General features: G+C 37.7%; 14 protein-coding genes, 1 long non-coding RNA gene and 1 other non-coding gene across 21 annotated transcripts; 6 read left to right on the forward strand and 10 right to left on the reverse strand.

The window, feature by feature from the left end:
• Positions 1-1,044: 1,044 nt before the first annotated feature.
• On the reverse strand, positions 1,045-4,017 carry LOC130727768 (BEL1-like homeodomain protein 11). Its single transcript, XM_057579010.1, has 4 exons — positions 2,709-4,017; positions 2,091-2,470; positions 1,889-1,949; positions 1,045-1,792 (listed from the first exon to the last, which is right to left on the reverse strand). The coding sequence occupies exons 1-4, from the start codon at positions 3,402-3,404 to the stop codon at positions 1,637-1,639; spliced, it is 1,293 nt and encodes a 430-aa protein (XP_057434993.1). The 5' UTR covers positions 3,405-4,017; the 3' UTR covers positions 1,045-1,636.
• Positions 4,018-7,033: 3,016 nt separating this feature from the next.
• Positions 7,034-11,625, reverse strand: LOC130727767 (BEL1-like homeodomain protein 3). The gene is made up of 5 exons (XM_057579009.1): positions 11,488-11,625; positions 9,572-10,354; positions 8,512-8,864; positions 8,120-8,180; positions 7,034-7,829 (listed from the first exon to the last, which is right to left on the reverse strand). Exons 2-5 carry the CDS (start codon positions 10,280-10,282, stop codon positions 7,284-7,286), a joined length of 1,671 nt encoding a protein of 556 aa, XP_057434992.1. The 5' UTR covers positions 10,283-10,354; positions 11,488-11,625; the 3' UTR covers positions 7,034-7,283.
• A 5,844-nt stretch (positions 11,626-17,469) lies between these two features.
• LOC130727770 (uncharacterized) lies at positions 17,470-20,730 on the forward strand. 2 transcript variants are annotated; one of them, XM_057579013.1, is made up of 9 exons: positions 17,470-17,666; positions 17,771-17,865; positions 17,948-18,044; positions 18,463-18,591; positions 18,676-18,784; positions 18,885-19,029; positions 19,479-19,521; positions 19,617-19,790; positions 20,570-20,730. In XM_057579013.1, the coding sequence occupies exons 1-9, from the start codon at positions 17,517-17,519 to the stop codon at positions 20,588-20,590; spliced, it is 963 nt and encodes a 320-aa protein (XP_057434996.1). In that variant the 5' UTR covers positions 17,470-17,516; the 3' UTR covers positions 20,591-20,730. The 2 variants fall into 2 exon arrangements, with proteins under 2 accessions (XP_057434996.1, XP_057434995.1); XM_057579012.1 differs by having other exon boundaries at positions 17,472-17,666; positions 20,457-20,712.
• A 1,108-nt stretch (positions 20,731-21,838) lies between these two features.
• Positions 21,839-27,349, reverse strand: LOC130727769 (cytokinin dehydrogenase 5). Its single transcript, XM_057579011.1, has 5 exons — positions 26,222-27,349; positions 25,415-25,542; positions 24,849-25,124; positions 24,009-24,271; positions 21,839-23,159 (listed from the first exon to the last, which is right to left on the reverse strand). Exons 1-5 carry the CDS (start codon positions 26,826-26,828, stop codon positions 22,784-22,786), a joined length of 1,650 nt encoding a protein of 549 aa, XP_057434994.1. The 5' UTR covers positions 26,829-27,349; the 3' UTR covers positions 21,839-22,783.
• Positions 27,350-43,876: 16,527 nt separating this feature from the next.
• On the forward strand, positions 43,877-45,235 carry LOC130732220 (uncharacterized). The gene is made up of 2 exons (XM_057584322.1): positions 43,877-44,590; positions 44,676-45,235. Exons 1-2 carry the CDS (start codon positions 44,402-44,404, stop codon positions 44,982-44,984), a joined length of 498 nt encoding a protein of 165 aa, XP_057440305.1. The 5' UTR covers positions 43,877-44,401; the 3' UTR covers positions 44,985-45,235.
• Positions 45,236-45,474: 239 nt separating this feature from the next.
• LOC130732221 (uncharacterized) lies at positions 45,475-47,200 on the reverse strand. Its single transcript, XM_057584323.1, has 2 exons — positions 46,205-47,200; positions 45,475-46,133 (listed from the first exon to the last, which is right to left on the reverse strand). Exons 1-2 carry the CDS (start codon positions 47,198-47,200, stop codon positions 45,624-45,626), a joined length of 1,506 nt encoding a protein of 501 aa, XP_057440306.1. The 3' UTR covers positions 45,475-45,623.
• A 6,989-nt stretch (positions 47,201-54,189) lies between these two features.
• On the reverse strand, positions 54,190-54,262 carry TRNAA-AGC (transfer RNA alanine (anticodon AGC)). The gene has a single exon. It is a non-coding gene; the product is annotated as a tRNA-Ala (tRNA).
• Positions 54,263-56,186: 1,924 nt separating this feature from the next.
• On the forward strand, positions 56,187-61,422 carry LOC130727771 (beta-galactosidase 3-like). Its single transcript, XM_057579014.1, has 18 exons — positions 56,187-56,587; positions 56,683-56,778; positions 56,861-56,973; positions 57,055-57,121; positions 57,212-57,304; positions 57,410-57,553; positions 57,729-57,817; positions 57,943-58,048; positions 58,195-58,282; positions 58,616-58,734; positions 58,852-59,016; positions 59,154-59,332; positions 59,637-59,746; positions 59,836-59,945; positions 60,071-60,181; positions 60,271-60,384; positions 60,463-60,665; positions 60,947-61,422. The coding sequence occupies exons 1-18, from the start codon at positions 56,414-56,416 to the stop codon at positions 61,092-61,094; spliced, it is 2,229 nt and encodes a 742-aa protein (XP_057434997.1). The 5' UTR covers positions 56,187-56,413; the 3' UTR covers positions 61,095-61,422.
• A 993-nt stretch (positions 61,423-62,415) lies between these two features.
• On the forward strand, positions 62,416-63,658 carry LOC130727773 (uncharacterized). Its single transcript, XM_057579016.1, has one exon. It carries the CDS (start codon positions 62,570-62,572, stop codon positions 63,461-63,463), a length of 894 nt encoding a protein of 297 aa, XP_057434999.1. The 5' UTR covers positions 62,416-62,569; the 3' UTR covers positions 63,464-63,658.
• A 2,101-nt stretch (positions 63,659-65,759) lies between these two features.
• Positions 65,760-68,740, reverse strand: LOC130727772 (cysteine proteinase COT44). The gene is made up of 5 exons (XM_057579015.1): positions 68,215-68,740; positions 67,105-67,340; positions 66,835-66,975; positions 66,328-66,762; positions 65,760-66,166 (listed from the first exon to the last, which is right to left on the reverse strand). The coding sequence occupies exons 1-5, from the start codon at positions 68,651-68,653 to the stop codon at positions 66,086-66,088; spliced, it is 1,332 nt and encodes a 443-aa protein (XP_057434998.1). The 5' UTR covers positions 68,654-68,740; the 3' UTR covers positions 65,760-66,085.
• A 1,929-nt stretch (positions 68,741-70,669) lies between these two features.
• On the forward strand, positions 70,670-72,774 carry LOC130732222 (dehydration-responsive element-binding protein 2A-like). Its single transcript, XM_057584324.1, has one exon. It carries the CDS (start codon positions 71,439-71,441, stop codon positions 72,270-72,272), a length of 834 nt encoding a protein of 277 aa, XP_057440307.1. The 5' UTR covers positions 70,670-71,438; the 3' UTR covers positions 72,273-72,774.
• Positions 72,775-73,967: 1,193 nt separating this feature from the next.
• On the reverse strand, positions 73,968-75,583 carry LOC130727774 (uncharacterized). Its single transcript, XM_057579017.1, has 2 exons — positions 75,279-75,583; positions 73,968-75,184 (listed from the first exon to the last, which is right to left on the reverse strand). The coding sequence occupies exon 2, from the start codon at positions 75,170-75,172 to the stop codon at positions 74,198-74,200; it is 975 nt and encodes a 324-aa protein (XP_057435000.1). The 5' UTR covers positions 75,173-75,184; positions 75,279-75,583; the 3' UTR covers positions 73,968-74,197.
• Positions 75,584-75,665: 82 nt separating this feature from the next.
• LOC130727775 (purple acid phosphatase 2-like) lies at positions 75,666-83,178 on the reverse strand. Its single transcript, XM_057579018.1, has 9 exons — positions 80,697-83,178; positions 78,765-80,492; positions 78,441-78,644; positions 78,235-78,346; positions 77,642-77,871; positions 77,309-77,447; positions 76,871-77,091; positions 76,569-76,690; positions 75,666-76,461 (listed from the first exon to the last, which is right to left on the reverse strand). Exons 2-9 carry the CDS (start codon positions 78,945-78,947, stop codon positions 76,260-76,262), a joined length of 1,413 nt encoding a protein of 470 aa, XP_057435001.1. The 5' UTR covers positions 78,948-80,492; positions 80,697-83,178; the 3' UTR covers positions 75,666-76,259.
• A 5,184-nt stretch (positions 83,179-88,362) lies between these two features.
• On the reverse strand, positions 88,363-95,889 carry LOC130727776 (uncharacterized). 4 transcript variants are annotated; one of them, XM_057579020.1, is made up of 8 exons: positions 95,712-95,889; positions 95,366-95,418; positions 94,874-94,940; positions 94,723-94,792; positions 92,091-94,392; positions 91,697-92,008; positions 91,517-91,616; positions 88,363-91,443 (listed from the first exon to the last, which is right to left on the reverse strand). In XM_057579020.1, the coding sequence occupies exons 5-8, from the start codon at positions 92,822-92,824 to the stop codon at positions 91,186-91,188; spliced, it is 1,404 nt and encodes a 467-aa protein (XP_057435003.1). In that variant the 5' UTR covers positions 92,825-94,392; positions 94,723-94,792; positions 94,874-94,940; positions 95,366-95,418; positions 95,712-95,889; the 3' UTR covers positions 88,363-91,185. The 4 variants fall into 4 exon arrangements, with proteins under 4 accessions (XP_057435003.1, XP_057435004.1, XP_057435002.1 ...); XM_057579021.1 differs by having other exon boundaries at positions 92,091-94,792; positions 95,369-95,418; XM_057579019.1 differs by having other exon boundaries at positions 92,091-94,792.
• Positions 92,862-94,389, reverse strand: LOC130711967 (uncharacterized). The gene is made up of 2 exons (XM_057561776.1): positions 93,728-94,389; positions 92,862-93,639 (listed from the first exon to the last, which is right to left on the reverse strand). Exons 1-2 carry the CDS (start codon positions 94,387-94,389, stop codon positions 92,862-92,864), a joined length of 1,440 nt encoding a protein of 479 aa, XP_057417759.1.
• An 846-nt stretch (positions 95,890-96,735) lies between the features above and the next one.
• LOC130732224 (uncharacterized) lies at positions 96,736-98,733 on the forward strand. Of its 2 annotated transcripts, XR_009016970.1 has the most exons (5): positions 96,736-96,886; positions 96,978-97,209; positions 97,743-97,798; positions 98,076-98,211; positions 98,332-98,733. It is a non-coding gene; the product is annotated as an uncharacterized LOC130732224 (long non-coding RNA). The 2 variants fall into 2 exon arrangements; XR_009016969.1 differs by having other exon boundaries at positions 96,740-97,209.
• Positions 98,734-111,399: the final 12,666 nt, after the last annotated feature.

Genomic DNA, 111,399 nt, shown 5'->3' on the forward strand with positions numbered 1-111,399 from the left:
GTGAACTTCTTTATATTGACATCTAATGAAAGTGATATCCAGTGAGGGTTGTCTAAATTACTCATATGTGTAACTTAATCTCATCCTAGGTGGACTAATGGTAAAGGTGGGGCGAGCCGACGAAGAAAAAAGACCTAGGTCTTAGGTTGACCAGGCATAAAAATTTAGTGGGAAAACCACAATTTTAAATATGTTGTTCTATAGGAACGTGAGCTCATATACTCTAATTTGTAATTGTGGATACTTTTTGAACTCTTAATTGTTCACAAATGAACAGAGCCACTCAATTGAAAGGATATGTTTTTTTTTGGAGTAACTATAAATATTGCACCCAAATCAATCAAGATCTAAGTAGTTGTTAAATAAACTATTTTCTTTGACTTTCCATTTCTCCAAAGTTTTGAACTCTCGCATCCAACCCCTTATTTCTTAATGTCGATTCCTTTGGAAAAATAAAATAAGATTCAAATTGTCGATTCCTGCCGAATATCAAGGTGGTGAGCTTTGTGATGAAAAACATTCCTGCATAATTTTGAGAGCTCCAAATTAGAACGAGACTAAGATGTCAGATCATGTCACAGGTGCCTCTACATGAACTTCGGGTGACCAAATACGATCCAGTACAATAGGCATTTTGATGGAGAAAGAAGCAATCCATTGAAAGATTTGGTGTCGCTCACTAAATTGTGGTTAATCATATTTGTAACTCGGCGGTCTCTATTTGGAAAAGATTCAACAAAAGTGTTAATAGCAAAAACATATACAAGCAATCTACTCGCAAATTACTAAAAGGGAAGTTGGTTCAAATCCAATTTGTGAGCCGATCAATTGATTTTAAACCTGTACATAAGGATTAAACCCACTTCTAATCAACATCAATTTTACAAAATCATATTTACCTAAATCACATTTGCAAACTCTGGTGCAAATAACTAAGTTACTATGCATAATGGTTTGACATTTTATCTCTCGAGTAAATGATTGATAGCTTGATTTTAAATTCTAATAAATGGGAAATAACCTCCTTAAGTCAACTTCAATGCTTAGTGCGTTAATTGCAAGATGAATGATTAATCTCACATTTTTTTTCATTTAGTTTGATTTCATAAGAACAAATCTTATGAAATCTCTGTCTCCATTATCACAAGAAGATTAAACATTGGCATACGCGAATGTTACTGAATACAGCAGTTTGTGTTAAATCGATCTTGTCATCCATTGCCTTTTCCTACAAACAGGTATCAATTGCAAACCTGACATGACTACAAGCAAAATCCTCAAAAATGTGTTAAAACGCTGAAAGCTGGTGAGTGGTGACTTATCTAAAGAGACCATCATTAGCCATGATTTTCAAAAACTAGAACTCACCTAAAGACAACAAACAATGTTGGCCTACCTTGTCATATTACATAATCATTCTCTCCTGAATTTGGAGAAAAAGGCAACCGTGAATTTCAGGGCCCATTTTTGTCTACCAATCATCCCCTTCCTGGGCCATTAGCCTATTAGGAACATGCGGAAATTCTTCTACGATTCTAAAGTCAAAATCAATTTTTTCGGGAGAAGTTAGAATAGATTTTGAAAGCCAAAATTGATTCCTAGTAAAAAAAAAAAGTTGATACAACCAAGCTCAAACTCAATCCTCCACACAGTCTGTGGCTTCTACCATAGCCAAGCAGTTATTAACTGGCGGGTTGGAGTCTTCAGAAGAATCTCCAAACTCTTCTTTATACATTTCTTCTATCATTGGTTTCCATAGCCGTACCCGAGCATTTATGAACCAATTTGAGACCTGAACCAACAATAAATACACAAACATGAGCATTGTAACTAGGAAAGTGAAAAATAAAAAGAAGGGAAAGGGTGAAGTTTTGGATAAGGAATTTACTTGGTTTTTAGATAAACCAGTCTGGGATGCCAGCATTAACTTTTCAGAATCATTAGGATAACTGCAGGAACCAGAATCAGATATCAAATCAGAAATGACTGAAAATTAAGGAAACAACAACCTATTCATTAGTCAAGTTTCTGAATTTCATAATTGATTTTGAGAAAAAAGAAAAGATATAAACATGGGATTAGTAACATACGGGTGGAGAAAGTGCTCAAAGAGCCAAGAACGGAGGATTGCTACTGAGGTTTCAGGCAAGCCTCTGATGGGTCTCCACACATGTCTTTGGCTTTGGATCACACCAAGATGTTGGAGAGACATTCTACTATGTCTATTATCTCTATCAAATAAGCTTAGTTGAGATATTCCACCATTGATTTTAGGCAAATCTTGAAAGAGTTTTCTTTTCTCCACATTTATTTGTGAAACTATGGCATCTCTTAAGCTGCAGAAGTGCCTAGACATGGCCTGAAGTGCCAGTGCTGTGTAACACTTGGCAGCTCCCACACCTGCTATCATTTCAAAAGATGACACCACTTCTTCCATTTGATGGCAGTATTTCTCATACCTGCTTTCAACCTGAAAATTAAGCAGAACAAATAAAGAGATTATCAACTTCAAGTTCAAAGGGTATCCAAATTATAGCATGTTATTAACTTTTTCTTTCTTTCTCAGAAGTCAGAATTTAATAACACACTACAATTGATTTTGGCAATAGAATCAATCAAAGAAGGATATTCAAAGAAAAATATTATTAATTTCAAGTCCAAACTCCAAAGGGTATCTAAATCAGTGAAAACTGGCAGAGAAAACCAACCTCATCCAATAAAGAAATTAACTTTGCAAACTTGACTTGATGTTCATGTTTGTCAGCCAATAAATGCCCATTGTTTCTCAACTCTGCTTTTAACTCCAAGGAAAGTGTTCTTGCACCTGCTCCACTCCCATGAAACAGCTTTTCATTGATTCTATCAACAACACTTCCACCAACATCAACAAGGTCTTTAAGAAGGGACTTAGCCGGTTTGAGGTACCTCGAGCTCCCAATGACAGCAGCAAAAGACTCTGCTCCATAAGAAGTGGAAGGAGAACGGTTCAGTGAGGCTGAAGAAGGAGCAAAAGCACCACCACCACCATTACCGCCACTGAAAAAATAGTCAGTGGTTGTCTCTTGAGGCATGAAGTAGTTGGGGTTCATGAGACCAGGGTTCAACGGTCGGTGTCTGTATTCATCAGAAGGAGGAGGAGAAACAAGCATGTGAGAGCCTAAAGAAAGTGAGAGACCTTGAGTTTGGTGATGGTGATTGCTCTGGTTTGCAGCACCAAGAAGATCCATCAAATGCCTTGTGTGGCTCATCTCAGACCCTTCAATAGATTGAATGCTTGAAAATGCTCCCATGGTGTCAGCAAATGCTGCATTGCTGTTGTTGTTGTTGTTGTTCCTCAAAGAAGAACCATAAGCAACAAGCTCTTGGCTTCCAAATTGGTTCTCATGGTTGATAGAGTTAGACATGATGGTTTTTTTAGCCTCTATGTGTTGGGTAATGGGTATGATCTTAACTTAACAATGAACTAAGAGAAGTGGAAATTTGAGGCAGGTGAGTTATACTCTCCACTACAGTGAAAGATGGGAAATATAAACCCCATATGATTATGATTTCTAAAAAAGATGAAATGAGGAAATGGGACTTAGAAGGGAAATGGACAGTGATTTTTACGTACTGAAGAAACTATTTGAGTAAAAAGCTGGGTCTGAAGAAAGGACTTAATGATACACAGAAGTGGAGAATCCGTACTGAGTGGCATCGATGTTGAGCAGTGGATTCATTGGTGAGGAGAATCAGTGGTCACAATCAACTCCCAAGTTTCATGTTTGAAGGCTGTGCACTTTAAAAAACCAAAGCCATTGATCCTGGGGGTGAATATTGCAGCAGCAGAATGTGATAAATGATGAGAACTCAAACCAAACTTTGAAGCAGACATGCCAATATCAGAGTCACAGAGGAGATTTATTAGGAGAGGGGTTAAAAGAATTGACTTGTGAAGGTAAAGTACATGTTATTAACAAGTTGCAAATAGGACAAGGGTTGCAGAAGCAGAACTGTTTTTACCTATTAACTCTGTTACTGCTTAAGAGGCAAACAAATTAAGTTCTTTGTGGTTAAGAAATTTACAACTTGGTTGTTGGACATAAATGTCTAATAAAATGGCTCTGTGACTGAAAAAGTAAACATTTTCAAAAACGATATTTGAATATTTCTTTTTCATAAGTTAAAGATAAAGAGGAGAATCTAGGAGACCTAGCTACATGAAGCTAATATTTTTAGTAACTATACAAACACACACCTAATTAATGGTAAGTAAAGTAGTATTTTTATGAATCTAGGAGACCTAGCTAGATTAAAGTATTGTTTGACTTAGCCCTAAGATACAATAATGGTCATATCTTTCCATCTAACATGACCTAGCTAGTATCCATCTTTAATCATGTTCTTGAATGTGTACTCAATCACTTTTGTTTTTGTCTCGCATATAATCATCCCTTAATCAAGTATTTTTTGATTTCAGGATTGTTTTTAAAGCTTGGTTGGTCTAAAGTTACAAAGAATTTGACCTTTTTTTTTAATTTTTCACATCGTGGTTTAATGATACATTCATATGGTCAGCATTACTCCACACTAGACAGGCCAGTCTCCATCCAAGAACAATTTTTATCAATGATAAAAATGAATGCCAAGCTATACACATACATATGCATTAATAATTAATAATTTAATATAAATGGAGAGTTTCCTAAATGATTCTATTAATTTCCATAGGATTGATTTGATTTTATAAAAATACTTGTTATCCTATTGAAGAATGAGGATGGTCTCATATTGAAGATCTAGTGATGATTCTAGAATGAGATCGTCTCATTGTTATCCTATATATACCAAAACATCTAGTGATACATGTATATGTTACGTGCTTTTTCATAAGTTAAATTGTGAAGAAACAAAGGCAATTAAGCCTGCTATTTAGATGGAAATTCTTAAGATTACAATTAACATTTAAAAAAAAAACTCCATTATAAAATAATTTTGAATTATAGAAGAAATTAGCATTAATAGTTTTAGTCCAAGATTACGAATTCAAGGCCCTGTGCTAGTAGACCTGAGGCCACCCAAAGCCCTCACAGTTTCAAGTTTCAACAATGATGCAAATATGTCTTTGATAATTAATAATTCAATGAGTAACACAGTAAATTTTCCCTCTCCTTCCCTCCCAGCAGATCTATATCTATCATCTACCCTCCCTCAGACCTATGAGTCTATGACACAGTTCTGCCCCTTTCTTAAAGAAGCCAAGTTAATTGGCTATGTTAGAAAATCATAGAAAATGACAGAAAAATAAAAATGGTCCCCAACTTTCCTGACTATAAAACAACAAGCAAAAGCATCAATCTTCTTCCAGCTTTAGTCCCTGCTGTTATTTTTTTTGGGGAGACTCAAAAAGCAGCTCCAAACAGTGTAAGTAAAAATCTCTTTCCCCCCTCTCATCACAGGGGAGCCCTCCCTCCATAGGTTAAATTAAACTGTTATGTTCATTGTAGTGTTGTTGTGATCTGCAACAAAAAAAGGAGAAAAAAAGTGGGCTATCTTTTGCACACTTCCAGTTCTAGGATTGTCAGTTTGTGAGAGGCTGTGTGAATAATGTGGATCGAATATCAACTTTTTTCCCGTTAGGTGTTGTGAGAGCATGCACAGGATGTTGAAAGGACACTGATTATCACAATTTCTGAAAGGAGTGTATAAAAACTGAAAAATATTAATGTGGAATATTGTTGCCCCCCATGAGAGAGGGTGAGGAGGTGTTGTGTTTAGTCTAATGTGCTGAATGAGACCCATTTTGGGGAGTGTAATTGGTCCGTTTGGGTTTGGATGCTTTAGTAATGATTGTGATCTTTGTTCCTTTCAACTCCTCCAGTTGTCACTTTCTCTAGTACCCTAACCTTGCTCTGTTCAAAGGCCACAAACCTAGATCAAAGCCCCTCCCTCCTCTTCTTATTCCTAAAGTAAAATATTCTTAATGGAATAACATTTGTGTTTCATTTCCTTATAATCCAAGGTATATTATTTCATGTATTAAATACACATTGGAAAAAACACGGTAAATTAAAATTACAATTGATAGAAACAATTTTGTGTTGACTTTTGTGGTTCTCCACTGTGATTTTACATTTATCGTGATTTTCCATCGTGTATTCAAACATACACTTAAAAGTTAAGACTGTGTTGTGATCACATTGCAGACAAACAATGACATGTACTTCAAAATAAAACATTTGAATGGAACCTTCACTATTATGGGATATCCGGTTGGGCCTTCATCGCAAGTTCGCAACTTCAAAGACTCAGGTGACAAATCTATTGCAAAGCTTTTAGACTCGTTGATTATTCCATAGCAAAGCTTTTGTCGCATGACTTCGCAACTCCAAGTCTTGAGGGGTTGAAGACCATTGAGGAAATTCATGTTCGATCGATCTATTCACAAGTTGGCCTGGAGTCCGGCGGACTCAAACTCCTCTCGGTACGAGCCTGAGGAGTTCTTAATTAGCCACCGTTAGGCATAATTGATATCCATCAATCTTATACCACTCATAAATGTAAATACATGATCCCCGCTCTCACCGTATGTAATCTTATAATTCCCTCAATTTGACTTTCATTACAAATAGGGCGACCTTTAACTACATAAGAGGTTATCCCCTACCTTGTAACACATGTTTATTTTAGGTTTGAAGACAGAACAACATACTCATTTGTTACTTTATTCTTGTCTTATAGCCTTTTTGTGCACATAACCCTTTTGTTGAAGTGAGATAAAAATTTGTTTATGTTGCACTCAAGCTCAACTGATCTCTAAACTCATACTAAGAAAAAGGGCATGATTAAATATTGACTAATTAAGGAGGTGACACAAGTTCATTTACCTCCATGCAAGTTATGAAGCATCATCATTATTCACCAATTAATGTCACAGACTAAGGTGTGCACATGGACCATATATACGAGATTCCGAGAATTAACTAAACATGAGACAATGCATTCACATCGTACTCGTTACGTTTTTCCTTACAAGATTCCTTAATCAACATGATGCACGAGAAGTGTTCTTTATCCTTACAAAAATTTGCCTGCAGATACAACCAATCATCTGTCACATTACAAGCTGAATGATATCTACACATACCAACCTACCTGCTGTATATATTTTGTACTGTTTGTGATTTTACACCACTTTTATGAACAAAAGGGCAACAAGAATAATTGAACAAGAAACTTTCCCTTTCCGCACAACTTTCCAGAGAATCCCTTAAAATCTGTCAAATAATTTTTTTTGCAAGATTTCATACAACAAACTCATGCATCAGATGAGGATTGCTGAACCTGCTGTGTTGTTGCTTTCCTGAATCTGTGAAATGGTAATCTAGTAAATCAGTCTCTAGAGATGAAGCCAATGTTTGATTACGTCTTTTGTGCATGGCGTCATCAACAATGCCAAATCCATCGCTTTCACAGTTCCTCAACTCCAATGCAAGTGATATATCATCATCATATGTGGTGGCAGGAGTAGAATCCATTTGGGACATTGAATAAAGGCTAAACCTTTGGTTACCCTGCAATTTCCTAGTCTCAGAATCCATCACATTTTCTTCTGTATTGGAGGAGGCATGCTCCAATTGGATACTATTATTATCAACAGCTATTGAATTGTCCTGTGACTCTTCCCATTTATTGTTAGACTCTTGAACACCATCTCTTTTACCTTTGAGTGTGTTTTCTGATGAAAGATTGCACTTCATTATCTCGGAATCACCAATCTCTTCTTTGTATATTTCCTCAACCATTGGCTTCCAAAGACGCACCCTTGCATTGATGAACCAATTTGCCACCTGATAATCATGAACACCTCAATAAAGATTAGGAACCATGGTACCCGAGTGAAACTTAGTGCATGGTTGGATACACACTCGAGAATCACGGTGAGACCAAAGTCGTGGTAGACAGTCGCAACAGCTAAAGGAAGTTGCCTCTGTCCACCACACTATTGGCTTCACAGTGGTTTTTAGTGTATATCCAAACATGTACTTAGTTGTTGCCAGTTACTTAACTTTAAATGCCAGTGAAAATAAAATTTCAATAAAAACAATGTTGTTCAATCCATAAAATTTAATTATTCTACCTGGTTACGGGTCAAGCCAGTTTGCCTTGCTAGCATTATTTTCTCTGAATCCTTGGGGTAACTGGTATCAATCATCGAATGAAAGTTGAAACAGAGTTTTATTAGACAAGTTCATCAGTATGAAAACATTGTTACAAAGATAATTAAAAAAGGAATCTGTAAAATTTGTTTTTGAAAGCAATTGACTACTTCTACACCTATAATGTGCTACCACCAATCCAAAAATGTTACTACTCATGTACATTCAAACAGTCACATTCATTGGTCATATTTTACAAAAAATCAATCTTTTCTAAGAGATGTATTCTCCTTTATTAAAATAAACAAACCAGGATTTAGTATAATATCATTGATTGAAAAAAGAAATTAGTACATGGTGTAGTAACACTTACGGATGAAGAAAATGCTCAAAGAGCCAAGCACGGAGTATTGAAACAGAGCTTTCAGGGAGTCCCCTCTGAGGCCTCCAAGCTTGTCTCATAACACCAAGCTGCTGAAGGGCTTTTTGTTGTCTAAGCTGCTGATCCACATAGCGGAGACGGGGTATCCCCTCTTGTTCCCCAAGGTTCCTTTGAGCCACTTGAATTTGGCTACTAATAGCATCGCGTAAACAGCGAAAATGGCGAGAAATTGTTCGCAGAGCGAGTGTAGTGTATGGTTCTGCTGCACCACACCCAGCAACCATATCCAAAGATGACACTACAATTTGCATCTGATGGCAGTACAGTCTGTATCTTTTATCCACCTACAACCAGCACAATGAAAGATTTATGGAGTCAGTAATTAGTCAATACTGTCATGATCATAATTAACTGTGTTTTCCATATTTAAGCACACTGTTAAACACTTATAATATATGTATAACTGCAGAGTAATATTAATCCTCTTTCAAATTATTTGGAATGAAAAATCTAATAGGAAACAGTATAAACTTTTTATGAATATCTATGGTATGTACTTTCTCAATCTGATGTGACAGCAAACCTTTTGGAATAAATTCACTACTGTTACTGATTTTGGCAATAGGAATCTCTGCTAAATGACATTACCATAGGTACACCAGAGCTCTTTCAGAAAGAGTAAAACTGTAAAAGCACAGAGGTTTTAAGAGAAAACAAAGACACATACATGCACCTCATAGAGAAGAGTTACAGTTAGGAAAACAAGTTTGAGTATCCAAAATTTACCATTAATATTTTATAAATAATCTATCATCTACTAAGGTACAAAAGCATCTTCAACAAGGTGGACAGACTAGAACAATGCATGTTTGAAAATCTTTTTACAATTGATTCTAAAGTTAGAATCAATTATGAGGAGATACTTATGTGAGTAGCTTCGAGATGTCAGAATTGACTCTATTTCATAGAAACTGATCCAAACATGCTATATTGCTATTCAAAGGAAGAAAAAGAAACTAAGCAAACCAATAGTATGAGTCTAAAAGTGTACCTCATCCAACATTGACAAAAGCTTTGTCTTCTTATCCAATAAGTTCTGTCGTTCTGCTGATGATAGTTCACAAGAAGGATTGGCCGAAGAACCATTAGGTCCTGAAGATATTTGCACAGATTGACTGGTAGATTTACCATCAGAACCTTTGGATCCATCTAATCCAACATCACGGAAATTTTCTTGTTTCTCCATTCCAGATTGCTTCAAAGCCTTCCGGACACTAACTACTTCATCAAGCAACTCCTGTGCCGCCTTGAGGTACCGCGAGTTTTGGACAATGTTTGAAAAACCTTGTGATCCTTGAAGGCATGGATTAGAACAGATTGAAGGGTGCTGGTTATAAAAACCTTCCCTTTTGATCATGTCATGAAAGCCTTCAGAAGACACAGATGCCATGCTTTCAGCACTTCTCAACTCCTTATGTAGGTTGGTCTCATCATCTTTAATTGACATGGTTCCTTTCATGTTAGGAACAAAAGAATTCAGTAGTGGTAAGAAACCGGTGTCGGGATACTGGTATTGAAATTGAGGGACAGATCCAGCAGAAGGCATTACAGTGCCGAGACTAAGAGATAGGCCCTGGCACTGCATGTTTTGCTCCTCATTTTGTGATCCTCCTACAGATTCAGCATAGTTATGAGGTAACAAAGAACCTCCTGATAACATTTCCGCATAGGACCCTGATGAAAAGGCTTGGTCTGAATACATCACAAGATTATCAGCAATTGGAACTAAGAGCCTGATTTCTGGTTTCTTCACAATGGCTGCAAATCTCTTTCACTGCTCAGGTTTGGGAAACACAAGTACAAAATGAGATCAAGATATAACATCTCCTCTGCCATTCTATTTAATTTGGTGATTGAGGTTACAACCGTTACATTGATGTTCAATCAAAAGCTCATTAAATTAAAAAGTCTAAGTAATGGAGAGTTGCAGATTTTCTTAAACCAAACAGCAAACGTAAAGCAGAAGATCTATGAACTCAAAGGAAAATAATACAAGTAATAAAGCAAACACACCACAATATATGCAACTCTGAAACTCAAAAATGTGGATAGCATAGCATATAATACAGGCAGTGCAATTTCAACCATCAACTACAAAGCATTGTTCTAAACATGATGAAGATTGAAGAAGAGTGGTTTGGCAAACATTCAAAACCATTGTTACATTATTTCCATATGGGGGGTTTTGTTTTAAGATATAAATCCTCAAAGATATATAAGAACAAAATTTATATCTTGCCCCAATGTTGAAACACCCCCAACATTTCAAGTAAAAACATCTTCCAAACAAGTGCAAGGTAATCAATCTATTATGGCCTTAACTTAATTCTCACATGATCAATCGCCTTCTAAAACTTTCTATAGGCAGCAAAGCCATTCATTCTCATGGGATGGAAGAAGCAGAAAAAGAAAAATCAGAAAAAAGAATAAGAAAGAGAAGCAGATATCAAGTTCAAGAGGGATTTAGGTACTGCTTGTGGTGGTGGTGCATAGTTGCAAAGATTCAAAAGGTAAAAAGAAAAGCTCAAACAGAGAAGCACCAGTCAATTAGGAAGAGACCACAATCATGAAGGAGTCCTAGCCGTGTAGAAGCAAGTACCTCACTCATTAGTTCTCAAATTAGAAACACCTTTTTTCCACAGTAACCTTCACATTCTACTTTTCTGCTTTTCAATCATCAAATTCAAACCCCCACCATCACTCCTATCTCAATAATATTCTCATTCTATCTATGACCATCAGAAGCATCACCTTCTACCACAAATAGCACTACCCTCATCATCATCATCACAAGTTTCTTTAAGAAAATGCAATATTTTCAATCATAATGAACACCAAGCACAAAGTGAAAAACTAAACAAAAATAGTTAAAAAAAAAAGAGAGAATATGAAAGGGAAGAGAAATACCTGAAATGAAGTCAGAAGGAGAAGCAGGGTTTAGAGCAAACAAGAAGACAGTAATCCATGAAAAGAGTTTGAGGAACACCAGACAAATGGCAATCCCAAGAGATATATTGTATATTTATATATTATTTTTATTTTATTTTTTCAAACAAAGACCGACTTCCTTATCATTGGAACAACGGTACCAACCAATTGAAAAATAATATTAATATTATCATTATTAAATTAAAAAATATTAAATGAGACAACTTGTTTTACTTGCCAACACCAACTATATTTTTTATATTTAGTATTATTTATTTGAGAAAAAAATGGATATTGGTGAAAAGGAATAAATAATTAGTAAATTTCAGCGTCAATCATTGTCGAGTTTGTCACGTGTGTATGAAAAAATGGGCGTGTGGAGAGGTGGTTTGGTTGTTTGCTTGGAAGGGTTCCGTTCAATTCAAATGAAATTGAAAACCCTAACCACCAGTTGGTGGACCTGTAACTTGTAACCCTCTCATCTCAATCCCCCACTTAACGCTTAATAATTCATAATAACCATTTTCTCATAGTACTTATTGTCGATAGTAATGATTAATCTCATGAGTCGCGAGTAATCACAAATCGTTGACTATAAAATATATCTCGTTCCTATAAGTGATAGTGAAGATCAAACTCCAACCTACATCATAATTAAGGAACAATGTGAACAACCAACACAACAAGATACACTATATTATAGTTACTTTCTGGCTGTGTGAATGAAATACAAAACAAAAGAACACAACGTCATCTGCAATATTTGAGAAGAAAGCAATAAAAGAATAAATAAAAAATGGAAAGAATATCAGGGTTGGCTGGATTCGCTATTGGGAGTAGGTGAAAGTGACAAATTCACGCGTCGACGCCTATGCTAGCTTCTCCAATCTCCATGTCTTCTCTTGCACCTGCAATGCAACCCACGAATCATTACGTTTCCTTTATACCAACTGTTTTATTTCCTCAATATACTCTATATTTTCGTTATTATTAACACCCACCATGGTCCATGCATGATAACATAGTTTATCATCTTAATATTGGGTACAAGGATTTTATGTGTATCCATCCGTGTATTCATATTCATATAAAAACATATATCAACCGCTATATCAACGTGAGTTAATTTCAAAAATAAAAGTGAGTTCTTTTTAAATATGTTTTTAGTCCCTATTATTTAAAGAGGAATTTAATTCGGTCCCTATAAAAAATTCTTAGCAATTGGTCCCTGACAAATTTTCTTATCTGCAATAAGTTTAATTCATCAATATTGACCGATCAACTGTCTAGCGAACCTAATCAACTGAGGGTTGACACACATGTACTTTTCATATTAATTTTAGTCCCTTGATTTTTTTAAATCTCATGTCACATTCTTCTTTTTCCTCGCTTTTTCTCACTCTTTCTCTTCCTTCACAACTCAAATGCTCTGAAATTCAATTTTGTATGTTATCAAATAGTAGTAGAGCAAAAGACTTTTGAACTAAAAAAAAGTTCTATTGGCTGAAAAGTCAAGCATCATGATCAGTGTTATCAGACTCGGACCGGTAATCGACTCGGTCGAGGCACTGGGTCAATGAGTCAATGGTTCAACCACTGGGTCACTGGTTGAACCGTTTGACTCGGTTTACACTAAAAAAATTAAAAATAATATTAATACTAGACTAGTAACTATCATTATTTCATTACTTTATAATCCAAATTTAAAAACACTACCATGACATACATTTTTTAAAAAAATCCTACCATGACATACATAGTTTGGTTACACATCTTTGCATTGTTTTAAGGTCAAGTAAGAAATTGAAATTTATGAAAAAGAAAAGAAAGAAAACATGGAAACTTTACAATGCTAGTCAATGTTAAGCCCATTTTCAAAACATTAAAAATGGATAGTTTTACTTTTGGGCCCTGTATAGTAAAGTCCAAATTACTAAACCCTAATTTACTTTTCCACACTTCACTTTAGAACTAGCCAGTAGCCGCACCTTTCTTTTCTTTTCTCTTTCTCCATGTCCAACTCTCTTTCTCTTCTAAACCTTCTCATCTTTCTTTGCTGCAACCAGATCAATTGTGATTCAATTCCCAGGTTTAAGTCTCATCTCTCCCTTCTTCCTCTCTTCTTCCTCTGTCACGTTCCTATCTCCCTAACCTTCTTATGTCTCTCGTGTCTTCTTCTTCATCCTCTCAACTGCCACAAACCCCATCCAAAGCCCCCAACCGGCCACAAATTCCCTCCAAAGCCACGATCTGCCCCCAACGCACCGTTTGCTCTGTTTTACGTTTTGAGTTTTCTGTTTTTTTTTTTTTTAATAGCGAACCGGTCCAACCGTATGGACCGAGTCATCGGTTTTTTGACTGAACCGGCCGGTTTTTTCCGGTTCGCTACGGGTTGATTGCTTAGCCGATCCGATGCTCGGCTCGAACCGGCCTAGGGTCCGGTTCCCGACTCAACCGGTCGAACCGGCCGGTTCGAGCCGAGTTTTACAACACTGATCATGATTCATGAGTGAATACTAATTTGTTCTTAAGACTTAATAATATTTAGATTAATTAATTTGTGAAAAAATCATTCTCTATATATATTGTGCCGTCCCCATGGTCATATTAATAAACTGAAACACATTGCACATTTTTGTATTTTTGAAATTGGAATTCATGCAAAAACTTGTATGGTCCACTTGGGGAGCAATTAAAAAGCCAGGTTCTCCTTTTCTTCCCAAGATAGTGGAGGTATGGAGGTACTCTTTCCACTAGTTTTTTAGAATCTGATACCTTTTTGGCATAACTACACACAACATATATATAAAATAGATGAATGTGCAAATTAAAATGAAATTTTAAAATCTTTAAATAATATAATTTGTATTGATAAATTCATTTTATCAGTAATAAAAAAGTTAATAAAGATAACAATTTTTATTTTGAAAATATCAAATTTTCATTGATAAAATATTATTTTAGCAGTGATTAATACTTCTTTCATTTAGTGTCAATTAAAATATAAGAAGTATACCAACGATTGAAAAAAGTAAGGATTGAAAAAAACTCAATGAAAAACTAACTAAAGAAGACTGAAATTATCTTCATCTAGGGGTAAATCCACAAACGTTGAGCATATTTTGGAGCGTATTGATTGTCGTTTGTCCTCTTGGAAGATGAAGATGTTCAATACGACTGAAAATTTGTGTCTTGTGAAATCCGTTTTGAATTCTTTACTAGTTCATAATATGTAGGTTGCTTGACTGCCCTCTAGTGCGTGTAACCACATCGATCAGATTAGCAAACGCTTTCTTTGGAGTTCTGACCCATAAAAGAAAGGTTGGCACCTTGTGAGTTGGGAGAAAGTCACAAATGTCAGGGGTTGTGGTGGTTTGGGAGTAAGGGAGATGAGAAAAGGTAATATAGTCTTGCTGGGTAAGTTGGTTTGGAGGATGGTGCAAAACCTTCGTTGCTTTTGGGTTCAAATTTTGGAGAGCACCTATTTGAAGAATTCCCTGATTTTTTATTATAAAATCAAAGAAAACGTCTCTTATACTTGGTGTAGTATTGTTAGAGCTAGAGATCGCCTTTGGGATGATTTTTCCTTTATGCTATAACAAGGAAACTCATCCCTCTAGTACCATAACTGGCTGGAGGGTTCAGAACACTCTGCAATTTTGTTCCTTTTGTCCATATTAATTAGTGATTCTAATATGTAGGTGAAGGATGATTGGGCTCATGGGTGGTGTTGGCACAATGTTTGGACGCTAATTCCTCAGGAAGTCCAGTCTTTAATTGCCACTGTTATATATAGGGCTGAATGGGCAGGTGTTTGATGATGATTGGCGTTGGAATTTGACAGCCAACGAGTGTTATTCGACTGCATCTGCTTACTTTCGGTTGAATCATCGTTCTAGTAATTCTGATGATGGCCCTTTGTGGGAGCTTCAAGTTCTAAAGAAATTCCAGCTTGCACCCGTTGTTCTCATCCTTCGGAGGATATTCTTCATTGCTTGAGGGACTGCCCCACTCTAAGGAGGTTTGACTCATATCTGAGTGCACCATTTCCCTGTGTTATTTTCTATGAATTATAGGGATTGGCTATCTGGTATTATTGAGAACTCTTACGTTGTGAGATTCCTTCACCATATATCTTTGATGGATTTGGCGTTGGGTGAATAATATGTTGATGAACTAGGAGATTTGGCCCCTGAGTCATGTGTAATGCAATATTCGATATGATCTTTTTGCTAATGCAATTATTGTTGAGGTTGTTTATTAGGTCCATCATAATATTGGTTGTACAACTCCGATGGTGGGTTGACTTAAATTGAACACAGATGGCAGTTTTGCAAGGTGTGACTATGGTATGGTTGTGGGGGTTGTTGTGAAACCACACATGTGCTTGAGTCCTTGGTTTCAGTAGCTTTGAGGGCATTGGCGACGTCTTTCTAACTAAGTTGCCCGACTGTTATTCATAGTCTCCTCTTGTTGTGGGATGTTGTGGGCGTAGAAGGTTGTGTGTGAGCTTGATTGTTTGGACGTGTTCAATGTTCTCAAGTGCAATGTCTCTCTTAATCTTCACTATTTTTTTTTATAAGCCATAAGAATTATATTGATATGAAGTACAAGGGGTACTTCAAACCCAATACAAGAGGATAGTTTTCTATGTACTTAGTTGCTTCTTGCTTTTTATTTTTTCTTAATCTTCACTCTCAAGCGGCTTATTTGGCAGAGGCTAGAAGTTTGATTCACCAGAATTGAGAAATTGTCTTCAAGCACGTTCCCAAATCTCTTAACTAGTCGGCTGATGCATTAGTCAAAATGGGGTTAAGGGAGAGGGAGGAGTCGAAAACTTAGTCTTCTTCTCCTATTGAGATTCTCCCTTTGTTGGAGAATGGGTAGTCTTTGTTGAGTCGTTTTATGTTTGTTGTCTTTTTCATTTCCATTATATCGAAAAAAAATATCTTCCTCTTGTAACTAAAAAAATGACTGTAAAAATCATAGGTGCGAGTATTTATCAAATAAAAAGTTGTTATTACTTATTAGTATTTTTATTGAAGTGACACCCTAATTTGTAAAACACTTGATGCAAGATTTATATCTAGTCAATTGGATACTCTTATACTCATATATGTATATTAATTTTTCTTTAATTCATTTAAGCATTATTCATTGGAAGGAAAAAGAAAAGTTAGGCATTCTTCCATTTAATAATTAATATAAAGATTTAATATCACTTTCCGATATGTAGCTTTTGTTTCCCGCCACTGTTTGTTATCTTTATTGGCACTTGACCTTCCTTTATTATTTATTGTACCGACAGTGACACCGGAGTGATAAACAAACTTATAACTCACAAATCACAATGCACATACATATATTCATTCATTTATTTATTTAGGTCTAAGTTTAAAACTCACTCCCACCCCATTTTCCCTCAAGTCTCATCGTCATCATCTGATAAAGCCTGGATTGAACAGCATGACTGCACTGTTTGTTTGAATTTGTTAAACAATCAATTCAATGGATGGTGATGTTGTCTATAGTTGGGGCAAATTAAATCAAATGTTTTAGAATGAGTTTGTGTACACGTTTCCGGTTCACGTTTTCTCTCATGGGATAATTTTAATTCTCTGTTTGGTTCACAGTAGGGAGGAAGGAAGGATTGTTGGTGATATATTAAACTTCTTTTCATTTTTCATTAGAAGAACCAGAGGCGGCAGAAATCGAACTCTGGACTACTTAGCTACAGAGGCTTTAATACCATATTAAGCAATTAATTATCTCAAAAATTTAAGCTCGTAAGAGTAATATGAATGATTTTATATTGTACGGAATAATAAATAAGTTTCGATATTCCTTTTTTTTTTGGTCAAATATTACGAACACACGTTTATCCGTCTGGGCTTTCTGTTTTTTTGGTCCGTGGGCTTTTTTCGTTTAAAAAGCCCAAGAAAAAAATCTTATCTCACTGAAAAAATGAGAAACGAGAACTAACTACTCGTTGATTCGGAAGAGGGAAAATGTTGATTCGGCGGTTGCCTTGGACGGCGGCGCCACCAGTTCGGTTACACTTCGGTGGAGTCTGCGTTCCCATTCGAACCTCTTCCTTCTCATCCTCTTGCTCCACCTCCAGCTCAAGCGTTCATCTTCCTCAACACTCTGAAAAACCTGTAATTCTATCTCACTTTCATTCCATGCCTAGGCTAGGTTTAACTCAATTCGATTTCTCGCATTACTCACTGAGTTTGATTGTTTTCTTCACTTCAACTTGCAGGAGAATGAAACAGATAATCGTCGCCTGCATACTTTGAAGCCCGGTCTTTATCTTGTAGGAACACCGATTGGGAATCTCGAAGATATCACCCTCAGGTACTGAATATCTGAGTTTTTCTCCTATTTTCCTCATGATTGGTTTTACTTTAGCGTAATTTTGTTCCTGGTTATTGCACAGGGCTATCCGGGTACTGAGTTCAGCAGATGTGATACTCTCAGAAGACACGAGGCACTCTGGGAAGCTGCTTCATCACTACAATATCAAAACACCCCTTGTAAGCTTCTTCCTTTTCTCCCCATCTTCTTCAATGTTCTGTTGGATTCGTTATACCAGTTAGTTAAGTTAGGGATTGTTTGATACCATTCTGGCATTCTCAGTTTCTGAATTTAAAAGCTATCTTAGAAAAAAAAATTGATCAAGATGTTTTATAAATTTGAATGAAATGTGACTTGAAAAATAGTAAAAACAGAAAACTTATCAGGAGTTTGCTTTTAGAAACTGAAAAATAAGAAAAAACAGTTCATATCAAAAGAGTTTTTCTCTTTTTTCTGATTTTAAAAACTAAAAACTGCTTTACAAAACAGTAATTGTTAATCATACGTGCCCTTAGACTCTCTGTAGCACCTATTTTCGACGTGTGATTGCCTTCCGTTCCGCTGTACCTTTTCTGATACTCTTCTCTAGATCTTCAGATGAGTTACCACAAGTTCAATGAATCACAAAGGGAACAGGTTGTGCTGAAGAGGTTGAAGCAGGGTGAGATTGTGGCACTTATAAGTGATGCTGGAACACCTGGCATTAGTGATCCTGGTACAGAATTGGTAAGTTTGCTGCTGCTGTGCTTATTTATCCTTGTCAGTGTTTCTATCTGTTTCTTAACTGTGTGCGTGGTGATATTTATGCAGGCCAAATTATGTGTTAGTGAAAATGTCCCTGTTATTCCAATCCCAGGACCTTGTGCTTTGGTTTCAGCTCTTTCTGCCTCTGGTTTACCCACTGATGAATTTACATTTGGTAATTAACTGGCTTTGTTTGGTTATCATCAGATATTTTGTCATTTATGGTATTTTTGGGACCTAATAAAACATGATTGCCATGGCATATATTTTTCTAGTTGGTTTTCTTCCAAAACACGCGGGAACAAGAAGAAAAAAGCTCACGGTTTCGGCTGATCAAACCACAACACAAATATTTTATGTTCCGCCTCACAAGCTTTCTCAGTTTCTTGAGGAGGGTTCTTCTGTTTTTGGTGATACAAGGTACTGAAACTTTGCCTATTGTGAAGCCATGACTTGCATTGCTTAGTTTGACAAACAAAAGTACAAGGTTCTTGTCAACCTATTCCTCTAATCAATATCCTTCAGTTGGATCCATTGGTTTATTTTGTGATATATTCTATATTTATCTTAGGTATTCTGCACTGTAACCTGTTTATTCATTTCATCATTCAATCTCACCATGAGTTATGATTTATCTTATGTATTAATGCTACAAAACAGAATAAACTAGCATCAGTGATACTTATTTTAGCTAGTTCACTAGTTTTTGTCCCCCCAGTTTTGCTGGGGTACCCGTACAACCATTTACTTTTTCTTCCAAACTTCCCTTTGGGCAATAAATAATAACAAAGAAGGACTATAGAGTCATGGCTTTGTGATGAAATGTCAAGTCATTGATTGGTTAACTCTTCAATTCAATGATGTTGCAGGCGATGTGTTATTGCTCGAGAAATTACTAAGTTACATGAAGAGGTAATTTTACCATTTATCCCTAAGAAGTCAGTATTCAGCCGTCTAAAACTTGGCACAATTGCTTTCAACTGACACAATAGATATTGCTCCTGTAGTTTTGGCGTGGCACTCTTTGTGAAGCCAAGGAAGTATTTTCTATTCGTCAGCCAAAGGGAGAACTAACCATATTGATTGAAGGCCAAGCAAATTCTAAAGTTGAACCTCCATCAGATATTCAACTTGAAAGTGAACTAAGAGAATTAATTGCAAGTGGCGAGAGTCTTTCCACGGTAATGACTACCTTTTATTTGAACGCATTCAAATTTAGTTTATCTTGAAGCTTGATATAAATGAAAATTTGAATTTTGGATAAGCTTTTTCATTATTCTATTGCAATTTTTGATTATTATTGCAATTTTTGGATTATTATATGATAATTTTTCAATTTTTTCTTTCTATTTCTATATAATGACACCAAAGATAGAGGAATATGTTTGTGGATTTGAACATTTACAGTTCAAACTTCAAAGCAGCTTTGCAAAAATGATCATATTACTTACTAGTTATTAAGTTAATATCAATATGATGGAGAAATAGTCATTTTGAATTGAAGATGGTCCTTAATTTTTCTTTTCCCATATACGTGGTGCTGCCTCCTCATGTTTGGAAAAAGAAAAATCTTCCTCTGTTATCTTGACTATTCCATTTTCATTCGTAATGCATTCCACATTTCACATGATCTAGATCTCTTGTTTCATTTTTCTTCCCTTAGAATTGAATTTTGATTTTCTTGAAAATTATCTTAAAAGTATCATATTTATCTCGCAGTTGATTGACTAATTTTTATTCATAGGTAGCAAATAGCATTTCATTGTCCCCAATGTTAACATTTAATTTAATTACAGTGTAATTTCAGTGCTTTTGTTTGTTAATTTCAACTGCTGGTGTGCATTTAGGCTGTCAAATTGGTTACTGGTAGAACATCAGTGAGTAGAAAAGCTGTATATTCACTTGCACTGAGTAAATTTGGGAAGCAACTTGAAGTGGAAGATGATTCAAATTAATGCAGATTTCCTGTTGGCAAGTTTGATATGACTGCTGGTGTTTCATCCATGCCAACTGTTGTTCGAGTTATCATTCTCTTAAAGCATAAAGCAGTCTATAATTATCAGCGATCGGCACCGTTTAGCTGTCTCTGTTGCTCAATGGCGATGAGCGTCCACCTAGAGGAATTACCTACCACTGCTGATAATTTTAGCAATGGTTGGGTTGGTGCACGAGAGTCCACATTGGTGCCCCTGCTCCTCAGGGTTCAGGTCTATTGGACACTCAAACAATTGGACAGCGAAACTAATCATAGATTGTTTACTCTGAGCAAGATAACAAGGAATGCACTTTTGGGTCGTACTGGTGAGGAAATCACAAGGCTGTTTTACTTATTTGCCTTTTTATCTATTCTGCTTCTACAAGTGATCTGTTTAGTGGTGAACCTCTGTTTTATAACTTCAATTTGGCTGCATAACCTGTCTTGATTGAGTTCAAACTGCATAGTGCATTATGCTGATGTCTAATGTGATAATGAATCTAGTAATTGATTTGGATACCCTTTGGTACCAATGCAAACATACGCTAACACTTCGACTTAAAAAGGGATGGTGACTCTATATATTAAGAAAAAAAAGCACTTTTACTCTAAGCTCACCTTGTATTCAAACACAGATTTAGTGAATATCTTTGGTCTGACAATCCACAGCCAAATAGAACTATGCTACATCTCTTAATATCCCTTCATCCCAAGTCAATCTCTTGTCTGCCCCTGAAAGTTTCTAAGCTTGTTATATACTTAGATCAACTCAAGTGGGGCTGTTAGCTGAAGATAATGTAAAATATTTCAATCATCCCCAGTTGCTTTCCCCTATGTGATAGGAATTGGGTTCAGTTCTTGATTTTCCCAATGCATGGGTATGTTTGAATTGGGTAGTTTGAATGGAAAAGAAAGGGAGGGTAAAATTTTGAATTCCAATATATATTTTCTGATATGATAATGCTTTAAAAGAAATATAATGATAGAGTATATGTATAATGTTTCAATCTTTTATTTATTTTAGTAAATATTAAATAACTGTTTTAATTTTTGTTAGAAATTGTTCTTCATTAGGATTGTGGCCAAAATAGTATAATCAAGATTATGGTTCTGTATTAACACACATGAAAAGAAAATACACACCATTACTTATGATTTGTGCTATGTTATACATAACAGTTATAAAGCAGTAACAGCAGCAAAAAAAATTCAACTTTGAACAACTGTAATGCGAAGCTACAAATCAAAATCACATGGAGAAATAAAATAGTCGATATTATATGAAATTTACACGGTGTGGTACAGCCTGGTTTCCATTCAGAGCTGTTATTCCTGCTGGTTCCTTGTAGCTAGAAGAGTGATAGACAGACAGCTCTGATGTGTCTAGAAGAATTTATATGTACAATGATTTTGGATGAATAATAAAAGTTAAAAGCCCAAAAGTTCATTATTTTTCAAAATTTGGAACCACAGAAGATGGCAAGCATCTATAGAAGTGAAACCTGAAACCAGAGTAGTGAAACCAGAAACAGCTGCTTGGTTGTGAACAAGACAATAACCAAATCAGACAGACGGTCGGGATCACGGGCGCTGCACTGGAACATCTCATGTGCATTAGCTCCATCCACGCCCCAATAAAGACCCCACGTCCCCACCACTCTGTAACATCAACTCCAAACTAATTGGGTAAAATTACTAGTGAGTGTCTGAATTTTCATTTCATTACATTCATCTAAAATTACTTTCATTTCAATCCTAGTGAAATTTGAATTTTCATTGAAAGTGTTTTTGAAAACACATTTTGCTTACCTTGCTTCCTATATGACAATAACCCCAACTCCATCCCACTAATCTCAGCTAGCAACTCCTCAACCACTCTTGCACCTGGACTATACCCTCCTTTTTTTTTGATCAAGACTATACCCTCCTTGTAATGCTGTGATCCTCCTCATTGTTTTCTAATCATGATGGTACAATACAAATACAGTTTATTGTTTAGGCCCATCTAGTGTATGTTTGAATACACTTGCACGAGTGTTGACAGGTGTCAACACTCACTTCACCGTAAAAAGTGAACATAGTTCTTCTTATGAATGATGATGTATGCGTTTATATTAACGGCAAGCTGATTTTAGAAATTATACTTGTATCTTCCTCACATGTATGATTATGAGGCTCCAAGAGGGGAATAGAACTGAATTATTTTATGTGTTTCCATTGTTGTCCTTCCAAATCTGAATTTGCTGTTTTGCTACATATCATATCATCTGTATATGGCTCATCAAATTGAAATATTTGCTGGCCTGTGGCTAAGATTCTGCGGGGGTCGAATTGCATCTTCAAGGCCTGGAAATGGGTCCACTTATCCCCAAAGTGGTCCATCCACTCCTGCTGTGTTGTGTAATGGGGCATGTACTGTTTCACCTTGATCTCTGAATCTTGGCAGAATCTTAGAATCTGACGGTTCTGCTTAGTCAGGTACTCCAGTGCCTCTGTATCCAAGGCTGATCTCAGAAACGCTACCAGGTAAAACATCTCCTCTTCTGGCGTCACTGCCGAGCTCCGATGGTCCCACCTAACACACCAAAATCACACCACCACGACCATCACGCAATATCATGTTTTGGATTTTTCTTTTCATGCATGATGCATGCAATGATCAATGCATGGATACTAGTTGCCTAGTTGATAGCACTTAAAATGAAAAGTTAGCAATTATATATGATTTATTTATGCACTTTGGTCCCTGATTAAGATTATCTCATTTCATTAGTCATTTTCCATGTCTTGCCAATCAAATTGTGTCATGTGAACTATAAAAAAAGGCTTAAACATGTAATTTATAAACTTCCGACATGTTTGAGCTTTTTTTTTATTATTCACATGACACAATTTGATTGACGGAAATAGACACTAATTGGAGAGGTTGGTGGTTGGGTGCACATAAGGCGGTTTCTATGGAACTAGGTTAGCAAGATGACATCCCTACTGTTTGAGGAGTGGGGGTCCCTATGGAAGATCTTCTGACAGCAGAATCTTCCCAGTTGGATGATCATGGTCATGGCCATCAGTTTTTGTTTGTTTCCTGTCTACACAAAAAGCGTGGCATTCCTAGCTGGTTCTGATGCAGATTTTCATCTGCTGTGTGTTCTTGCTGGCTACAACCCTCGTGCACTACATGCAAGCAAATTGCTTTGCATGGTTATTGCTCTTTCCATTTCCACTTGGGGTAACCATTCTTTAGTTAAATTAAGCTATAGCCTATAGGCTAATTTTTAATTGAATTAGTTTTTTTTTCTCATATTTTCCTGACTGTCTTTTAATATGTGAGGTCATGGAGTGTTTGTATTATCAATATTCTATATATGAGTAGGACATGCATACGATAAGTGAAGCAAATGGCATGAATCATGCATGCACTTACTTGTGTTTGTTCATAGGGTATATGAGGATAGGCCCACTTGTGCTATTTCCCAGAATGCCCTTGAACACACCCTTGTCAAAGTCTTTAATCCTTGATTTTGGAACAAAAAGGTTGAGCCATGGATGTGGGACGTCCCACAAACCCTTGGATCTGAGCTTTAGCTCTGCTTTATGGACACGATCCAGAAAATCGACATAAGGCACGTCCGTAGTGAACACTGATGTTTGTATAAAATCTAACTTTTTCAATAGAGCCTCTATTTCCTGCATCATTCTAAAAAACCTCAAAACATGTCTTTATCAACGTTGTAAATGCAAATAATAAAGTAGTATACTAAAGTGGAGAATATACGCAATGTACAGTCACATGTAAATAAAATAGCCATAAATGAAAAAAAAAAGGCTGTTAGGTAACTAACTACTAAGGTAGCCGCTGCTTTTGTCGGGATGAACCCCATTATTTTAACTAGTTCTCTTTGGCAAGAATAAGAGAAAGTTCTAATTAATTAAGAGAATAATCTGATGTGTTTCCGGCGCACTTTAAACTAAAACCCCAAATAAATTATTGTAAGATTGATGCATAGATTACACAAGATCTTCCACATGATTTCTTTGGTATGTTTTAAGATAAATATGTTATACAATTACTAAATCACTTGGCATCATGCAATGTCCTTTAGCTAAAACATAACAATACTAAATTAGATTAGCAAAAAGACAAGAAATATTATCATTAAATTAATGCATCAAGACAATCATTTGTCGTAGTGCACCAACTTGTTGTAACAATTGAAAGCCAATTCAAGTCACTTGCTACAATTGGGTATCAATTATCACGTACCTCATCAATAGAATCTGCGTTTCCTTGGTGGTAATCTTTGGTAATCTCCAAGCAGTACAAAACATCTCCATGAGCATTAAGGGAAGTGATTTTAACAGGGTTACTAGGTGAAAAGAAGGAGGATCTCCAATTATTGATGAGTCCTTCATCCACTATTACAAAACCCTCAACGTAATCGAATCTCTGGCTTGCATGTTTCCCTTGCAGAGAGATGAGAAACTCCTGGTCCTTACAGAAGGTTGAAAAATTGGAGTACAGCACCCGTATCCAACGAACCTGTTCAACAGTGGTGACGTCTAATTAAATACATCAGATTTACAGTGACCAAACCATACACTTGATGACTTGAAAATGACCCTTTTTAGGTTTTGTCGCTGATGGTGAAGAAAGATTTCCAACAAAAGCAGTATCATGTGCCCCACCAATCAACTAATGGAAGCCATATTCTTGAACCGACTTTTACTAATATCATAAAAAAAAATTATGTATACATTTTCTTAAAACAAATTGTAAAATATAAATATATATTAGTTAGAGGAGAGTGATACTAGTACAGTAGTACATACTCTGTGAGGAGCTGGTTGGAGAGCAATTCTAGCCCTGGTGATGATTCCAAATTGTCCTAGACCACCAAGAACGCCATGGAACAGCTCTGAGTTACCATCTTCAGAACACGTCAACACCTCACCCTTTCCTGTTACACCACAAGTACGAAATAACAATATTAACAACGCTATGTAAAGACAAATATCGGTGAGTTTGATTTGTACTGGCTGATCAATGCCATCATCGCATGCAAAACGAGTGGGGCATTATCATTTTTAATTAGCAATCTTTCGGTGAACTAATTAGTTAGCATATATCAATGCTATTTTTATTTTTATAAAATTAACAAATAGCTAGGCAGCGAACAATCACAACATTAAAAACATTTGATGTAATTTAAAATGATGAAAACTACAAAAAGTAAATAAAGATCCGCCATAAAAAAGATAAAAAATAAAAAAACTGTTTCTGATTATCATAATTTTATCTGTGTGGTTTGTCATCCTTGTTTCCAAATATGCATTTGCGCATAATTAAGAGATATTAATCCATGTTGAGAAATAAAGAAGCTAAGAAATCAAAAACTAAGCAAATTGAGATAAATGGCCATTTGGTTGCAAAATTATGGTGTCACACAATTCAAATCACAGTGACTCATGAAACTATATTTTGTAGCTAGCTAGGTAGCTTTATCTCAAAAGTGATTATGAGTTTCCTCAGTTCAGAGTCAATTAAACACCTTGTAAATCTCGTGCAAATTATCCAAAGTGAATGAATGGAAGAATGTTCAGTAAATTTAATAAATGAATTTGGAAGGATTGGCTTACCTGTAACAACATCGAGTTCAAGAACATTGGAGATTTGAGGGCCGTAATTGAAGGTTTGTCCACTAATACCCGCGTTAGACAGAGTTCCACCCACAGACAAATACAAGTAATCAGTCCAAGACATTGGTGCCAATCCATGCTCAAGTGTTGCCCTCAGCACCTCTATCCACAACTCCCCTCCCCACACATCCACATACTTTCCCTTCTCTGACACTAGCGGCGGAGGAGGACCACCACCATCACCACCGTGACCCTTCACCATTTCAATCACCACCCCTCTCCTCCCCCTACTTCTCTCTTTCATCAGCGCTTGCCCGTTAATGGAATGCCCGTGCCCTCTCGCCGACACTGTGAACCCACCGTCATACGCCGCCTTAACCACCTGAGCCACGTCCTCCGCTGACACCGGGTGCACCACCGCTAACGGGGGCTCCCCTTTGCTCAGCATCCCGAAGTCCACCGAAGCCGCTTCCACCTCCGACGTGTCAACGCTCAGCTGACCGGCCAGTTCCACGTGGAGGAGCTCTGTCGGGACCACCGTCAACCCAACCGTCACAATCAAACGGCACATAGCGAGTGCCAACAGAAGAAACGTGTCTACAGCCATTGAATCTTTGATTCAAGAATAGAATATTAACAGAAAAAGTAACCCTACGTGTGTGTGTTGCATGTGATGGTGGTGTGGAAGCTATAGAAGAGAAGAGAAGAAAATCTTGGAGTAGAGTTGTGTGGTTTAACGTAAGCAGGATTTCACTTTAAAGATTTTCTACGCAACAACGTGCAGCAGAAAGATCAAGATTCTTGCTGTGTCCTCTCACTGATCACTTTCTTTAGAAAGAAAAAGAAAAATCTCTACATGCAAAGGAATCTATCTATAATCTATATAGCAAGCCAAGGGTAATCTTATCTGTGTGACCTAGCTAGTAGTATATCCAGGAAGGACGGGTATCTCCAAAAGAAAAAAAAAAGAAAGAAGGGTGTGACATGAAAGTTAGAAGCTGCGTGTGAGTTGTGAATCTTGTGTGATCAATGCGACTCTGGCTCACTACTGCGTGCCTAGGATTTAAGACACATTCTCACTATTTATAGCAATGAAAATACTATACGAATAGGGATCATAAAAAATGGATAAGAGGAGGTAAGCTTAACACATTAAATAAAATTGATATCAATCAATAGTGAAAAAAATAGGGTTAACTATCAGATTGGTCCCTGTCTTTGTGTCGCCGTCTGAGGTAAGTCCCTCCCCGAAAAATTTATTGTATTTGGTCCTCGTGTTTGAAAAACTTTTGGAGCAGGTCCTCGCCGGAGGGCGGAGCTCCGGCGAGTGCTTAAATGGCATGCTGACTGGGTTAATGAAGCTGATGTGGAATTAAAAATAATAATAAAAAATAAAAATAAAATACACATCATAAATTTTAATTTAATTAACAAAATAAAAACTAATTAACAAATCTAACCCAAAAATTAATTAACAAAATCAATTTTCCCCCAATTAACCTCAAATCATCTTCATCAAAACCAAATCTAGCTCATCTTCATCAAAACCAAACTCATGTTCATCTGCAGACCCAAATCAGAAATTTTCCCCAAATCACACCCATGTTCATCAAAACCAGAAATTTTCATCAAATCCCTACCATACCCAAATCCCCACCAGACCCATTTTTCCCAAATTCGTACCAAACCTAGAAATTGCACCTGCAGGCAAGCAGTGAAGCAACCCACCTTCTCACAAGTCACCCAAAACTCAACGTAGCCATAGCGATCCACACAACCACCGCACCGCCATGTCCCTCGACCTCCGCACAACCCAGCCTCACCCAACCTCAACCCTCACCCACCTGCAACCTCACCCTCAAACCCTCACCCACAAACTGCAAACCCCAAACCCCAACCCGCAACCTCACCGCCAAACCCCAACCTACATCATCACCTTCACCAGCAATCGGAACCAAGACCAAAACCCCAACCCCCACCCCAACCGAAATACCCACCACAATCTGTTTGGATATGAGTTATGAGAGAAGGAGAAGAAGTAAAACATGGAGGCCAGACCCAGAAGTACCCAGAACATGGATCGGCAACCAAGGATCAAACAACCACCTTCAAACCACCAAGGAGAAGAAGAAAAGCAAGGAAGCAAGATCCAGAAGAACCCAAACCAAACAACCACTTGGTGTTGCTGTGAATCGAAGGCCGAGAAAGAGGTTGAGGCCTCTGTCACGGTGCTAAGAGGAAGAGGAGAGGTTGAGGGTTCATCACTTCTCTTCAACTTGCTCAATCTTCTCTTTCGATTGGCTTTCAATTTGGCTCAATCTCCTTTATTATTTTTGAATCTATACGCAGATGTAGGTTCTTCTTTCAACTAATTTTTTCTCTTTATTGTCATATGGTGTGTTGCTTTTGGCCATGTTTCTGTTCAGATTTCTGAGGATTTGATTTGATTATAATAAACCCTTTGAATGGGAAAAGATGTGTAAAGATGTGGGTTGTAGAACATGGATCTGTGTAACAATGAAGAAGAAGAATCAAAGATGATGTTTTGACAGAATTGAAATCAGGATTAGGAGAATTGGGGTTTTTAATTTTCTACTTAATAAGTTTAATTTTAATTAATTAATTTGGGTAATTTGGATTTTTAATTTTATTAATTTAATTTAATTTTATGATGTGTAATTTATTTTATTATTATTTTTAATTCCACATCAGCTTCATTAACCCAGTCAGCATGCCATTTAAACACTCGCCGGAGCTCCGCCCTCCGGCGAGGACCTGCTCCAAAAGTTTTTCAAACACGAGGACCAAATACAATAAATTTTCCGGGGAGGGACTTACCTCAGACGGCGACACAAAGACAGGGATCAATCTGATAGTTAACCCAAAAAAATAATATTAAATTTTCAAGGGAGGGAAAGGAAAGTTTTTCTTATGGGGAGTGACTGCCCCCCTTAATCCCTAACTTGTCCAGCTAAGTGCATGTTCGTATATATATTTTTTTTAAATGTATTCAAATATATTGAATCTAAGCGGGCACAGAGGCCAAAATGTCGGAACGAACAAAAGCATCTAGACCCGGCGGCCCCTCCCCTATCCAAACCAAAAAAGAGGAAGCACCTCGGGCTAAGAAGTCCGCGACACTATTGCCGGAACGACGAACAAAAGAAACATCCATGTTTGTAAAAGAAAACAAAAGTGAACGACAATCAGAAATAATAAGATCCAAGTAGGATTGCCCTCGGCTACGACGACGCCACCACTGGAACAGCTGCAGGGAGTCTGTTTCAAAACAAACGGTACGAAATCCAAGGTTAATAGCTAACTGCATCGCCCACCGGAGGCCAAGAGCCTCGGATAAACCTGCAGATTGCATCATGACTGGAGCTAAAGTCGCTGCCGTAAGAACCTCACCCTCCTCATCTCTGTCCACCATGCCAAAACCTGCAACGGACCTGCGCACGGAGGCATCAAAATTGATTTTAATCCATCCTAGAGCTGGCCTCCTCCATGTCGAGCTACCAACCACCGCTGAGCGCTGTACAGCTGCAGATCGAGGCAATGATTGGAGCGCTGCCACCCTCTCCATCACCCGCGGAATCTAGAACTCTTGGTCCTCAAACACCCGAGCGTTCCTTGCTTCCCACACAGCATACACAGCCGTAAAAACTCGCTCCACCACCGCTGAATCCATGCCCTGAATGAAACCCGAAAGTAGCTCATGAAAATCCCCCCACCGTCCACATGAAAACCCAAAGCAATTATTAGTTGAATGGTTAATTGGTAATCTTAATTTTTGTATTTTATTGAGTTGAAGTACCATTTATACTTCTATTTAATATTAAGATTCTTTGACCTTCTAAAAAATACAGTTTAATAAACTAATAATTATTTATAAAAATAAGAATTAATAAAATTTGAAATTCACTTATCTTAGTCATGCTAAAATTACTTACATGGATAATTTAGAAACCTAATTAATTAATTTTTTCAATACAATTTTAAGCAGAAACATTAATACATTTGTTGAAGCTAGCTTAAAACATTATTTAAAGAGAATCAAACCTCACACAACACACTTGAGTAACTTTTATTTCAATAATGATATATTCACAGTTCATTTTTAATACAATTTACTTTCACATATTTTTATTTGTATCTTTTTCCTCTTATCATCTATCATATTTTATACTTTATTTCACTTATTTTTTCTTTTCTTTCTATCTTTCTTATTTTTCCACCTCTTTCCACCTCAAAGAGAGGTGTCAAGAGAACATTATTCCTTTTATTTACTTTTGTGTAACATTTATTTGCACATGTATCCAAACGACCAGACATATTTTGATGAGAAGGTTTGGTGGGGTCCAGGTATGGATACGGAGGATCTGTGTCACAATGGAAGGATGGGTCACGTGGGTGCTGAGACCGGGAATTGGACGATTGTGCCAAATGCCAAACCAAACCAAAATCCAAAGCCTTGTTCTATGGCTATTAGCTAATTAAGCTAGACTCTCCCCCCTTAATTTTATTAATTAGTAATTGCAGAGTATTTGTATTTATGTGTACAATGGATAGATATGACAGAAAAGCGTTGGATGCAACGGCGACTTTTTTACCTTGCTGGTATAAATTTAAAATTTATTTACCAATCTGGTGTAACTTTTAAAATATTTACACAACTGGTGTAAATCGCCACTAGCATCGGCGATATATATATATATATATATATTTTTTTCATGTTTTAAAGAAATCGCCAACAGTCGTGGCGATATATATATTTTTCTAGTATCGCCATAGTCATTGGCGTTAACCAAATATTATATATTTAAAACTTTTGAGTATCGCCACTAACATTGACGATTTTGATTTTTTTGAGTATCGTCATTCCTAATGGCGATGTCCTTTTTTCTTTTTTTAACACTTGTACTGCTTATTGAATTGAGTCCAACATTATATCCATAAACAGACCAGTTGCTCAAGAAGTACGTGACAATCTTATTTACAATTACAGTCCCACTTATTGCGGGAAGGCTGGGAAAGGATATGATGAAGTTTATATATTTGCACCAGTCTAAATGCTGGAGAAATCAGCCAATAATAATAACATACATGCATGTATGTATGATGCTTATTATGATGTAACGTTGTGTGAGTAATTATCATTGTTGTTATTGCTATGCACAAAAATGAAAATAAGATACCATTGTTCCAAAAAAAACAAGTGTTAAAAAAAGAAAAAAGGACATCGCCATTAGGAATGGCGATACTCAAAAAGTTAAAAATCGTCAATGATAGTGGCGATACTCAAAAGTTTTAAATATATAATATTTGGTTAACGCCAATGACGATGACGATACTAGAAAAATATATATATCGCCACGACTGTTGGCGATTTCTTTAAAACATGAAAAAAATATATATATATCGCCGATGCTAGTGGCGATTTACACTAGTTGTGTAAATATTTTAAAAGTTGCACCAGATTGGTAAATAAATTTTAAATTTATACCAGCAAGGTAAAAAAGTCTGCAACGGCGGAACTTAGTGTGGACATAGGGGAACCTTGGCTCCCCCGATTTGTTTGGAAAAAATTTATATACTCCTCATAAATATTTTCTTAAGTAATAGTATATATATAGTAATTTGGCAATTTATTCTAATACTTTGCTTCGGTCCAGTGGTAAGTCCGTCTGCATTTTGCTTTGGGATGCCAGGTTCAAATCCCAGCTTCACCAATGTTTGGACTATTATTTCTTTTTCACTCCCTTTAAGCCATTTTAGGTTCTTTTTATTATTTCTTTTTCATTTCAGGTTTTTTTATTATTGCTAGCTTTTTCACTTCGTCTTAGCCATCTTGGTCTTTTTTTTATAAGATTAACTGGGTTGTTTAAATATTCATCTAAGTATTTATATTCATGTTTTTATTTATCTTTAATCTTGATAGTTGTTTTTACGCTATGAATTATTAGTAGATCTATTACACGAGGTTAAAATGAATTACTATGACATTTTTTTTCATCTGAAAAGTGAGAATTTCAAATATAATAATTTAACTAGAACATAAAAATATATATCATAAAAAAAACAATATACAATTGAGACTAATTTCTTTCAAAAAACTAGTCATCAAAAGTAAAAGAATTTTTTTTCCCGACTCATAAGATTAATGAAAAAATGTTATGCGAAGGTAAAAAAATATATCAAGAATTTAAAAATTGAAAAAATGAGAAATAAATTTTCAACATAGTTAACATAACTTCTAATAAATTTTAATATTCAGGTATATAAATTAGTTTAACCTTTATTTTTTTTGGTATGAATATCGCTGACAAAAACATTTTAATTTATGTAGTGAAATTTTATTTTGGCCCCCTTGAAAATTTTCTCCAAGTTCCGCCACTGGTTGGATGTGATGCAATGTTATTTTCTCCAATAAAAATGATCCTACATAAATTTCATAGCTCGATTGATAATTATATATATTGGTTACTTTAATTTGTAGCAGTCATCAATCAACAGAACTCAACAGAAGCAGATCGATGAATATATTTTTTTAATAATGAAAGCAGATGAATATTTGTTGTCTGCTATATATATACTAGTTTTTAGCCCGTTTACTCGTGCGATGCACGGGGAATTTTCGTTTGAATTAACTACTAATTATTATGATTGAGTTTAGATGAGTATTGATATATATGGAATACTGAAATGACATAGTTATTGATTGTAATTATTTTCTATAGATGTTTATACATCTCACTTTCGGTGTGGAGATTATTTGGATAGTTTTCAAGTTTGTAATAGCTACACCCTCTATATGATTGCTGTTATGCACAATATTGGATGTACATGTCAAGTAAAGTCACAAAAAAATATAACATATGAAATAAAAGTTATTGGGCCAATTAGGGATGGCTGGTAGGAGATGGGTTTTGGATATATATGGAGCTACTACATTGTCAAACACATCATAAGCGCAACTACAAAAATTCGCTCGTTTAGCGTCTGTCAATTTGTTTAACCTCTATATGTTTCAGAATCAATTGTTATTTATAATCATTGAGTATTTGATATATATGGAGCAATACAATGATATATTTACTAAAACATACAATTTTAAGTGTTATTATTATCTTCCCTTTCATCTTACTTATAAATATTAATTAGATAAACACAATCATTTCCCATGTCAACAACTTTATTATCTTTCAAAGAGCTTAGATCTCCAAGGTCATAGTTATCAACTCCATACTTTGCAATCACAATGAAATAGCAGAATGAGATCAATTGCCATGAATTAAGCAATTTACATACCAATAGTCAATTCAGGAGTTCCAAACTAAACTCGTTTTAATTGTTTTCTTTACCACTATATAAGTGCAGATAATACATTACACATATATAGAATTTTTACAATATTATTATAATTATAAATTATAAATATTTTACAATAACGTTATCAATATGCTGCAAGACACAAACTACACCAATGATAAAAAAAATTACGTTAATATTTATTTTAATGCACAAAAATATAAATAATACTATTGATAATTATTAAATAAGTATTGAAGATGTCAATGACAGTGGCAGTGTCATTTGCATGGGCAGCACCATTGCGGTTAAGCTGAGCCCCAACATCCTGCTTTATATTTCCTTTGTGGAGACCATGCTCCTTAGCTTTGCCATCCTCCCACCTATTGCCCAAGTAAAGCAGGCCTGGTGCATGTGCATCAATGGAAATTGGAAATGTATCCTTTTGAATGCATTGAACTCACAGGCACATTCATGGTCCTAAGGAAATTCCATTTATAAATAGCCTTTGGAATTTGCAACAGGATTCAATTTCACCTAGCTGCTAATTCCACCATCGACTCCTTTAAAAACTTGATCAACCTGAACACCAGGTACTTTATACCTGGTACAAGGTTACTAATCTTTTCTTTGCCCAATAATCCATGCTGTGAGGCCTTAATTTCCCTCAAGAGTCTAACCTTCCTCACCATGCAGCACTCCTGATGGCCATCCTCATAGAAGAAGAAAGCCATGACTATTTCAAAACCAAAACCCAAAAACCAAAGCGTGAAAATGAGAATCATAGATAAAAAAACCCAGAACTGCCACTAAAAAGAAAAAAGTCTAAAAAATGTACATTCTCATGTTGTGGTTCCTAAGAAGCAAGAAAAGTCCATTTGCAAATCGAAGCACTAACTGTCAATATAAGTCAAATGAAGAGGGATTAAGCATAATGCATACATCAAGCCAGAAGAAAGTCAGTATATATGCATTAACTACCGAGTTTTGCACATGTTCCTTTCCCAACTAATGATCAATGCACTAAATCTCTGGCTCCTCAAACAACTCTACTCTTAGTACTGAGTTCTGCAGATTGTAGATCCTTACCAAAAGGTTTCTCCACAATAACACATGTCCATCCACCAAGATCAGCTAATAAAAGGAAGCAAATACAACCATTAAAAAAAATCAGATTCATGATAATAGCCAAGAACAGAAAGTTTAAAAGAGATTAAAAAATCTAGGAAAACTAATGACACAAACGATTGCAAGCATATGAGCATGTCACACAATTATTAAGTAGCAAATGTAGCATGAAAAAAGATTATTTGAAGCATGTCTTTGACTTTAGTTTGGAAAAGCAACAAATTCTGTTAACTTTTGTTTTCACAAAAATTCTGGATAACATTAACCTTTGCTTAAATTGGCTGTACTTCTAAAATGTGTTGGCTAAAAAGCTCAAATGTAAAAGTACACTTTTTACCAATACATTAATAATTCCCCAATAATAATAGCTTAAAGATGTGAAAGTAACGAAGAATATAAATAAGTACATGTCACTCTCAGTCCCATTATATATCTGGAAAGAAGATTCCCACAAAGAGACAATGAGCAAATATATAAGATATCGATGCCATAAAAATAATCTTCAAGATCCAAGGTAAGAGCAACGTCTGCAAATGGGTGATGTCAACACCCTCTATCAATTTTGGAAAATGATATTTATATTAAAATAACATTATAAAAAAAAAACTCAACCAATATACATGTCACAAAAGAATTAAAATATCAGTCATCATTTACTTTTGTATGAAATATTTCTGTGATGATATTCCATTTTCCTTTAAAAGGGGTCAATAGTATATTCAACAATGAACAATCCAATTATCTACTCTTAATAAAGTATAAAAGAGTATCAGTTAGTTCTATTATCTGTCAATTTAAAACAAACTTCATAAGTTCATGTAATTTCTATATTCATTGCAATCGTTCTAATGGGACTTTACAAAAATAAAAAAGGAAGCCATCTAAGAATTAAAAATTATAAGATTTTATCAAGTGTTAGTGCTCTAGGTGCTATCAAGTGTAGGTTATCAAGTGTTAGTGCAGTAGAGAATAAGTCTCTACCATACATGTGGTTGTTTTAGAGAATGAATCAAATCTAAGGTAATGAAAATTCTGCAGAATAAGGATGAGAATATGCAGGAAAATGAAAAGTGTTGTAGAAGGATAAGAAGAGAGGAGCAAGAAGCAGGTGAAGGAGGATGAAGAAAAGAGGGGAGTGTAACAAAAGGTTGGAAAAAACACCAGAATTCACTCTGCTTTAACTGAAGCAAGTGAGAAAAATGATAAAGGAAACATTTTCTGGTTCAAACTCTTGTTAACTCATGAACCGGTTTATGTGAGATAAAGGGAGAGAGGAACACAGAAAAACAGGATAAAAAGAAAGAAACCCCGGTTGGTTTTTTTTCTAACCACATCCTGTTTTCTCTTCTATATCTTACATCCATCTAACAATATTGTTGGCATCCTACTACACCTTTCTTTGAACCTTGACTGCAAAAGCAAAAAGCACAAAACGGCCAAACACCTCTTACTAATAAAAAAGAAAATCATATTTGAAACAATTAAAAAGGTTGGAAAAAAAAAACCTAAATGTTGAAAAAGAAAGACAATTGTAATTAACTTCTTAGAAATAAACATTTTTATGAGGCATAGTTGTTATCTGCTCCAATGTGACTTTGTGTGCATAAGTTCAAGTTGTGTAATCAACCTCGTATAAAAATGCAAGGTAAAGACAACCTACATTACATTCACAAAATGGATTTGATTCCCCGAACATTGTTTGTAGTGGTAGCTTTATATCACCGGACTTGCACTTTTATGCTTGTTAAACTTACTTGAGCTTAGTAGTATCATAAAGCATGGAACATAGAGCAAGTGCAAACAGAGTTATAGCATGTTTGGATCAGTTCATAATCAATTTTATTCTAGAAGCTCTTCACATAAGCTTCTCTCAAGAATTGATTCTGACTTTAAAATTAATTCTAGACAAAATTTTGAACATACTATTAGTCTCATCATTTGCTTTAGAATAAACTGTAGAAGTGTTTCCAAATATCTTAATAGTCTCATTATTTTCACAAAACAGACTATATAATGTGAGGTATGTGTAATAAAGCCAAAAAAATTCTTGTGGAGAGAGAGAGAGAGGGTGAGACAATCAGATAAAAATATGGGGTAAAGTATGATAGAAACTCACACGGGCCACTTGAATCCGAATATGAGGGGAAATAATGAGTGCCCTGGGATGTGCAAGACAAGAAAACAGTGAGACTGCTAAGAATATGTGATTTCTGCAAAATAATCACCTCCCACTTGAACACAAAAGAGAGGCCAGTTTGATAACTCCCCACATGGGTGCATCATTCTGCAGGAAATAATTTGCAAGTTAGAATAAGCTAGCTTGCCATCCATTTTTCTGGTATTTTTACTTCAATTCAACATTATTTATTAGAAATACAAAGTCTGTAATATACTATCAACAAAGAAAATCAAACACCATTGTAAGAGTAAACATTAGTCATCTAAAATCAAATAACATACTAAGATGTATCTATCTATCCGCCCAATCCACTTACCAGTAAAACAACATCAAAAGCTTCTCGATAGCAGCTAAGTGAGTTCTCAATGTTGTGATTCCTGCAAAAATAATTTTATGAGGTTGAGCAGCCGCATTATCAGTTTCCGATACCAGCTAATTCATGCAGAAGTAAAAGAATTAGAGCTCAAATCATTAACTCATGAACCTTATTATTTAAATTGTTCTTCATAATACTTCTTCTTCTTAATCTACCCTTAGTAATAGAGTTACCTGATAAAGAGGATAATGTTATAATTATCAGTAACTACTCTAACTTATGTCAATAAAACTCACCACACTTCTCCAAATGAAAAGACAAAAAATCATACAATCAGATAAAACAGCAGAATAATGAGCAAATGAGTTTGCTCAGAAAATAACAATAAAATCACCAAATTACATCGACAACCATCTACAGGTAAAGAAAACAGATTTCTAGACAAATAAATGAGTTCACTTGGGGAAAATATAACATTATATTGAAATTTGTAAACTAAAGAGATATAGGACTTGGCAGATTCAAACTTACATTTGCAGACATGTGCTTCCTTCATTACTTTTTTAAGCTCACTTGTGAACAACTCATCATTAAATCCACAAAGACCTCTCAAACAGGATTATTTAAGCATGAAATTGTTCTTTTAGCTACTGGATATATAGATAGATAGTCAAAGAATTAAAAACATGTTGTTCTCATGCTAACACTACACCTTTCATAATAACATAGCATAGAATCAGGTTACACAATTCTTTTGATATGCAGCCAAATTCAAAATATTTTCCACAGCTTTCTGTTGTACCAAAACAGCCATATCAAGAGAGCTATTTTTATCTCCAAGATACTTAGCCATAGTTAGTGTTAAAGGATTGCAAAGACAAAAAAAAAAAACAAATAATGCAGAACTTTAGGTTTTTATTTTCATTGCCAAGATCCTCCTCATTGGGAGGGGAAAAAATGAGGGCTTTAAGGTGTTTTAGTTTTGGGTTTGAGTGAATGATTTAAAGGTTAGCTAAAGAAAATAATTTTATAATCAATTTTGGCATTAAGTGAAAGTTATAACATTCAATCCGTAACCTTACACAATTTTCTTCTCTCTTTATTCCACAAACACCTAATAGGTCAAGAGGGTAGAGCTGGATAATGGGTAGAAGTTGTTATTAGAAGTTACATAGTAATCTGTCACCAAAAGTGCAACACAGCAAAACAAACATTCATTAGAGAAAAAATAGAACAATTGTACCCATGAAATTGAAGTATGGAAACTCAATTTCAATTTAAGCATATAATTAACCACGTTGAGTGCATCATCCAAAGAATTTTTTTGATCGGATTAAAACAAAGAGCAAGAAAGGAAAATGGTTGCAAATAGTACAATTGAAAATACATCAAACTTTAGAATGAGACTGAGATATAAGCATAAAAGCATTTGATAAACAAAGTAAGCATCGATAATGCCTAAAACCAGATCAGCCTTCACTACTCTACTGTTTTGATGGCCAGATCTCCAAAAAAGGTTTTAACAGTATCTTGTAAATTTATGGGATAAAAGGGTTCTCAATGAAAACCCTACATCTAAGCCTCTATCTTGGGACTAATGTTCTACCCTTTTAATTCTCTAATCTCTAGCAAGCTGTAACTTCCAGCACTGTGAACTACATATCCTATAGTGAGTACAATAAAAAGAAAATACAGAACTCAGGGTAAAAGGGTAGCAAGCCTTGAGGGAAAGTAAGAATGTCACTTGCCATTATTACTTCATCCAATCCTATTATGAACATCCCACTGAATAGACTTCACCAAGCTCTGAAGCTCGTTGGTGATCTCAACAATGTCCTGGATAATAACTTTTCCCTCAGGCCTATGAGCATCCTATCAACCTCCTCCACTACAGCTTCAAACTTGCACCTGTGTGACCAATAAATATATCAAAATGAGACAAAAAATAGTGATTGTTTCTAATCTGAAAGCCAAGATTTACTTGCTGGTGATGAATGAGAAATGAAATAGGAGTAAGTATATTTTCTCAAGCTTTAAGCCAAGATTGATACTCACATGTATAATTACTTACCACATAATCTTTTTTTTTCTTTTTCTGTTTTGACTTTAAGCCTCACAATTTTTCTAATCTTTATAACCTGCAAAAAGAAAAGGTTCACATATTGTCAAAGGCATACTTTGTAAATCAAAGCTTTAAAACAAAATACCATTTTGTATATGTTTACAAAATCACAAAACACTCCAAAGATATTTCTGCAAGCTTGAAATATCTTTGATTATGGATCTTTAGTATTACCATATACATCTTGGTAAAGCTGATCAGAAAATTATTGAGTAAGAAAGAAAAAAATAGAAGGGCCAAGAACCTCACATCAGTACTGAAGTATCAATGGAGGAAACACTCCTTCAGCAACCCACCTGACTTTTGTCCAGCTCAAGAACACGTGGGCTCTTATGCACCCACATCCAAAATTACATCTTGAAGATGGCAAGGTAGTGACAATTCCTTGGTTGCTCCAACACCTCATTGTTCTACACCATCAACAGTTCTGATTTCCAAACTTTAGTACATTTTCTCTTCCACTTCTCTTACGACACATTCCTTTGAGATGTCTCTAGAAAGAGTGAAAACAAATATAGATAAATAAGATGGAATATGAATTGAGGGTCTTCTATGTTGCTATGAGAGCATCTAATTCTTTCTGGCATATAAAGATTAACAAAACATTGAATTGTTCTTCTGGAAATTGAGAACCATCGCTGCCTTATTCTTTCCTTTTTATAATGGCATCAATGAAAATGATTAAGATAATTACCATAAACTTCGTTGTGAGAAAGGAGCAACTGATCAAACTAATAGCAAGTGTTGTTGATGTTTGGCTCTAATTGCAAATGCACCCCTAAGGTCTGAGTCGGTGAACAGCATTCAACGTGACAGGGAAGGGGTGCAGAGCTCGTTGCTATGGCTCTTCCACCTCTGAGGCAAGAATGAACACTATCTAAAGCAATGTAGGATGGGAATGTGAATGTGAATGTGAATGGGAATAACCAACACCAGTATTTATAGACAATCAAAACTTAAGAAAGACATTGAAGCCCATACCTTTGCAATTTGAATTTCAAATTCAGCTCCAAACTTGACATCATCGAAGACTTGACAACACATACTCGTACGAACAAAGCATATGGAGAGCGGAGATGGTGAAAGATTGCGGAAATTCCGGAAAAGCAAGCTTTGAGGTCGAAGTACTTGACCAATCCGCAAAATTGGAGGAGAAGGAAAAGAAAAATCATGCTCTGTGTCCTCACAACATCAATCTCTTTCCCACCTTTTCCGGAAACGAACAGCTGCGATGACAGAAGGTGATGAAGGTACAACGGAGTGGGTAGAAAGGGAGAGCAAACACACAATAGCCAGCTAGGGTTGCTTGCAGAGAAAGAGTGATGGAGAGAACGATGTCGTTTCCGACGTTCCAGAAAAGAAAAGAAAAAGAGAAAGAAAAGAAGGACAGATGTCGCAACGTCATTGGAGGTTTCTTATGAATAGTAACTGGAGAATAAGATGTAGTAGATATGAATCACATGTCATAGTCACTGAATTACGTTCCTGTTTCAAATGAAGCTTAATTAGCTATCTTTAAATCTCAATAAAACCAAGAAATCTAAGGCTTAGATTGCATGGGAGTAATATTTATGGACTATATGAAATTTATTCTAATCAATTCTCTTCCCACGACAATACATATGTGAGGAGATTAATTTATTAATGTGGCTTAGGCGAATAATTAAATGGCTTCTCCTTCACCTATTTGTGAATTGATGAGGGTTTGCTGCAAAACTCTAATTCTAATACTTGATCTCTTATCAATTGATTAAAATTTATGCGTGTCTAATATTTATATATTGGACTCCATTTAAATTTTCATCAATTTATGAAAGGGTGTTGTTAGATTTTTCTTTTGTGAATTATTTAAGTTAATATTTATCTATTGTTGGATCATGACAAATAATGGAAGTTTGAGATTAATAGTGTTCCGGGAACCCTGGCCAAGGACGGATAGGACACCCGGGACGGTCCTGGACCCCACAGAACGTCCCTGTCAAGGGACGGTTTAGAGAGCCTGGGAGCACCCTGCTTATGGGCCCTACCACCAAGGGTAAGGACAAGACCTAGGGCCCACCGAATAGGGGTTGACCTAGGTCAACCACCCTAGGGGGTAGGTTGGCTGGCACAGATCCGTAGGGGCCCCCAAACCGTTGGATCACTGTTCCTCTGCAGGTACCGCAGGTAATCCAACGGCGGGCTGTGCCCTGCGTACGAGCCATGCATGACGTTGCATGGCTCCAACCCTAATTTCACCTCCCCTATATAAGGGGAACACCTCTTCTATTGAAAGGTAACGTATTCTCTCCATTCTCACCATTCTCACTACTTCCCTTACTGACTTTAGCATCGGAGTGTCTTGCAGGAGCCCCTCCCGGGACTTAGCCAGCTCAGGAGTCCTTCAACACGTCCAGATCCTCCCTCTCCTACCCCTTGTCAACGGGTAGCTTGATCACTCCCTGATCAAATAGTTTATAAATGATTCACCTATGTAAGTTATCATTATATAGATATGATTTTTCACCACTTTCATTTGTATAAATTTAAAAAAATATTATCTAAATTATATATACTTAATTATTGACAGAATACTCTATTTAACTTGTAGAGGTGGTGCACCGTTCTAGATGGATCACCCAGCACGAAAAAGTAGAGTTGACACGATAGGGGAGGTTTATATTAGTGAGTGTATTCCGACGTTCAAGTTAGTATAAAAGTATATACAGATAGAGAATCTCAAAGTTAAAGAATAATAATGATCAAATGTATGTGTAAATGAAAAACTAAACATGTATTTTTAGTGATTGTTATTCTTGCAAAACAAGGCCTTCGTGAACAACTTTAGAGGCGTGAGTATACTCAACAACTATTTGGACGTGATGCTTTTTGTCTTAATCATCTCAACTTACTAATATGATATTCACTTAATTGCGAGACATCTATGCTAACTGAGATGATATGGGATGTTACTGTCATTTAAGCAACTGAAAAGGTTGAAACAACACTATCAATCAAATTTTAATTTCCAGGGTTCAGTCTATATTTGAAGCATCATCATGTTTTGTCCTTCATATTTTGAAATTACCAAAAAATTTAAAGTCAATATTATTGTTATTTCAGTTATATACAATTTTTTTGGTCAAAAAGTTGAATAAAATTCAGTAAGTCTGATCTTTGGTCCAATTGAGGCTTGTTGGTTATAGAGGCAGGGCTACATGGTAGTTGTAAGCCCATCTCAGAGGTCTGATTTCGTTCAAGCAATTGGCCAGTTAAAAATACTAGTTTAACCACATCACATGAAGCCCTTAAGTATGCAACAACTTATTAACGTGCCAAATTAAATGAAGTTAAATGAAGTACCACTAAAAGTTAGCTTCCTTTCTTCCCTTAATGCCAACTATTTTTTGAGATCAGCTTATTCCACTTTTTAATTACATTTTAATTTTTTTTATTAAGGTACAATATTTTATTAGAGTTTTGTAGTGAGTCCTAACTCAAAAAATCCTAGTATTCAGCTACGAAACATTTTTTTTCCTGCTTTTCAAGACATTAGTTTACAGCTCAAAGAAGAATCCTTACAATGCATGTACATTGGAGATACATACTTCCTAATTTACAAGGTTTGCTTTGAGTCCGATAAAAAATAAATTCTTCCTTTTTACTTTTTAGGAACGGCGGGTAGAAGATTTGAATTTGTGGCGGTTATAATTTTATTGAAAGAAAAAGTAACAAAACATAATTAAGAAATTTTAGAACCGCAATGTGCTTTGCATGTATTTTGTGACAGTTTGAAACTACTAATATAATTATATTTTACAATTTTTTTAAATTACAATAGCTTGTAACATTTAAAAACTACCACAATCTCATATATAATAAATGTGTTGAATTTCACGTGTGTTGAAGTACCGTGACCCATACTATTTCAACTCTATACGATATTGGTGCGAAGCTAATTTTGGAGAAAATATATATTTAGGAGATCAACACAAGATTTTGATACATAAATCCATGACATTGAAGGTTACATAAATAAACTTGATTCGATTTTAGATGGGTTGACAATGGGCTCTGTGGGTGCGGGTTTGGTCATTCCCACACCCGGATTCGAACTTAACACCCAAACCCAAACCCAAACTCAAACCCAAAATCCGATGTGAGCACTGAATTCGCAAAAAACACAAAAACCTGACTTGGAAACAACATAAACATAAGCTGAAAAACAAAATAATTCATGGATTTGTAAACGTCCCAATTCTAAATGTCTAATAAAACTTCATTCTTCCATATGCTTCTAATTAAACTTTCCGATCGAAGTCCAACAAACAACAACAACCACAAATAATATAACAAAATAACAAAAATAACCACATTCGGGTTGGGTGCGCGTTTAATCAATCCCACACCCGAACCCAAACAAATCTTAAAATTTAGGTGAAATCCAAACCCGAACTCAAACTCAAATATATTGGGTTTCGCCCGAAATTTTGGGTTGGGCTCCGCAGATTTGAATTTTCTTGCCATCTCTAATTTTAGATGTTTTATATACATATATATGAGAAAACAATTTTATCTTTCGAGTTTGTTTTTACGGTAAAATTAAATCTCCCAAATTTTAATAATACAATGGCTTAAAGGGTCCAAAGGCCCCTGAAATTACAAAGGGAATCAAATCCAGGACCTAGAAATTTTTTGCATCAAATTAGGTCCCTAGAAAAAAAATTTTAATTCAATTAAGGCCAAAGTGTGCCAGAGCCCAATTTTGTCCTAGTCAGCTTATCCACGTGGCTTTTTAAATTTTTTTTAATTAGAAAAATTAATTAAAAATAAAATTTTAATTTCAACTCACTTAAGTCAGCAGAAAAAAAAAAAAAACTTAATAAAATCATAATCTAAACATAAATCTCTAATCTAAACATAAAATCAAATCCCTAAACATAAAATCAAATTCCTAAACTGAACATAAAATCAAATCCTTCAACTCAAATAATATCAATTCAACCTCAAATTAACCATATCCATCCATCGTCATCCCCAATTCAACCCTAACGAAGAACACCTCCACCTCCACTCGAACAGCGGAGCACGAGGAACACCTCCACCTCCACTGGAACGGCGGAGCACGAGAAGAGAAGGGAGAAAATGAATTCACAGGACCACGAAGCTTCAAAGAAAGTGAAGAACCACAGGGTCAGTTGTCGTTCATCCACCTCGTGCCCTTCACCCTCACTGTCACGCAAGACTTGTGGCTGTGGGAAAGAGGTTATTCTCTACCGATCTCATTCCAGTAATAACCCAGGAAAGCTATTTTGGAGGTGCCCTGATTGGAGGGTAATTTCTTCTGTATCAATACATGTATTTTAATTTCTCTGCCTTCTGGTTCTGGTTGTAATGTTTGATTTTGAAATTGTTCCAGGTGAAAGGGTCTTGTGGGTTTTTCGAGTGGGATAGAGGTGTTGCTAATGAAGATGAAGATGGTATGGAGGGTTCTTCAAATCTGAATGAAGACATTAATGACATGATGGAAAAAAGAATTGCTAGTTTGAGGGAAGAGCTTCACGAAATGCTGCAGAAGACAATGGTCAAGTTATGTGAAGACATGAATGAGAAGGACAAAAAAATTGAGAGGATGAAGATGAAGCTGAAAAGAGAGGGATTCAAGATTAATGTGCTATTGTTCTTATTAGGCATTGCTTTGGCTGTAGCAGTGTCAAAGTTCTTCTAGGAATGGGGTGTGTTGGATTTATGGTTTAGGTTGTCATGTATTCTGTTGTTTATCCTCTTATGTGTTCTGTTGTTGGACTTAGAGTTTAGGATGTTATGTGTTGTGTTATTGTTGATCTTTTTAGGCATTACTTTGGTTGTAGCAGTGTTAAAGTTACTTTGTATTGAATGAAAATGTCCTATGTAATGAATGCAATCTCCAGATGAGACATTAATACAATATGTGTTGGTTGTTTGGAACATTAATGCAACATGGATCTTGTTGTTTTCCCTTGCAGTGTTCCATGAGTTATACAATATGTGTTGGTTGTATTGAATGTCAAAGTTCACACCCTGACTCACAAAAAAGTATAGTTGGTGCCCTGTTTTGGCAGTGTATGCACATGATGCAGAATTGAGATAATGCTTAATAAACAACAATTCTTATAGAAAACACAACCTCAAAACATGTGAGTCTTGAACATAGAAAATGAGAGTCATAAAGCAAATACAAAAGTAATGGAAAGTAATGTCATCCAAGCATTTCATTACAATAATGGTGCTGTGGTCCCATTTTCCACTAAATAATACTAACTATTACAAAAAAGACAGATATGAGCATCCAAAGTTGTCCTGCAGCATCATGTGACCTTCACTTTCTTCAGATCCATCTCCTTTTGATAACTCTCTTCTTTGGTTGGTCTTGACTAGCAACAGTTGCCTTGCCCTTGCCCTTATCCCCTTTGCCAGCAATTCCACTTGCATGTTCTCCTGGAATCCAATGACCTATCTCATTGTCTGCTCCCCTCTTTTTTCCTCTTTGATTAGAAGCAGCAGCTACAGGTTTTTTGGGCTTTGCAGCAGGTTTTTTGGGCTGTGCAGCAGGTTTTGTTGCTCTGGCAGCTGCAGCTAGTTGTGGAGGTTGGGGTGCTGCAGGTTGCTTTCTGGATCTGGCATGTGGAGGTGCTTGTTGTATGTTGTTTGCAGTTGCAATTGCAGTTGCAGCTGGTGGAGCTGGAGCAGCAGCTTGATTTCTGGATCTGGTAGTTGGTGCTTTGAGTGGAGGTGGAGGTGACTGTTGTTGATTGTTTGCATTTGCATTTGCAGCTGGTGGAGCTTCTTGTGTTGAAGGAGCAGAAGGAGACACATCTTGTGATGAAGGATCAAATACCTGTAGACAAGGGATTTTTAGACATGATGAACAGAAAAGCACAAGCAGTGTAAAAGGGATTTTATTGATACCTGTGAGAAATCATGTTGCTCTGGTTCATTCTCTTCTTCAATGTGGCCATCATCAAGAGCATCCTCAGATGGTGGAGGCAAGGGGCACTTCCTCTGGTTGTGTCCTTTTTTGTGACACCTACTACATGTGTAAGAACTGCCTCCTCTTCTCAATTTGGTTGGGTTCTTCTTATCTGGTTCATCAGGTTCCCTTCGCCTCAATTTTTTTGGCCTTCCAGGCCCTCTTTTAATCTCAGGAGGAAGGATGTCATCTTGCTGGAGCTTTGGCCATTTATTCTCACCATTAATTGGTGAGATAATGTGCTCATAGCAAGTGTTATAAGCTGTTTTTTTGTAATAATCATGCACATAATTTTCAGGATTAAGCCCCCTATCAGAGAGACAAGACACAGCATGTCTGCAGGGAATTCCATTTAATTCCCAAAAGTTGCAGGTACATGTTTGCTTCTCTATATCAACTATGAATTGGTCTTCAAAACCAGCATGCTCAACCTGAAATAGACCTTGAGCAACCCAAGTTGCTACCCACCTACCACTATAATTTATCTCTCTATCTAGCCTCTTCCTAGGTTTAGGCATCACATTACCCTTCCATCCTTTACTTTTTTCTCTCAAAGTAGCAAATCTGTTCATTAGATACTTTCTAATCCATTCAAACATAGTGATAACAGGTTTGTCCCTAGCAACTAAAATGGTACAATTGAAAGCCTCAGACAAATTATTCATGGTTACATCACATTTAGGGTAGAAAGAGAAAGCATGCCTGCACCAATGTATTGTAGGGATAGTCATCAGCCACTTGTAAGCATCTTCATTTATTGCTTTGATTTGTTGCATTTTCTCCTCCCATAACTCCTTGTATGTTGCTTTGGATGCCCACATGAGAAGGTCTCTAATCTCAGTTCCTCCACCAAACTTCTGCTTGAAATTGGCATACAAGTGCCTCACACAAAAGCGGTGCTCTACACCAGGAAAGTCCTCCTCAAACACTTGCATTAACCCCTAGGCAACACAATCAGATTGAAATGTAAGTAAAATAAGTAAGCACAATCAGGTTGTAATGTAATGAAAGTAAATACTATATGTTAATTTATGGTACCTTTTGCTTATCACTGATGAACACCCATCTTTTGTCACCGATATCCCGGATCAAATGGTTCAAAAACCATCTCCAAGATTCCTTGCACTCAGCTTCAACCACTGCAAATGCCAGTGGGAAGTACTGATCATTTGGGTCCCTTCCCACAGCAACTAGAAGGATGCCACCATATTTGGTTTTGAGGTGACATCCATCAATTCCAATAAATGGTCTGCATGCCTATTTAAAAGCAGATTTGCATCCCTCCAGACACATATAAAAACAACCAAATCTGGGCTGAAGTGTGGTGGGATTATATCTCAGAATGATAGCTGCTGTGTTTTCATGATTCACCCTCTTGAGCTCACCTGCATAAGATGTTATCATGGTGTACTGCTTTAGGGCATCTCCCTCAACAACATCCTTAGCAATTTTTCTCGCATTCCAAGCGGTCCCCCAGCTGACACCAACACTGTATCTTGTCCTCATCTCATGAATTATCTCCTTCACTTGGAGTACTGTACTAGAATTTCTCATTCTGTCCTCAATAACCTTTGCAATCCATTTAGCTGTTGCTGCCCTATTGTTGAATGTTCTTCCACATGTGTGTTTAGGATTAAGTGTCTTAATCTTGTATGTTGAAGTCCCTTTTACATTGGAACAGTATGCAAGGAAGCCACATTCTTCTTGCTTGCAACCAAACCTCACCATTTCCTTATCATTCTTCTTGTACTTCACAGCCTTCCCATTCATCACAGAGTGTGCAAGGATAGCATTCTTAAACTCTTCTGTGGAGGAAAACTCCATTCCCAGTCTGAATTTATAGTCTTTGTCCAGGTCCTCTACCCTGAACCTGATTTGTCTGGCCCTGGCTCCATCATCTTCCTCACCACTAGAATAGTCACTCATCAGCTCATCACTGTCATAGTCCAAATCAAAGGGATGCAGGGCTGCATCTTCATGTGGAATGTCAAAGTCCACATCCTGACTTCCATCACCATGTTGCATCTCATTGTTGAAAGATAATGGCCCATCAGAGTTTTTAGTCACATCCTGAATGCCATCCTCTTGCACATGAAGTGCTTCATTCACATCATGAAACCCATCATCAAACAAGTTTTTACATATTTCATCTTCACTGTCTAAGATCCCATCATTGCTCAATTCAATGTCACTGTCACTTGAGAATGATATGTCAGACTCATAATCACTCTCAGCAAGGCATTTTCCTTTTCCCTTATCAAGAACTTCCCTAACATGTGTTCTCCCAGTTGGAGCTTCCTCAGTCACACGAGTCACTTCCACTTCAGGCAGTGTAACAGAAGGAATGTCCTCCACTTCCTGAATAACATGTGTCTCCTCCACTTCCTCATTAACAGGAATCTCTTCAACTTCAGCATTCTCATGACTGACTTCCACATCAGGAATCACAGTACTGACTTCCACATCAGGAATCACTTTCCCAGTGAAAGCTTGCCCAGTCACTTCCACTGCAGGCAAGTCTTCATCAAGCAAACCAGCATATTCTTCTTGCATCTCTTCCACTGCAGGCAATTCTTCAGGCAATTCCACAGTATGTTCCAGGTATATATCAACCACCCCCCAGAAGCCATTGCATAACTAACAAGTTCCATTGCATCCTTATCATCCAGTATCTTCTTTAAGCCTTTTTCAAACCTCAGTTCTGACTTGCACCACCACAATTTGTAAGCATCATGAGGATATCCCAGGTCTTCCTTCACAGTAGATTTGATGGAGAAGTATGAGAACAAATCAACATCCCCATCAATGTCAACTGACTCTCCCCCATCATATGTCATAGGAATGCCTCTAAAACGACCCTTGTGGTGGATTCGGGTTTTGATCATACCTTCTGTCATTCCTGCGAAAGGAACCCTTACTCGTTAAGCAAGTATTCACCCAACAAGTCAGCAAGTATTCATCCCCAACAAAGAAGAAGAAAGCATGGTATTCATCCCAACAAAGAACAAGTAAGCAAGTATTCATACCTTTCTAAATGCAGCACACCTTGGAAGTTCCTTGTTCTTCGCTCCCTCAGTTTGTGCTCGTTGTTCTTCGCCTTACTCTTCGATCTTCGCCTTCTTCGTCGATTCCTGGAGGTGTTCGTTGTGGCCGCCGTTCGAGTGGAGGTGGAGGTGTTCTCTGGAGGTGTTCTTCGTTAGGGTTGAAATTGGGGCTGAAGATGGATAGATAGGGTTAATTTGAGTTAAGGGATTTGATTTTATGTTCAGTTTAGGGATTTGATTTTATGTTTAGATTAGAGATTTATGTTTAGATTAGGATTTTATTAAGTTTTTTTTTTTCTGCTGACTTAAGTGAGTTGGAATTAAAATTTTATTTTTAATTAATTTTTCTAATTAAAAAAAATTAAAAAAGCCATGTGGATAAGCTGACTAGGACAAAATTGGGCTCTGGCACACTTTGGCCTTAATTGAATTAAAAAAAAATTCTAGGGACCCAATTTGATGCAAAAAATTTCTAGGTCCTGGATTTGATTCCCTTTGTAATTTCAGGGGCCTTTGGACCCTTTAAGCCTAATACAATTGATAATTGAAGGTGGAATTCAACACCTAACCTATTGAGTTAGCTTTGCATGCTAACTAATTATTGTTCTAGGCTTCTAGCTACTAGCTAGCGGTACCAAAACACGTTATTAAAGGAGCTTTAGCCGTCTGTTTCATTGTTCTTGAATGTTTCATCAACTTGCAATCTTGACGTCTATGTTATTACGTGAGGATTACTCTTGAGTTCCATAAAACATGGTGGGGAACTCTGCCTAATTTGGACGAGAAAACGCCAAGTCTAGTGTTTGCCTTTATAGAGAAAAGAACCAAACACTTTCACAAATCATGCTTGACACCTTATTATTTCCACCATGAAATTAATTAATTAATGGAGATATGTACTTTTCGTTGCATGCAGTTGGCAAAATCTAACCCAGATGAGCTTATTTGCTGATTATTTTGGACTCACATGATTCATTAATACACTCAGCAAATTTTTGGAACTTTCCCCTGAGCCGAATTAAGGTCCTTGAGTTTTAAGTTTCTTTAAACAAATCATGTCATAAAGGAAGTAAATTGTCTTATATTAAATTTGTTGCATGGTGAGTGGTCATCTTAATATGCTTTTGATTTTTATACTATAAAAAGGACTTGGTTGATTACAGGCAATAAATCCATATTCGCTAGACAAATATGTGATGTTCATGTCAAGCAGCAATTTAATTTATTCAGTATAATATAATGTTACCTGTTTAACTGATATATGAACATGACGAAAGGGTTAGGATAACTGAAATTAATAATTGCAATCACTAATCTCCGACTTGTTGTCATGTATATAAGGCATCCTAAAATAATTAATCCCCTAAGAATCTATCCATCACACTATAGTAGTATTTATTGATTCCATTGGTTATGCTAGGTCTAGAAATAATCCAAGTATTTGTGATCGAGTTATCCCATTCATTTACAAAAAAAAATCAGTACAACTTTTTTTTTTAACTAAAGAATCAGTAGTTCAGTACAACTCATACATATAAAAAAAAAACTATAAATAAAATATACCGGTTGTGTCCTTTAATAATACATCATTTTTACCTTAAACTTTAGAAGCCTGACAATGAAGTTAGGGTTGTATTTGGATTAGAGTTACACCTTCCATTTCCTAAATTTTCAGTAATTTTAATTTAGGATGGTTTGGTAATTTGTTTCTGATTGTCTAGCTTCCATTTCCTAAAGGCTCGTTTGGCACGCCGTATTAGGCATGATAGTATAAGCTTATACAATACATTATGTGAGTTTATCCATTGTTTGGTGATGACATTGTATTGTATAAGCTTATCCATCAAAGTCCCCTTATACGTTAAAAAGACGTATTATTTAATCCATCATGTGAGTAATGGATAAAGCATGATAAGGTTGTGACGTATAAGTCACCATCACCACCACCCTCCATTGCTGCCAACTTACACCACCATTGGCCCCACCACCGCCACCGGTGTTGCCGCCACCACCCGATCACCACCGCCGCCGCCACCACCGCCCTACCGTCACCACTGGTGTTGCCGTCACCACCACCCTACCGCCACCACAACCACCACCCTATCGCCACCACCACCACCACTGCCTCCATCCTCCACCGTCCCCGCTACCCTACTGCAGCCGCCACCGCCTTACCACCACCACCACCCTATCGTCGCCAACACCACAACCACCATCGCTGCCACCACCGCCACCACCCGATCACCACCACCGCCACCATCGGTGTTGCCGCAACCACCACCGCCCTACCGCCACCACCGCCACCACCGACACCACAACCACCACCCTATCGCCACCACTCTATTGCCACCACCGATACCACAACCACCACCCTATCGCCACCACCACCACCATTGCCTCCACCCTCCACCGTAGCCGCCACCTTACCGCAACCGCCACCACCTTACCACCACCACCACCACCCTATCATCGCCACCACCACAACCACCATCGCTGCCACCACCACCACCAACCTGTCTCCACTGTCACCACCACCGCCACCAACACCAACCTACCACCATTGCCACCACCACCACCAACCTACCACTACTTTCATCACCACCGCCACCACTGTTATAATCACCTCCATATTCGATTTTTATTATATATCATTATTCAATACTTCACTAAACATAAAATTGCATTAATTTAAACGATATGGTGAATTATACAGAGTATGACCAAACGCTGGATAGTATAAGAAAGTTATCAGGGCTTATACTATCAGGCCTAATACTATCAGGTCTTATACTATCAGGCTTTATATTATACGTCACACCAAACGGGCCCTAAGTGTAAATTTGATGTATAAGTTTCTTGCTTCTAGCTCCTCTTTCTCATTGTATTGAGTTGAAGTATCCCTTGTACTTCTCTTCAACATATTCTTTGGCTTATAAAAAAAATCTAGCTAGAAATACTTCAACCTATTCCGATCGGGTTTGGTTAGAAGCAGGGACGGATTTAAGTGGAATGCTATGAGGGCAAGTGCCCTCACTTAATTTTGGAAAAAACATAAGAAAAAAAAATTTAGTGGTAAAAGTATGTGGTTTTTTATGGTCCCTTTGATAAATAATGCCCTCACTTATGTTCCTCATTGCTAAATGCCCTCACTTGTGTCCCACATTGTTAAATGCTCTCACTTGAGTAGTAAAAGTGTGTGATTTTTTATGGTCCATTTGGTAAAAAATGTCCTCACTTATGTCCCCTTTAGGAAAAAATGTCATCAATTTAATAGTATATATTAAATTTTTTTGTTTCGATTTTATATATATACATTGCCCTCACTACATCAAATTTCTGGATCCGTCACTGGTTAGAAGAAACTCCTTTAGAAGTGGTTGAGTTGATTGACTTTGATGTATTGGCTTCCATGCCTTTCATTTCTTAGTAAATTTACATGTTGGTTTAAAAAAAAAGGATGGTTGGGTGGGTGCGGTGTGCTAAGAATAGGCCATGGAAACTGATTAGCATACTACCCCGTTTGAGAAAACAACTTAATTAAGAGCTTATGATCATAAGCGCTTATTCATAAGCTATTTTAATTTTTTTTGAAATAAATTGAAAAATAAGCTATATATAGGCATAAGCTCTTTTCATAAGCTAACCTGGATAGCTTATGAAAATAAGCTCAAAACAGCTTATGATAGGCCATAAGTTGTTTGTATAAACTCTCCCAAACACCGACATAAGCGCTTATGCTATCATATAAGCTCAAATAAACTTTTTCAGACTGAACCCAATATAACTGATTTCCTTTAGAAAGTGGTATATACCTGTTTGGGAATTTGGATCCCTTCATGTGTTAATATCACATGACCATATCAAGTGAAGAACTGAGACTTTTATTCTATTTTAATGAAATCTGTACCCTTAATAGATATAAGGAGAGTGAAAATTAAGGCATGTATTTAGGGAGGTTCATTACTTTGCTGATACTTTAGCAATACAATGGTATTGTTCAAGCCTTCAAGGTAAAGTGATTTGTGAGCTTTAATTGATTTTCCAAAGAAGGTAAAGTGAGTTATGGGCTTTTAATTGATTTTCCAAAGAATGTAAAGTCCGTTTGTGATTTGCACGAAAAAAAAGTTTTTGGTTTAGAAATTTTGATTTACAATTTCCTAGAACATAAGAGATATCCTTTTAGATATTAAATTATTATTATTACTCATATATTTATAAAAATTTTATGGGCTTAGTATATGTGTAAAGGCATGAAAATTAAGGTGACACCTAATGTGGACCACTTTTAAAGTTGTCTAATTTTAGACCACTTTTTTTAACCTGCTATAACAGGTCAACACATCTTTTTTTAAAGAAATTTAATATATGACAAATTTTTAATGATATTTTTTCTTAAAAAAAATAATATGTTGACCTGCTATACCCGGTTAAAGTAGGTGGTGTAAAATTACACCACCTAAAAATAGTGCATATTAGGTTCTCCCGAAAATTAAATCAACAAATGAGAAAAAATGACTTCACTTACTATCTATCAATAGAACTAGCGAATATTTTTATAGCAATACCATTTTATTGAGACAAGAATTTTAATTATATTTATTAAGTTATTGTCAACCTTTTTTTTTGGTCACTAAGTTATTGTCAACCTTATATGATAAATAATATGAAATGGATTGGAGATTTGGAGGGCCTAATATTTTAGGCTAACTAGGTTCTTGTTATTGTTTTCAACAAATAGCTTTTCTTTTTTGGATAAATTGGGCCCAATGTGGAACAACCCATTTTCATTAATCCATTATTACCCGAATGGGCCTCTGGTATTAACTGTTTCGTTTCAGGAAACAAAAATAGATCGCAAAAATCACGAAACATAATAAAAGTGGAGATGCGGGGTATCGATCCCCGTACCTCTCGCATGCTAAGCGAGCGCTCTACCATCTGAGCTACATCCCCTTGTTGTTCAATAACCTTATGTAAACAATATTTGTTACTGAAGATAGTAATATAGTAATATCTAGTTGTGTCAAAGAGTTGTTGATATAGCTTTTGTGTCCACTTTCCAGTATTGTTGCAACTTGTAAGTTGAGTTATGAAGTTAGTTGACTTACCACACTTCACTTTATGGGCGTTTGTTACCAGTTTTACAAAAATATTCTCAGGAATGTTGTTTTTGAGGAATCTCATTACCAGCAAAGTCATTCCCGGGTAAAATGAAAAATGTGTTTGGTTAGTATAAGTTATTTCCGGGAATGATTTTCAAAATCATTTAATAGAAAAAATATAAAAATAGAAAATAAGTAGTGGAAGAGAGAGTTAGTGGAAAATAACTTTCATTCCATTCCCATGAGAATGTAAGATTCCCCTTCTTTGAGATGAGAATGAGATTTGAAAAATCATGTGTAATTTACTTACCTGGGAATCTTTCATACCCAGGAATAAAAAAATGTAAATTTCTACCAAATATGGGAATGTTACTTTCCCAACCTCACATTCCCGGGAATGTTTTGAAATGTCTGTCTACCAAACACCCCCTTAAAGTTTTATTCTTCTTTTGGGATTAAGTCCAATTCCTTCAAAACACTTTACATATCCTTTATTTGTATTACACTTGCATTGCATTGTTGACAAGTCTTTTCTTTTTCCAGTTTTGTTCTGGGACGGGCGGACCACGACCGATCAGGACCCCCGAGGGATACCAAGGGGGACGACCAGGGTTAGATGTCACTGTCCTGGGACGGGCGGACCACGCACGGTCAGGATTCCACCGAGGGAGACCCAAGGGGGACGACCAGGGTGGGATGTCCGGTCCCTGACCCCCGAGCAGGATGACACCCCCTGGCCCTGGGACATGGTCCCCACCACCTAGGGGTTGACTTAGGCCAACCACCCTACGGAACTAGGGTGGTTGGATGGTGGGTCCCTGGGTAATCTGAGCCATTGGATCACTGCAAACCGCAGAGGGAGCAGGAGGATTCAACGGCCCTCAAACCACCGGTACGGACCATGCATGACGTTGCATGGCTCCAACCCTAAATACTCCAACGTGTATATAAAGGAGGCAGCCCACAAAGGTTAAGGTACGTTACTCTCTTCATTTCACTACACCTTTACTCGATTCCCCTACTTACTTTGGCATTGGAGTCCCTTGCAGGAGCCTCTCCCGGGTCCGTTCTGCAGTCCAGCGCACCGGTTCCTCTTCTTCTCTTCCCCGCTCCCGTGATCCTCCCGATCAAGTTTTTTGTTTACGAGATTAATTTCCATCGATGGTATTAACTAAGGTTGTAGTATTATCTTTTAGCTCTCCAAATTGGACAAAAGATAAAATTAAGTTTAACAAACAATCATAATTACACTCCTATGAAAGATTGAAGGAAATTGGAAAGATAGGCTTATAATTTGTAGTGTACCGTTACTAATTCACTTTCTGGTTTAATGGCTATGGGGTCCTGGTCATCATAATAATGAGCATCCTATGTGGCTGGGATAATAATAGTTTTGCTGCATTCTATTTCAACGGTTATGAACGATTCACATTCACGTATAATATTAACAACTTTCACCTTATGGAGTGTTAAGTTATATTTTATTCCATAACTAAACATTGATATCGACTTATAATGATGATAATATTAATGAGTTTATGTAGTGATTCAACACTTCATTTCTTAAACAAGTGAAGTGACTATGAACTCATTTTCAAATTGTGCGCTAACAAGGAAGCTATAAATTAATCTCACGGCTATCGAGTGTGAGGTAGTTACACAAACATATGGTTGCCCAAAGATAAATGAGAAATTGAGAATGGAGAAAAAATAGTAGTAATTGCATTTGAATAAATATAGCTTCCGGAAACTGACACAAACAATTAATAAAGTAGGTACTAGACAGCAAAAAAGGATCATGTGTTAAAGTGGGAGAAGAGCACTGAGCAACATCATTAGCATTACCATGGTATAAGGGTTCATATGTGGATGCGGAACTGGAAGAAGTAACACAGATAACAGTACTAGCAGCACAATGGTAGCTGCTGAACAGTGTTTCAGATCATAGTCAACAACAGAAAGACAATTTCTGCATTGTTCTTCTCCCTCCATTCAAAGAAACATGGACACCAATTCAGTTTCAAAGCTGCTACTAGTGTTGTTACTCACGGTCTTGTTTGCGGGTTTTGAGCTGATTCACTGCAATGTGAGCTATGATAGGAAGGCCCTTCTCATCAATGGCCAAAGGAGAGTCCTAATCTCTGGTTCCATTCACTATCCCAGAAGCACCCCTGAGGTATGGTTAACTTTTTCTTCACTCCCCTTAAGTTTGTGTTTTCAGCTTCTAATTGAGTGTGTTAGTTTCAATTGTGTGATTTCTGTAACATGTAGATGTGGGAGGATCTAATTCAGAAAGCCAAACATGGAGGAATTGATGTCATAGACACTTATGTCTTCTGGGATGTCCATGAACCCTCACCTGGCAATGTACTACTCTGGATCTTATAAAAATTGCATTTTTTTAGGGTTGCTTTGTTATTTTTTCTGATGTTACTATGTTAGTTTGCAGTACAATTTTGAAGGAAGATATGATCTAGTTAGGTTCATTAAGACAGTGCAAAAGTTGGGGCTTTATGCCAATCTTCGCATTGGACCTTATGTATGCGCTGAGTGGAATTTCGGGTACGAACACCTTCCATATTTCTATGTGTTTTTTGTGTATGGGATTATTGTGATTCACAATTATATTCTTTAATGGTGTAGAGGGATTCCCGTTTGGTTGAAGTATGTTCCTGGCATAAGCTTCAGAACAGATAATGGGCCTTTCAAGGTTGAACTTTAATTTCAAATTAACATGGTTTATCTCTGTTGATGAATCTAGTATTGCATGCTCTGATGTTGCTGTTTTGTTTTTATTTAGGATGCAATGCAGGGTTTTACCAAGAAAATTGTCCAGATGATGAAGAGTGAAAAGTTGTTTCAGTCTCAGGGTGGTCCAATCATTCTTTCACAGGTATGCAGTCCCTTTGTATATATGGCATATTCATACCAATAAGTTACTATTTCAAGATGAAAATTTAAATATTTTATTTTCTCTTCCTCTACTTGCTTTTTACAGATTGAGAATGAGTATGGACCGGAGAGTGGGGCGCTAGGAGGTGCTGGTCACGCGTACATAAATTGGGCTGCTAAGATGGCTGTTGGATTGGATACAGGAGTCCCCTGGGTTATGTGCAAGGAAACTGATGCCCCAGATCCTGTGGTGAGCCTTTTCATTCTCTTGGTTAAATCATTTTCTTCAGTTGATCATGAATAGGTTTTATTTGGTCTGAAGCCCTTTCATCAGTATCACCGAAGAAATTAGGTCTTTCTTTATGTTCACCTACATTCTATTTTTATTGAGGTTTGAGTATGATGCATTCAATTCTCTGCATCAGATAAATTCGTGTAATGGCTTTTACTGTGATGATTTCTCTCCAAATAAACCATACAAGCCTAGCATATGGACTGAGTCCTGGAGTGGCTGGTAAGCCATACATTGTATTATATTTGAAGTTGGTTCTGTAACTCTAGAGTCTAGAGACACTGTTGTCTAATTTCCTTACCCTTATGTTCTCCTGGTCTCTTTTTTCCATTCCCCATGATCATAAGGTTTACAGAATTTGGTGGCCCAGTTCACCAGCGACCAGTTGAGGATCTAGCATTTGCAGTTGCTCGATTCATACAAAAGGGAGGAACTTTTGTGAATTATTACATGGTGGGTCACCTTCTATGATTTATCTTTCAGTTTTACTCTAAATAACCTCATCTAGTGGTATAAAGCTAGGTTGTTCTTGTTGTTGTGACAAAACTTTCCTTGCTTTGCTTTTCAATCTCACTTGTGTGATTGATGACAAATGATAGTATCATGGAGGAACTAACTTTGGACGATCAGCTGGAGGCCCATTCATCACTGCAAGCTATGACTATGATGCTCCAATTGATGAATATGGTGAGACAGTCGTGCTTATAATGAGAAGATTCTTTGATTATTTTGTTTGCTCCATGATTCATTTAACATATAACTGAATAGTATATAGATATAATTTACTGAGCCTATGAATGTATCACCATTCTGTTATAATATACACATGACCCTCAAGTAAAATTGATTGTTTGTGTTTTGGTATTTCCTTCTCTGATACATGGCATATGCATGACTTCGTACTGGACTTTGTTTCCATCTGTGTGGCTTCAAAGATAGTTTGATGTTATATTCTGTACCATTTCTATTCCATCCTGACCCACATGAGCATGTTGAAATTGAGCACTTCTCTGTTTTTAGGTTTGATTAGGCAACCAAAATATAGTCATTTGAAGGATCTTCACGAAGCTATCAAGCGATGTGAGCATGCGTTGGTTTCTTCAGACCCTACTATTACATCATTAGGAACATTTCAGCAGGTAACTCGTCTCTCATATGAAGCAATTTTCCAATTCTAGTTATGTGCATGTTTATGATAAACTAGTCTTAGTTCTGACAATTACCCTCCTCTCTCTGTATGCTCGGCGATTTTCCAGGCTCATGTATTCTCGTCAAAAACTGGAGGTTGTGCAGCATTTCTTGCAAACTATCACGCACAGTCTGCTGCAAGAGTGACGTTCTATAACAGGAAATATGACTTGCCTCCTTGGTCCATAAGCATCCTTCCTGACTGCAAAGCGGATGTTTTTAATACTGCAAAAGTAAGAATATTTCAGGGGACCTTTTATACGATGTCAATCACATGCGATGGAAACTACCTTTTGTCATCAGTTTTTATTTCTTATCAGCATTGTCCATTGCATCAAGTAATTGATGGGATTGCTATGTCTTCTTGAAGGTGAGAGTTCGAACTTCAAAGGTTCAAATGATTCCTGTCAATTTGAAGTTGTTCTCATGGGAGACCTATGATGAAGATCTCTCTTCTCTGGCTGAAAGTTCAAGGATTACAGCTCCTGGACTCTTAGAACAGCTGAATGTTACCAGGGACTCCAGTGACTATCTTTGGTACATAACAAGGTAAGTTGCGCGGTATTAAGCTTATTTTCTAGAGTTTCAAACAACTATAACTGAACTAAAATTCTTTTGGTTTGTCTGTATAATTGCAAAGTCACAAAACAATAAATCCCCTATCATAATAGTATGCAGATTCAGTGAGATGAAATTACCTTGTTTTAGTTTTCAAGAAGTTCCTGAACAAGTGAACATGTCCATTTGTGACACATCTTTCAGATTTGAATTCTTTGTCAGATAGATTCTGCTATCCTACTTCCTCAGTTCTTAGTATCTAAAATCTTACTGTTTTATTGTTGGTATTCTGCAGTGTTGACATAAGTTCATCAGAATCGTTTCTTGGAGGAGGACACCAACCAAGCATTAATGTGCAGTCCGCAGGACATGGTATCCACGTGTTTGTTAATGGACAGTATTCAGGTTTGTAGAATTCAGTTAGACATGGTAGTTCTTTTGCTTGCATATTGATTGATTTCTAGTTAAACAAAGATGAAAATTCTCTTTCACAGGGTCGGCTTTTGGGGCAAAGGAACAAAGAAGTTGCAAGTTTAATGGGCCAGTCAGCCTACATGCTGGAACAAATAAAATTGCACTTCTCAGCGTTACAGTTGGATTACAGGTTCGTACTTAGTACCTTGAACTTGATCATTCGGTTGCATTGATTCAAGTGTTTCAATTTGCACGACAAGATGTTACTATCACTGATCGGCTTTGCTCTTTCATTTTTCCATTTTGCACTCGAAGAATGTTGGCCGGCATTATGAAACATGGAAGACAGGAATCAGTGGTCCAGTTTTGCTCCAGGGTCTTGACCACGGACAGAAAGATTTGACGAGTAATAGATGGTCATATCAGGTCCGATGCACCCAGAAAAGCAACACAAATTTAGTTTATGTATTCATAAGCTTCAATTATTGTGTGGCTTACAATATGTTCTCCAACAGGTTGGCCTAAAAGGAGAGGCTATGAATTTGGTGTCTCCCAATGGGGCTTCATCTGTTGATTGGATCCAAGAGTCACTAGCCACCCAAAGCCGGTCACAATTGAAATGGCACAAGGTAAGAAAAATTACTGGCTGATGACAATATTTGCTGTAGTCTTCAACTAGAAGCTTACCATGAACATCAAACCTCCAGGCTTATTTTAACACCCCCGAGGGAAATGAACCGTTGGCATTGGACCTGGGAAGTATGGGGAAGGGTCAAGTGTGGATCAATGGACAGAGCATAGGAAGATATTGGCTGGCTTATGCAAAGGGTGACTGTAATTCTTGCAGCTATTCTGGGACATTCCGGCCAGTAAAGTGCCAACTTGGATGTGGACAACCTACTCAACGATGGTACAGTTTCTCTGTAGAAAATATAGCTTCAACCTTGCTTCTTTATGTCTTTAGGAAAATGTTGAGATCACTGTCATGTTATCTTGTATATATATATATTCCTTTGGTTGTGTTGGTATTGTTACTCTCTTGGTATACATGAGTAATGAACTAATGATAGTTGTCCTTTTTTGGTACAATGTGTCAGATGCAATGCCACTAGATCTATATCTTCATCTATATGAGAGTCCAATGGTGGGAGAATAGACTGATTTACCTGTTTTCTCTTTGCAATTTCGCAGGTATCACGTTCCAAGGTCCTGGCTAAAGCCAACAAAGAACTTGATAGTAGTGTTTGAAGAATTAGGCGGAAATCCTTGGAAGATATCTTTAGTAAAGAGAATGGTACATACTGCAAGAGTTCACAGTGAACCTGATTCAGAGAACTAAAGAACCTGAATAAGAAATTGTATTCAATGACCCCACTTGTGAACTCTTTGGCTTTCATTGGCATTGCTTGAAACAACGGTAGCTCAGGAGCAATAAGTTCATCATAACTTAGCAATAAATCAGCTTCAGCTTGTATATGGAGGCTTGGTTTTCAGGGTTAGGTGTGTTTATCCCAAATTCTGTGGTCTCTCCCTCTTATTAATGGACCATCTTGATTTATACAAAAGATGGGGCCAAGAAGAATTGTAATTTTATTCTTTTCAACATGTAACTGGATCTACTACTTGAAAGAGTGAAATTTACAATCTTAAGATGGTGTCTTCACTCATTTATTTCTCATTTGTCTATGGTTACCATTAGGAAGCTGTTACTGAGAAATCCACCCTTGGTCTGTTTGGATGCAGAGTTGAAAATGAGAGGAAGGAATATAAGAGGAAAGAGTATACGAGAAAAGAATATAAGTGGAAAGTGGAGTAATTTTGAAGTTGTTTGGAGTGAGGAAAAAAGAAGGGAGAATGAAAGGAAAAGTAAGAATAATAAAAATAAGTGTGATATATAATTACTATTTTGTCCCTCACGTATAATTCTTTCACATTTCAAAATTTAAGTATTTTTTTAAATAACCATTTTTATTTATAGAATATAATTTTTATTTTATTTTGAAATAATATGTTTCAGATAATTTTTTGATAAATTTGGATTTAAAAATAATTTTAGAAAATGGAAAAAACTGGAAATGGAAAAAATTGGAATAATAAGAATAATAATATTGCATATGACGTACAGTAAGTTAAATAGGGGCATTGTTGTGTTTTCAAGTAAATTCTCACGTCCCCTCCGTTTTCTTTGCATCTTTGAGAAGAAAAAAAAACTGTCATGTACTGTATTTGTCAGTTTTCATGCCTTTTTACCTTCTCATGGGTTATCCAAACACATAGCAATTGAGTTTTCCAGCTATTTTCCAACCCACCCCCTTTCCTTCCTGGCAAAATCACCCTAAACAAACACAGTAAAAGAAAACAATCAGGATGAGTTTGAAATTATGGGCCTAATGAACTCCAAGTTGCTATGTCCCATATCCTATATCCCACATGGTGCACAATCCTCCAAATCCTTGAAATAATGGGCCTAGTGAACTCAAGTTTATACAAAAAAATAATATCCTAATGTATAATTTTGATTTACACCCAGCATTATGATTCTAAATTACATAATCCTCTTTAACAAAAAATAATAATTTACAGTCTCAATAATCACGTGGAATATCCAGAACCACAAAGAACTCTTTAAACACCATTATCTCATCCACATTGCCTGGTTGGTACTTGAAACCACCAGATTTTCCACCATGTTGAAGCTGCCAAGTGACTACTGACTCATTTTGGAACCAAACAATAACTTACCTCCTTTCTCTGATTACTTCTCATCCTCTCTCTCTCTCTCTCTCTCTCTCTCTCTAAAATTTCATATTGGAAATGGCATTAACACTACCACAGCTTATCCCTTCACCTCCATCATCTTCCACTCTATCTCACAAACCCTGCCAAAACCCCACCAGACTCTCCATAAACCCTAACTTCCCATCCTCCTCAACAACTCATGTCCTCCACCACCACCGCCGCCGCCGCGGCGGCAACCTCACGTGCTCGGCTTCGTCTTTCTCGGAGAAGCATCACACCGACTCCCCGAGGTCCGACGACGTGGTGGAGCTTCCTCTGTTTCCACTCCCTTTGGTGCTCTTCCCCGGCGCCATCCTCCCTCTCCAGATCTTCGAGTTCCGCTACCGCATCATGATGCACACACTCCTCCACACCGATCTCCGCTTCGGCGTCATCTACACCGACGCCGTCACCGGCACCGCCGAGGTCGGCTGCGTCGGCGAGGTCATCAAGCACGAGCGTCTCGTCGATGACCGATTCTTCCTGATCTGTAAAGGCCAGGAACGTTTCCGCGTGACGAAGCTCGTCCGGACCAAACCCTACCTGGTCGCTCAGGTCACATGGCTCGAGGATAGACCTTCACCCGACGCGGACCTTGACCTGGATGGGTTAGCGAGCGAGGTGGAGACGTATATGAAGGATGTGATTCGGTTATCGAATCGGTTGGGTGGGAAACCAGAGAAGGAGGTTGGGGATTTGAGGAGGAACTTGTTCCCGACGCCATTTTCGTTCTTCGTTGGAAGCACGTTTGAAGGCGCGCCGAGAGAGCAACAGGCTCTGCTTGAATTGGAGGATACTGCAGCGAGATTGGTGAGGGAGAAGGAGACATTGAAGAACACGCTTAACTATCTCTCTGCTGCTTCTGCTGTGAATGATGTTTTCCCTTCTTCTTCTTCATCTTCTTCCTCTTCCTCTTCTTCTCCGTCTTGATTGGAGAATGGAATGGAATAGTGTGGTTAACGATTGTATACTGTAGTTACCCAACTGGATACTTGAATCATGTTTAGCTACTTTCATATGCTTGATCATGTCCTCTAGTTTTATTTTTGGGTGCATTTTATATACAATGATACATTATAGCAATACAATTTGCCGATACAACAAGTAACGATTGCTTCGCCTTCACTCATTCTCTTGCATTTTCTTGCCTGAACTCTTAGTGCTGTAACTGTGTTTTGCTGCATTGAACTCCTCCATTTTGTTATTGTGAACTGCTGTAATGGTGTTTGCTTTTTGCATGGAATCAGGAAACATTGAACTCCTCCAGTTGGGAATATATGTAGTGATTGAGATTTGAGAATGTAAAGTAGTTGCTTTATGCAATGGATCTTATGAGTCAAATCAATTTATCAAGTTGTACAGGCTAGGATTCCATGTTCCACCTAACCAGTTTTGAATCAGCTTTGCTGAAATCATTTATTCTGTTTGACATCAGTTGCATATTCTGTTTTAGAAGAACATTGCACACCAGAATTTATATTTCCTCTACTAAGGCAAGTCCTGTGTTGATGATGTTTGTAGCCAGTATAAATGGGATTACTCCTTATAACTAAGTAGATAAATTATTTTAGAATGCTGATTTTTTTTGAATGTGCATTATTCGTTTCAATACAGGAACCAAATCCTTTGGGATGAGAAAGAAAACATATTTTGCTCAATGTCACCGGCTGATTGAAATCAGTGTTAAACAATGGAATGAATTATCATCGGGCCGAAGCCTATGCTAGTATGCTACTCTAGTTCCGTGGATTTCTGTCATTGTTTACCTGATTTTCTTCCCCTCTGGTTTGTATTCTTCACCTATTTATCATACAAGGCTGCTAATTGCGGTTAATAATTGAAATGAACTCGATCATTCATCCCTTCTTCACCTATCTTACAAACCACAGCACAGAATTTACAAATGTGAGCTAAAATGGAACATGTTAACTGAATTTATGAACTGACATGAGCAACTACTGCATAACTAACCAACTAACTGGAAATAAAACAGAGCGCGGTCTAATGACGGACTCGAGACGGTTTCTGTAGGCATTATCTGGAATGTCATGTCTTTATCTCAATTTAATCGAACATAATACAATACGTAACTTTTTGTTTTGTTTGAAGCTCTGGAAAGATAAATTAAGAATCTGAAACCTCAGAAACTGCAAAGAGTTTTACATGTTCAATGAAAACGGAATGAATCTGGATGATCAGTTTCAACCCAAACATTATCATGAAAATCAAAAGCTAAATGAGCAATAAAATCATTCACAACATTAGTTGTTCTTCTGCAGTGGATAATGTTGCAATACTTAAAATAAGACCAAACAACTTTGCAATCACTTATTAGCATGTCCCGGTAATTGTTGTGAGATGCCTTTCTAAGCCAAGTTTGATGAAGAATACGACAATCAGTCTCTATTTCCACCTCTTGGAAGCCAAGATCGCGAGCCAGAAGTATGAACCATTTGAGACCCAGATCTTTCAGCTATGGAAGCTTCAAAAACTGCCGTTAAGAATTTTGAGCCAGCTACCAATGTATTAACGTTCCCATCTCGGAATATAGAACCTAAGCCAGTACCCACATTTTCTCTTACAGAAGCATCTACATTGGCCTTGATATAGCCATTCCTCGACGGCAACCAGTGTGCAGGGGAGAGTTCTGCTGTTGAGGCTGTTGGACAGGTGTGTCCTACAACAGCACCATGGATGCAGAATTGACGTGGTGAAGTTCATTCATCTTCCAAGAATCAAAGACTCAAGCATTTCCGCACTTCCATATTGCCATTGCCAAGGGAAATAACATATTTAGTCTCATCAGGTAGCACTGAAATCATATCAGTTAACCAATCTTTGAAGGAAATATCACACCCTTGTTGAATGTGGATCCCAAGCTGCGACAGACAGACCCTTGCTCAATGATTCTAGGCTGAAACCCAAGAGATGCTTCAGATAAACTTCTATTTGAATAATATATTGCCTTATACACTCCAGAAATGAGTGATTCTGGTTTTGTATCTAATCTCTACCACTGCTTAGCCAACAAAGCTTTATTGAAAGATTGGAAGCTCCTAAAGCCAAGTTCGCCCTGCGATTTTTTTCTAAGTAACCAAGCCAATGAAGCTTCTTTTTGTCTGCATCTCCTCCCCACACAATACAAAACTTAAGTAGGACAATTGTTTTACTTTCTAAAAATAAATAAGAAATCCAAATAAGACAAGAATAGAACATCATAAAATGGTAATTAAAAATTCGTACCATATCATGTAAAATAGTTTCATACATATAATTTTCCATTACAAGAATTGTCTTCATGAGACAACACGATATAACTATATGGGAAAAGGGAGGAATACATACCAAAACATAAATGTATTCTCCCTGGCATTACATTCGGATTATTCGTGTATTCTCTACCCTATCAATTTCCCTACACAATCCAATATAATTTGTTTCCTTTCTAACCATAGTTGGCTTCTAGAAATAGAATGGCTCAGTAATACAAACATAATACCAACAGTCCACAAGACTTCACAACACAAATGGATTATATAAAACATAATATCCTCATTGAGATTTCCAACCTCTGGGCTGATGGAAAGGGTCTTTGCTATCAGATGCCATTGTGATCGTCCCATTTGCAACTTTCTGAAAGTATACACACAATCAGTTAGAATAAACAGCAGCTAGCAACAAATTAATCAGCTTAAAATTGTTGATCTGAAAACTCATGCATAATTAAACATATGTGGCGCACCATTAGACCATTAATTGATAACAAGAATCAGTAAGAGGCAGTTCATACGAACCTTAAGACATTGACCCCTTCTTGTATCACAAACAGGATAATCTTGAGGGCAACAGCTGCGCTTGTCCTTACAACACACAGCAGAAGTTAATCCACAGCATTTCCACTTTAAACATATTACTCCAAGAAGGCTCTTAGCACAACAACATGTTTCCCCTGCTGAACAGTAAGTAAATAGATTACACTTTGTGGGATTTGGGGGCGATGGGGAGGGAGGATTAGGGCTCGTCTTGGTTGGATATGAAGCTAACATGTTGATTCCACATAGCCCTGCAGAATTCTCAGTGTTTCGTTGCATGTAAATGTAACCGTTCATTCCCCAACGAGTTCCCCATGAGTTCTTCAAAATCCAATAATCTACTCCATTTTCAGAACCATATCCTACAATCAACACGGCATGATCCAAAGAAGTTGAACATGGTCCGGTGAAGATACCCTAATGCAGAAGTAAGATCATCAACCTTTATTTGGTGAAAAAATGGTACTCATATCGGATAGTGGAACAAACCTTTGAGTATAACTGAAAAGCCCTTTCACTACCACATATGCCTACACTGACAGGCTGGGATGCAACAACCTTTAGTAGCTTTTTCTCATCATTTGAGGGAACGTCAATATAACCGTCAATTGTAACAACGCGTCTTTTTAACTGTAGATTAGATGTAGAAAAAAGGTGAAAATTCTACAGATCAACAAAAAAGTAGAAACAAGACCACATATTTTACAAGCATAACTATTTAATATTTTGGAAGTGGAGTGATAAAAGACAAGCAAAGACCTTGTTTTTATTGCACGGCCGTTGATGAGCTTGATATGGATAATCTTCCTCAGTATCAATCCCTTGGTTATCAATAACAAATTGGTATGCATAGTCCATGAGTCCTCCATTACAACCGTCATTATAGCTTGTATCACAATCTACTAGTTCTTGTTCTGAAAGACTTAGAAGAGAACCTGTGACAATCTTATTTATACCTTCAATAGCGCCGGTAGCTGAGAAGGACCAACAAGCACCTATACACAATGTTTAAAATCTACAGTTATTACTGAATTATACCATTACATATCACAGTGTGATAATTAGAAGTCTACATAACTGTAATTACCACAATTATTTCAACCAAGATTTGAAATAATTTTATCTTTGACAAGAACATACTTGAAAAGCTAGAGTTAATAGTATCATAAAACAATCAAAAGCATGAGAGTTGTCGAGGTGGTTAAACAATCAATAATCAAGAGAAATTGCTGGAAATTACTAATATGTTATTTAGTTTTTATTGAATAAAATGTTAGTTATATATTTCGACACATGTTTATTAGGTGGAAAATTTGATTATTACTTTATTAGGATCTTTTCTTATAAGTATATGTTTATACAATGTAATAAAGGTCTACATTTGTAAACACCCTACATATCTCCTACATAAGAGGATTAGATGAGTTACTATAAGTCATCAATCCTTTTCATTTCAAGCATTGTCAATTCAGTTTGATTAATTTTCCTTCACTTATATTCTTTATATGCTTTCATTTACTTTTAACCTTAATATCTTCTTATTATTGCATTTTACTTAATCATTGCACTAGTATTCATAGAAGTGATTTCCTTCTCCCAACTGAGATCCAAAATCAAAAGGAAAAATTGGACAAAAATTTCCAACAAACATTAACCTAATTCCAAGACTACAGAATCAGCTAACAAGACCATAGTAGCTTGTCATATTAGAGGTGAACTAAATCTCCCTCTAGCTCCCTATAAATATTTAATATTTGTCATTTTTGCATATAAACTATAGATATTTAATTGAAAGACTATCAAATCAAATATCAATATTAAAAAAGTTATTTTTTATAGAGAAAAAGGTAATGAGTAGAAAGCAAGTACCACAGCTTCCTTGGTCTTTGACAGCAGTAACAGCACCACTCTTTCTCCAATCAATCTCAGAAGGAACCTCGTTGTACTCATCAACATAATCATAGCCTTGTTGATTCTGGGCATGTTTGAATCTAAGCAGTGAAGTGGGAAGGCCAAGACGAGTGGCTTTGAACTCATGGTGGGTGAGATCAGCGAAAGTGTTTAGCGAAAGGGTGAAACTGGAGTTCCCAATTTGATTATGTTGGACCACAAAGGCATAGTTATCCTCAAACACTCTGAACCTGTGGTGTTTCTCTTGTTCAGAAGAGTATGTTTTGCCATGTTCCTTACACCAGGTTTCGAAGAGTTCAGAGGTGTCGGAAGAAGCAGAGGAGGACAAGAAGGACGAGAAAACGAAAAGGAGAATGAGAAGGAGAAAGTGTGGAAAGGAACAACACACACGAGTCATGGTTTTGTGGAGATAGCGGAGTTTTGGGTTGGGTTCCTTAAAAATAAAATAGTGTGATTAGAGGCGTGCTTGAACTTGAACTAGTTCCCCATTTTATATGGATCTCTACAACCCAGCTAATCCTAACAAGAAACCATGTAATAAATGTGGGTTTACTCTAGGATCCAGTTGTTCCACGACATCTCATATCACATGTTTTTTTTATCTCTCCATAATATAAGAGGTTGTCTAAATGACCCATGATAATGTTTGGGTTAAATAACTCATTATCCAATCACATTGAAGATAAGTGAGTTAGAATTTCTATATTTTATTTATTAATTTATTTCTAACTAATTTATCTCTAATGTGATTGGATGATAAGTTATTTAACCCAAACTTTATCATGAGTCATTTAGACAACCCTTATAATGAATTATTGATTTTGATCCCTCAATTCATTTTGTGGCCGTTACAATGCCCACAAAAATTAATGGAGAGGGTAAAATCAATATTCCCTTTCGTTCCAAAATAACTGACACTATTTTTAGTTAAATTTTGTTCATAAATAAGAGAGATAAAAGATATATTAGGAAGTTACATAGTAATTTTAATAAAACAAGAACATTAATTGCTATTTCTTAATACTTGTGCAACAACCTTAAAGTGTCAGTTATATAGGAACGGAAGGAGTAATAAGCTATTTTAGGATTAGAATCAATGAAAAAATTAGCGGAGGACAAAAATCAACGATTCATTGTTTTAAAGAGACCAAAAACATATTTAACTCAAAGTTTACTTATATTTTGCGCACAACTTATCTATCGCCAACCGAAATGACTAATTCTCTTGTAGGTGCTCACATTGTCGCATCAAGCGGCAACTGGCCATGAAATGCGCACCATTTACATAGACAAATATCAAACTCGCGACCTCATGATCAAGGGACAAGGTGAGCTACCCACCACGTTAGAACATGTGGTTAAAAAAAGTTTACCTATTGATGTACAATGATTGTGTGTATTACTCCCTCTATTTCAAAACGATTGTTCTTTTAGTTTATCACATGTTTTATAAAATGATTTTTGTTTTAAAGATGCAAGACTAATTATCACATTTTCTTCAATTTATGCCATCATTTATGTTATACCTCTCACATATTACCTCATATTTGGCTGTAAGTGGATAAAACTCTAGAGGATCATCACATTGGACTAACAAGATCAAACTACAAGTGGATTGGACACCACATCTTTCACCAGAAATCTCAAGGCATTGAGTGTATGAGGTATCTCACTTATAAAGTGCTCATTAAGGCTTTGGGTGAAAGATGTGGTGTCCAATCCACTTGTGATTTTCTCAGGTTAGCCCAATGTGATGATCCCCTAGAATTTTATCCTCTTGTGGGCCGTCAGTGGTATCCGAGGTGATGGTTAATGTGATAATGGTTAGTGGTGACTAGGCGGGGCATGTCCAGTTGCTGGAGCTCCAACGACGGTGCAACTATTTGGAGGTTTTCCGCTTGAGATAGACTAACACTTGAGGGGGAGATTGTTAGGATGTCAAGTGTGTGTAAGAAATCCCACATTGGATGATTAGAGAAGTAATGATCACTTTATAAGTGAGATGACTCATACACTCAATGTCTTAAGGTTTTGACTGAAAGATATAGTGTTCAATCCACTTATGGTTTGCTCTTGTTAGCCTAATGTGATGATCCTCAGGTTGAAAAATGTCATTATTGAAAGTGATTCATGACTCACACTTGGATAGGTGAAGAAACGAAATAATGAATATATTAAATGTGATTGCCTATATTTAGAAAGAAATACATTGTGTTGATGTTGTTCATGTGATTAAGGAATGTAATCAATTTGCTGATATTTTAGGCCAAACAAAGTGTTAATAAGGAGGTTGATTTGTAGCTATTTTGTGGTGATGCCTGATTTGTCGAGATTTGTATTGCTTTCTTTAGAAGGTTTCTAAAGCTTTCAATTAATATATTGATGAGATAGACATACAATTGTTTCTGAACAGGTGAGTGAGGTAAAAAGCAAAATATCATGTAAGAATTCTATGCATATATTATTCTTATAATGAGATGTTTTCTGTATTTTGTGAACATAGATGGAATGAACACTTACAATTCTTGAGTATTGACCTCCTTGAAAAACAATACCAAAGAGGGTATGCAAATGGCGATCAATTTGGATAATCTCGTACCTGTGTCCCATTTGGTACTTGTGATGTCTCCAACGTTTCTGTTTTTTCCTTTTTACTATTCACTGATTCCCAAGTCCTTCCCTTCAAACACCTGGGATTGTTTCTTCCCAAGTATGAATGAAACCTTAGTTGCTAATTTTCATGTGCACAGTTTTGAAACCCCCGTAGGACTTATCTTCAACCGTTTCCTCATAGTGACACCATCCAATAGTAAATGACTATGTATCAAAATCCAAACTATTATGGCAAAAACAATGTATAGAGACCCTGTTTTTCTCTTCCTCTGTTTTTATGACTCTGCATTCATCTCACCCATCCCAAAAAATTGTTTCTAAAAAGAAAATTCAGCAAAACAAGAATTTTGTTTGCTTCCACCTAGCTGGTATATATGCGAACAAAAGCAGAAGCCAAGTGTGTATAAGAGAATTGAACAGTGAGGCTCATAGTGGACACGATCTGTCTGGTTCATCATGCCAAGTAGCAGAGTAACACCCGCCGCGGGCCACGTTTCAGGTTCATTTATTTGGCAGCATAAATAAATAGCTAGCCCCCATCCAAATGCCCAAATTAACCAGTCGCGACGATGCTGAAATCGAACATGGAGATTGAGGCGAGAAAGAAGTTGAAGAAGACGGCTCAAGCGAGCTCCAGAAAGGGTTGCATGAGAGGTAAAGGAGGCCCTGAGAACGCGAGCTGCACCTACAAGGGTGTGAGACAGAGGACTTGGGGAAAATGGGTTGCTGAAATCCGTGAACCCAATCGCGGTGCACGCCTCTGGCTCGGAACATTTGAGACTTCTCATGATGCCGCCTTAGCCTATGATGCGGCCGCGCGTAAGCTTTATGGCTCAGATGCCAAGCTCAATCTACCAGAGCTAAGGAAATCATCTTCTCAGCATTGTCCACCATTTTCATCTGGGAGTACTCAGATGGAAAACCAGCCTCAAATTCTTCATCATTATCACAACATGGACATGGCCACATGTTCTGGTATCAATGCTAATCCAACAGTTTCCATGGTCTCTTCTCAGCAAGTTGGAGCTGGACCAATATACACTGACTCCATCGTGTCTCTTCCCTCGGATACCATGCCCATGCCTCATGAAATTGAAACATCCTATGCAAATGTGATGGAGAAAATGCCTCATGAAATGGAAACATCCTATGCAAATGTGATGGAGAAAGTGCCTCATGAAATGGAAAAATCCTATGCAAATGTGATGGAGAAAGAGGAGCAGTCCTATCCTGTTTTTGATAATTCAATGCCAATGAATGAGGACTTGCCAGTTTTTGATGATTCCATATGGGAAGAAGCTGCCATGTCCCTAGATTTTCCTATGATTAATCCAGAGGCTTCAACGGGGAACTTGGCAGATGATAGTGCCTGGGATCCTCTACAGACTCCATGGTACATGTAATATGATCCTCCACCATCCAAGTATACCTCAGCATCACTTTTCCTGTGAATTCTCATGCCGTCTGGGTTAATGCTTTGGAATTCGCTATTGTGTGTGTGTGTGTCTATATATATATATGTGTGTGTGTGTATCAAGTATGTCTATATAATTATATATAGAGCATAAGAGTACTTAGGAGAGGATAGAGGTATAGATATATAATATAGTGTTTACCTTAAGGTTGTCGAAGGCCATGATGCTATGGTTATTTAGGAACTTCTAGTGGTTCTTCTCTTACAGTAAATATTACATGACATAGTTAAGGGATGGGGTGAATGGTTAAGGAGTGGGTCTCTCAGTCAATTATAAATAGTTCAGGTTTGCTTTTGTGCAGCTTGTGTTTCATATGTGAATAAATTATGTACTTGTACATATTATATATGATATAAATAATATAATAATATAGTATAGTGTGTATCATTGAGGTAGTTTTTATCCTGTTTGATATTTGGGATATTTGATCATCTTCAGAATTCTCATGAGTTGATCCCATTAGTCATTTAATGGGGTCAGTTGTTAATTTTCTTTTCTTTTCCATACGGTAGAGATTCCCTTCAAAGTTTGTAGATTCTAGATGTCCATCATTCCCAGTTTGAGGTTTGTACTACTCTTATGATTTAAGTGTAAGGTTACCAAATAGGTTACTATTAACAAGATTACAGCAAAAGTTCTTGCAGATAGGTTAAGGAAAGTGATTGGAAAATCATAGACGAAAATCAGTTTTCTTTGGTACGGGAGGAACATGTGAGATGGGGTAGCAGGTAGCTAGTGATGGCAAATGAGGAAGTAGACAATGATAAGAATAAGAAAAAAGTTTGTTGTACTTTCAAATTGATTTTGGAAAAGCATAAGTTGGTTGCACTTACAGAATGAGCTTCTGTAAAAAATGGATTAGTTGGATTAAGTGTTGCCTGGAATCTAATTTGGTGTCTTTCCAGTTAATGAAAATCCAATTGAGAAATTCAAAGTGCCAAAGGGATTGAGGCAAGGTGGCTGAAGGGCAGGTATGACTGTTGAGCCAAGCAGTAAAACTAAAAAGTGTGAAACTAGAGTACAGAAAATTCTCACATGCAGTTCATTGTTGGGGATATGTCAGGCAATATATGTATGATAAAGAGCATTTTGAGATGTTTTGCAATTACCTAAGGGTTAATAGTGAATATTTTTTCAAGAGCAAGCTTGTTGGAATAGTCATTTAAGAGTTTGAACTTTGAACTGAGAAGATACAAAAGCATTCAGAATTGCAAAACTACGTGAATGCCTTTTGTCTTGAGTATTCAGGTTGGGGAAAACTCAAGAAGGGTATCTATCTGTATGGACCACAGTCATTTTTAAACTCCAGTTGACAAATTGGGAAAGGAAGAATTGGGATAAAATGGTGGAGAGGACTGTCATCTGATACCATACTATGATTGGGAGAAAATGAAAAATGTGATGCAGTACTGATTCACTCTGTGCATCTTATATACAATGTAACATGTGAACCTGACTTAAAACAGAATCTAACTGAATAACTACAAAAAGGGAAACTAACTATGAATAACATAACTGTCATAATCAAAACTTAAGCATAACTTAGCTATCTAACAAAAACAAGAAACTGATTAAACATCATTTAACAGGTATGGCACTTCAAATATGTAACTTGTAGACTTTCATGATTATGCAATCTCAAGGAATACTAGACTATATAAGAACAAACGTGCAAGGAACATAGTCACTTACAATTAGTCACATCCATTTAACAAATTTCACCAAACACAGCATATTGAGTACTTGATTAAGCAAAAAAGCAGATAACAAAAATCATTGTTTATAGTTCCCCCATCTCACCCTCACCAATAACCCGCCTAAAACTCACAACCACCCCCAGTCGGGGCACGCACTCACATACCTTTCCTTTTCCGAATGCCTTGGGAAGACTCCGGCAATTCAAATTCAAACTCATGGACAACAGGAGCATCAAGAGCCTCTTCTCCACCCGCGGCCACCACCAAGTTACGAAGCTTAGTAGCTGCCTTCTTGTCCCAAATCCTCTCAAGGTAGATAGCCTTCTGCTTACAGTAATCCATCAAGACCTTATCACGATCCTCCTCGCGAATCCACTTCACCATATGCTGATCCCGGGCAATCAAACCAAAACACTCAACAGCCTTCACATAACCCTCATCCCCCTTATCAAGGTAACTACAATTCTTCTTCTGCGCTTCACGCATGTAAAGATCATAAGCAGCAACCTCAACTTCACCTCTCGTCGGAGACTCATAATCAGCCATAGGACTAAACCGATTGCGCAGCACTTCAAGCTCAGCTTCCATCTCATCCTCCAGCAGAGAAATTCGCCGTTTCAACCGGCTAATCTCCGCCTCAAACTCGCCCTGAATACTCTTCTGACGAGTTGTGTAATCAGTTACCTGGTTATTGGCCATCCTAACAGCAGCAACGTCAGGTATGGAGAGATAATCACCGCCCTGCTTCTCCAGCTTCCTCTGCGTATACATAGCGCCGAGCTTGGCGCGGCCAGCATCAGTTTTGAGCCATGCAACGAAGTTGATGAGATTGGGGATCGTGGCTGAATCAGGGGAGGACCAGAAAGTTGGCACAGCAAGGCTGAGAATGCGTGCAAGCTCTTGATTGTCTTTGATCGACGATAACATCTTGATTGGCTTCAGAAAGTGGTGAACCAGATAGTAGTTTTGGATGAGATTGTGAACTGTAAACATAGACGCAGGTAAGCCGCATTGCACGAGAAGTTGAGTAGCCTCGGTTAGCTTAGCTTGTTCCTCAGCATAAGGAACAACATCCAAATCCTGGAGATTAGCACCGTCGATGTCGCCATTGTTACCACCGGTGCTGGACATGATGGAGGTGACCTGTGAAAAGAGGGCAGAAACGAAGGTGATAGATGGAGAGTGAAATCATGAAGAACGAGAATGAGCGGGGTTATATAACAGAGTGACGAGTTACTTGAAACGTTTGGAGTTCCCACCGCAAGCATTAAGTAGGGTCAAGACCCAAGAGTAATGAAATGACTCTCCCACTTCACATTGTGTTTCTGCAGAAAATGAAACCTTTCACATTTTATCTAGATGAACGTGTTTTTCGTTAATTTCATTATGAGAATTGGGAAAGTCAGGAAACAATTATTTTTTTGGGGGAGTTCATTATTATTGTTGACAGCAATAACTAATTTCTTTGTCAGGGATGCTCATACTAAGCGGTTGACCATAATATGTATTTCATTCACATGGGTGATGATCAAACCCATGACCTTATGGTTAAAAAATAAAGAAGATGATGAAGATCATAGGGAGGAGATGAAGATGATATATTTTTGGGTTTTAAATTTTTTATTAAAAAAATAAATAAAAATAACACTTGGCCTCATTAATCTCATGTGGCATTGCCACATGGGCCACCGGAGCTCCGGTGTTGACCCAGAGCTCCGGAGGGATGAAAACCGAACATTTTGGCAAAGGTTAGGGACTAAAGCCCACCTTTTCTCCGGCGAGGGACGAAAACCAAAATATGGTAAAGGTTAGGGACCAAAAACTTATTTAAGCCAAAGAAGAATGGCGGTGATGGTTTTGTACGTGAAGGAAGGAGGTTTGCGCAGGTAATGGAGGAGTTATGAAGGATCGCAATTTGTGTTGTGGTGGTTAACAAAATGATGTTATGATCCGATGAAGAAGATGGGGACATATGCCTAATTTCATCCCTCATTTATGTCCCTTTTTTTTCTCTAGTGCATTACTTTATCACATCTTTCACTTACTTCACCTCATTTCTCAATCACTTCCCTTTTAAGTACCAAACCATCATTTTTCTTGATATCACATGCCACGGCATTCATACGACAGTGTAACATATTTGAAACGAGAGAGACACTACTACACTAGGTTGTTTGAACCAGAACAACTAAGTCCTTACTAGTTGCACTGAATTATTCTACCGAAATGCAGCAAGAGATACTTCTTTTGGGTGGCTCCAGTGTCTATTGTGCAACCATATAGAATCAGCCTCCACAGCATATCCATCTTGAATACGATTCCAACCAAAACGGGCATGAGTTCTGTTCTTTATCTCAAGAATCCCATGCCCGAAACTGGCTTCACGGAACGCAGAGTATCTTGGCTGGGGCTCAGTCATACTGCAGCATTGAAACACAACATAATAATAACACTATGCAGTTTGAACAAGTAACAGCAAGAAAATAAAGTCATAGAGATCAATTTTACAGCTAGCTAATATACTCACGCAGTTGCCAATCCTTCTAAATTTCCTCCATCTCCAATCGTTATGTAAACTGGGGCAGATTGGTCATTGATGGGTAAGCAAATTCCATTTACAATATTATATCCAATGTTTGATACACGTTCCTGCACAAGACTTTTCACTTCAGTAGCTTATAGAGTCCTAAAATTGAATGGAAAACATGATTCAATATTAAGAATAAAAGAACCACTATATTTTCACAAAGATCCCGTAGATTCAGTGAATACAAGTGCTTGGGATATAACAAATAAAATGTAAAGGACAATGAGGAAGTGATAACTTACAGATCTTTCATAAGCATGGACATGACCAGAAAATACAACATCAACTTTATACTCCACAAACCACTTCTCATACATTACTCTAACCGTCTCCCCTTCCATATAGTGAGCCTTGTAACTATTATATATTGGACAATGAATGAGAACTATAAGCCATGGTGTCTCTGTCCTGTTCACCTTGGGCAGCTCCTTCTCAAGCCATTTATACTGAGGAGTGTATTTACCTTTGAGGAAAAAGAAAAATGAAAATCTGCATCTTCACAAATCAAGAGGGCAACTAACTTTGAATAACATAACTGACATAACCAGACTTAACCATAAGTTGGCTATCTAACAAAAAACAAGAAACTGATTAAATATCAGTTAATAGATATCTCACTGCACAACTCACATATGTAAAAGATACTAGCAAGTTTTGAAAAACAAAACGAAAAATAGTACCATATGCTGAGTAAGAAGACATAACAATGACGTATGCTGAAGCTCTCTTGATAGAGTACCACAATGGAGATGTACTATTTGATGCTTTGTAGGGTACATGGTAACGAGAAGTGTAAGGCTTGAATGGTCTAGTTTCACCCTGCAGTATAAAAACCCTTGTTTTAAATAAAATTATTGAAGCTTTTGCATAAAAAGTAGAAGTTCTAGCACAAAACTAAAGTGTATAAACATCACAAAAAGAAACCTTCTATATAAATAAAGCAATTCCAATAACAAGTAATGGAAACTCCAATTTAACACAACTTATAAAGTGCTCAAGTATTTAAGACATACAAGTTCTGGAGCAAAATCAAGTTCATGATTCCCTGCAGTCCATATCCAAGGCTGATAGGCAGCAACTCTCTCAATGAATCTTCCCCAAGTATCCCATCTGTTGTTGTCATGAAATGGATGGTCATCTGCATAAGAGAGATCCCCTACATACAGTATTGTCTGGCCTTTCACTGGGCTTAGTTCATAATGGGTAAGAGTGGTGTTGGAATTATAAGTTTGGCCTAGATCCCCTGCTAATTGATAATATGGCTGAAAGGGTAAGATTCCTATATATCTGACAAAAAAATTCAATTTCTGTAAACTAGTGCAGTTTCATGATCTTGCTATCTCAAGGAATACTAGACTACATTAGACCAAATGAGTAAGGAAAATAGTGTATGTTTGGAAATTTTAAAGCCAAAATCAATTCTAGATTGAAGCTTATGTGAGTAACTTCTAGTAACGGGGGCACTATGAGGAAAAGGAAGCTAATCCAAACATACAACAAGTCAATTAGTCACATCAAATTAACATATTTGACTGCCACAACATGTCAGGTTGGTTAAGCAAAGAAGTAGATAACAAAATTCATTGCAGGAGAAAGAGCTAATTACCAATTAGACCAAATGTGTAAGGAACATCTGGGCCAACAGTGGGAGGAGTTTTGAACCAGAACTGGCGAGTGGTATTCCCTATTCCAACCTCATAGTAGTATTTGGTGTCAAACTGTGCATTTGAATTGAGAACAGGTTAAGATAATTTGTTACCAAAATAGCTGGTAATTTAAAAAGTGAGACTGAGGGAAAGTGCTCCACAGCACCTCCAAATTCTGAATAGTGCAGTGATGAATGTAACCAGAGGTGTAGTTGAAGTATTTGTAGGTAAGGAAAAACCCATCAGCTTGCCACTTGAAATCACTACTGTTTTCGGCCCAATAAATCACGGTACTTGAACCAGGTTCATCAGGGGTAATCCAAGAGATGATCACAGCCTTCCCCACATGATCTCCTTGTGTTATGTGCACCTTTCCAAACCCACATCCTTAACAGAAATTAGGAAACAAATTCTAACAACAGCTGAGAAAAGCAGCATATATAAAGTGTAGACAGATTGAACTTGGTTACTTATCCTCTCTCTATAATACCTGCTGAGGAGCATTGTAACCAGGAGGCACACGAAACACGTCACTGTTTAATGGCATGTCCAACGATAAATAATCATTTCTAAGAAAAGTGCTGGTTTTTCCACCCATGCAGAAACATATCTCACTAATAAAAACCAAGGCTGGAAGTAGAAGAAGAGCATAGCCATGCCAGATGAATCCCATCTCTTTTCTGTTGATTCCAATCTCAGTTTAGCACTAGCTAGTTAGATACAATTGCATACTCATAGATCATAGTCCTGTGGATAGATTTTTTTTAGCAGGACAGATTGGCGTGGCAATAGTAGGAATATTCATAGAGTTGGTTCGAATATGCTAGTGCCACGCAGCAACCAATAAAAAAAGTAGGGACGAGAAGAAGAGAGGACTCAGCTGGGAAACGCTAGTTAGCAAACACGTGCCACGGGTCAAAGATGTGATGAGAGGCTCAAACCTCAGTCAAACTTAGATCAATCATCGAATACTATTATGCCTTTCCACCAAAGTATTGCAAGATAGAGAAGGTTCTGCTGGGCATCACGCATGTAAAGATTGTAAGCAGCAAGCTCAACTTGAGCTCGCGTAAGCCCAGCTTTCATCTCATCCTCCAACCACACGAATTTGCCGTCTCAACTCACACTTCCCAACCTCCCAGGCTATAAGATAATCAATATGGAACCTCTAAAATCAGAGTAAAATCACAACTATATGTAAAAACTGAGGACTCAAGAATAAACACCGTAAGATTATTACAACACATACACTTCACTCCCAACCACCGTCACCAACATTCTACAAAGCAAAAAATTAACTACATCTCACAATAGTACAATGCTCTAAAAGAAGAGCATAAGAAGAAGAAAAAAACACAAATAAGTTTGAGATCTATATATAGCCTTGGGATCACCCACGCTTCACCATTCTAAGCAACGTTGGACTACTCCCAGATGTTTTCCTTTACCACTTTCTTCCTTCAATACCATTAACAACATGAGAGTTTTACATTGCAATCAACCTCATCAACTTTATGAGCAAGTTTTGATGAATTTGGAGATGAAAATCTCATCCCTTTTCTGCAAAATCTTGGACTGTAGGGAATGTGAAGTATTGCCATTGAAATATTCAAGGGCCAATTTAGCCACAGACAGGATACAATTTCTTTAATAAATAGAAACTAAACAAGAATCCAACTGGGATTTTTGGAAGAAAAAAAAAGTGATCATGAGAAAACTGAATTCGAAGAGGAAAAAAAAAAGACCTCAGGCAAGACTAGTAGATCTCAAGGGATGACTCTATGGTTTGCTTGTCCAGGGTTCCGTCAGACCAGGATAAAGACGATTGCAAAATGGTGTTTCGATGTCATTAAACAATCGCAACAAACCGACACATGGGGAGGAGTGGGACGCTGGCAATGGGTGTTTGTCGGGGGTTGAGTTTACACTTTACAGTGATAGCCGGAGCCCGGAGGGATGAGGGTTCGGAGATGAGATGGTGGCCGATGAGGGACAACATGAAGAGAGCTTGTAGTGGTACCATATGGGAGTAAGAGGAGGTTGCGGTGGGGCACAACGGCTTTGAAGATTCCGGCAACTGCAGGTGACCAGATTGTGAGCAAGAAGACAGTGACACATTCATAATTACCGTTTACTTAATGGATAAATTTGCAATATTGTGCTTATACACCGATGCAGCGATGCTCAACATGGTAGACTCTGGCACCGTAGCCTTCACCTATTGAATGGAAAGAACAATAGTAAGCACCTATTGAACAAAGAAAGAACAAAACCCATATTTGAATGAAAATCATGATAAAATGGTAAGAATAAAAGACCACTATCATAATACATTGCACAAAGATTCGGTAGATGCAGTGAATACACTTGCTTGGGATATAACAAATAAAATGTAAAGGACAACAAGAAAATGATAACTTACCGATCTCTCATAAGCATGGACATGACCAGCAAATACAACACCCACTTTACACTCCACAAACCACTTCTCATACATTACTCTGACTGTCCCCCCTTCCATATAGTGAGCCATGTAACTGTTATATGCTGGGCAATGGTACCAGAACAACAAGCTATAGTGTCTCTGTTCTGTTCACCTTGCGCAGCTCCTTTTCAAGCCATTTATATTGACGAGTGTATTTACTTTGAGATAAAAATGAAAATCTGTATCTTCACAAATCAACATAAATACTGTGTAGACAGCTTCTGTGATTTTGAGTTGTGCATATAGCATGTTTCCGTACATAACACTGACCAAAGCAACTAATTCAAGTGTATTTATAATATTAAAGATATTCTTAGAATTTGGGTTACTCCCATGCTAATAAGAATGTGATGGAGATTGGAGGAAAGAACATGAATGAACAAGATGATGGAGATAAGAGTAGGGATGATTTAGGGAAGAGAAGAATTATGATAGAGAGGATTGTCATCTGATACCATATTATGATTGGGAGAAAATGCAAAATGTGCTGCAATACTGATTCACTTTTTGTGCATCTTATATACAATGTAATGAAACTGACTTAAAACAGAATCTCACTAAAAGCAACTGACTATGAGAATGTTTTGGTTACATCTAATATACAATGTAATGAAACTGACTTAGAACAGAATCCCAGTATCCCACTAATGTTTTGGTTACACATGAGATGAAATGAAAGTAAAAGCACATTTAGTTAATCCAAGAGCCAAGTTCCATTCAGTAAAAACACACTTTTTCCATCGAAACAGTTTTTCAGCCTTAGTAACTCATGCTAACTGATGAAAATGTTAAAACAAACACACTCTATGAATAACATAACTGACATAACTTGAACTAAACCACAAATTAGCTATCTTACAAAATAAGAAACTGATTAAACATCCCTAAACAGATATCGCAGATATCGCACTTCAAATATGTAACTTGTGCGCTTTCATGATTATGCTATCTCTAGGAACACTACCTACTAGACTATGTAAGACCAAATGTGCAAGGAACATAGTCAATCCCAATTAGTCCACCTACAATTAACAAATTTCACAACCACAGCATGTTGAGTACTTGATTATCTCACCCTCACCAATGACCCGCCTCGAACTCAGACCTGACTATGTTGATCATCCGGGCTGCCACCCTGCGTCCCGCCTGCATTAAGAGCCTCTTCTCCACCCGACACCAAGCTACGAAGCTTATCAGCTTGCTTCGTCTCTCCAATGCGCTTAAGATAGAGCGCCTTCCGCTTACCATAATCCATCAAGACCTTCTTGCGGTCCCCCTCATTAATCCAGTTTTCCATATGCTGCCCACGGGCAATGCAACCAAATAGCTCAAGAGACTTGGCATAACCCTCAACACCCCTAGCAATGCAGCTAAGATTCTTCTTCGGCGCATCGCGCAAATACAGATCATAAGCAGCAACCTCAACCTGAGCTTGCGTCGGAGGCTCATAATAAGCCATAGGCCAAAACTGAGAATCCCGAACGCAACCCTTCAAGCTCAGCTTTCATCTCATCCTCCAATACTCGAATTTTCCGTCTCAGCTCACTCGTCTCAGCTTCAAACTTATCGCGAAGCCTCTTCTGAGAGGCTGTGTAATCAGTTAGCTGCATCCGAACAACAACAGCAACGTCGGTTGATGACATAGAACCACCACCACCACCGCCGCCGCCACAACCACCCTTGAGGTCCCGACTCTTCTGCTGAGCGTTGAGCTTGGCTCGGCCAGCATCAGTTTCAAAGCCATGTTACAAATTTGATGAGATTAGGGAACGTAGCCAAATCAGGGGCGTACCAGTACCTAGGCGCAGCGAGGAGCAGAGTGTGCGCTAGCTCTAGATTGTCTTGGATCGATGACAAGGGTTTGATTAGGTTGAGAAATTGGTCAACCTCGTAGCCATGGTCGTTGAGATTGTGAACGGTGAACATTGATGCAGGGAAGCCGCGGTGGACGAGAAGTTGGGTAGCCTCAGTCAGCTTAGCCTGTTGCTCGGCGGCAGTAAGAACAGCCGGAATTGGGCGATTAGGGCCGTCGCCGTCGCCGTCGCCATTGTTGCCACCGGTGCCATGCATGATGACCTGGGAAAAGGGGGAGAAACGAGAGTGCACTGCAGAGTGAGGACTGAGGAGTTGAAGTGTTTGGATTGCCAAGAAATTGAAAGGGGAGAAAAAAAATCTAGTGCGGCCACGTTACAATTTTGTTGGCAAACATGCAAGGAAAATGGACAAAGCTATAACAAAAAAAAAATTATCCTCATTACTTTAATCCTCTTTAGCTAGCTTAATTAGGACTTAGGACTTGGGAGGAATTTGTAGATGAATTTATGTTAACTTATTACAAAGGTCGGCGACGGGAGCGTCTTATCTTGTAAGTTCACTAAGCAAGATGTGTAGAACTTGGAGTATGATGTATCTACTAAATGAGTTGTGTTCAATTAATTTAGAGTAAAGAGGAGGTTGATGTAGAGAATAGCCGAATGCAAGAATAAAAATCCAACCACTTTGCACCAAAGTGCCTAATTAAAGGGCACTATCCAAAAGACAACCATAACTCTGAGAATGAAGTACTCCCTCCGGTCCTATTTATAAGTATGAAAGAGAAGAAAAATCTTGGTCCTTTTTATAAGAACCAAATGAAAGTTTGAGCTATATTAATTATTTTTTTCCAATGATGCCCTTATTAATTCTAACTTGTAAAATGTGTCTCATTAATTATTCTCTCTCTTTCTCACTTTCCAACATTAATAACAAAGGGTAATTTTGGAAGTTTATTTTGATTCAAGACATATTTAATGCATTTTACCTAGTTTAACTACATTTCTTAAACTATGTGAATTTTTTTTTTGTTGCTTATAAATATGACCGGAGGGAGTATCATTAAGCAATCATTAAATTAGTTATAACCTCTTAATATCTACACTAGCTTATAACTTATTTGACTAGCTTAAAGTTTATTTGACTAGCTTAAAAACTCTTCAAAAGTGTTTGGTGAAGGAGCTTATTTTAGTATCTAAAAGCTTTAAGCTATAAGCTATCTCAGGTAGTTTATAGCTTAAAGCTTATAACTTATTAAATTTATTCTCATTTTTATCTTTATTATTTTATATAAATTCTACTATTACCCTTTTATATTCATAAAAACACTAAACATATTTTCCCCTCACACTTACGTATGCAGCTTCCGCCACCATTCCCGCCACACCGCTGCACACCACAAGTATTATAAATATTATATTAATAAAAATAAATAAAAATTAATATTATATTTTTAAGATGATAAATAGCTGGAGCTAATAAAAATATTTAAAGTGATAATAATTTTAATATTAATATCATATTGGTATTAATGTGAAAATAAAGTAATGTTAAATATAAAAATAATTATACAAGTTTGTCCTTTTATGTCATTTTACAATTTCAGCTTGTTTAACAACTAGTTTTAACAAACACTTTTGTTTCAATCACGTAGTTTTTCAGCTTTTAGCTAGCTTATCAGCTTTCAGCTATCAGCTAGCTTATAAGCTTTCAGCTAGCTTTTCAGTTTTCAGCTAGCTTTTCAGCTAAACATGCCAAACATAGCCTAAATATCCCCAATAATAATAAAATAACCCCCAAGATATATAAGGAAATGTAAATACAAACATAGAACTTATAAGAAGCAAGTAAAAACAAGATGGAGATCGAAATGGTCATAGAGACACAAAAAATGGAGTTAAATTGTGTCTCGAAAGTCGAAACAATTCACAAACTTTTAGTTTTTTTTTTGTTACAAGAGGAAAGGATCACAAACAAACTTTTACTCCCTCCGTTCCAGAAAGTTTGTAGTTTAAGGTTGTGGCACAAAGAGTAAGAAAACAATTATTGATAGCACAATTTGACTAGATTGCCCTTATTTAATTTTACTAGTATGATGTGCAACTATTAAATTATACTTAGATAGAGAAGAATGTAATTAATAGAGAAGAGTTGTGGTTGGTTAATATGAAAGGTGATAAGTGAGAGAAAATGTATTAAATGAGGGTAGAGGTGGAAAAAATTAGCAAAAAATGCATTGGTTTTCTAAAACAACAAACATTTTGGGATATTGAGAAATGGTGCAAAACAACAAACTTTCTTGAACGGATGGAGTATTTAGGTAGACGTTGTTGATTAAAAAACATTTAAAAAGTTTCTTTTCTCACCAAAACCCCTTGTTAGTAACCGCGAAATAATGACAAGTAAATAAATGAGTAAGAATTAAAAAAAATGCTCAAAGAAGTACTTCTAGTTTTTTGTCACCACTAAATCAATTAAAAACTCCAATATTCTTTACAAATATTGTTCTCCCAAGTCTTTTCAAAAAAACTTTACAAAACTGAAGAATGAAGGCCGATAAGTTTCTCCTAGGGCGATGAACAATAAAGAATAAAATCGGTTGCTATCTTAACCTTTTACATGGACACGTATAGGAGTGTTTATAAGATGATATCGATGTGACGAAACCGATAAATCAAACCAATTAAGTTTGTTTGGATTTTTTCACCATTCAGATCAAACAAATGTCAAACTGAGGATGATTAGTTTGGTTCAAGCATTGAAGATTTGAAATTGATGAGCTGAACTGGAAGTGTGTACTAAAAGCATTGTCAAACTATTAACTCATTGTTATAGTTATAATACTTAAAACTACTTGGTCGGAAGACCATTTAAGGAATCATTGGTGTTATTTGGTGTGTTTTTCACGCACTTCCTCCACATGAAGAACGAAATTACAAAGAAAATCAACAAGGCTACCATTACAAAACACACACCTCCTAATGCTATAATAAGAAATGCGGTTACCTTCACTTCTACTTCTAGAATTATGTCTCCTAAAAACCACATCAACACAGAAACATATACTAATGTGAGAACCATGTTGGCGGAGGGCGGTGGTCAACATGACCAATATCAATGCACAACCTATATATAAACAACCTGTATACCTAATAATCCTAAATCAGGCAATTACCGAATTAAGGTTTTTCATTGGGGGCCTTGTATGGATTAGTATAACCAATGTTGTCATGCAAATCACCATCATACGCAAGTTGTCTTTCGGAGGAATCTTCCTTAAATGGTACATTAAAAACTTGTAATACTCTTAGACACTTGCCGCCCTCTTCCTGATAACTCTGGTATTGCGTGTGGTTTGTGTATGGGCGAGGAGGAAATGATCTCTTATTTATTTTTTTCGTGCCCAGTGGCTTGGCGGGTTTGGATGAGGCTGTGTGAGTGGCTGAGAATTTTGACAGTTCTCCCGTAGGTAGCAAGTGCCCACTACTTTCAGTTTGGGTTTAATTTGGGTGGAGGTAAACATATAACAAGGGCAACTTATTTAATCTGGATTGCTGCAATTAATTCTCTATGGTATTTTCGAAATAAGGAAATTTTCAGGGGAGTGGAGGCGGATTTAGAAAGCATAGTGGAATTAATTCAATTCAAATCTTGACTTTGGCTGAAGGCAAAGCAAAATGACTTCTCAGTTTCGACTTCTGATTGGAGCTTGAATCTTGTTACCTTGTAACAGCTTCTTATTTTGGTTGCCAGTGGTTTCTTGGTCAAATGGATTATTATTTCTTGGCTTCTTTCTTGATTAGCGCATGGATTATTATTTCTTAGGTTCTTTATCTTGATGAGTGGTTTGCGGGTTATGTGGGAAGAATTGGTGGGGCTGTGGAGCTTAGAGAATTTTGGTTGATATGAGGAAGAATAGATGCTGCGTTCTTGTTCTTCTGAGGAGCTATATATTGCCATTTAACATGCTAGTAGGATGACATTTTCATTTTCTTCTGGAATGTGCCTTATGTCACCATTTTGACACCTCTTCCTTCTCATCCTTTTCTCCTTTTTCATGTATCATGCTCTTTTTATTTTGTGGACTATGTCTTTTGTGACTGGTTCTTTTTTCATTGTATTTGAGTTAGCACCCCTTGTGCTATTTTGAATGCAACTAGCATTTTTACCTCGTGCGTTGCACGACGAATATGAATCTCATTATTTAGGCATGTATTAATGAATTAAGATATGAAAAAAAAAATGAGCATTCATCCGAACAAAATCAATCACAATGAGTATCACACAACTTGCAAAATTTGACAAAAACTTCATATATATATTTAATCTAAGTATTTTTAAGATTATGAAAATATACTTAAATTAGATGAAATTTTTCCTCATACCAACATTTAATGCATTACAATTTGGCAATTAAAAATATAAGGAAAATTAATAACTATTTTTAAAAAACTCAAAAGGCTACATAAGGGTTTATACCTATAAGGAATGATGTACCAACGTCCTTATACATTATATCACAAAGTGGAAAAAAAGAGTACGGAGTTAAGTTGATAGCCTTGTTAGGAACCAATCGTACAGATATATCAATATCAAAGTTGATCTTGAATGGATGCGAGTTTGGACGAAAATCACGACCTTTTTCACCAACACCAAAGAATGAAATATGATATACGCGTCCTTCTGTTAGCAAAGACTTAAATCGATAGATCAAAGTCTTTTTAACTGTAGCATGAATCTTACAGCCCTGAAATTTAAAAAGTAAAAAATAAACTAAGCGATTTATGAATGCATTCTAAAATTTACATTAAAACCGAGTGATTAAAAAAAAGTGTCATACCTTGTCATCCATAAGAATCATGTCCATTGAAAATGGTAGCTTTGAGCCATATAAGCTCGGACTTAGCCATAAACGATTGACTTTCGCAACAATTGTCCAGGTCTCTTTGGAGGCTTCGATTTTGGCGAGATCGTCGATTCTTGAAGCCATCAGAAGAACGCCTGAAATTGGGTGAATAGCGTCGTCATCGCCGTCGACATTCTTCCCAGCGGTGCCATGCATGATGACCTGTGAAAAGGGGGAGAAACGAGAGTGCAGAGTGAGAAATGAGGAGTTGAAGTGTATGGATTGCCAACAAATCGCCGGGATGGGAAAAAAAAACTATTGTGGCCACGTTACAATTTTGTTGGCAAACATGCAAGGAAAATAGATAAAGCTACCATGGATAACAAAACAAATATTAAATTTTGTCGCCGATAGCAATTCCGTAAGTGTACGGATTGATCGAAGTAATAAAAAAATATCGAACCACAAAGATAGTTGTTTATCAAATTGTTCAAGGAATTTAGTGTTTAGAATTGTAAAAAGAAAACAATATAAGTTTTAGTTTTTGTTGTGTTTAACACATCAAAAGCTAAAATTGTAATTCATAAGAAGAAGTACCCTCGGTAAAGTTTCACATAGTCCAATTGTGTTTCTTACAACTGAATCCTTATATGAACTTTAGAACCCCTTCTATGGTGATGTAGCATATACCTTCACTTGTTAATACCTTAATCAAGCAAATCATTCAATCTCAGGTTGCTAAGCCTAATACATTAGTACCTAGTCAATTCAATTGAAGAATTATTGTTCTATGTTCAGGCCAACACAATAAGTTCTCACCCTTATACGTAGTAAACAAATCAATCTAATCTCAAGTCCTTTAATCCTTACGAACTACCGTTGTGCAAGAAGAAAGCTAAACACTTGCATCCATTCAAGAGAGTATTGAAACAGAGAAAGAATACATAGAAAGGAAACTTTATTCATATAAGAAACTCAGAAGTTCAAAACATAATCAAAGCTAAGGTTCACTTCACCCAAAGTACAAAGAAAACTAGCCAAGCATGGCTAGAGAATTCATAATGCAAATTAAAAGAACAAAAACCTGAAATAAGAGTGCCAAGAAGCCTCCCACAAGCTCCAAGAAACTAAAAGTCTAAGTTTTGTTCAAAAAAGTATAAGATACCTAAAATAAATAACAAAAACCCTATTTATAGAGTTTTCAACGGCGCACCACGCATGTGCGTGGCCTCCTCCACGCACATGCGTGGATCATCTGTCAAAACGCAGCCTTCAAGTCAGCCCACCACGCATGTGCGTGGCCTAGGCGGCCCTTCAACCCTTTCCACCTTTCTTTGCACAGAACTCCCACACATGTGCGTGGCATAGCCGGCGCACATGCGTGGCTCATCAGATTCTTCTTCAATTTTGTAACTTCCTCTTCACCTATCATCATGGTTCATTACTTAGCCTTCAACCATCATCATTTGCCATAAAAAACCTATTCAAACCTGAAAAGAATCTCAAGAATCCATCAAAACAACAATGTAACTCATGGGAACATCTCATTAATCATGATAATCCATTATCCCTTCATTCAATTCAGCAAACAAAACTCCCAATATGAAATCAACCCTCAGGAATTCAAAGGACTTCAGCTCAAAACTGACCATAGGAATCACCCTCTAACTAAAACTAATAAAAATGCCAAATAAATAGACTAAAAACAACTAAACTAATGCAGATGCAATTATGAATTAAAAAGGGACTCAACTCGACTTAAAACTCAATAAATGACTCAAAAAGGAAAAGAAAGAAACAAGAAGAAATCGATAAACATAGAATAAACCTCGGGTCATCACACCACTATACTCAACGGCAGCTTGTCCTCAAGCGTAAACTCAAGGTTGCTTGTCCTCAAGCACAGAACAAACCACCCCTTCTTCAGCTGCTTAAGCTTTTTAACGCAAACACATCTCAAAACAGAGAGGTCAGTTGTAAACATGCTAAAGATGAAAGGAGAGTAAAAATCAGCAAGAATTAGAATACAAGAGTCCATCATAATTCTTCACCATTTAAGCACTCATCTCACCATTTTTGTTCTCTAACATTCAAACACAATGCATCAACTCTGGTAATCAATCAAATCAAGGTTAACTTAAGCAATGACAAGCACATGATAGAGACTTCACCAGGTTGTAACGTTGGCTAAGGTGCAATGCAAGGTAGGATATAGAACAAAAGGGGAAAACACAAAGGGCTTATAACAGACTAGTGAGTGATCTTTATCAAACTTTAAGACCTTAGCAAACTTTACAAACCACAATGACTTCTTCTTTCTTTCCTTGATTTTCTTCTTCTTTTCATCATTTTTTTTTCTTTTGTCAAAGGCACATCCCTTTTTGTTTGACAATTTCCAGCACGCATTAAGAAGAAAGTCCATTTTCTTTTCTTTTTTCCTGCTCATTCCAAACATAGATCACTCAACAATTCAGATTTATCAGAACCTAGGACCAAGAAAGTATTCACTTAGGATCAACTTGGGCAACTAAGGGAACTAATCCAAACTCTGAAAGCCAAGAAAGATTCCTACTAGTCCCTTCAAGGATCATGCATCACAAAGAGTTAACCGATATGCATTTCAAAACAGAATCAAGCATGTTAGGAATGAACATTGACACTCTCAGCTCTCAACAAAACAATAGGGTATTGAAGTGAAACCCCTAAGTGAACTCAAATAAACATATTCAAGCTAACCTCACTTGCAATCATACTAACACGCAACAAAGACCACAAAAAAGCAACAGAGATGGTATCAACAACTTTTAATAAGAAGCAACTAAATCAAGGGTGAGACCACTTAAGCAAGTTCAGCATAGTAGCAAAAAACCCAAGGATATTCATACTGACTCAAAGGTAAAAAGAAAAACATGCAAAAGGCTTGATGCACTAACTACCTAAAAAGAAAACAAAAAAATTAAAGCAAACTCAAATTAAAGAAAAGCAAACCTGAACTTGGGTTGTCTCCCAAGAAACTCAATTTTTAAGTCTTTGATAGACTACCTCGTACTCAAAGTTCTCCCCAGGGTTTATAGCAAATTGCATTAGATCCTTTAGATCATGCAAATTTTAACACAACTGCATCATCATATTACCTGCATTTCCAGATATCATGGCAACATAAATCAAATTAAAAATGGAGGGTTTAAGAAAATTCTCACTGATTTGGTTCCATTTTGTGCTAAGAGACTTCCACCCTCTTGCTTGTTCCTTGCCATGCTTTCCATTGATCCACAGGTCCTTGAGATTGATGCTAAGACTTGGAGTTTCCTCCTCATCTTTCTGCATTTTGTGTCCAAAAACAAAATCCTCTAAGGATACATCATGAACATCACCACATTCAATCACATTTTCCATTTGTTCACCCATTGTATTTTCACTTTTTGTCTCAAGAACATTGGTGGAGTCTTCTTTTGGGGATTCTTCTTCACTTTGTGGCTCCTCACTTTTCTCCACAATGTCACTTTCATGGATAGTAAGTGATTGTTCTCCCTCCTCCAAAGCTTGAGGGCAGAAACATTCTGGGACCCCTTCAGCTATGGTTTTGGCTAAATGACCCAACTAAGTCTCCAAATTCTTGATGGAAGCTTCTTGATTCCTCAAGCTGACCCTGGTTTCATTCATGAAACTCCTGGTTCGTGAATGAACTTCAATAATTCCATAGTGCTTATGTACTCTTGTTCCGACATTAGGGGTTGGATCAAACCATGTGCACTTGAACAACACAACTCACTTAATTGGTTCCCGTGAATACTCCAATTCTACAATTTCATCAAGTGTGCCATAGTAATCATTTTCACATTGTCCGGAATCAGCTCCTCTAACACAAACACCATTATTAGAAGTAGCTTTTCCTTCACTCCATGGTGTTGTGTGAAACTTAAATCCATTGACAAAATAGATAGGCCATGTGTGAACTGTAGCCAATGGTCCCCAAGCAATGTCATTGATAAACTGACTGTGAGTTTCATTGCTTGATTGATGCACCTATTCAGTAAAAAGTAACTTTAGGTTCATTTATGATCTCAACACAATTACTTTGGAATCAACAAATACTTACATGATCTTTGAACCATTGTGGAAAATCATTATCAATACAACGATCAACATCAATTTCACTAATGTTTGGCCTAGCAGCTCGTAAGCTTTCCACATATAAACTGCAAGTTCAACCATATGTCTTCATTATATGTATAAAATATTGGATATAATGAATAGACTATGAATTATTTTGACTTACGCTTGATATGGTTCAACTTCTTCACAATTTAAAATTACACACAAATGAGCTGCATCCTTTTCTTTTCGTTCAATGAATCTATGTCTCTTCTTTCCCGCTGCCCGACCAGGTTGATTGAAAAGGGATAAAGGTTGAAATAATTGGTCTTCAAAACCATCATCATTTCTTGGTGCTCTATTTCTTCTTGTGTGCACATGAGACTCAAAATAATATGAAGCAAATGTTGTTGTCTCTTGTACAATATAAGCTTCACAAATACTTCCTTCTGGACGTGCTCTATTTCCAACTTTTTCTTTCAAGGAATGAAGGAACCTTAACAACAAAGTTATGTGAGTTTTTAGAAAACAAGTTATGAAAATTTTCAAAGTATATTGTGATAGATAATAATTTATACCTTTCAAATGGGTACATCCAACGATATTGCACAGGCCCACCCATTTTCGCTTCCCATGCTAAGTGAATTGGTAAATGCTCCATTGAGTCAAAAAAACCTGGGGGAAATATACGTTCTAACTTGCACAATATGATTGGGATATTTTTTTCCATTTGTTTCAAGTGATCAAGCTCTAGTTTTGTTGAGCAAAGATCTCTAAAGAATTGACTCAACTCCACCAAAGGATTCCAAATATGCTCTGGCAATGAGCTAAATGCTGTGGGAAGCAAACGTTCCATGAAAATATGACAATCATGACTCTTCATCCCCAATAACTTTTTCGTTCTCAAGTCCACACACTTTCGAATATTTGAAGCATAACCATCTGGGAGTTTTAGTTGCGATATCCATTCACACACCGCTTTCTTTTGGGCTGCATTCAAAGTGTATTGTGCCTTAGGCTTTACTTCATTACCATTTCCCAAGTCAACAAGCTCCAATTCTCGACGCTTACAAATATCGGCTATATCCCTTCTAGCATTCAGATTATCTTTTGTTTGATCTTTTACATCCATAACTGTATCAAACACATTTACAAATATGTTCTTTTCAGTATGCATAACATCAAAGTTGTGTCGAATGAGGTTCGTTCGCCAATAAGGCAAATCCCAAAATATGCTCTGTCTACTCCAATGGTGTGTATGTCCATACCCCTCTATCTCTTGGAATCCACTTTCAACCACTTTAGGCAACATAGAAACACGCTCCCAAACTTGAGTTCCATTCAAAAACTCAGGGGCAGATCAAATTCTTGCTTATTTTTAGTAAAATTGTTCTTGTTCCTTCGATATGGATGATCCGTCGGCAAAAAGCATCGGTGACAATCAAAAAATGATATCTTCTTACCATGCTTAAGCCATTTGGCTTTGGAGTGTTCCATACAATAAGGACAAGATAATCTTCCAGGCTTCCAGCAGTCGACCAAGCTGATAACATTGCATAAGCTGGAAAATCATTAACGGTCCACATCAACGCAGCCCTCATTTGAAAGTTTTGCTTTAATGAGACATCATATGTAGTAACACCAACTTCCCATAGCATTTTAAGTTCATTTATCAATGGTTGCAAGAAGACATCTATTTTTCCCTTATGAGGAGGCTTAGGGCCAGGAATGATTATAGTCAAGAACAAATATTCTTCTTTCATACACATTGAAGGAGGCAAGTTATAAGGAGTGACAATTACAGGCCAGCATGAATAAGGCTTACCCTTAATGTTGAATGGACTAAATCCATCAGCACATAAACCAAGTCTGACATTTTGAGGTTCTTTAGCAAAGTCTTTATGTGTTTTATCAAAATCTTTCCACGCCTCTCCATCAGAAGGATGAACCAATACACCTTCTTCCCTAACATTATCAAAATGCCATCTCATATGACTAGCAGTAGCAGGAGAAGAATACAATCTTTGCAACCTTGGTGCAAGAGGCAAGTACCACATTCGGTTTCTGGCAACCTCATTTACCTTACCATAACTGCTTTTCTTCAATATATATCGATTTTCCCCACATCTACATTTTTTTTTCATTAATATCATCATTGAAAAACAACATACACCCGTCAACACAACAATCAATTTTTTCGTAACTCAAACCCTACCTTTCAACCAACTTTTTTGTTCTGTAATAATTTGGTGGCATGCGATTATCTGAGGGCCAAGTTTCTCTACAAAACTGTACAATTTTATTAAAAGCTTCTTGAGATATATTATGCTCTGCCTTAATTGTAAGCAATTGTAGTGAAGCTGATAACTCTGAGTGACTAGAGCAGCCCTCAAACAAAGGAGATTCTGTTGCAGCCAAAAGGTCATAGAAATCTTGGGTCTCTTTATTAGGTGTCTCATCTCTACTTTCCTGGTAGCACTGAGCAAGACTTGGACCGGCAGCATCCATTACCATTGACTCGTAAGAATTAAAGTTTTCTTCATACACAGTTTGTTCTTGATCCAAATTTGGAATCGATTGTTGTTGAACTGTTACAGGAGTTGGTTGAGGAAATTCTTCTCCATGTGACGTCCAGTAAAAATAATTCGGCCTAAACCCTTTCCTATATAAATGAACCCTCACCTCATCTGCGGTTTGCATTTTTCTACAATCACACTTCACACATGGGCATCTAATTGTTCTCGTCTTCAGAAATTGATCTAATCCACAAGCATGTGAAATAAAAGTTTCAACACCCACATAAAAAGCATCTGAAAGCCCCGCTCGATTAGGTAGAACCCTATTATACATCCATTCTCTATGTGCAGGCTGATTCATCGTCTATAGACAAGACACACACACATGTTTTATTTTAATTTAATCACCAACCCTTTAAAAAAATTACATTTGAAGGTAATAAGGAAAGCTATTAAAATCAGCACTACATGCAACTAAGCGAGTAAATCACACGATTAAAGAAAGTTATTAAAACATCAAGACACAAACATTTTCTATTTTAGATCAATCATTAACGGTGATCATATCTAGTGTAAGGAAGGTTTCTTATGTGCGAGTGAGAGAAATCATTTTTAACATATCATTACAATGTATGTTGTGTCATAAAGGAAGGACAATAGTCAAATATAAACAAAAAGAAGGAAAATTGCTTACCTTCCCAATAAGCTTGATCAACAACTATTCAATAGATCTTTAGCTTTGATTCAAAAGAGGGCGCCACTTCCTATTATGAATGTATACAATTAACATGTTAAATTAGAAAAATGTGTATAACTACTTAACTTAAAATAAAATGAAAAGATACCTTAGAAACAATGACTTGAGTAAATTCCCTTCACTATTGAAAATCCAATTACTAAAAAATGATATACCTAAAGCCAATAAAACCCAGTTAGGTGAAATTGATAGACAAATATGTAAAAAGCATGAGAACATGAAGATCACAAAAGAACACTAAAAAGACTCATACTAGTGCACAGATACAAGAGATCATATACTAGTCCAAAATGAGAAAAAGATCTCAATTAAAGAAAAGAACTCCAATGTTGTGAAAACACTAACCAGCCCACAAGCTCCCAAAGAAAGTGTAATATTGAAAAAGATACATATGAGAGTTGGCTCTCATGAAGAGTACAGATAAAACAATATGTAGAAAAAACAAAAAAGAAATAAAACAAAAAGCTACACAAAGCTTCATCTTCAAAGAGGGAAGTCACGTCACACACAAAACAGAAAGGGAATTAAAAAATGAAAAACAGCTACAGATATTGAAGCTCCAGGCTAGAAGCAAACACACCACCCCAAACAGAAGCAATAGCCTATCCCACGTTGCAGCAATCCTCTTTATTGCTGAAAATAATATAGAAATAGCATTATAACATGGAGATCACAAAAGAACATTGAAAAGACTCATACTAGTGAAAAACCATGACAAAACAGAGAACACAACCCAACATACAGGAGAACCATGATAAAACAGAGATGGGTAAAGGGGCAAGCCAAAACGTACACAGACCAAGAGCAAACGGAATTGAGAGCCGCACCAAACCAGAAGCAAGCATAGAGAAACCAGGCCACCATATTGAAGAATACCCCAAAGAATTGGGAAGAATTAAGGAGGAAAGGAAAAGAAAAAAACAAACCTGACAAGAAGAGAACGAGTTGAGAAGGAACCACAAAAGTAAGCACCGTAGTACGGCAGTTTCCGCTCAGAATAGAAACAATGGCCCCTTCACGGCTGACTGGCGCCACTCACAACGGGAAGAACCAGAGCGCTAAACATGATAAATTTGGGGTAGGGTTTCAGCTTTTACGTTTCTCTTAATTTTTGAAAGGTGATTTTTGTTTAAGAGCTCCTTTTTTTATATGTAGTTTGTTAAAAGATCCTTAAATTTTATTTTTAAAAAATATTGAAATCAAAGTATTTTAATCACAATCTATGTGTTTTAAATTTGTGATATAAAAAAGTAGTAATATTCTAAATTGATATACGTTCAAAAATTATTCTAAATTGAAATAAAGATAATTAGTATAAAAAGTTAAAATTTGTTAAAAGACTTGCTCCAGCGCAAGTTGGAGACCACTAATAAGATTAACACATCATTTAAATATCAATTTCATATCTATAAACTCTATAAAGGAAGAGTTTTTGCAGCCTTGGGGTAAATCTGTCAAACAATGTATAATTTTAAAGATTATGAAGCTTGACCATGGATATTTTCGTAAAAATGTCTTTTATTTCACTTGAATTGAATCTCAGCCATTGATTCACAATAAATTATTAGTTACAGATCAAATCTATACCGTTGAAATCCTCCAGAAATCGTTTGCGTTTCTCAATTTTCATCCGTTTTCATAATGGAGAAAGGTTTCTCTCTGAAGTCTGAACGTTCAAGTTTCTCGCTCTGCTCCGTTTCACTTCCTTTTTCCTTCCCATCTTCCCATTCGACGGTTCCCAAAATCTACCACTTCAAATAGAGAGAAATCGAGAGAGAGAGAGAGAGAGAGAGGGAGGATGAGATTGGAGGCGACAGACGTTGAGCGGCCACCGTCAGCGGTAGAAGAGAGCACCAGTGAGGCCAGGCCTCTTAGCGGAGGTGAAGGAGGCGACGTGGAAGACTCGGAGGAGGTTCGTAGGTTTTGGTTTCTCCTTTTCCATCCGTTTTCATTCTTCTTGCACTTTTAATCGCGTTGCACGTTCTCCGTTTTCCTTCGATCGTGTCTACAGAACCGGAACAGAGCACGAGCGAGGCGAGGTAGAGCACGAACGAGGCGAAGCAGATGAGATTGAAGGCGGATTTCAATCTTCTGGGCTTTGGTTCTTTTCTTTTCGTTTCTTTTCTTTCGTTTTTCTGATCTTTGTGGGTCTCTGATTGTTGTTTTTTTAAGGGGTTCTTTGCTTCTTGCAGAAATTGGTGGAATGATATGGGGTTTAGGGTTTCTGCCGCTCCTTCAATCATCAGGAATGTTTTCGTTTTGCTAATTTCAGCTTTCACCCACTACCATTGCATGTTTTGTTCTCTGTCATCTGAATCCTTGATCTTTCAACGTTTTAACTTATATTCGATTATCCATCTTTATTGTTTCAGATTAATCTGAACCAGAGCGTGTCATTTCCGTCAATCCGTCATCATCGTCCAGGTCTAGCGCTTCAACTCTTTTCTTTCTCTTTATTGTTTCAGGTTTTTTCTTCCCTTTTTGTACTCTGTTGTTCTCTTTCAATTAGATTAGTTAATTTCCAAATTAATTATGTCTCTTACAATTCTTTGAAAATCTGATTATAATTGTTACTACTGTTAAAAAAAGAGTGTATAATTGTTACTTTTCCAGGATACAAATCCAAATACCCTGAGCTTCCTGGTGTGGATTGTATATTAGGCTTCGTAATGTTGCTTCCACGAATCTAATAAATCAGTTTTACATAACAAACAAGCTCAATTCACCACACCACACCCTCAATCAATCCTCCAATATGGAACACAAACTCAAACCATAATTAGTCAAGGATGATTGATTTGTTTAAACCATCATCAAGGGTCAGTGAGTAATGGGTTTGGTTTGGCTTAGCAGAACCTGATGTATCCAAATTACTGGGAAATTTTCAAGATTTCCCAGAAAAGTTTATGATCCAAATTCTGTAACTTAACTTTGGTTTGTGTTTTTCACTGATTCAGAAGATGATGTGAAATGGAGGATCATTACCATTTAAGGACACGTTGAGTTGAATCAGGTAACGTCATTTTCTTATTGCCAATATAATTCATTAACGGCCCATCTCTTTAAACTTTAAGGTTTTTTTTTTTTTTAATGTGTTTAAAGAATTTATGATGAAACCACGTTTTTTGACATTGTTAGTTATAGCACTTTTAAAATTGAATGATTGAAGTAAGTTGTAACAACAGGGCAAAAGTGTCATGCTAAGAAACTTTTGTTTATGAAATCATGTGAATTGTAGCATTGATTTGGAAAGCACTGTAGATGTTTCATGTAAAAAGCTGTAGTTGCAGATGTAAATTTAATTGGTGAAGGTCTGAATGAGTGGCAGCGGCGCGAAGGAAGACAGGATGGCTGGATCGAAATGCAACGGGACCAGCGAAATGAGTTTCTGCAGCCCCATTCCATTGAGAGAAGATCCTCAATCAGGTAAGACCTATTTTTCCTCCTCACTAATTTGTATCTTTGCAGTTACATTTTAGCTTTTGCTACAAACTCTCTGTGTGTTTCTCTTCGTACAATGCAACTCATGCTGCATTTCTTCCACAGGTTGAACAATGATGTGTACGGAACTTTGGACACTCATTTTCATTTTGCCATTCAGAACCTCTTCTCCTCTGCCGCTCAGCTAAGCCCACCATCTGATTACGTCGTCAAGGTCTTCCTTCTGATGAGATCGACGATCAATTTCGTTCTTAGTTAAGTGGTTTTTTGTGCACTAGCTTGCTTGGCTTCTTCCCACATCTATGTGTTTCAATCTCTATCTCTGTAAATAGTGTTGCTTTTATTTTTTAACTGTGCAAGTTGGGTACTGAGTGATATCTTTGAAAAGTTTTAAATTTACATTTCTCTCATTACTTTGTGCTTATAGTTTTCCTTTTTCATTTCTCTCATGGTATATAACTAAAAGCCATTTTGTCATTTGGAACTCAAGGATGATTATGACATTGGAGAATGTAAGGCCCAAGTTTTAACGCTTTGGATAAGTGAATAAAATAAAAGAGTTTATTTGATTAAGATAAATTTGTGAAGGAAAAAGGTTCAGGAAAAGTCCAAGAATTATCGAAAAACCGATAAGAGTTATAGCACGACTAACATACGCTTAATCCTAGGTCAAAGGTATTAGTGAATAGTTAATTTACGCTTTAGGACACGATGGAAACTAATTCCAAAAATCCTCAGAGAAATGTTAGAACTTCTCTTTTCCGTCCTTAAACAATTATTTCGATGCGAAATCCTGGAAAGTACGAACGTCAAATTCCAATTCTCGGAAGTTTGCCGAAACGGAATCCCTGATAGTTCGAGAAACCTAAGATCGACAGACGATGAAGACTTTTTCTATTCGGAGCTGCAAATGAAGATTCCACCCGCGTTCTCCTATTTCTTTCGTTAATCCCAATCTTTCTTCAGAAGGAAGTTTTCTCATCCGACGATCACTGCAAAAAGTAGTTTTTCGGGATAAACCGACTTACACCGACTTATGCCGATTTTGGATCTTTTGGTTTAATTCCAAGAATCCTGTTTTGAGTTCTGGAATTCTGTTGCCAGAACCAATCTTAGAATTCGCAGAGGAACGCGCAGGAAAAATCGGAACCGCGAAAAAATCATTTTTCCGCTTTTTCCAAAACCTATAAATAGCTTGAAAATTAGATTTTTTGCAAAAAAATACCCATTTCCCCTCCCCAAACCCGCGAGCACCTAGAGAGAGAGAGAGAGAATCCGGATCTTCGTCGTTTCTTGCCCGTTTGCTTCACCGATCGTCGCTAATCGAAGACCTCGAGGTAGGTAAACTATACTCTCCTTCGAATCGTCGTTTCTGTCCACTTCTCCTACGTCTTTCTGAGTTCAAAATTTTGAGGTTTTTGAAAAACTGTCCAAATAAGCTGATTTCAGCGTCTAAACTTCTTCCCTGCATGCTCCTGAGCGTGTTCTGCGGATTAGATTTTGTCAAATGTCGACGAAATGCCGCCGGGATCAATTTCTACCTTAAATACCCATTTTTCGGTAAAGTCGCAACCTTTAAGCTCTAATCTATCGACTTGGCTTAGTGCTAGTAGGATTTGTCGTCATAAACATCGTTGTGGACGTCTCCATCCAATATGTTTTTCAAAAATCCAGTTTTGAAATTCTGAGCTAAAAATAATGACCAAACTACCCCTATATCAGTTTTCGATCCGAAAATTTTTCCGAGCCTAGAACCGTCTTAGTTACGGCTTATGTTAACCTAGGAACCAAGTTTGATCGAAGAAAAATCGACCCTCCCAATTAAAGGAAGTGGCCGAGAGCTATATCAAGGGGGGGGAAGAATCCGATTTTTCGAAAACTTGTCTTAACGCGTTAGATTGTCGTACCACGGAGGTTGTAGTGTACCGTGTGACCCTAGGACTCTTTGATTGCTGAGTTTCTGACTCTTGGTGTTGATTTCTGTGATTTCTGCTTAAGGTTCTTTTGAGGAGATTCCTGGAGAACAAGGAGAAGAACGTGAAGGACACTTGGAGGAGGAAGCTGGAAGACCCACCGGTGAGGGCTACTCTCTGAATTACTAGATAATGCTTTAGGGGTCGACAAATTCGACTTGATTTATGTGTTATGCACTAAATTGCTAAATGTCTGAATTGTTCTCTGAGGCTTCGGCCGACCTTGCTGAGTATTTGATGCCATGATATTGTGTGCTAAATGATTCACATGCTACGTGCTACATGGTTAACTTAGGATGTGTTGGAATATGCTGTTTATGCTTTTGACTGAGCTGTTTTATTTATGCTATTCCACTTATACATGAGATTCTGAGGAGTGAGGATTACGGGCAGGTCATGCCAAATTTTTATGAGATTTTGAGAGAGTTTTAAAGGACGAACGGAGTTCGGACCTTGTTATGTTTTAATGGATCGAGACCTTCTCAGGGAATTATTTGAGATTGTGGGATCTCTGAAAACTCTTAGGAAGTATTATAAGATTAAAATGAAAACTATTTTATCACGGAAAACCCATAAGACATTAATCAATTTCTAAATTCTTTGAACAATAATAATACCCTTAGATAAGAGCTTAGAGCCTGAATATTAGTTTGGGAAATATGAGAAGTGTCGTCGAGTCCACGTTTTGAGGAAATATACAAGTCTTCGAGTATGTTGAAAACTCTTTTGCTCGATGAGCAGTTTAATGTTTGGCTATCTAAAGTTTAGCCGGAGACTACGAGTTTCCAAGTACTTCGGTACCTTTTCGCTCGATGAGCAGTTTATTGATTGGCTATCTAAAGTTTAGCCGGGAACCATGAGTTCCAAAGCATCTTCTTCTTCTTTTGATTAATTCATTTTTATCGCAGAATCGACATTTGCCTTAGGGTAATTTTTTTAGAGACCTTAAGTTACTTAGAACACGTGGCGACGTGTCGGGTGAGGTCGGAGACGTTGTTTGGCTAATCACTTGCATTCATGCACTCATTTTGAGGTTAATACACGGCGTGATACCGGACCTCGGTGGATTCCAAAATGGTCATAAGACCCGGATTTCCATATTTAGGACACTACGGTGGTCCTCAGTAGCAGACGGAATGGCAGACCTACGGGTTCACTGCTAATCTGACTACTTTTGTGTGGTGTAAGAGACACGCGAGCAGGAAGGTACCCACCGTGGCTGGTGTTAGGGCCGCCTCGTTGATGTCCATCCTTCTTCCGGAATGCATTTTGTTACCCAGCATTGCATTTCATGCAACATACATGCTGACTTAGTTGCTGAGTGTGATTGGTACCTGTTTATCATATTTGAGGCATGCTATTTGTTATTATGATTTCTTATATTCATTATGATACTTGCAACCCTAGGAAGTCATCCCTAAAATTATAAGCCTGAGAGGCAAATATTTATTATCCTATATTATATCTGGTTTTATTATTTATATAATTCTTTGGAGTTGACCCTCGCGTCTGCTGTGTGTGTTTGGGCGGACTACGCCATTTGTCAGATGAGTATGGCGGATTGGTTTACGATGGTCAGCCCCTCGGGGGGGACCAGGTACGAGATGCTTGATCAGGACGACCCAGGTGCATGGGTGGTCGACCCCATAGGCCACCGTGCGACCTACACCGGTCGGATCATGGAGGACCGTGTTGACCGATTCGGACGCTTGACGGAGGGGGTGATGAGGAGACACATAGTGAGCTTCAACTTGCCGCCTGGTGTGCATTGTGGACCCGGCTTGGGAGGACCACCACCACCACCATCTTCGGATGAGGAGGACCCCTCTGAGGAGGTGCCAGTGGGTGAGGTTTCGACGGAGTCTAGTCCGTCTACTGTTGCTGCTGTCGTCGCGGATCTCGTTCCGGGCCCCGAGCCCGAGAGGCCAGTGCAGGAGCGCATCAGGGTGGACAGAGAGGGCAGCGTTGTGTATGTCGACCTAGTCGTCCTGGATGTAGATTCGGACGACGACCGCGCTAGCATGTAGGATCGAGTGCTAGGGTGGGCTCCTCGAGTAGGGATTAGTGTAGGAGTTGTGTCGATGCTCTGACCGTCATGTTTTCAGTTTTGGGACAGGGTAGTTCCTGCCGGTAGCTTTTTGTGTGGTTTTCTTATGAAGATCACAGAGAGCTGGTTGGACTAGGGAGGTCTTTTCTTTAGGCCACTGGGCCAATTTGTTCTCAGTTTTTGAGGTAGGGTGTTGCGGACACAGGTTACCTTGGTTTGTACATATTGCCTTCGGGCGTTACTTTCTTCCGTCACCCGTCGCTTGAGGTTACTCGCGATGTGGCTGGTACTAGTGTGGGCATGTATATATTTATGTAGATGTATATTAGTTTTCTTTTACCTTTTGTCGAGAAGTTTATTTTCTTTCAGTCTTTCATTTTATTATCAAAAAAAAATAATTCACGTTTTTCCGCTTAAGTTATTTCTTTGGTTACTAAAGTGACGCCACCGAAATCGGGGTGTTACATTGTGGTATTAGAGCTTAGTCGAGTCTTTGGGAGTCTTTGGGGAATAGGTCTTCTGTGCTAGGTTGTGTGACTCTGCAAAGAGTGAAAAATTGATTGTCTGCCAAGCGATTTTTCGCTTAGAATTGCTTTAAGTTATTGCTTAATCATATTGTATAGTTATATTAGATGCTATCTTATGATGAGCACTAACTGTTTGTTAATTTAGCAGAACATGGTGAACGCTAACCAACTAGCTGAGATGATGGCCACTATGGCCCAAGCTGTGACTGCACAGGCAAACGATAATGCTATGAGGCGTGCTGCTGAGGAGGCACGTGATCAGCACCAACGCCAGAGGGAAGTGACAATGGACCAGAACAGAGGCCTGAATGATTTCAGGAGACAGGATCCACCTAAGTTCTCGGGGGGTACTGACCCGGACAAAGCGGATCTCTGGATCCAGGAGATTGAAAAGATCTTCGGTGTATTACAGACTGCTGAGGGGGCCAAGGTGGGAATGGCAACCTTTCTACTGTTGGGTGATGCTGAGTACTGGTGGAGAGGCGCCAGAGGAATGATGGAAGCAAACAACTTGGAAGTGAATTGGGTTTCGTTTCGTGCTGCTTTTCTGGAGAAGTATTTTCCAGATAGTGCTCGGGACGAGCGTGAGTCGCAATTCCTGACACTTCGTCAGGGTAGCATGTCCATCCCGGAATATGCTGCCAAGCTGGAATCGTTGGCCAAGCACTTTCGATTCTTCCGCAATGGGGTCGATGAACCCTACATGTGCAAGCGCTTTGTGAATGGGCTGAGGCCCGATATTGAAGACTCGGTGAAACCATTGGGAATCACTCGCTTCCAGACCTTGGTTGAAAAAGCCACGGAAGTGGAGATAATGAAGAATAAGAGACTGAACCGTGTTGGAACAGGAGGGCCGATGAGGTCGGGCTCTCAAAATATTCAAGGCAGAGGGAGATTTCAGAGCAGGAGGTCGTATCAACGACCTGCTGGTAGAGGGATTGCTTCAGGATCTTATAGGCCCATGGTGGGTACTGCTGGAGGTTCTGGAGGTCAGACTGTGAACAGGGAGATGACCTGTTACAGATGTGGGCAGCCTGGGCACTATGCCAATGCTTGTACTGACATGAGGCCCAAATGCTTTAACTGTAACAAGTTGGGGCATACTGCTGGTCAATGCAGAGCACCCAAGACAGAACCAGCTGTCAACACTGCTCGTGGGAAGCGTCCTGCTGCTAAGGCAAGAGTCTACACCATGGATGGTGAAGAAGCTGAAGGAGTTGATGGTCTGATCAGGGGAGACTGCGAGATTGACGGTAATCTCCTAACTGTACTTTTTGATTCCGGAGCAACGCACTCTTTTATCTCTAGGGAATGTGCTACTAGATTAAAACTTCCCGTTACTGCTTTGAGTTTCGATCTTATAGTTACCACACCTGCCAAAACTCTGCTTGCCAATACTGCATGCATGTATTGCCCAGTAACCTATAGAGATCGAGTTTACCATGCTAACCTAGTGTGCCTAACTCTCAAGAACCTAGATGTTATCCTAGGGATGGACTGGTTGTCCCACTACCATTGTCTTCTGGACTGCAGCCGAAAGAGAGTGGTATTTCCTGACTCGGATCTTTCCGAGTATCTATCCGCCAATCATATTAGCGTCTCTCTGAATGAAGGATCTCAAGAGTATTCAGTTTTGTTAAGCTCGGAGAGTAAAGGGAATTCAGAAGTGAGTAATATTCCAGTTGTGAGGGACTTCGCGGATGTTTTTCCTGGCGATGTACCTGGTTTGCCGCCTGTACGCGACATTGAGTTTGCTATTGACATCGTACCGGGAACAGGACCGATTTCGATTGCACCATATCGGATGGCACCTGCGGAATTGGTGGAGTTGAAGTCTCAACTTGAGGATCTTCTGTCGAAGGGATTTATCCGACCAAGTGTTTCACCTTGGGGAGCACCCGTCTTATTGGTGAAGAAGAAGGACGGGAAATCTAGACTTTGTGTCGACTATCGACAACTGAACAAAGTGACCGTCAAGAATAGGTATCCGTTACCTAGAATTGACGATTTGATGGATCAACTACGAGGAGCTGCGATATTCTCAAAGATAGACCTGAAGTCGGGTTACCATCAGATCAGAGTAAAGACTGAGGATATCCAAAAGACGGCATTCAGAACTCGGTATGGACATTATGAATATCTAGTGATGCCATTTGGGGTGACAAACGCACCTGCCATTTTCATGGATTACATGAACAGGACTTTCCATCCATTCTTAGATCGATTTGTCGTGGTGTTTATCGACGACATTCTGATCTACTCAAAGAATGCTGAAGATCATGAAGGGCACTTGCGTCAGGTTTTACAAGTGTTGAGAGAGACAAAGCTGTACGCCAACCCTTCTAAGTGTGAATTTTGGCTCGAAGAGGTAAAATTCTTAGGTCATGTGATCTCTAAAGAAGGCATAGCTGTGGATCCAGCAAAGGTAGAGACTGTGTTGTCATGGGAACGGCCAAAGACCGTGACGGAGATCAGGAGTTTTGGCGGTTTGGCGGGATACTATCGTCGCTTCATTGAGAATTTCGCCAAGATCGTTGGACCCTTGACCCAACTTACGAGAAAGGATCAACCTTTTGCATGGACCGAAGTGTGCGAAACTAGCTTTCAGACAATGAAGGAACGTTTGACGACGTCACCTGTACTCGTCTTACCGCAACCAGAGGAACCGTATGAAGTGTACTGTGATGCTTCGCATCAAGGTTTGGGATGTGTGCTGATGCAACATCGGAAGGTGGTGGCTTATGCTTCACGACAACTGAAGACTCATGAGAAGAACTATCCGACTCATGACTTAGAACTGGCTGCCATCGTGTTTTCGTTGAAGATCTGGAGACATCACTTATATGGATGCAATTTCACCATATTCAGTGATCACAAGAGCTTGAAGTACTTGTTCGACCAGAAGGAGTTGAACATGAGACAACGACGTTGGATGGAATTTCTCAAGGATTACGATTTTACCTTACAATACCATCCTGGAAAGGCTAATGTTGTTGCTGATGCATTGAGCAGGAAGATGCATATCTCGTCAATGATGGTTAGGGAGCTGCAACTGCTGGAACAATTTCGGGATTTGAGTTTAGATGTGGGAGTATCCGAGGGAGAACTGAAGTTTGGAATGGTCAGGATTACCAATGGATTGATGGAGGAAATCCGAGACCAACAGTTACAAGATGAATTTTTACTCGGAAAAAGGAATTTGGTAATTCAGGGTAAGGACCCGGAATTCAAGGTAGGAAGTGACAATATCCTGCGGTGTAAGGGTAGAGTTTGCGTACCTAACAACCCTGACTTAAGGAGGTTGATTATGGACGAAGGTCACAAAAGCAAGTTGAGCATTCACCCTAGAATGAAAAAGATGCATCAGGACTTGAAGGTGAATTTTTGGTGGCCAGGAATGAAAAGACAAGTGGCAGAATATGTAGCTGCATGTTTAACCTGTCAAAAGGCGAAGGTGGAACATCAGAAATCTTCGGGTATGCTACAAAGTTTGGATGTACCTCAATGGAAATGGGATAGCATATCGATGGATTTTGTCGTGGCATTGCCAAGGACTCAAAAGGGATATGATTCGATTTGGGTAATCGTGGATCGACTGACTAAGTCGACTCATTTCATACCTGTGAGGACCACGTACAACGTGGAGAAGCTATCAGAGATATATATAGCTGAGATTGTGCGACTTCATGGAGTGCCAACAAGTATCGTTTCCGATAGAGACCCGAAGTTTACTTCACATTTGTGGGGAGCTCTTCATAATGCTTTGGGAACGAGGCTGAGATTAAGTTCTGCTTATCATCCACAGACTGATGGGCAAACTGAGAGAACTATCCAATCATTGGAGGATTTGCTACGAGCTTGCGTGTTAGACAACAAGGGCAGTTGGGATACCCTATTGCCACTGATTGAGTTCACATACAACAACAGTTTTCATACGACCATAGGCATGGCACCGTATGAGGCTTTGTATGGCCGCAAGTGTAGAACACCTTTATGTTGGTATCAAGATGGAGAGAATTTGTTAGTAGGACCGGAACTTCTGCAACAGACGACTGAGAAGATTAAACAGATCAGAGAGAAGATGAAGGCTTCTCAGAGTAGACAGAAGAGCTATGCAGATCAAAAGCGCAGAACTCTGGAATTTGAAGAAGGAGATCATGTGTTTCTGCGAGTTACTCAGACTACAGGAGTTGGTCGAGCAATCAAGTCAAGAAAGCTTACGCCAAAGTTCATTGGACCTTATCAGATTACTCGTCGTGTAGGACCGGTAGCTTATCAGATCGCACTACCGCCTTTTCTATCAAACATTCACGATGTATTCCATGTGTCACAACTGAGGAAGTATATTGCTGATCCGACACATGTTATCGAGCTGGATGACATTGAGTTGAAGGATAACTTGTCTTTCGAGACACCGCCAATCAGCATTGGTGACACAAGGATAAAGCAGTTGAGGGGAAAAGAGATCGAATTAGTGAAGGTTATTTGGAACAAGGACACCGGCGATGCGACGTGGGAGCTGAAGGAAAAGATCAAGGAACAGTACCCAGAACTTTTTACTGAACCATAAGTTTCGAGGTCGAAACTTTCTTTTTGGAGGGTAGTAATGTAAGGCCCAAGTTTTAACGCTTTGGATAAGTGAATAAAATAAAAGAGTTTATTTGATTAAGATAAATTTGTGAAGGAAAAAGGTTCAGGAAAAGTCCAAGAATTATCGAAAAACCGATAAGAGTTATAGCACGACTAACATACGCTTAATCCTAGGTCAAAGGTATTAGTGAATAGTTAATTTACGCTTTAGGACACGATGGAAACTAATTCCAAAAATCCTCAGAGAAATGTTAGAACTTCTCTTTTCCGTCCTTAAACAATTATTTCGATGCGAAATCCTGGAAAGTACGAACGTCAAATTCCAATTCTCGGAAGTTTGCCGAAACGGAATCCCTGATAGTTCGAGAAACCTAAGATCGACAGACGATGAAGACTTTTTCTATTCGGAGCTGCAAATGAAGATTCCACCCGCGTTCTCCTATTTCTTTCGTTAATCCCAATCTTTCTTCAGAAGGAAGTTTTCTCATCCGACGATCACTGCAAAAAGTAGTTTTTCGGGATAAACCGACTTACACCGACTTATGCCGATTTTGGATCTTTTGGTTTAATTCCAAGAATCCTGTTTTGAGTTCTGGAATTCTGTCGCCAGAACCAATCTTAGAATTCGCAGAGGAACGCGCAGGAAAAATCGGAACCGCGAAAAAATCATTTTTCCGCTTTTTCCAAAACCTATAAATAGCTTGAAAATTAGATTTTTTGCAAAAAAATACCCATTTCCCCTCCCCAAACCCGCGAGCACCTAGAGAGAGAGAGAGAGAATCCGGATCTTCGTCGTTTCTTGCCCGTTTGCTTCACCGATCGTCGCTAATCGAAGACCTCGAGGTAGGTAAACTATACTCTCCTTCGAATCGTCGTTTCTGTCCACTTCTCCTACGTCTTTCTGAGTTCAAAATTTTGAGGTTTTTGAAAAACTGTCCAAATAAGCTGATTTCAGCGTCTAAACTTCTTCCCTGCATGCTCCTGAGCGTGTTCTGCGGATTAGATTTTGTCAAATGTCGACGAAATGCTGCCGGGATCAATTTCTACCTTAAATACCCATTTTTCGGTAAAGTCGCAACCTTTAAGCTCTAATCTATCGACTTGGCTTAGTGCTAGTAGGATTTGTCATCATAAACGTCGTTGTGGACGTCTCCATCCAATCTGTTTTTCAAAAATCCAGTTTTGAAATTCTGAGCTAAAAATAATGACCAAACTACCCCTATATCAGTTTTCGATCCGAAAATTTTTCCGAGCCTAGAACCGTCTTAGTTACGGCTTATGTTAACCTAGGAACCAAGTTTGATCGAAGAAAAATCGACCCTCCCAATTAAAGGAAGTGGCCGAGAGCTATATCAAGGGGGGGAAGAATCCGATTTTTCGAAAACTTGTCTTAACGCGTTAGATTGTCGTACCACGGAGGTTGTAGTGTACCGTGTGACCCTAGGACTCTTTGATTGCTGAGTTTCTGACTCTTGGTGTTGATTTCTGTGATTTCTGCTTAAGGTTCTTTTGAGGAGATTCTTGGAGAACAAGGAGAAGAGCGTGAAGGACACTTGGAGGAGGAAGCTGGAAGACCCACCGGTGAGGGCTACTCTCTGAATTACTAGATAATGCTTTAGGGGTCGACAAATTCGACTTGATTTATGTGTTATGCACTAAATTGCTAAATGTCTGAATTGTTCTCTGAGGCTTCGGCCGACCTTGCTGAGTATTTGATGCCATGATATTGTGTGCTAAATGATTCACATGCTACGTGCTACATGGTTAACTTAGGATGTGTTGGAATATGCTGTTTATGCTTTTGGCTGAGCTGTTTTATTTATGCTATTCCACTTATACATGAGATTCTGAGGAGTGAGGATTACGGGCAGGTCATGCCAAATTTTTATGAGATTTTGAGAGAGTTTTAAAGGACGAACGGAGTTCGGACCTTGTTATGTTTTAATGGATCGAGACCTTCTCAGGGAATTATTTGAGATTGTGGGATCTCTGAAAACTCTTAGGAAGTATTATAAGATTAAAATGAAAACTATTTTATCACGGAAAACCCATAAGACATTAATCAATTTCTAAATTCTTTGAACAATAATAATACCCTTAGATAAGAGCTTAGAGCCTGAATATTAGTTTGGGAAATATGAGAAGTGTCGTCGAGTCCACGTTTTGAGGAAATATACAAGTCTTCGAGTATGTTGAAAACTCTTTTGCTCGATGAGCAGTTTAATGTTTGGCTATCTAAAGTTTAGCCGGAGACTATGAGTTTCCAAGTACTTCGGTACCTTTTCGCTCGATGAGCAGTTTATTGATTGGCTATCTAAAGTTTAGCCGGGAACCATGAGTTCCAAAGCATCTTTTCTTCTTTTGATTAATTCATTTTTGTCGCAGAATCGACATTGCCTTAGGGTATTTTTTTTAGAGACCTTAAGTTACTTAGAACACGTGGCGACGTGTCGGGTGAGGTCGGAGACGTTGTTTGGCTAATCACTTGCATTCATGCACTCATTTTGAGGTTAATACACGGCGTGATACCGGACCTCGGTGGATTCCAAAATGGTCATAAGACCCGGATTTCCATATTTAGGACACTACGGTGGTCCTCAGTAGCAGACGGAATGGCAGACCTACGGGTTCACTGCTAATCTGACTACTTTTGTGTGGTGTAAGAGACACGCGAGCAGGAAGGTACCCACCGTGGCTGGTGTTAGGGCCGCCTCGTTGATGTCCATCCTTCTTCCGGAATGCATTTTGTTACCCAGCATTGCATTTCATGCAACATACATGCTGACTTAGTTGCTGAGTGTGATTGGTACCTGTTTATCATATTTGAGGCATGCTATTTGTTATTATGATTTCTTATATTCATTATGATACTTGCAACCCTAGGAAGTCATCCCTAAAATTATAAGCCTGAGAGGCAAATATTTATTATCCTATATTATATCTGGTTTTATTATTTATATAATTCTTTGGAGTTGACCCTCGCGTCTGCTGTGTGTGTTTGGGCGGACTACGCCATTTGTCAGATGAGTATGGCGGATTGGTTTACGATGGTCAGCCCCTCGGGGGGGACCAGGTACGAGATGCTTGATCAGGACGACCCAGGTGCATGGGTGGTCGACCCCATAGGCCACCGTGCGACCTACACCGGTCGGATCATGGAGGACCGTGTTGACCGATTCGGACGCTTGACGGAGGGGGTGATGAGGAGACACATAGTGAGCTTCAACTTGCCGCCTGGTGTGCATTGTGGACCCGGCTTGGGAGGACCACCACCACCACCATCTTCGGATGAGGAGGACCCCTCTGAGGAGGTGCCAGTGGTGAGGTTTCGACGGAGTCTAGTCCGTCTACTGTTGCTGCTGTCGTCGCGGATCTCGTTCCGGGCCCCGAGCCCGAGAGGCCAGTGCAGGAGCGCATCAGGGTGGACAGAGAGGGCAGCGTTGTGTATGTCGACCTAGTCGTCCTGGATGTAGATTCGGACGACGACCGCGCTAGCATGTAGGATCGAGTGCTAGGGTGGGCTCCTCGAGTAGGGATTAGTGTAGGAGTTGTGTCGATGCTCTGACCGTCATGTTTTCAGTTTTGGGACAGGGTAGTTCCTGCCGGTAGCTTTTTGGTGTGGTTTTCTTATGAAGATCACAGAGAGCTGGTTGGACTAGGGAGGTCTTTTCTTTAGGCCACTGGGCCAATTTGTTCTCAGTTTTTGAGGTAGGGTGTTGCGGACACAGGTTACCTTGGTTTGTACATATTGCCTTCGGGCGTTACTTTCTTCCGTCACCCGTCGCTTGAGGTTACTCGCGATGTGGCTGGTACTAGTGTGGGCATGTATATATTTATGTAGATGTATATTAGTTTTCTTTTACCTTTTGTCGAGAAGTTTATTTTCTTTCAGTCTTTCATTTTATTATCAAAAAAAAATAATTCACGTTTTTCCGCTTAAGTTATTTCTTTGGTTACTAAAGTGACGCCACCGAAATCGGGTGTTACATTGTGGTATTAGAGCTTAGTCGAGTCTTTGGGAGTCTTTGGGGAATAG

The sequence above is a fragment of the Lotus japonicus genome, chromosome 1, assembly GCF_012489685.1.
Source record: "Lotus japonicus ecotype B-129 chromosome 1, LjGifu_v1.2".
Lineage (NCBI taxonomy): Eukaryota > Viridiplantae > Streptophyta > Magnoliopsida > Fabales > Fabaceae > Lotus > Lotus japonicus.

Coding starts and splice junctions, on each gene's coding strand:
- LOC130732221 (XM_057584323.1), bottom strand. CDS start 47,200: ATGCAAGTGTTTGAGGAGGACTTTCCTGGTGTAGAGCACCGCTTTTGT. Junction 46,134..46,204: donor AGCAACATGATTTCTCACAG/GTATCAATAAAA, acceptor CCTTGTCTACAG/GTATTTGATCCTTCATCACA.
- LOC130727775 (XM_057579018.1), bottom strand. CDS start 78,947: ATGGGATTCATCTGGCATGGCTATGCTCTTCTTCTACTTCCAGCCTTG. Junction 78,645..78,764: donor GTTACAATGCTCCTCAGCAG/GTATTATAGAGA, acceptor GGGTTTGGAAAG/GTGCACATAACACAAGGAGA. Junction 76,462..76,568: donor TTAGAAGGATTGGCAACTGC/GTGAGTATATTA, acceptor TCAATGCTGCAG/TATGACTGAGCCCCAGCCAA.
- LOC130732222 (XM_057584324.1), top strand. CDS start 71,439: ATGCTGAAATCGAACATGGAGATTGAGGCGAGAAAGAAGTTGAAGAAG.
- LOC130727776 (XM_057579022.1), bottom strand. CDS start 92,824: ATGTTGCCTAAAGTGGTTGAAAGTGGATTCCAAGAGATAGAGGGGTAT. Junction 91,617..91,696: donor GAAGTTGAACCATATCAAGC/GTAAGTCAAAAT, acceptor TTGAACTTGCAG/TTTATATGTGGAAAGCTTAC. Junction 91,444..91,516: donor CACAATGGTTCAAAGATCAT/GTAAGTATTTGT, acceptor TTTACTGAATAG/GTGCATCAATCAAGCAATGA.
- LOC130727768 (XM_057579010.1), bottom strand. CDS start 3,404: ATGTCTAACTCTATCAACCATGAGAACCAATTTGGAAGCCAAGAGCTT. Junction 2,471..2,708: donor TAATTTCTTTATTGGATGAG/GTTGGTTTTCTC, acceptor CTTAATTTTCAG/GTTGAAAGCAGGTATGAGAA. Junction 1,950..2,090: donor TTTGAGCACTTTCTCCACCC/GTATGTTACTAA, acceptor TGGTTCCTGCAG/TTATCCTAATGATTCTGAAA.
- LOC130727770 (XM_057579012.1), top strand. CDS start 17,517: ATGTTGATTCGGCGGTTGCCTTGGACGGCGGCGCCACCAGTTCGGTTA. Junction 17,866..17,947: donor CTCGAAGATATCACCCTCAG/GTACTGAATATC, acceptor GTTATTGCACAG/GGCTATCCGGGTACTGAGTT. Junction 19,522..19,616: donor TTACTAAGTTACATGAAGAG/GTAATTTTACCA, acceptor TTGCTCCTGTAG/TTTTGGCGTGGCACTCTTTG.
- LOC130727767 (XM_057579009.1), bottom strand. CDS start 10,282: ATGTATTCAGACCAAGCCTTTTCATCAGGGTCCTATGCGGAAATGTTA. Junction 8,865..9,571: donor TTTTGTCAATGTTGGATGAG/GTACACTTTTAG, acceptor TGCTGGTTGTAG/GTGGATAAAAGATACAGACT. Junction 7,830..8,119: donor CTGGCTTGACCCGTAACCAG/GTAGAATAATTA, acceptor CATGATTATCAG/GTGGCAAATTGGTTCATCAA.
- LOC130727771 (XM_057579014.1), top strand. CDS start 56,414: ATGGACACCAATTCAGTTTCAAAGCTGCTACTAGTGTTGTTACTCACG. Junction 56,779..56,860: donor ATGAACCCTCACCTGGCAAT/GTACTACTCTGG, acceptor GTTAGTTTGCAG/TACAATTTTGAAGGAAGATA. Junction 57,554..57,728: donor CTGATGCCCCAGATCCTGTG/GTGAGCCTTTTC, acceptor TCTCTGCATCAG/ATAAATTCGTGTAATGGCTT.
- LOC130732220 (XM_057584322.1), top strand. CDS start 44,402: ATGAATTCACAGGACCACGAAGCTTCAAAGAAAGTGAAGAACCACAGG. Junction 44,591..44,675: donor GGAGGTGCCCTGATTGGAGG/GTAATTTCTTCT, acceptor AAATTGTTCCAG/GTGAAAGGGTCTTGTGGGTT.
- LOC130727772 (XM_057579015.1), bottom strand. CDS start 68,653: ATGACTCGTGTGTGTTGTTCCTTTCCACACTTTCTCCTTCTCATTCTC. Junction 66,976..67,104: donor GGCCGTGCAATAAAAACAAG/GTCTTTGCTTGT, acceptor TCTAATCTACAG/TTAAAAAGACGCGTTGTTAC. Junction 66,167..66,327: donor GAAGGGGTCAATGTCTTAAG/GTTCGTATGAAC, acceptor GTATACTTTCAG/AAAGTTGCAAATGGGACGAT.
- LOC130727769 (XM_057579011.1), bottom strand. CDS start 26,828: ATGGCTGTAGACACGTTTCTTCTGTTGGCACTCGCTATGTGCCGTTTG. Junction 25,543..26,221: donor TGAACTCGATGTTGTTACAG/GTAAGCCAATCC, acceptor GTGGTGTAACAG/GAAAGGGTGAGGTGTTGACG. Junction 25,125..25,414: donor TCCAACCAGCTCCTCACAGA/GTATGTACTACT, acceptor ACTGTTGAACAG/GTTCGTTGGATACGGGTGCT.
- LOC130727773 (XM_057579016.1), top strand. CDS start 62,570: ATGGCATTAACACTACCACAGCTTATCCCTTCACCTCCATCATCTTCC.
- LOC130727774 (XM_057579017.1), bottom strand. CDS start 75,172: ATGTCCAGCACCGGTGGTAACAATGGCGACATCGACGGTGCTAATCTC.
- LOC130711967 (XM_057561776.1), bottom strand. CDS start 94,389: ATGAATCAGCCTGCACATAGAGAATGGATGTATAATAGGGTTCTACCT. Junction 93,640..93,727: donor ACAAAAAAGTTGGTTGAAAG/GTAGGGTTTGAG, acceptor AAAAAAATGTAG/ATGTGGGGAAAATCGATATA.